Source organism: Onychomys torridus, chromosome 4 (genome assembly GCF_903995425.1).
Source record: "Onychomys torridus chromosome 4, mOncTor1.1, whole genome shotgun sequence".
NCBI classification, from domain to species: Eukaryota; Metazoa; Chordata; class Mammalia; order Rodentia; family Cricetidae; genus Onychomys; species Onychomys torridus.
Window position 1 is genome coordinate 48,157,851 of NC_050446.1, and position 144,179 is coordinate 48,302,029.

A 144,179-nucleotide genomic window follows, 5' to 3' on the forward strand; every position below is an offset into this window, starting at 1 on the left:
TGCTGAGAAAGCACACTCTGGTTTTCAGACAGTAACTAACTTGCAGTACATCTCTGAGATCATTTTTAGTATCATTTAAGTCAAATATTCACCAGTAGAAGCTTTTTTCCTTTACAGAGAAAGTTTAGCAAGGCTGTGTAGAAACTGTAATGGCACTAGAGGGATCCTGAGGGACGAGCGACCGGAAGTGGAGGAGGAAGAGCTAAGATCAGCGGAGCAGTGGCAGGGTGACTGGGCCAGTCAGTCCTCACCCAGATAGGCCGTGTCGCTCTCCTCTGTCTTTCTCTGGGACAGCAGAAAGTGTTTCTCACGGGTGTTCCAGCGCTGGCTTTCTGCTGGCTTTCTACCTGGAATAGCTGCGTAATTAGATGCGTGGGAGGCTGGAGCTCAGTCACCGCTCCCGCTGTGCACTGCTCCTGGGTATCGGCCGTGTGGTTTGCACATCTGGAGCAGGGGCTCTAGGGTTTAAAAGCCGACAGCACTGCTGCTTTTGGTGGCAGTCAGAGTTCCGGTTGAAGTGGGTTCTGCTTTTGTCTTAATCCAAGCTACATAATTTTGACAAAGAAGTCCTTACTTTTGATCTGTCATCTTGCTGATCGTTAGTTTGGGGAAAATACTCCCAAGTAGAACCCCGTATTTGACTGATAAAAATATAAATAATTAAAGATATTTAAAAATTTAAGAATACTGGCAAGATGACACAGCAGTTAAAGACACTCGCCACCAAGCCTGTCCTGAGTGTGATCTCTGGGGCCACTCAGTAGAAGGGGACAAGCCAGCTCCTACAAGTTGTCCTCTCCTGGGCATGTGTACACACAGCACACACGATGGATTTATTTATTATAAATGCTGGGAAGTAATTTGTTCGACTGACTTAGAGATCTGAGGGAATTAGTGTTGTCCTAAAGGGCACTATAAAAAGAGCACCCAGGGCCTGGAAAGATGACTCTCAGTGAAGAATGCTTGCTGCTCTTGCAGAGGACTTGAGTTCGGTTCCAGCATCCACATCCCACAGCTCACAACTGCCTGGGACCCCAGCCCCAAGGGACCTGACACACTCTGTTCTGGCCTCCACGGGCACCTGAACTCACGTGTACATACGTACACATATAACACACCATCAAAAGTGTGTTGACAGAAGGACCATCCAGGGCTGGGGAGGTGGCTCAGCAGGTAAAGCCTAGAAAGCAGCACAAGCAGAGCTCAGTCAGGTCCCTCAGCGACCTAAGTGCCAGCCGAGAAGAGCGGCTCACCTGCAGTTTGAGAAGTCTAGATAGGATTCCTGGAACATGCATGCACACCACACACACATGATAAAGACAAAGTAAATCATGTTCCGTGTCTCGATTGAAGAGTTAAATAGCATTCTCGTCATCTTTAGTCCACTACCCCAAAGTGCTAATAGCTTTCTCATTATAGCATAGACTTTCAAATCCTCCTTTGATATGCAGGGAACAGTTTTAGAGAAAGATTCCCCAGTCCCAAGCCAGAATGCCAACCGCAAGACTCCACATAGTCATCAAATCCCAATGCTGCTCACAGTAAGCCGGCGCTCCCAGACTTAATGTTTGAACTTCAGATCTTTAAATTCCCTTCCTAACTTGCCGTGTTCCCAGTTCTCCAACCTAAAATCCGAATGGATGTTAGGCATTTCAGTTTTCAGTATGTCGCTTCTAGCCACAGAGAGTTTCACCACAGCCACTAGGCAGTCTTTTACAAACTTTTGTAAAATTAGGGTATTTTGTGTTGTTAGTTTCCTGGCAGGAATCTCAGTTTCGCCTTCTTAATATTCCATTACCGGTTCCCAGTCAGAGCCTCGAACAGCTTGCACTCAGGTGAGCTTGCTGAAAGGTCTGTTCACTTTGTGAGGTCACTTAGTCAGGTCTCTGGGAATGTATTAGCCTGCCTCTCTCATAATGGGCTTGATTTGGCCAGAAAGCCGTGGGGCAGTGATTGTGTGGGTGTAGAACCCGCCTGCACCGCACCGAGTGTGCAGAGACCTGACCCTGTGACTGGAAATCAGGAGTGCCGCTGGGAAGATGCTGATAGCAGCAAGGCATTTTATCTTTTGTGGATTTTTATACCGAATCTTTGAGTACTTTTTTTTTTTCAAAGTAATAGAAATGCTCTGGAACAAAGTTTTTATACTTAAAGATGGCCTGATATAAGAGAAAGGATACTGAGCCCCCAAAGACTCTGGTTCCAAGACAGCCATGGTGGTACATGCCTGTGAAGCCAGCACTTAGGAGGCCAAGACGGAAAGATAAGGTTGAGTCCAGGCTGAACCGAAGGGTGAGATCCTATCTCAAAAACAGAAGCCTGTGTTCCATTCCTGTGTGTCCTATTACATAAGAGAACCTGGAACACACAGGAGTAGTACCCCTGGCTGTCCTAGAACTCTCTCTGTAGACCAGGCTGGCCTCAGATTCACAGATTCCCCCTGCCTCTGCCTCATGAGTGCTGGGATTAAAAGTGTGCGCCACCACCATCTAGTGTTTCTTAAATGAGGAAAACAATTGCTTTACTGTGGTAATTTTGTGAGGGAATGTGTATGTGAAGACTTTGTAAAATACAAATGTTTTATTTTTAGTTCCTTTGTTTAAGAATGTGAGAATGGAGAGAGGCCATATTTTAAAACCTTTGGAGGTGGGGGCAGGATCTTACTATGTAGCTCTGGCTTACCAGGAACTCACTGTATAGACCAAGCTGACCTTGAACTTGCAGAGATCCACCTGCCTATCTTATTTTAAAACTTATGTGATGTAACAGGAGCTCATCTTTAAAGGGTCAGATGCTTTGGTGTCCAAAAGGAGTTAATCTCTCAAGTGCTGTCATCACGGACTGAGCCCTCATGGTGGTGAGTAGTGTGAGCCAAGGAAGAAGTGACACATACACCTTGGGCTGTGACATCTAGAACCTTAGAAGCAAGAGGGTGGGACTCGTTTGTGAATGAGTGAGAAAACGAATTGCTTGGAGATTATACCACTACCTAATAGCAGAACGCCAGCATCAACGATCTAATATTTACAGTCCCCTTCCCCTTTCCAAGGATTGGTCTTCTTGGAAATGGCATGTGCTCACTGTGGGGAGATGATCACAAGGAGGCGCTGTGCTCTGCACAGCTCCAGAGACTGACCTAACTGGAGTGGTAAGGGGACAAAGAAATGGCAGACCCAGAACAGCTGCGGGTGGTAGCCTGGGCTCTAACTAGAGAAGCCACAGTACCCTGGAGGCTCAGTGTATTTATTGTCTATGGTTCAACAGGAAGGCAGGGTTACTGCATACAGCTGAACATGGAGGCAGGGTCAGCTAACCTTGTTAGAAACAGTCTATAGGGGAGCAGTCTTGAAGCCATGACCAGATTGGAGGAGGCTGTGATGGAGTTTTCTGAACACATTGTCATCATTCACCCTGGACCAGAGGAAAGCTTTGCCATCCCTCTGAGCCTGCTTTCCCACTGCCATGGTGCAGAGGCACGGGAGCCTTGATGTGGCTGTCCCCATGTCGAACAGTACACACTCACTTGGGACTCAGAGCTGTAGAGGAAACCCTGTAGTTAGTCTCACAGGAAAGACTCTTCCTTACCTTTTCCCTGGACTGGAAGGTCCCTGCTCTGTTGTTATATCCCAAACATCATCTCCTGCTCCGATCAAAACCTTATATGAAGAACACCAGGTGCTCTAGTTTTCGCTCCATTGCTGTGATAAACACAGAGACCAAAAGCAGCTGGGGAGGAAGGCGTTGATTTGGCTTCCAGCTTCAAGTCCATAGGATCCACACTGCCACCTTTTACTCAGAGAAGCCTGTCTATATGAACCTGTTTAAAAGGCTGTAAAGCAGCAGTTCTCAACCTTCCTAATGCTGAGACCCTTTAATACAGTTCCTCATGCTGTAGTGACCCCAACCATAAAATTATTTTTGTTGCAACATCCTAACTGTAAGTTTGCTATTGTTGTGAATCATAATATAAATACCTGGTTTTTGGTTCTTTGTTTTTTGTTTGTTTGGGTTTTTTGTTTGTTTGTTTGTTTGTTTGTTTGTTTGATGGTCTTGGGTAACCCCTATGAAAAGGTCATTTGACCTCCCAAAGGGGTCTCAACCCATAGGTTGAGAACCCTTGCCATAAAGTGTGATAAAGCTAAGTGTGGCAGAGCACACTTGCAATCCCAATACTTAGAAGGTTGAAGCAGGAGGATCAGAAGTTTTGGGGCAGCCTGGGCTACCGAGTGTACTCTTTTGATTATTGCAAATGACTGGAAGAAACTGGTTAGAGAGAGGTAAATATTCATCTCAAGAAGTCGGGGGTGGGGAGGGAGGGTCAAAATAAATACAAGGAACTAGAACAGTTCAGGGCAGAAACCAGTGCAATAGAAATACATTCAAAGGGTGAGTAAAGCTAAAAGCTGCTGCTCTGCAAAATTTTGGACAATCTCTAGAATCAAAAGGTACAAATATATCAGAAGTGAGAAGAAATGCCATAGATATTCATCAATAAATATATTTCAAAAATCTAGATTACTTTTGATTTTGAATCTAGATCTAAAAACTGGCAGAAGACTTCAAGGAACTGTCAAGCATAACTGGGTAAGAAGACAGAAAAAGAAAAGAGATGCATACTTAGACCAATCATATTTAAAACAAAGAAAATCATGATACAATCAACAACTGCTTTATTTGTTTAAAATAACGAATATCATAAACAGGATTACATTCCAAATATTTTCAGAAAAAGCCTGTCAGCCAATAATTCTATATCCAGCAAAACCATCTCCCCTAAATTAAGAAAAAATGGCATAATGGAAGGGGTGACGACTGAGAATAATGTACTGCTAGCCAGCCTGCTTTTAGATTGCTAAAGGAACTCCTATCTGAAAAGGGATGAGGGTAGAGAGTAACTCGGACTCAAGAGATAAAGGAGGAGGGAACTAGAGAAAGACTGAAGACAGGATGCACATTTTCTTCAATAGATTTAAAATATATTGGGGCTGGAGAGATGGCTCAGTGGTCAAGAGCACTGGCTGCTCTTGCAGAGGTCCTGAGTTCGATTCCCGGCAACCACATAGTGGCTCACAACCATCTGTAATGGGATCAGATTCCTTCTCTGGTGTACATGAAGACAGAGCACTCATATATGTAAAATACATGAATAAATACAATAAAATATAACTGCAAGGAACAATACTGGGAAGGGTGGAGTCATAATATCTAACAACAGACATGACAATAGCTTAGGGAGGAGGTAGAGCTGAGGTAGAGGAATGCTTTCTTTAGACTGAAATATATGTCACTGGAAATATGATAGGATTGTTACAAGTTAACATTTAGTATAACACAAGGAAATAACTTGAAAAACAAGTTTCAGTGATACACAATGAAATATGTACTTTACACAAAGGTCATGAAGAAGAGGGTTCTGGGCCTGCAGTTCAGTGAAGGACTGCTCTTGTTGGTGCAAGGCCCTGGCTGAGTGTGCAACGCTAAAAGGAGGAGGAGGAGGAGGAGGATGGGAAGAAGGAGGAAGAAAATGATGGGGAGGGAGACAAAGAGGAAGGAGTGGGAGGAAAGAAGGGGGGACCAAAAAATATGGGAAACAAAACTACCATGTAAGACGAAGTGCTAAATGGTCTTATCAATAAAAAGCCCAGAGCCAGATATTGGGGTTAAAACCTGAGAGATCAGAGGAATAGGAAAAGCCACAGCCAACCTCACCTTACCAACGCCTCGGTCTCCAAAAGAGACCTACTTCCTGTCTACCCATACCTGTATGCCTTTCCGTTCTGCATCTCATTTCCTTTCTCCGCCTAGCTACATCACTTCCTCTTCCTGCACAGCTTGTCACTTCCTGTCTATCTGTACAGACCTCCAGACCTTTATGGTTAGTGCTGAGAGTAAAGGTATTTACCACCATGTCTGGCTCTGTTCCCAGTGTGGCCTTGAACTCACAGAGATCCAGATGGATCCCTGTCTCCCGAGTGATAGGATTAAAGGTGTGTGCTACCATTGCCTGACTTCTTCTTTTTTTTTTTTTTTTAAACAGGATCGAACCCAGGGCTTTGCACTTGCTAGGCAAGCACTCTACCACTGAGCTAAATCCCCAACCCCATAGCCTGACTTCTATGTTTAATATAGTGGTTGACTTTCCTCTGATCCTCAGATAAACTTTATTGGGGGGACACAATATTTTGGAGGACACAATACATCACCACACTACCAACACTGACTACCAGGCTGCAGGATATGAGATCAATACACTAAAATAAATTGGATCTTGAGCACAGTGGCCCATGACTATAATCCCTGACTCTGGAGACAGAGGTAAAAGGATAAATTCCAGATCAACATGGGCTACATAGCAAGACTTTGTCTCAATATAATGAAGAAGCTGGGTGTGGTGGTGTGCCTTTAAGCACTAAAGACCCCAGAAACAATAAAATGCTTAGAACTAAATTGTTTTAAGTATACCAGACCAGAACTCTGAAAACTACAGTTGGTTGTAGACGAGACTGAAAAGGTTTATGTAACTAGAGAGAGCGTCCAAACTGGTGGACTGGAAAGACTCAAACATGCTAGGACTGCAATTCTACTCAAATGACCTCTAAGGATTCAACAAGATCCCTGTTAAAACAGCTTGGTTAAAAAATAATAATAGGGGTTGGGGATTTAGCTCAGTGGTAGAACACTTGCCTAGCAAGCACAAGGCCCTGGGTTTGGTTCTCAGCTCTGGAAAAATAATAATAATAAGCAGGGCAGTGGTGGTGCACACCTTTAATTCTAGCACTCAGGAAGCAGAGGCAAGTGGATCTCTTGAGTTTGAGGCCAGCCTTGTCTACAGAGTGAGTTCCAGGACAGCCAGGACTACACAGAGAAACCCTGTCTCAATAAGCCAAATATATACACATTTATATAAAATAATAAAAAGAAAAAACATTTTAAAAAGAACTCACAAGATGGGGCTGGAGAGATGGCTCAGTGGTTAAGAGCTTCCACTGCTCTTCCAAAGGATCCAAATTTGGTTCCCAGCACCCACATCAGACATCTCACAACTGCCTGTAAGCCACTCTATGGGATCCAATATCTTGTTCCGGCCTCTGTGGGTACCTGCACATACATGACCTACACACACAGAGACATGCAAACATTCACATAAAATCTTTTTCTAAAAGCTGGCAAGTTAATCTTAAATATTATACACAAATGGCAAAAAATCCAACATAGCCAAAACAATTTTGAAAAAGAACTAAGCTGGATTATTTATACCTCCCTCCCTATTTCAAAGCTGAATTTGGTGTTGCAGTCATCGAGATGGTGATGTTGGTGTCCATAGAGTGGTAGAGATGAATGAGAATCTAGACGTCAATCCCCCCCAGGCATGGTCAATTTAAGCACAAGAAAATGGAGAAACAACTTCATGTCACATGGAAATGAATGTAGCTTCTCACTTCACACACACACACACACACACACACACACACACACACACACACACACATGAGCTCACAGAGTCATTAACGAGACATAGTCACATAGACCTTTAATCACAGCGCTTGGGAAGGAAAAGTAGGTAGATCTCTCTGAGTTCAAGGCCAGCTTTGCCTGGTCAACACAGTACATTCCAGGACAGACAGGGCAACATTAAAACTTAATAAAATAATAATAATGATAAAGGAAGGAGGAAGAAAGAATGAATGAATGAAAGGAAGAAAGAAGGAAAGTCATATATCTAATTGTAAGAACCAAGCTACAAAATTTTTCAAAGAAAATACAAGAGAAAAAGCCTCATGACTTTAGTATAAGCCATGGGAGCTTACCAGCAAGCCTGGCGACCTGAGATCGGTCCCAGGGCCCACATGGTAGACCGAGAGAACCAACTCCTGCAAGCTGTCCTTTGACACGTTGCACAACATGCTCGTGCCCTCCCCCACAAACTAACAGATTGTAATAAATTGTAATAAAATTTTAAAGGAAGAAGGACTGAACTTAAAAACGTTTAACTTTCATGCTTCAGAAGATAGACCCAGGAAACAGACTGGAAGAGAAGAGCCGCAAACATGATCAAGGATTCAACATCTGGAATGTCTGGAACTACACACCACGGTGACAAGACACAGTAGGCTACAGTTTAGACACAGGTTACATAATGGAAGAGCACACGTTTGTGGTGCATGAAAAGACGATCGTCATTAGGGACATGCAAATCAAGATATAATGTGGGATCCCGTCACACCCGGCACAGTCACAAGCAAAGCTGGAGTGTTGTTGATGGCCTGCAGAGAAACACGCCCATTACTGGTGTGAATAGAAAATGCTATTTTACATTTTAGAGAGTAATGGGAATTTATGGAAATTGGATGGTGATGCTGGTAATGTAGCTCTATGGAGACCACATCAGTGCCGGAGAGAGGGCTCAGCAGGTAAAGGCACTTGCCACAGGGCTGACCCCCTGAGCTCCACCCCTGGCATCCATATGGAGAAAAGAGAACAAATTCCTACAAACTGTTCTCTGCCCTCTGCAGGCACACTGTGATACATGCATGCCCACAAACATACACACAATCAGTAAGTATAAATTGAAAGGAAAAAAAAAAAAAAGACTACTTCAAAGTAAAGCTGTTAAAAAGAAAACTGCATGGCTAGACCGGAGAGAGTTTAGGTGATACCCGGGAGAAGAACCACGGAAATGACAAACACTAGGCATTCTGCTAGACAACTGGCCCATAGTGTTATCAAAATGACCAGACTATACCAGAGTCACAGCCAAAACTGTCTGACCACCGAGCCCAATGCAGCCATTCTGATTGGCTCTTGGGTCAGAAACACAATGGCACTTCCGGAATGGTTGGGGAAGTTTGAGTTATATTGATTATCAGATATCATAGCTTCACTGTTTGGTTTTTTTTAAGAAGATTTTGTTTATGCGTATGAGTGTTTAGCCTGCACTTAATGTACTGTACGTGTGCCTGGTGCCTGTGTAGATCAAAAGAGCTCCTGATCGCCTAGAACCTGAGTTACAGATGGCTCACAATATTTCCTTGCCAGGCGGTGGTAGTGCACACCTTTAATCCCAGCACTCAGGAGGCAGAGGCAGGCGGATCTCTGTGAGTTTGCAGCCAGCCTGGTCTACAGAGTGAGTTCCACGACAGCGAGAGAGAGAGAGAGAGAGAGAGAGAGAGAGAGAGAGAGAGAGAGAGAGAGAGATTCCTTAGGACAGATGCACATGGACACTAAACCAGGTGTGAAGTACAAGGGTCTCCATGTGACTTTTCAATGGCTCAGCAAAAACCTGTTTATGAAGTAGAAGTAAGATCATATAAGTGGACCCAGTTTGGGTTAGAAAGTTTGTTTGAAAGAATTAATTTTTCTCTTTTAACCTTTTCTATGGATTTGAAATTTTTAATAACTATAATGTAGAATCCTTGATTCTTGCTTGGCAGAATTAAGATTTTTAAGACCTAACTTGTGATGGCCACCGTGGTGTTCTTTTACAGTTCCCAGAACTTGAGATGCCGAATCAACCTGAGTGAGAGCAGAGCCAGTCCAGGCTACACAGTGAGACCCTGGCTCAAAAACTCAGGCTAGGAATATATGTGAATGGGAGAGGAGGGCCTGCCTACCATACCTTGTACTGAACCCCTAATATCACACACACACACACACACACACACACACACACAGAGAGAGAGAGAGAGAGAGAGAGAGAGAGAGAGAGAGAGAGAGACTGGCTATAGCATCCAAATGCATGAGGTTCCTAAAGACACATATAACAAGAGATGTACAAGACCCCTTTGGTGAGTATAAATTTTTATTCAGACATGAAAAATATTTAAGTAGAGATATAGTATGTTCCTGGATCAGAAGCCCCCATTATAATGACACAAATTCTTCCAAAGCAGCTTACAGATTCATTTCAGTGTTTTTTTGAATGCTTTTTGGTAAGCTGATAACATATACATAGACAAGCAAGGAACCAGAAGGAATCATAGCTCTCAAACATCAGGGGAAGCAGAATGATATTGTGTATCAGGGGTGTGTACCATACCAGAGACAGAAATTAACAGACAGAGTAAGAAGAGAGTGCACCAGCATGGGGAGAGACAAGGAGCCCAGAGCCCGTGAGACACTCGCTGGTTCTTAGTAAATAGCCGCGAGAAGGCTTCGGAGCAGCTGGGAAATGACAGGCCATTCAGAAAAACAAAGATCTACCCCACATTGCCAGAGACACAAAGGCAGTTCCAAACTGAATGAAACCTGAGTGTGAAAGGCAACACTCCAAAGTGTATAACAAGAAAATCTCTGTTCATTATTTTTACCTAGAAGTTTTATTTTTGTTTTTGTTTGTTAGTGGTTCTGGGGAATGAACCCAGAGTCTTGTGAATGCTAGGCAAGCATGCTATCATTGAGCAATATGCCCAGAACAATAAAAGAATAATGTTTAAATGAGATGCTTAATAAGCTAGCCATAAGAAAAATACCAATACATTTGAACATATTAAAATTAAAATGTTAATATATCAAAACCATCATAAAAAGACAAGGCACAAAGTAGGAAAACGTTATGTAAAACAAACTCACAGTAGTATCCAAAATAGATGAAGGATATCATAGGGCTGGAGTGATGGTTCCTCAATTAAAAGATCTTTCTGCCTTAATAGAGGAGCCAGGTTTGGTTCCCAGCACTCAAGTTGGGCAGTTCACAACCACCTGTAACTCCAGCTCCAGAAGATCTGACACTTTCCAACCTCTGGGGGCACCAGCATATATGTGTGCTCTCTCTCTCTCTCTCTCTCTCTCTCTCTTACACACACACACACACACACACACACACACACACACACACACACACAAACAGCAAAGGTTGTTCAGGAGAGAGGATAAATCTTTAAAGGAAAAGGAAGGAAAAATAAAATAACAGCTTGCCAATTCATGAGGCTGGGCAAAGGTTTTAACATATACTTTCAGCAAAGATGGACTCCAAGTGGGCAACATGTCAGGAGAAGGCTAATTAAAACCACTATACAGCCAGGCCTGGCAGTGCACACCTTTAACCCCAGCACTCAGGAGGCAGAGGCAAGCTGATATCTGAGAGTTCAAGGCCAGCCTGGTCCATGTAGTGAGACTTTGTCTCTAATTAATTAATTATTAAAAAAAAAAACCCTACCATGATATTTACTTGCCATTTTCAGTAAGATGATAATAACAGTAGTAATATAAATAAATCAAAACACCTGAGGAGAACGTAACTTAGTACAAGAATCTTTGGGAACAGTTTGGTGGGACTTAGTGAAGAGTAATAAACCCTGTAGTGGGTAAAAGCTCCTGCTGAACAAGCCTGACGACCTGAGTTCAGATCTCCAGATCCCACATGGAAGAGGGAGAGAACGGATTCTCAATAGCTGTCCTCGCTGTCCTCTCACCTCCACATGTGCTATGGCACCTGCACCCTGCACACGGTACACACACACACACACACACACACACACACACACACAGACACACACAGATACACACACACAGACACACACACACACACAGACACACACACAGACACACACACAGACACACACACACACACAGACACACACACAGATACACACACAGACACACACACACACAGACACACACACAGACACACACACAGATACACACACACACACACACACACACACACACACACACACACACACACACACACACACACACACACACACACACACACACACACAGACACACACACACAGACACACACACAGACACACACACAGACACACACACACACACACACACACACACAGACACACACAGATACACACACACAGACACAGACACACACACAGATACACACACACACACAGACACACACACACACACACAGACACACACACAGACACACACAGACACACACACACACACACACCACACACACAACACACACACACACACACACACACACACACACACACACTCTCTCTCTCTCTCTCTCTCTCTCTCTCTCTATATATATATATATATATATATATATATATATATATATGAATGTATAAAAGATAAAAGCCAGGCTTAGTGTCCAGACCTCCAATCTTAGTGCTGTGGAGGCTGATGCAGGAGCATCACAAGTGGATGCCAGCCTGAACTACAATAGCAGATATAAAAGGGAAGGAGACAATGGTATTTAGGGATGTAAATATAAGCAGTGACACTACAGAGAAATGGGGAAATGGTTGGCAGGGATGGGGTGAAGGGAGAAAGGGTGGAGAGGGTGGGTGGGTAACTTCTGGGGTGTTAGGTGTGTTCTATTTCTTGTCCTGGTCCACCACATGGGTGCCATTGAACATAGGCATGTACATGTTTCTGTGTGTATGTGCATACAGATGCTTCATATGCATTCTGTATATTTCACAAGAAGAAAATATACAGATGACCAGCAAAAAATGAGAAGACAGCAGACGGGGCCACCCACACCTGCAATCCCAGCACCCGGGAGGGAAGGGAGACAAAAAGTTGCTGAAGCTAGCCCGATCTACATAGGGAGTTCCCAGACTCTGAGGTAACAAGAGTGAGTCTCAAAAAACCAAAGCAAATAGACTAAAAAGACATTTATTCAAGCCCATTAGGAATTAGAAAAATGAAACCGAACAGTGACCACTGCGTATGACCCGCCTACAAAACGGGCGATCGCCTATGCACCCTGAGAGAAGGGAACTAAGACTTTTGTGAAGAGCAGTGTGGCAAGAGGTATAAAAAATAGGAAAGTCAGCCGGGTTGTGGTGGTGGTGGTGGTGGTGGTGGTGGTGGTGGTGCACGCCTTTAATCCCAGCACTCAGGAGGCAGAGCCAGGCAAATCTCTGTGAGTTCAAGGCCAGCCTGGGCTACAGAGCAAGATCCAGGAAAGGCACCAAAACTACAGAGAAACCCTGTCTTGGAAAAAAAGGAGAGAGAGAGAGAGAGAGAGAGAGAGAGAGAGAGAGAGAGAGAGACAGGGACAGGGACAGAGAGAATATGAAAGTCATCTGTTTCGTGACTTAGTACTCTCCTGATGAAATACTAATAGCAGCTCACGACATGCACACAAAAAATGTTCTCAAACTCCAGTGTTGTTCATAATAATAAAATGACTAAAGGCTCCATAATCCATACAGTGAACTACTACTATGCAGCTACCAGAAACAGGATACATTTTTATAAGCCGATGTGGAAACATCTCAGAGACACAGGAAGAAAGCAAGCCACAGAATCACCCACACATTGCATAACTCTGGTTTTAAAGATGCAAATATGTACATATGCAGATGTCTGGAAAACGGATCACAAATTCAGGCTCTAACCTATCAACAAGGAGTGACAGGAAGTGGTGGTTGAGAGAAGGCAGTGAGGACCCTCTGTCATCTTCCTCTATACACACATTTATGTAATTTCATATCCGGGGACTTCTTGTATAGTTCTAACAAGCATAGCGAGAGTGATTATCCTGTATGTTCAGGTCTAAAGAGACGAATCTAACACATTTAGAAATAGCCTGCTTTCAGTCAAGTGTGGTGGCACATGCCTTTTGTCCTAACACTTGGTAGGCAGAGGCAGGAGGATCTGTGATTTCAAGGCCACCCTGGTCTACAGAGCCAGTTCCAGGACAGCCAGGACTACACATAGAAATCCTGTCTCAGACTGGGGAGATGGCTCAGCGGTTAAGAGCACTGGCTGTTCTTCCAGAGGTCCTGAGTTCAGTTCCCAGCAACCACATGGTAGCTCACAACCATCCATAATGAGATCTGGTGCCCTCTTCTGGCCTGCAAGCATACATGAAAACAGAACACCATACATAATAAATAAATAAATCTTAAAAAAAAAAAAAAAAAAGAAATCCTGTCTCAGAGAGAGAGAGAGAGAGAGCACCTGCTTTTCCAGGGCTTCAAGAGAGCTCAGAGTTGTGGATAAGGGCTGTGAGCCACCAGCTGATGAGTGTTGTGCAGGGCACCGGGTGACTTGCTGGTCCTTCTCCAGGTTCGTCCTTAATCACACATACATCTGTATACATCCTCACATCCTGGTCAATGGCCACAGCCGCGTTTTCCCAGAGCACTTTGCTAAAGTAACTCAGTCCTGATGTCGCCACTGGTCAAGTAACAGCCATAGCAAAGTATAGCTGAGCTTGGAAGCAACCGCTAATGAGTAAGTGGGCCCCAGGTGAGAGACCTTCTGAGGGAGTCGGCTCCATCTGGACTCCCTGTGAGGACCTAGACCCACAAGATCACCACCTAGGGGCTCTCCTCCTTCCCTTATCCCTCACTCCAAAGTTCACATTCCTAAGGTAGGAGGGCACAGACTCAATCCTGGGTCACGTGGAGTCAGCAAAGCAGACAAAAGCACCATGACTGAGGAAGGAAACCGACTCCATGCGGACATTTTGGTGTGCGTTTATTTTTGATTCGTATCATACCATGTGGAGGGAAACTTCCAGACTTGACTCTTTCAACGTCTTGGCCCTTTACCTCGCTGCACAGGAGGAAAGGAGAACTACGGGAGCCCAGCGAGCCTGTCCTGTTTCCTCGTGTTCGAAGACACGAGCAGCCACTTCCGGTTGTCAGAAAGATTACACGCTGCTACACACAACTGGAAACACACCAGCACACGCTAGTCACCAGCTGGTCCTCCGGCATCCATGGGCATGCACCTTTTCAAAGCATCTCTTTGCTCTGCCTTTTACGAGCAAATACCTTCCTGTTCCAGGGCGGGAAACAAACTGAAATCAGACACATTCGACACTGAAGCTTGACTTCTCTGTAAGTCCCCAAGAGGAGAATGAATTTAACTTTTAGTACATTTATTCTTACATGATTCTTAATAAAACACTTTCAAAACATTCTGTACAGTTCAAGCCACTCAGAACTGCGTTACATTTCTACAAATGTGATTTGTTGGGATGAGGTGCCAAGGTGTCTCTGTACAAAGATGTACAATATGTACAGTCACTGTAGGTACAAGCTTGCGAAGCAGAGTCTAGAACACGGGATTCATGCCAAGGCTCAGAAAACATTTCAACAAATAAGACTAAAGCTTGGAACTGCACTGTGGTTCCCCCTGGGCATACGATCAATTTATGAACAATACAGGTATAGGTCGCACAGAAAGTGGTTGACCCCAGCACAGACAGTACCATGCAGCTGACTGGACACGGTACCGGCCGTTCTCCTGGGCCCCAGTCTGCAGTTCCACGTCACTGAGCTGCAGTCGCCGCCTTGGGCTGAGCCACGGCTACACTAGGAGACTTAAACTTGGGGAGGTAAAGGCCAAACTTGTTTTCAATGCCAGCAAAAGTGGCTGTGGCCAGTCTGTAGCCACCAATGTGATCAGGGTTGGCAGGAGGGAGGTCTGCGATGCGTGACTTCGGTGTTGGGTCTGAGCCCGAAGGTTTGCTGTGGACAGGAAAAAGGAGAGTGAGCTCAGGGCTGGTGAAGGCAGCTGACATTGGGCACGGTCAGTGGCACCCACACGCCACCAAGAAGGCTCTCTCAGCTCCCCATGCCACCTCTTCTGTCGTTATTTCTAGCCTCACCACAACATTGCTTTCACATATCTCATACAGAAAACAAATGGCCCACCTTCGGTGCTTACACACATGCATGAGCAGACTCTGGGACTCAGGAGGAAATAAATACACTCAGTTACTAATAGTCTTTGGGAAACTGGCTATGTGTAGACTTCTCTCAATTTTCAAATTGTATGCAGGAAACATGCATGGAATCTATCATAAAGGTATAGAAATTGATATAATTTAAGAGCTTCATAACTAGTGGGCTCGTGAAGCTTCTCACTAAATAAGAAACAGACTTAGTTCTGGCTTCTGCAGTCTCTGAGAGTACAGAAAGGCCAATGTCAGCATCTGTACAATGGGATGATAAACTGCTGTTCCTGCCTCTTTTCTATGAACCAGGACTTGGTTCGCCGGCTTTCCCCACTGAGGCTCCCAGGCTTAAGAGATAAAGACTCTGAACGGTACTTGGCCCTCTGTCAACCGCTACTAACTGCTTGCTTGCTTGCTTTGGGTGCCGCTTCCCCGCAGACTCAACAAGCAATTGCTCTTCTCCCAGGGTAAGCTCTGAGTGCTGAGCTCGGAGCAGCTCAGTCTGGGGCTGACACCAATGGCTTCCCTTTGAAACGTGTGTGTGAACTAGCGGTAGGAAGATCTAGGTAGGAAAGGATGGGGAATGATGAGCTGTCATCTCTGGAGTGTGACTACTGCCCACTGGATTGTTTCCAGGCCATATTAAACAATCCAACTAATAATGACATAATCTCACTAAAAAAAAAAAAAAAAAAAAAAAAAAAAAAAAATTTATTCACATGGCATTTTAATCCGATGCCTCCCTAAAATGTTCCCAAACAGTTGTGGAATACTGTCTACTGAGTCACTCTGATAAGGCCCGACCCTAACATGGGAACGTTTATGGTTTTAAAGGACTCTGCTGCCTCCATTTTCTCGGCATTCCCAACGAGGCTTCGTAACCAGAACAAGCACAGGTTTGGGTCTTTATCAGGGGAAGCAGATGCACTCACAGGCCTCCAAAGTCAATGTAAAACCACCGCTGCAGAAGTTCATAGGTGACCAGAGTAACTCCAAACTGAGGGGAAGACCGGAAGACACGAGCTGGAAAAGACAGGCGGGGAGGGGCTTAGCACCTGCGGCTGAGTGACGGGGCAGGGCGTGAACGCCGGGCGGCCCCTCTGGAGGACCCCCAGCATCTACCTGCGGTCCCTTTCCAGAATGCGGACGGCCCTTCTTCCCGGAGAATCTTCCGGAAACAGTCAATGACCCCGCTATATGTGGTCTGGCCAGCCCGGGCGGCCACTTGCAGTCTTGTCTTGATCACATCAGCAGGGGTCACCAGAGAGGCAGCAGGCACACCTTTGAGGAGAAAGCCACATTTCATTCATGTAAGGGCGTCATACATGGTGGCGATGCTTTGTTTGTGTCCTAACAAAATAAAGCTTGCCTGGAGATTGGAGAAGCCGCACAGGTAGCCTCTGGAATTTATCTCTAGGAATCGTCAGACTGAAAGGGCTGAGCTCCTGTCTCCTCCCGCCTTCTAGTCCTCTCTCCGCCCAGCCAGAGCACTGCCTGTCTCCACCTCCCTAGCGCTGGGATTAAAGGGGTGTGCCTCCCAAGTACTGAGATTAAAGGGGTGTGCCACCACTGCCTGGCCTCTACGGTTAACTAGTGGCTAGCTCCACACTCTGATTTCCAGGCAAGCTGTATGTGTTAGGGCACAAATTACCACCATAATACATCCAACCAGACAATTCCACAACTGTAACCCCAAGGTTACAGTAAACAGACACCCAGGCATAAGTGGAAAAGAGAGCGTTGAGGAGCCTGCTAGTTGCTTCAGCAGAATCAGGGAGAAAATGTTTTGTTTTTCTTTCTGAATATAGGAAATCTCTCTTGATTGCACCATCCCAACGAACGATGAGCAGAGAGAGATACAATAACAGTGATGGGACAATTCCCTTGCTCCCTTTCCAGTTTCAACTACTTTTTATATTTTCCCCTCTTTAAATAAGGTGAAAGTATTTTCATGTATAATGTATGAGATGACATGGACGTAAGGAGCCACAGAATGTATGAGGCACCAAACCGTACTGGTCTTGGCTGATTCTTGCCAACCACACACTATGGGGTGAGTGTCAAAAGCATCAAGCACTGGCCAGTTTGAATTTGAATCCTCCCTTCAGATCTGCTCACGTGACAGAAGTCACTACAACCTGAGTGAAAGCACGTCAGGCATCCGTTAAAGAGCAGCAGGGGAATGAGCAGCTAAAGGCTCCTCTTCCTCCCCTGTGCCTCAGCTCCCTGGGGTCACCTGAGAGCAGCAGCAGGACATAGAAGATGCATTTCTCAAGCATAGCTTTAGTTCATAAAACAGAACAGACCTTGAAGGAACAGCATGACCTGGGGGGGGGGGGGGGTGGAGGAATTCAATTTGGCCTAAATATCACGGTCTCGTCACTCAGTGAATGGAGCCGGTGGCCCTGAAGGGGATCTGTTTAGAGAATGATACCAGTACTCCCCTCAGATCTGCCCAGCACCCTATTCAGACAGAAGCAGGTAAATTGCCTGCCTTCTGAGGCGGCCCTCCAGACGCTCTCAGGACCTGCTAGCAAAGCTTGACTCGTAATAATTAGAAAAACTGGGCTGGAGAGATGGCTCAGATGTTAAGAACACTGGCTGTTCTTCCAGAGGTCCTGAGTTCAATTCCCAGCAACCACATGGTGGCTCACAACCATCTATAATGAGATCTGGCGCCCTCTTCTGGCTTACAGGGATACATGCAAACAGAACACTGTATACACGATAAATAAATACATCTTAAAAAAAAAAATAATTAGAAAAACTCTCCTCTTTCTAGAAACCGGCAGATGTCTACAAGAAAGAAGCAGGTGTGACTGGGAACTGCTCACATGGTTCTGTCGCCCACTGGCAATGCCTGTCTGTGAGCGAGTAGACGGACTTCCCTGGCTGGTTTTGCTGCTGATTGGTAAACACAAGGAAAAGTTGGATGGGAAAATGCTGCCCCCTGCGTGACAGTCTGGTGAGTACAGGAAAGGAGCCGGGGCACTTATGCCAGCCTGACCAGAGTTCTCATTCTCCTAACCAAGATCACACATGCCAGAGGCCAAAGCATGTGCTGGACCCCAGAAGAGGGCTCAAAGGCCTGGTTTTGTGGGGTTTGTTGTTGTTGTTTATTTTTTAAAGCAAGTTGTCCCTTGTCATCAGAAGCAAGAACAATGTACTCATTGTAATATTCTCAGAACCCAGGACTCCTAATCTAAAACACCAAACAGAAGAAGAGGGCAACCTAGCAATTAAGAGGCAAGCGGGGAGGCTGGGGAGGTGGCTCCATGGTTAAGAGCACTGGCTGCTCTCCTAGAGGACCTGGGTTTGATTCTCAGCACCCACATGGCAGCACACAACTGTCTGTAACTCCAGTTCCTGGGGATCTGATGCCCTCTCCTGGCCTTCTCCAGCAACAGGCATGTATGTGCGATACATACATGCAGGCCAACACACACATAAAAATAAATTAATCCTTTTTTGATTTTGATTTATTTTGAGACAGGGTCTCACTATGCAACTCTGGCTATCCTGGAACTAGTCACTATGTAAACCAGGCTAGAGCTCTGCCTGTCTCTGCTTCCCACATGTCAATAAATAGAAAAAAAATAAAAAATAAATTAAAAAAAAAAAAAAGACCCAAGCAGGAACCAGGAGCATAGTCCTGGCCATGCTAGGTTCTGTGCGGGTTCATTACTGGCTGTGGGAAGGCAGATCTGTGCGGGTTCATCACTGGCTGTGTGGAAGGCAGATCTGTGCAGTTCATCACTGGCTGTGGGAAGGCAGATCTGTGCAGTTCATTACTGGCTGTGTGGAAGGCAGATCTGTGCAGTTCATCACTGGCTGTGGGAAGGCAGATCTGTGCAGTTCATCACTGACTGTGGGAAGGCAGATCTGTGCAGTTCATCACTGGCTGTGGGAAGGCAGATCTGTGCAGTTCGTTACTGACTGTGGGAAGGCAGATCTGTGCAGTTCATTACTGGCTGTGGGAAGGCAGATCTGTGCAGTTTGTTACTGACTGTGGGAAGGCAGATCTGTGCAGTTCACTGGCTATGTGGAAGGCAGATCTGTGCAGTTCATCACTGGCTGTGGAAGGCAGATCTGTGCAGTTCATCACTGGCTGTGGAAGGCAGATCTGTGCAGTTCATCACTGGCTGTGGGAAGGCAGATCTGTGCAGTTTGTTACTGACTGTGGGCTGTGTGGAAGGCAGATCTGTGCAGTTCATCACTGGCTGTGGGAAGGCAGATCTGTGCAGATTGTTACTGACTGTGTGGAAGGCAGATCTGTGCAGTTTGTTACTGACTGTGTGGAAGGCAGATCTGTGCAGTTCATCACTGGCTATGGGAAGGCAGATCTGTGCAGTTCATCACTGGCTGTGGGAAGGCAGATCTGTGAAGTTTGTTACTGGCTATGGGAAGGCAGATCTGTGCAGTTTGTTACTGACTGTGGGAAGGCAGATCTATGCAGTTCATTACTGGCTGTGGAAGGCAGATCTGTGCAGTTTGTTACTGACTGTGGGGAAGGAAGATGGACCTTTTTCTTTCCTTGTCATTTCAGTGTGTCGCTGCATCTAAGGATGCCTGGTTGGTCCCTTCTATTCCAAGTCTGTTCCCTGGTAACTCAAGAGTAAGAACACACACACACACACACACACACACACACACACACACACACACACACACACACGTTCAAACCCTCCCCTCTGCTGTAACACAGGAGCGTCTTGACCCCTTCCTGACTGCCAAGCTCCTCTTTCTGATGGACTCGACTCTGGGCCTAATCTGGTGTCTTAGACCAGATGAAGATCTTCATGTGATCCGTCATCTCTTGCCTCGTCCTGAGCCTCTACTGTTATGCTGGACACTCGGGGGAAGGCAGGGCCCTCAGAAGCACTCAGCCTACTAGAGAGAAGGAAACAATTCAAGCAACCCCTAGCCAAACTACAGTCAGAAAGAAGATCGGAGTTGAGGGCGGAGGGCAGTTTGGGGCGGGGGCGCTGCTTTGGTCTGATGAAGAGCTGTGGTAACAAGAAGAGAGAACTGAGCCGGAAGAGGAGCACTCTGCCCTACAGGACAAGTTCAAGGGCAGGCAGGGCCTGCACATCAGCACTGGGTCAACAGAGCAACTGATCTGGCAAGAACTTCTCCACCTCAGCTGGCTGCACCCAAGGTTTCAGGAGCCCAGGAAGCTAAGAACCGTGTTAATGATGAAAGCCCAATTTAGATGGGCAGATCCAATTTGGCTCCAAGTTGCTAAGCTGCATTAAGTTGTTTATCCACATTATGCAAATGTAATTAACTCTCATCAGAATCACAGCACATCCCACAAAGGAGAAAAGGCAGCTATATCCAGCTAAGTCAGATCCCAACAATAACGTCCAGAACTAAAGAGCAAAGTCAGAGACTCCATACTTCTTAAGAGAATTCTTTGAGTCAAAAAGGTCTGCAGTTACCTGCTATGGCTCCAGCTGCCAGGAGATTGATGCCTCCCACGCGTCCATTCTCATCAGCCAAAAGGAGTTTGCAGTGAGCGTACACAGGAAAATAGATTGCAGAGAAGGGAATGTCTCGGAGGAAACAGGCTTTGGCACCCTGTCACATGTGAGGAAACAGTGCAAAACAGTGTGTAAACAGGGTTTGAATGTCCACATGGGAAGCAGACCCGTGACAAGCTGAGATGTCCTTCAAACAGCATTAGGAGTGACGTGGGGGGATTAGGTGGGGGACAGAGGAACAGAGCAAGCACGCATGGTGCAAAGCACACTCTCCTTTCAAAGGGAGACTGGGTCTGCAGGCTAAGCCCAGCAGCACTCTGGCAACGAAGAACTTCCTAGCATTTCTAGAAGTGCTAGACTTCAGGTTTGAAAATTTAGTTCTGGTATTCACACCAAAAGTGTAGTCAGTACAATATTAACTCCAAGGGGAACTCTGCTGTATGTCTCTGTAACTTGGCCATGTGTACCTGGAACTTTCTGTACACTAAGTGAGGCAACATCTTAGGATTCATAGGGAGTCCCAAACTCCCCAGGTTGCTTGACCTGTCAGCTTTGCTGGGGGGGGGGGGGGGGCGCCTAAGTGGGGATGAGGTGTAAGGGAAAAGAGGAGAGGTATTAAACTGAGATCCCAAATGCCCCCCCCCCCAAAAAACCCAACAAATTACCCAACCAATCTCAATCAGTTCCAAGCCCTGGGAGTGCCGGGCAGAATGCCAGAGGTAATGGAGAAGGGGCCCATTCTAAGAAAAGTAGAGGGAAAAGAACCCGAAAGCCTCGCCTGTTCATTCCCATGTTCCACTCAAGACAGCCTGTCCCGGCCATGGAGGCGGCAGTGAACACCTTCTTCAGCAGTGCCAGTGACCCATGCCAGCCCAGGCCTGAAGCTTTACCTCACTAGCCAAATGCTACACCCAAGCCCTGGGTTCCCCAATGACTGTCTTTATAACAACAAAAACATCCCAGGACTCTTACAGGGTAATACAGACAAAACCAATATTTATACATTCTGCTCTCCTAGGGAATCTCGGCAGACGGCAGAGGGTGGGCGAGAGGAGCAGAGTAGAGGCATTCTGTAAAGACAGACGTGCCTGGCAGCCGGGCTCCTGAGCACCCTGTGGCGGCATGCCTCTAATCTAGACATTCCTAATTTCTAATTTGCAGTTACAGAGGTAAGTTTACACATTTCAGCAGTTATGGATCCATAAAAAAATTCAATGCTGTGGAAACACCATCCCCTATAGAGGTGAAATTTCTGCATCCCCCTCCTAGCAGGGCAAGGAAAGGAAAGAAATACTCTCCTACTTAGGGCGAAATACTGGCTTCTGCTCCATTACATCTGATCTGTAATGACGGCGGTAAGTGTACCTGCAGGGGAGGACTCTGTTGACTGGCGTTTTGTGAAAGTACAGTAACTGTTGTTGTTTTTTAATGGAATTCATTATTGACAAATCCTCCCACTTAACTTCTTAAAGACTCAAATCCTGTCCAATTCTGCTATCAGGGTTTGTTTTGTTTTGTTTTGAACCATGGTCAGATGACTGAGACTAGAGAAACCCCTCCTGGTCTGGTAACAGAAGAAAGTATTCAGACTGAGCGTAGGCACAGTCCCAAACCCACCCAAAGAGTACCACAGAAACTTCTCAAAGGCCCCATGGGAGGAAGGTCGAGAGCCTGAAGCCAGCTGTTCTATGGAAGAGATGTCCTGAATGCATAAGAGCTAAAAAATGACAACAGGGAGTTGGGGATTTAGCCCAGTGGTAGAGCGCTTGCCTAGCAAGCCCAAAGCCCTGGATTCAGTCCTCAGCTCTGGAAAAAAAAAACAAACAACACCCCCCCCCACACACACACAACAGGCGCACTCATGTGTGTATCCTACTGTCTTTACCCAAGGGTACTGGTTTCATTTGGGTTTTCTATCCCATAGGTCACTCTGCTGGGTAAGAGTGCTTTTCATGTTGGGGATGCGGGTGTCAGCTGGCTTCTGCATTCTTTCCTGTTCACTCTGTGTGTCACAGCTTCTCCCCTCAGTTAGTCAAAGAAGTCAACCCACCTTGTACAGCCCAAAAAGCCCCAGGTCCTGAAGCACGTTCAGAGCGCTGACTCTGGGCCCCGTGGTGATTTCTCCAGCTACCTGCAGGCGAATCTTCACTATCTCCAGCGGGTTGGTGAAGATAACCTGAGAGCCTCCAGCCTGCAAGCAAGGGAGACAGACAAGCTCTTCCCACATCGGAGCTGGACGGGGATGTCCAGGAAGGAAAAGCCACAGAAGATTCCTTCACTTTACACTGGGGAAGGAGAGGCCCACATTGTGCTCAGTGTGAGAAGTTCTCATGGAGATGTCACAAAGATCCCTCATGTCAATCTCTCTTTAGGCTTATGTTTAGCTGAGGCAAGGTCTCACTCAGTCTGTAGCCCAGACTGGGCTGGAACTGACTCACAGCAATTCTTCTGCCTCAGCCTGAAGAGTGCTGGGATTACGGATGTGAGCCACCATGGCTGGATTTAGGCTAATTTTTATTTGAAATGTCAAGACCGATTCTAAGAACTGACCTTCAAGGATAACCTCAGGCATATTCAAAACAGCAAAATCAATAAACCCAATTTGGAAAACAAAATCGAATGAAGATATAAGGGGTGGTGGACTCTAGGTGAAGGGGAATGCTCCACAGAGCACTGTCTTCAGCCTGCCAACTTGCAGAAAATGAATACAACGTTAGCCCCACACAGGTGCTTTTAGAGTCAGATTTATCTGCTCCAGGTCAAATTCTACACTGTATGTGAGCATGCACAGAGCTCTGACCTTGGCCCAGCAACACCCACCAAAAAGGAAGGAATTTGGGAAGGCAAACTTAGTATCATTTCAAGACAAAACAAGGGGAAAAAAATCTTCAAGACAGAGCAGGGAAACAGAACTCTGAGTCACCCAGAGTGCAACACCCTCAGATCAAAGGCACATTCCACACTCTGGTGGTGAGTGACAGATTTGATTTTTAAATAATCAGAGTGTGTTTGCATCTGATATCTGCTAAGCAGTGGAGGGGTGAAAAAAAGAATGTTTAAAATAATTGCTACAGCTCCTTTTTGGGTTTCTGTAATATGAAGATGAGCATGTGTGCACGATCACATAACTATAAGAATAAATAAAATATATATTATCTCCCTTCATAAAGCGAAGAAATCTCATTTGTGTGGGTTTGTCTTAAATTGAGGCTGTTTATATTCTATAATCAAAACTATATTCATACAATATTCATAATTGTAATGGTATTCATATAATCATAATCACCACACAGTTGTAACTCAGCCGCAGCGCATATCCCTGTAAAATAAGAAGTGTGCTCCTCGATGGGTGCTTTTACAGGTGTCCAAACATCATTCAGTGCTCCACCCATACTCCTCTACATCTGCCTGAACCTAGCACCCTCCCTGACTCCTTCCAAAGGACAGCAGGGAGGCTCCTAACCACTCTGGGGCCACACATCAATGCCTCTGGTGTAAATCTGACTGACCTTCAACACTCATGACTTTGAACACTACACCGGCCCCAGATTCCCTTTCTCCTCTGGGCAGCTGAGTGTCCTGAATGCCCCAGGGAACTAATCCCCTTTGTCTTGACACAGCACAGATCACTAGCAGGCATGTAGGTCCCCCAACGAGGATGGACTGGTCCGATTTGACATGTTGATTTGCCTGTGTTTCTTTTATAATCTGCTGCACTGCAGGTACAGGGGAGCTGTTCAATGTTTCAATCTAAGCAAACAATACTTTCAAAAGGATTGCTGGGTGACAAATTATGTTCAAATGATAATCCAAGTAATTACTCCTGTAGCTAGAATTAAGGACCAAATCAATTGAAAAGTTTAGTATTTCCCTGAAATTGCTTTCTTAAATAATGGTTGGAAAGACTGTATTTGGGGAAACATGCTTTCTATTCTAAATTAAGGCAGATTAAGATAAAAAGAAAAGAGCTATACATTTTTATTATAATCCCCCAGATTTACCACCACCAGTGAACTGGTCTTTAGGTGCTAAATGTTAAATATGAACATTATGTTTAAATAAACACAAAGTCCTTTCGTGGGTTTTGGTTGGTTTGTTTGTTTGGCTGGTTGTTTTTTCTTGAGACAGGTTTTCACTGTGTAGCCCTGGCTGTCTTAGAACTCTATGTAGACCAGGCTGGCCTCAAAATCAGGGATCTCCCTGCCTCTGCCTCCTGAGTGCTGGGATCAAAGACGTACACCTCCACCTCCAGCTTGTCTTTTCACACTTTACCCACTGGTGAATTACACATCCTGCCTGCCCACCCCCAGCTCCCTTCTCTTGAGATTCTCTTCTCTCCTCTGATCCTCTTAGAAATGAAGACTAGTTGACTAAGCTGTGTACTCCTTCAACACTTCTCCAAATCTCTCGGGGTACAAATAACAAGCCTTCTTCAGTACAACTGAGGAAAGGAGCCGGCAACACACTTTCCACATACAGTCACATTCACTGCTGTCTGTTGTGGAAAATTAGTTAAAGATGTGTTATATTCTTTTGTACTGTTGAATGTTTGTTTAATGATGCAAAGATGTGTTGCATTTTTATGTTGCATTTGTTTAACTCTGTGAAGCTGTGTTACTGTGTCTGTCTAAAACACCTGATGGTCTAATAAAGAACTGAATGGTCGATGGGTAGGGAGGAGAAAGGACAGGTGGGGCTGGCAGGCAGAGAGAATAAATAGGAGGAGAAATCTGAGAAGAGAGGATGAGAAAGCAAGGAGAGGAGGAGAGGAGGACTCCAGGGACCAACCACCTAGCTACACTGCAAGCCACAGAGTAAGAAATAAAGAAAGATATATAGAAAGATAAAAGCCCAGAGGCATAGATGGGATAATTAGTTAAGAAAAGCTGGCAAGAAACAAGCCAAGCTAAGGCTGAGCATTCATTAAAAACAAAACAAAACAAAAAAAAAAAAGAATAAGCCTCCGTGTGATTTATTTGGGAGCTGGGTGGTGGCCCCCAAGAGCAAAAGAATAAACAAACAAACAACAAACAAACCAACAAACCAACTACAGTTGTCTGCACTGAAGGTGAGCACCCAACAACACCCTGGAACACAGAAGCGGACTGCCAATATGGATCTCCCAGCAAGGGAATGTGACAACCATGAACAGTGACACCGTAGCAAGGCACACATCTAGCAGGTCACTCCTATGTACCCTGGATTTGAAAGCATAAAACTTCTCTATCAGTTCAACAATGCTTGTTCCTGTTTTTGAAATTACTTAATATTTTTAAACTTTACAACAGGACTAGGCTCATGTAGGCAAATTATTATCTAGGAACACTGAAACCTTTTAGAAATTATAAGATATCAGACGGAGCTAGAAAGGCTTAGTGGGTAAGAATGCTTGCTCCGCAAACATGAAGGCGTGAGTTTAAGCGCCCAGCACCCGTATAAAAAGTCAGGTTTGGTTGTATAGCTGGAGTCCCGACACTGCAGCAGGCAGAGACGGGAGGCTCCTTGGGGCTCTATAGTGATATTTTATTTGTATTGAAACGTGATTTTATTTGTATGTTAATAAAGTTGCCTTGGGGTCAGAGCAAGCCAGAGCAGAAGTTGGGCAGTGGTGGCACATGCCTTTAATCCCAGCACTTGGGAGGCAGAGCCAGGCAGATCTCTGTGTGTTCAAGGACACAGCCAGCATGGCAGACACACACCTTTAATCTCAATACCAACCATAGAGACCTTGAGGTCTGTACAAACAGGCAGTGACGAGGAGGTCATGTGGCTGGGTTTACAACCAATGAGAAAGCAGAACAGAAAGTCTATAAAAAAGACAGGACACACAGAAGTAGGTCTCTTGCCGAGAGGAAAGACAACAGAAGCAGTGAAGGGTAAGGTTTTCCGCTCTTGCTCTGACCTCTTGGTTTTTAACTCTGCAATTGGTTCTGTGTTTCATATTTAACAAGCCGGTTACATCTACAGGGCTCACTGGTCAGTAGTCCAGCTCCAGACTCAGTGAGGGACCCTGTCCTCAGCTGGCCTCTGTACACACACGTGTATACACCACAGAGACATACTCACATGCACATTACAACGCCACACACAAACACACATGTATACGAACACACACACACAGGCAAACAAACGTCCACAGGCTGGACATAGTGACAAACAATTTAATGCCAGCTCTTGGGAGGCAGAGGCAGGAGGATCTCTGTGAGTTCCAGGCCAGCTACAGAGTGAGATCCAGGACAGCTGAGGCTACACACAGAGAAACCCTGTCTCGGAAAAAAAAAAGTTTAATTAATTAATTAAAAATTATATATATAATGAAACTTTGGGTGTTTACAATACTTCAAAAGAAACAAGCCCTGAGAATAGGCATTCATTGTTTTTAAACTCCGTGTTGGACAAGAGGACCCATGTGTAGAATAAAGGCTCCGGCACTACCACTCCCTTTAGCCGGTGCTTCTTATGCTAGGACCGATTTGCACAGGGCAGCAGAACAGTTTCCAAAGGGAAAATACTCTGCTTGCAGCAAATACAAATTTTTTTTTTTTTTTAAATTTTTTTTCGAGACAGGGTTTCTCTGTGTAGCTTTGCGCCTTTCCTGGAACTCACTCTGTAGCCCAGGCTGGCCTCAAACTCACAGAGATCCACCTGGCTCTGCCTCCCGAGTGCTCGGATTAAAGGTGCGTGCCACCACTGCCCTGCTACAATTATTTAATACATACAGTTCCACAAAAATAGTAACTTCTCAATGGAGGAAATACACCTGTATTTGTGACGACACGCAGTCTGTAGTCATTAATAGCAATGAAATTACACAGAAAAAAAACAAAACAAAACAAAACAAAACAAAATGCCCAATAAGAAAACTGTTAATTATATCTGAAAGCACTATGATTTGGCTCTTTAAAAGAAATGCCAAATCACTTGTGAACATAAAATATTTGCATTTGGCTTAAATCACTTAGGAACATAAAATATTTGCTATACATTATTTGATTATAATTATGTCAAAATTTACCTAAGATTTTCTAAATCGAAGTGTCTTACGATGAAAACATGATTAGCTGCATCCTGCAAAGAGCAATCAAGTAGCTGGGGAAGAATGTCACCACACACCCCATTGGAAGTCTCAGCCACAGGAATGCATCAGTGATACTCTGGAATTTAGTTAGTAGAGCTGGCATCTGAAACAGTGGCCGCTTTCCAGACCCCCTGCCCAAGTTTGACCACCTGCAGACAAAACACTGATACACATAAAATAGATCAAGTTTGTTTGTTTTTTTAAAAAGAGCCAGGCAGTGGTGGCACATGCCATTAATCCCAGCACTAGGAAAACAGAGGCAGATGGACCTCTGTGAGGCCAGCCTGGTCTACAGAGTGGGTTCCAGGACAGCCAGGGCTACACAGAGAAACCTTGTCTCAAAAACCAAAAATAAATAAATAAAATAGATTTTAAAAATAATATGCAGCTACCTAGATTTAAACTGATTGGTTTGCTACAGAAGATGAAGGCAACCGCTTTGTCCCTTCCTCCACAGGAGGTAGAGCAGCAGGTTACCACTGAGACCCAGCCAGCCATCAGCACAGTGAAGAGAATGGTGTCTTGATCTTAGACAGCCCAAACTTGTGAGCAATACATTTCTGCTGATCGTTGTTACCCAGTCTTTGGCATCTTGTTATTAGCAGCCAGAATGAGCTAAGTAAAAAATCCCTGTGGACCTATCATACTTCACATGTGGCATAAATGTACAATGATGTCTAACTTGTATGCATGTGAACATGTAAGCTGGCAGCATGAAGTTGAGATCATACTGATTCCTGGGAATGGAAGAAAAGGGCTGTTTCCACTGCTCTTTAAGATGTACAAGGCCAGCTTGTAGAGAAAGACAGACTTCAGCTAGTTCTAGCTCTGGGCCTTCACAAGAAAACCGCAAACTGGGGGTTGTGAGATGGCTCAGCAGGTAAAGGCACTTGCTGCCAAGCTTGATGATCGGCGTTCAATCCCTGGATCCACATGGTGCAAGGAAAGAAACAACTCCTGGAAGTTGTCTCTGACTTCCAAGTGTGTGCGCAATAAATAAATTTAATGATAAACTTTAAAAATGTGCTGCGTGGTGGTGGTGGTGCACACTTTTAATCCCAACACTCGGGAGGCAGAGGCTGGTGGATCTCTGAGTTTGAGGCCAGTCTGGTCTACAGAGTGAGTTCCAGGACAGCTAGGGCTACACAGAGAAACCCTGTCTCAAACAAACAAAAACAAAAACCTAAAAAATATGTAACAAATACAAGAGATCCAGCTAATAAATGGCATATGACCTAAACATCTCACCCCATTCAGAACAGATATTAAATATGTAACAGAGGATGCCGGAAGGGATACAGGGTCAAAGGAATACTTCTAAATCCCATGGGACCATGCTACAGTATCAATGCACCTTGAAATCATGCTATGGGAAAGAAGCCAGACTCCAGAGGTTAGATACCATGTGGTTACATTTACAGGAAATATTCAGAAGTGGTGTCTATGGAAGAGTTTATTAATGGCTGCCTAGGATGTGGGGGTGAAGTGAGAAGATAGAAAAGTGATAGTTAACAAGTGTGTGTGTGTTTGTGTGTGTGTGTGTGTGTGTGTGTGTGTGTGTGTGTTTTGGTGAGGACAGTGATGAAATGTTCCAACATTGATTGTGACGCTGGCTGCATATACTCTGTGAATATCCTAAAAGCTACTGAACTGGATACATTGACTGGGCATTAGAGAGTGACTTTGGCATCAGTAAAGCTACTGTCATCTTAGGGTGAGGGGCGCAGCTCAGGTAAAGCATAAACTCCCCTGATTTTGATCCCCAACACCAACCATGACATCTGCCTGAAAGACACAGCAGGTGCATGGTGAGAAAAAGGAACAGAGGAAATAAAACAGACCCGTCTTCCAAATGTGAGAGACTGTGGACTTGGAGATCGACGTGGTTTGAATTCCATCCTTGCCAGATGTCACATATGGGATCACAGTGGGGTTTAGTCGACGCTTTAAGCTATGCAGCATGGGTTTTTGGTTTTGTTTTGGTTGGTTGTTTTTTTTTGTTTTATTTTGATTTTTTTTTCATTTTTTTTTTTGTTTTTTGTTTTTGCATGTAGCACATACCATATTTCTTTTTTTATTTTGTGTGGCAAGGTCTTACACCCTTGGGTGGCCTTGAACTAGAAGTCATCATCCTGCCTCTGCCTCCTGAGAGCTGGGATTGGTGTGAGCCACCATACCCAGCCTTACCACACACGATTGAAAACTGACTACAGTGAGCTAGCAAGACGGCTCAGTGGGTAAGGGAGCTTGCAGGCAGGCCAGTCAACCTGACTGCTCTCCCTGAGACCTACAGGGTAGAAGGAGAGAACTGACTCTGGCAAGTTGTCCTCTGTTCTCCACCAGTGCAAGTTGCTACGGTAGAGTCCAGCTTCCTCACGTGGGGCCTTGGGTTGGAACCCTTACATAACACACACACACCCTGATTAAAAACACAAATATGCAAGTCAGATGTGGTGAGTCACACCTTTAATCCCAGCACTCAGAGGGAGAGGCAGGTGGATCTCTTGGAGTGGAGGCCAGCCTGGTCTCCATAAAGAGTTCCAGACCAGCCAGGGCTGTATGGTGAGACACTGTCTCAAAACAAAAACAAAGAAAACTCACCAGCAGAACACACACGTGCCGATCTGAAATGTTTACCTTAGTCTCATGGCAACTGTATTCCTTCCTGACTACAAGAAACTAGTCCTGGGCCCTCACTAATCCCTTTGCTGGGAAGAGCTTCAGGCTCAGTTAGAGCTGTCCTTCCTGAGTAACCCAGGTACTGTTTTAAAGCTGGGTAGCTGGGGGAAGAGCAGCTGTGAGTCACTTGGTGGTGACCAGAGCAACAGCACTCAGCTAAACACCAGGAGGGACACACACATTATCTGATCACCACCAGGGAGGCGTGGACTCCAGATCAGGTCCCTGCGAAACTGCTTTTCACACTGTTGATTGGCCTCATTCAGGATCATCCTCTACCTGGAGGTGCATGCTGGTCTACAAACTGAGGCTTGTGTCTCAGACCCTATTCTCTGGTGTTGTTTACTGACTTTTGAGAGAAGTAGTGGGATGCAGTATGATGGTTCATCAGTAGAAAAATCACTGTGAGCGATGTGTGCCTGTAATCCCACCACTCGGGAAGCTAAAGAAGAAGCATCATGAGTTTGAAGCCAGCCTGGGCTATGCTGTGAGACTCTGTCTCAAAAAAATAAAATAAAAATAAGAATACCACCACCACTTAATAATGCACATTTTCCTTCCTCTTTGCCCAGAGTTCAACACTATTTCTCCTGCTATCAGCCAATCAAGCATCAATCAGGGTTAAGATCCAGAAATAAATCACATCTGAGGGAGAAATCCAGTGTCAGCCAACCCTCAGGGTATCTTAGACTTCGTCTGAAAACAGGAGTCCACACCTAGAAGAACAAAGTTGTCACATATCTGACTATGGCTTAACTACCTAGGTCACAGGCAGACAAGAGAACAGGCCCATTTATGACCCAAATCCTCTATACAGCACAGCAATCATTAGCTGTGTGGAAAAGGAAATGTACAACCTTCTTGTTTCTTTCTGATTTCCCAGACAGGGGCTGTTGGGGAATGTTATTTTAAGGTGTGTTACTTTTGCTTATGTTGCATTTGTTTAACTCCGTGAAGCTGTGTTACTGTGCCTGTGTAAAACACCTGATGGTCTAATAAAGAACTGAACGGCCAATAGCAAGGCAGGAGAAAGGATAGGCGGGGCTGGCAGGCAGAGAGAATAAATGGAAGGAGAAATCTGGGAGGGAAGAGAAGGAAGTAGCCAGAGAAGGAGGAGGACTCCAGGGACCAGCCATCCAGCTATACAGCCAGCCCCGGAATAAGATTTACAGAAGTAAGAGAACAGGAAAAGCCCAGAGGCAAAAGGTAGCTGGAATAATTTAAAGTTAAGTAAAGTTGGCTAGAAATAATCCAAGCTAAAGCCAGGCATTCATAAATATTAATAAGCCTCTGTGAGTGATTTATTTGGGAGCTGGGTGGCAGGCCCCCCAAAGAGTAAAATACCAACAACAACAACACAGGGCCTCATATAGCCCAGGCTAGCCTTGAACCCATATGTAGCCAAAGATGACTTTGAAATTCTGTTTCTCCTGCATTAGCCTTCTCTAGTTCAGGAATTACAGGCATGTATTACCCCTCCACCACAAAAGATGCCTAGCTTTCCAGGGATTACAGACAGGTCTGTGTATGCTGTGGTCAATCTGAGTTAGGAAGCTAAAACCACCGATACAATGTATCTATCATTTGCAAAGAAGTGAAACAATTATTATAGCATTACTTACAATATAAGCGGGGAGAGTATACTTCAGTGGACACATGTAGACAGGGGGCTTATCTTTCATAAAAGATAAATTGAGCCAAGTAAGTCTCTCTCGTGAGAAAGCACACACAGCCATGGCATATATGTAAATATGCAAGCCTGGCCTCATCCCACACACAAGGCAAGGGTCCACTGACAAGCCTCATCATGGAGAAGCCTGGAGCAACTGTTCCCTCTGACCCCAGGGACATCTCCTCTGAATTAAAACTTCTAAGGTCATTGACCTCATCATCTCAGGCTCCGTAAGCAAGTAAGAAGGTTTTTGCCAAGACCTCCGGCCAATTCAACCAGAAGTTATTAACATTTTCAGGACCAAAATGAAGCATGAAAGTCCCAAGCAAATCACATTAGCACCTGTGAGGCAGACCACACACACTTAGATGTGTCAACCGGTCTAAATCCAATGCAATGCTTACACCTTCAACACAGGAGCATCTGAGCTCTAAAAGAATTTACACTCACCATCTCCAGCTTGGGAATTTTTGCCAATGGCTACAATATAGTTACAGGGTTTTATTGCCCCTTGGAGCTCCATAAGGAAGCTTAATTAAACTACAAGGGCACACTCATCCCTACACACAAAACTGAAGGGACCAATTAACCAGCCCCCTCCCACTTAAAAGTTCCAGGGAGAAAAATGAACCGTCACTCTCCCTGCTGTTACATTTCCCTTTGATACTTAAAAAAACAAAACTTAAGAATTTAAGAAGCCTAGAGGGGGCTGGAGGGCTGCTTCAGCTGTTAAGAGCACTTGCTAAATTGTTAGCATCCACATGGTGACTCACAAACATCTAACTCCAGCTGGAAGTGACCTGGAACCCCCTCTGACCACTAGGGGCGCTGAACCCACATAGTGCGCTTACATGCATGCAAGCAAAACACACATGAAATAAAAATTTTATATATATATATATATATATATATATATATATATATATATATATATCTCAAAGTCTAGAAGATAGAGCTTTAGGAGCTTAAAAGAAACAAAGCTTGTGATAATAATACTCAAAATCAGATTACCCAGCAGGGTGTGGTGGCGCACACCTTTAACCCCAGCACTCAAGAGGCAGAGGCAGGTGGATCTCTCTGAATTTGAGGCCAGCCTGGTCTACAAAATGAGTTCCAGGACAGCCAGGGCTACACAGAGAAACCCTGTCTGGAAAACCTAAAAGAAAAAAGGAATCAGATATTACAACGGGGAGAAGGTTCAGTTAGCAAGACAAGCCCGAGGACCTGCTTTCCACCCCCACGAGCCACACAATACCAAATGTGGTGGCCTGCCTGGGAAGCCCAGTGACAGCCGGGGTGGAACAGGAAGATCGCTAGGGTTCACTCCCAGCCAGAGTAGCCTAAATCGCTGAGCTTCAAACCAACGAGTGATTCTGTCTCAAAGGAGGTGGACAGTTTTCTCGAGGATGACACTCAAGGTCGTCTACACATACATACACTCACTTTAAAACATCACTTACTATGAGAATCCTCTCAGGCAGTTCTTTAAAGATTTATTTATTTATTAATGCATAGTGTTCTGCCTGCATGTATGCCAGAAGGCCAGAAGAGGGCACCAGATCTCATTACAGATGGTTGTGAGGCACCATGTGGTTGCCGGGAACTGAACGCAGGACCTTTGGAAGAGCAAGCAGTGCTCTTAACCTCTGAGCCAGCTCTCCAGCCCCTCAAGGCAGTTCTTTGTGTTAAAGGAAAATGTTGGGCCAGCAAGGTGGCTCAGTAGGTAAAGGTGTCTGCTGCCAAACCTTCAGCCCTAAGTTCAATCCCTCCTAAAAGTTGTCCTCTGGTCACCACACACAAACACCAAGGTAAGCACCACACACACACACACACACACACACACACACACACACACACACACACAAAATAAAAATGTAGTAAAAGTTTGCAAAAATATATTTGCCACAAGAAATACTCAGGATTGACACTCACACAGCCTCCGGCGAGGATTTCTGCAGGCAGCGGGATGGAGCCATCTCTTTTGGTAAATTTGTCCCGGACAAAATCATTAACCTAATTAGAAAGACAAGGTCAGCTCATTAGAATTCCCTGTCACTTCCTCTGCTGGCACACCATCATACTTCCAAATTATCAAAACACTTGTCTCGTGCTAAAAGTCAGATTTTGCCAAACGTCTGTCTACATGAATGTGAAAATCCTTTCAAGCCCCTTAACAGTGTGCCTATCCCACCAGCATTGTCTTGCTTTTGGCTTCACGACAATCTTTACTGACTTGTGACATCAGACCAGTGACAAGAAACTTACTGTCAGCTTAATGGCCTTCTCTGGTGCGACTCCGATCAGCTGTGGAATCAGACCTGGACAGGAGAGGATCATGTTTTTACGTGAGTGGACAAGCCCAACAAGGAAGCGTTTTCCTCTAAGTTACCCACCAAGTAGCTCAAAGTTTTCATCTAAATGGGGAAAAGGGATTATCCTAAAAAAAATCCTAAATATATTTTTTAAAATCCCATATATTATATAAATATATAAATCACACATATATACAATTTACCAGTCAAATATAATGTCATGCTTTTGAAGCTATGAATGTTTTCCTTTAACATCCTTAAAGATACATAAGTAAATAAAACCCCTCTATCCAACAGCTTCCCTAAAGTAGGCAAGAAAAGAATGGAGCCTCTGAGTTTTCTCCCACTCCGGAACTGAATTTCTCCGGGTCCCCAGCAGCACACGCAGACAGTTTACAGAAGCCAGTGCCTTAGGCTTGCAGGGAAGCTCAGGGCAGTGTGCTTTCAACACAGCCAGGTTTCACTACAGACTGATACTCCTTGCAGACAGTGTGTGGCTGCTACTGACTATCTGCTCCCATTAGCTTCTCTTCAGAGAAGCCCAGCATTCAGCATTTATTTTAAAGAAAGCTAAGACTGTAAAGAAAAAAATGCAGCTTTTAGTACCAGTTTGTATCTTCTATAAGTGAAAACATATGCCACTTACATTTTTATTTACTAATATATGTCAAGCTTAAGACATTTTAAAAGATTCTTCTCAAAACAAAAGAAATCATTATGCTTAGAAAGCTACATTTCCCAGGCTGGCTACGAACTGGAAAAGAACAGTAATAAGTAAACAACTCCATCTGGAGATGCCCGTGGAGCTCAGCTTTCTAGAGCATGCAGGTTTACCAAGTTGTTGGCATCTTTTCTCTCTCTCTCTCTCTCTCTCTCTCTCTCTCTCTCTCTCTCTTGCATACATTTTTTTTTTTTAAAGATGCTAGCAGTAAACACATCTTACGGCTTTAAAACCGGGGGAGTGGTAATCGTGTCTGCACGCTTCCTTGCTGTTCTGTCTCAAGCCTCCTTGGAAGGTGCCAAGGAGTGATTTCTGGGAGTTGAGAGCCAGCAAATAGTCGTGCATAGCGGCTACTGTCAGTCAAACTGAATTACCAACGACAACACAACCTGTGCACACCTTCTACGGGCCGCAGACTGACGGAAAAGAACAAATCAGCAGATGGCAGTCTAACCTTTCTTCCTTCCTCATCATCAGACCCTATTACTTCTAGCCTCGCTCCAGAACGACGGTGTCAGCATGTGTATTTGTTTTACAACTTTCCTCCCTAAAGCTCGTGGAATGTTAATAAAGTACTGATTTGTGTCATTTTATCATTGCTGCCTGCAAAAGAAATTTAGCTAATCTGTCAACAACTTTGTCAATCAGCTGACAGAATAATGGGCCAGTTCTAAGCAATATACGACAATCTCAACAATCACTGTGCTCCCAGGCAGGGGTCCTACAATCACTCTGTAATACAAAAATCTCTCATTTAAAGGACCCATTTTATCAGCTTAGATCCTCACCAAAGTCAACAACATCCTCCCCTGCTTGCAGTATTGCACCCTCTTCATTAATATGATAGTGCTTCCAAACAAAATCTTCTAGAAGTATCTATCTACTGAGAAGGCTATCCATGGCATGGCTAGAGTCCTTCTAATGGTTCTCTGTAGGCACCCTTTGTAACTTAAAGCCACACTAATTAAGAGAAAGGTCATTATTCAATAATGAAAGATTGGAGATGTCAAAGAAATAAACAAGCTTAGTGCCATCCGCCGGTGATTCCCCCATTAAGACCTAGGTGCGAAGAGCTGAGTCCATTTAAAACAAGTCTTTGCACACCAGCGCCGGGCCCCTGAGACAGCGGCCACTGTTGCCCCTGCAGTACAAGTCATGCAGCTGCGATTTGCAGAGCCAAAGCGTTCCGAATATTTGAGCAAATTGCATTGTACTCGCTTCAGAAGCAGGGCATTTGAGCCTATTTACTCCACACACGGTGCCCACAACAGATATGCAAACGGCCGCCTTCGCCTCTAACTGTGTCCACTCAAATGCCAGACGGCGATGCCAACTACAGGTGTTTCTTCTCCTGCCCGTCTGTTCAATTCCAGTCTCTCTTTCCTAGGAAGAGCTCTGAGCTGAACAGCTCCACAGAGCTCAGAAGGAGCTGGGCATTAATCAGCCTGGGAATGCAAGCAAACAGGTACAGTAAATGACACAACCGCCCAAGACCAGAGCATGCGGAGAGTGTTTCAAAGAATTCCGAGTGGCGCCCAAAGGGATTAAAATATTAATCTCCCTCGCAAAAGAACCCTAAATTCTAATGTGAAAACATGTAGATGAAAGCCACCCGCTCTCCCAGAAGACAAGTTCCTACAAAGCCCATTTGGGCCTGGGGAGAATTCTGCATGGGGCTGCAGCCGGGGCTGTGACAGCTGGGCGCTCAGTAATAGTCACCGAGAGAGAGAGAGAGAGAGAGAGAGAGAGAGAGAGAGAGAGAGAGAGAGAGAGAGAGAGAGAGAGAGAGAGAGAGAGAGAGAGAGAGAGAGAGAGAGAGAGAGAGAGAGAGAGAGAGAGAGAGAGAGGAATGCTCTGCTCTGCCTGCCATTAGGGAAGGGGCCAGCTGGCGCTTAGGGCCCTAGGGTTTCCCTGCCTTTTAAAAATTCAGATGGCCCAACTGGAAAAGACTTATCACGGGTCTCCTTGGAAAAGGAAAAAAAAAAAAAAAAAAGGAATTTCCATTGAAACGTGTATATAGAGGGTAAACTCACCTTCAAGTAGCACCTGGCTTCGATTTCACGGGGAATTGGTGTTAGTATAGTAACTCTCTACATCTCTGTTGGCCTGTGCCCTCAAAGAGCACTCTTACATACACGGGATTTGGATCCCAAGAATTAAAAACAGCAGGAAGGAGAAGGGAACACCTGTTTGTAGACTAATATTGATAGTCACCAGAAGATCGCAACACAGGAAAAAGTACAAAGGGGGCGGGGGGGACCCTAATTGGTCTCATAACAGGTGAGTTACAGCTACTGATGGTGACGGAAAAATCACCTACTTCAGCGGCTGAGATCTGCCCACTCACCTCGGTAGAGTCCAAAGAAACCCTCATAACGCAGCACTTTCTTAAAACAGTCAAAACTGTTTTTGTACATCAGCTCCCCGACCACAGAGCCGGTGCCACGCTGGTTTTGCATCCGGGTCTTCACCAGATCAATGGGATACACGGCAGTGGCCCCCACAGCTACAAACAGAACAATTTTTAGGCTTAACAAAAGGAATACAATTAGATGGAGCATCCACAAGGATATCAAATCTCATTTCCACAGGTGAGAAATAAAACTGTCTATTCTTACAAAAGACACTCAACATATTACACTTTTCCTTCGCTTATTAATAGAGCCCAAAAAAGGCAGAGTAGCAACCAGTGGGGTCCATAAACAGCCGCTTCAAGAACACCATAGCTCAGAGGTTGAGTTCTTAGCTAGCATGTGAAAGGACCTAAAAAAATCTTTGATATCTTTGGTCTATGAGTTAAAGGAGAGTCTCAAATCACCACCAACCAACATTAGAAAACCAGCTCCCTTTCCTTTAGTGAGGCCAAACTATTATGCATGAGCGCCATTTCTTTTCATTTTCTATTAAATGGCTAAATATTACACCTACTCCTTCTTCATAACTGTGAAATGACAGTACATAAGCTAAGTAGTTGTGATTTTAAAGTTTAGTTCATTGAAGCATTTTAGTAAATTAACCTAAGCTGTAGTCATTCTCTGGAGGAAAAATCCTTCACAAGATCCTACCCCTATGTATGGAACTGGGTTGAAAAATCAAACACACAAACAAAAACCTACAGTCATGTTTTAGAATTTCTTGGGGCTTGAAATATTTCATAGGACCTAGAGTGTTCTAATTTTGGGCTGTTGAAAACCAGAACATACTTGGCATCTTCTAAAACTGAGGCTGAAAAAAAAAAATTCCTAGTCACCAGTTCCAGCTTGCTTTGAAAGTGCAGGAGCATTTTAATCATTTCTGGAGGTTCTTCTCAACAAAGCAATTTCAGGTTTTATATATTTTCTTTGTAGATTACTTAAGTAAAATTAGTCTCTGGCTGGGGAGGTGGCTCAGGAGGCAAAGGTGCCTGCCACCAAGTGTGACAACCTGAGTTTAATCCTTGGACCCCACACAGTGGAAGGAGAGAACAGACTCTGGCCAAGTTGACTTCTGACCTCCACATGCACATCATGACCAGCACATGTTCACACATGCACACACAAAAATGAAAACCTTTTTAATGGGCTCTCTAATTTCTGCTGTGAGCAGAGAGGAGAGGAGAGATTCTTTTTAGCAAATAAACAACATATCTGGACACTCTTAAGCCAGAGAAAGGAAAGAAAAATCACATGCCCACCACTATGACCCTCTGTGAGAGGTTGTTTCAGTTCACAAATTTCTGAGTTTGCATCTCAGATCTTGGCCTCCTCCCTGCCCCAAGCCTGACCCCATAAACTCCGTTTTTCATCTCCATTTTTCACGCTGGTCTTAACTGATGTAATTAAGGTGAGTGCACAGCGATGCACTTCTGACTCTTCTGTCATTACAGAGGTTTTATGTTGAAGACAGACTGGAGTCGAAGGGCCACAGCCAGGCTATGACAAGTCCTCCTGAAATCAAGAGCCTTCGGGAAGCCCGAAGTCCTGTCTCCCAGGAACAATGAAGTACACCTTCACTGAGCTGTCCAGTCTGCTGGGATAATGTTACAGCAAGACCAGCCTGAAAGAGCATGCAGCATGGCACTCACCTCCAGCAACCGAGCCCAGAGTGAACCTGTAAGCAGACTCGGCAATCTGGAGCCAGATAGGCCTGCCCAAGCCAGGAGATTGCTGTGGGGAGAGAGAAAACAGGAAAAAAAAAAAAAAAAAAAAAAAACAACCTGAAAAAGTATTCTGAGGTGAAAAAAAACAAACAAACTACAATTTGGCATTTTTTGAGTTTAAAAAAGAAACTTTAAAACTGAACGTAAACAGGATATTAGTGTTTTTCGAAAAGAAATACCTCGGGGCTGGAGACATGGCTCAGTTAGGAGCACTCACTGCTCTTGCAGAGGAACCAGTTTGGGCTCCCAGCACCCACACTATCACCTGTAACTGTATTTATTTATTTGTTTGTTTGTTTATTTGTTTGTTTGTTTTGAGCTGAGGACCGAACCCAGGACCTTGCGCTTGCTAGGCAAGTGCTCTACCACTGAGCTAAATCCCTAACCCCCCACCTGTAACTTTAGTCCAGGGAATCCAAGGCCCTCTTCTGACCTCCAAGGGCACCAAACATACATGTGGTACACCAAAATATATATTCTCCAAACACTCAAAAAACATAAAATAAACTAGAGAAAAAACCATACCCAGCAAAATACAGAGTAGCTTTTTCTTGACTTTCACATATGGACGGCTACTGGGGAACAAGCCTTGAGAGGCTTGTGTTTGCTTGTGTGTACAGTACTGGGGATTGATTCCAGGGCTGCGTGGAAACCTGGGCAAGCATTGTGTCACTGAGACCCATTTCTAGACCTCCCAGAAGTGAACTCTTAGGTAAGCAAAAGAGCAGCATATACCATTCACTCCTCTTTAACTACATGAAAATTTGAACTACTTTGCTGTTTTTAACATTGAATCACTCGTTCACTGTCTATGCAATGAGGTAGGGAGGTAGAGTCAGCCATAGCTCACATGTGGAGGTCAGAAGACCACTACAGCAATCAGTTCTTCCCTTCCACCAGTTGGGTTCTGAGGAGCAAACCAAGATTGTCAGGCTTGGTGGCAAGTGCCTTTGCATGCTGAGTCATCTTATCAACCCCCTTTATTATGGTTTTTTTTTTTTTTTTTTTTTTTTTTTTTTTTTTTTTTTTTTTTGTGAAAAAGTCTCAGACCCTAGGCTGGCCCTGAACTTGCTATATAGCTGAGGATATACCTAAATCACTGATCCTCCTGTCTCCCAGGTGTTAGAATTATAGGCATGAACTGCCCATAACAGAATATCTTCCTTTTTTTTTTTTGCCAGAGCTGAGGACTGAACTCAGGGCCTTGCATTTGCTAGGCAAGCAAGCACTCTACCACTGAGCTAAATCCCCAACCCCCCCCCCCCAAATATCTTCCTTTTAGAAATGTATCAAAACTGCCTAGTGTGATGAGCAGGCCTTTAATCTCAGCCCTCAGGGGAAAGAGGCAAGCAGATCTCTATGAGTTCCAGGCCAGAGAAGATGGATCACATCTGAAACCTCTAATGACTACTGTCCTACCTACATTCACAGTTCTAACAAACTCAGTGATAAAACAATGAATAAATCTCCCTGTGATTCAGCTGTTAGTCCATGGGCCTTGCACCTGGATAACTTGTCTACCTCAATGTGTGAGTCTGGAACTTAGTGTTTTCAGTATGAAAATACCTTCTATACTCTATAAGATACTGGATCAAAGGAATAAAATATCTACTTTGTTGTAATGAGCTTTTCAAAAAGAAGAGGAACAGGAGGAGGAGGAGGCAGCATCTGATGAGATGGTCCAGCAGCTAAGGCACTCCATGTGCAAGACTTATGGTCTGAGTTTGATCCCTGGAGCCCACGGTGAAAGGAGAGAACTTACTCCCAAAAGATGTCCTCCAAGTTCCACACGTACGACACATGTGTATGTATATGCACTCACACACACACATATAAATACAGCCACAGTAAACAAAACTAAAAAAAATTAAAGCCATTAGCTGGACATGGTGAGTCAGACATCAATTCTAAAGGGAATGGAGGTGGGAGATTCACAAGTTCAAGGTCACTCTTAGTTACCTGGTAAGCTCAAGGCCTATGTGGGCTATGGGAGACTATCTCAAGAGGGAAAACAAAGCTGAATTTCGGAATGTAGAATAAAGCTAGCATGAGGGTGTGCACCTGTCATCCCAGCTACTCAGACAGCAAAAGCCATTGGATCAAGGGTTCAAAGCAGGAGAGATGGCTCAGTGGTTAAGACTGGTTGCTTTTCCAGAGGACCCAGGTTCAGTTCCCAGGACCCACACAGTGGCTCACAACCACCTAAAACTCCAGTTCCAAGGATGCCCTTTTCTGGCCTCCAAAAGCACTACATGCACATACATATATACATACATACGTACACACAGGCAAAACACCCATAAACATAAAATAAAAAATGTAAAAATAAATTCAAGGGCTGGAGAGATGGCTCAGAGGTTAAGAGCACTGACTATTCTTCCAGAGGTCCTGAGTTCAAGTCCTAGCAACCACATGGTGGCTCACAACCATCTGTAATGAGATCTGGTGCTCTCTTCTGGCATGCAGGAATTCATGCGGATAGAAGACTGAAACATAATAAATAAATCTTTAAAAATAAATAAATAAATTCAAGGCAGATCTGGGGTCCTAAGTGGGACACTATCTTAGAAAGGGGGGAAAGTTTTTTTTTTTTTTCAAAAAATAATAGGTCTGTGATCCCAAAGGAGCATCAAGTGACCACTAATTCCCTTATTGACATGGGAATTTTTTTCTGCATTCAACAATATAGATTTTTCTTTCAACTCCCTACCTTCAAAGAGTGTTGTAAGCCCTGAAAAATCCTAGAAAAACTGAAGGATTATTCTGTGCTTTAATTCTTAGCTAAAACATCTCAAATTATAAATACCCAAATGCCTTTTGACAGAAATGTCACCTTCATTCCCATTAAATAGCTTTTGTAAGAAAACATACAAGAGTAGGGTGACTGAGATGTTTTTTCTGAAGAATTAGTTATCACTACAACTTATGGTTCCCTTGTAGTCAGCCATGCAAATTCATGTAATTAGTGCTATAGGTTTCACATTATGAATATTCATAAAAGCAATGTCCCCATAGCTGTCTTCCCAATTAATGATTATGTGCTGAACTTTTAGCATTTAGGCTGAAAGAAAATACTCTGCACTAAGAAGATCACCTACCGTGAGCAAACGGCCAAAGGCAAAGGCACTTTCTCCTTGAGTCATGACTGTGAAGGTTGATATTTAACAAGGCTAATTAAGTGGTTTTTCAAAGCAAAACAGGGTTGAGACTCTTAAATGATTTTAACTGGCTCCCTCAGGAATTTGAGATTTCATTTGAAGAGAGGTCCATTTTTTTTTCTTTTTCTCCCCCCCCTTTTTTTTTTAAATTTGGGTTTTTTTGGTTGTTGTTGTTGTTGTTTTTGGTTTTGGTTTTTGTTAAATGTAGGACGGTATTGTGCCACTTGCTGAATCAAGCCTACACCAGGCTGCTTTCTGTAGGTTGCCAACCCAGTGGAGAGAAGGTCTCTTCCAACAATACATACCAGTGTGGGAGAACAAGAATGGCCCAAGTGTCTGAGAAGAGCAGAGCTGGGTTCTCCATGAGCTAAATGTGTGGTCAGAGGAGGAGCAAGGTAGGGCTAGGAAACACGAAACAGCTACTCCAAACCACATCTATGACGCTCCCAACCCTGCATCGCAGTTCAGTATTTTTAGCCTTACGAAGCATAAGATTGAAACCCAAAGCTAAGAAAGAACAGAAGAACCAAGCAGCTAGAGGGAAACTGTGGATTTTAAGTATTTTCTTGTTTCTAGCCATAAAACAATGTATGTATACTTTCCTCTCAGTATGAGGGAGTTCAGATGCATTAAAGACTGCAGTATCGGGTTGGGGATTTAGCTCAGTGGTAGAGCACTCGCCTAGCAAGCACAAGGCCCTGGGTTTGATCCTCAGCTCAAGAAAGAAAAAAAAAAGACTGCAGTATCTTCCAATCTAAAAATTTTAAAGATATAAATGACTAATAAGTAAATAATAGCTCGCATATAAATCTGACTTCTTCCTTAGAGAACAGGTTTCACTTTTGTGGAACTAATCAGTAAAATGTATGTTTTCCTCCATGTATTCACAAATCCAAGCCCAAAGACAGTCCATGAGACTACAAACTACACAAAGAGACAAAATCCTAAGACTAAGGAACAGCATTCGTGAAATAAAAATGCAATCAACCCTGTCTGGGTCAGTGACTCCCAACCTGTGGGTCTCAACGCCTTTTGGGGGTTTCATATCAGATATTTACATTATAATTCATAACACTAGCAAAATTACAGTTATGAAGTAGCAATGAAATAATTTTATGGTTGGGGTCACCACAGCATGGGGAACTATATTAAAGGGCCACAGCATAGGAAGGTTGAGATCCACTGACCTAGCAGAGCACAACTCAGCTCATTTTGAGCAAACCACCTAGAGCTTTAATATAATTTCACATAGAAGCAACACACACACACACACACACACACACACACACACACACACACACACACAGCTGTATTCCCAAGAAGGTTCATATAGATCATTTATCCCATAGAGTTGACATGGGGGACCCCCTGAAAGAAAAAGAGGAGGTTTGTTTGCCCATTCTCACACAGGAACACCCTGGGGATACAGCTTGGTCAGTACAATACCTGTCTAGCATGAACCCTGGGTTCAATCCCCAGCACTCATAAAACAGATGTGCTGATACAGAACTGTAACCCCAGCACTCAGGAGATGGAAGCAGGAGGATCCAAGTCCAAGACCAACCTCAACTCTCAAATGGAAGTTGTGATCTGAAGAAACTGAGTTAAATAAAAGTTAACAGAAGGCTGCAGAGAAAAAGATGTGCACCATCTTTAATGCCGGTAATAGTTAGGAAGTTAAAACCAGGCTGTCCCTATGTGAGAGTTCAAGGTCAGTAATGATGCGGGGGAGGTTCATTTTTTAGCTTGAAATATAGCTTGGAGTAGAGTATTTGCCTAGTATGTAGGTTCAACCCCAGAGCACAAAAGAAACTTCCAATCTCTCTCTTCTATCTCCCTCATCCCCACTCTGTTCTAAGACACTATTGCAAGTAGCCCAAGCCAACCTCAAATCTGCTATGTAGCTAAGGCTAGCCTTGAACTCCTGATGATCCTCTTGCCCCTCCCCTGCCCCACTATGTATGGGGATTACAGGCACTTGCTGCCACACCCCACAAAGTTACATTTTCTAGATGGGTATGGTCAAGCACACCTTTTAATCTCAGCATCTGGGATGCTCAGGCAAGAGGACTGTGAGTCAAGGGCTAGCCTGTGCAACATAACAGGACCCTGTGGCAAGCAGAAAAAAATAATCATTTTCTCACTACACACCATATGTATATATTCCTTTCTCCTCTCAATAAGTATCTGGAGTGTTTCCAGTGTGTAATGCTGCTACAAGTATTCTTAGACATCTGCTTTATAAATCGTACTCACTGTTGTTAGTTGTGGGTGAGATGTATAGGGGCACAGGTGCCCCTGGTTCACACGTGGGAGTTAGAGGACAACTTTGCCAAATCAGTTCTTTCTTTCCACCTTTAAATGGTTTCTGGGGACCTAACTCAGGTTGACAGGCTTCTGCAGTAAGCACTTTGCAGCTGCTGAGCCACCCTCCCACACTTGCATTCACTATCAGTAAAGACTGCACTCAGGAGAACTATAAAGGTGCATGTGTCTCTTCAACAGTAGGCCAGGCTAAGATCCTTGCTGAAGCTGTCGTTTCGTGAGGTCATGTGGAGGCCAGAGGCTGATATCAGGTGTCTTCTTCTACTGTTCTCCACCGTATCATTTGAGAAGGGGTCTTTCCTGACACTAGAGCTTGCAGATAGAGCTAGACTGTCTGGAGAGTGGAGACAGGATTTGAACTCAGGGAATCAAGCTTAGCAGCAAGCTCCTGTGATGGCTATTCCTGGTTGTCAACTTGACCATGTGTGGAATTAACTAAAACCCAAGCCGCTGGGTATACCTGTGAGGGATTTTTCTCAATTAAATCATTTGAAGTGGGAGGACCCACCTTGAATCTGGGCCACACCTTCTGGCAGCAGTTTCTGTAAAGGACACAGGAATAAAGCTCTTGCTTTTTGCCTGCTTACCCTCACTCTTGCTGGCAAGTTCATCCTGTTCATTGACTTTGAGTCTACTTCTCCAGGATTCCAGCACACACTGAAAAGCAGCTCAGACATCCAACCTCATGAATTGAACAATTACTGGATTCTTGGACTTCCCATTGACAGACAGCCATTGTTGGACTAGCTGGGCCTACAGCCTATAAGCCATTCTAATAAATCTCCCATAATTATATTCATAGAATCAGCTCTATCCCTCTAGAGAACCCTGAGCTCGCCTGCTGGCCCTTGCTTGTTTTGAAGAAGCTAAATGGACTATTTCTCAATTACAAGTGTTTGCATACTTGTTTATTAATTAATTTTTGTGGTGTTTTTGGTTGAGTCAAGACCTCACATACATTACACAAGCATTCGACCACTGAGTTGCCCCCAGCTCCCAACCCCTCAAGGATAGAGAGATAACACTGTACAATATCTTTCCACAGTTACATTTTTCAAAACTCGGGTTGGGGATTTAGCTCAGTGGTAGAGTGCTCGCCTAGCAAGCCCAAGGCCCTGGGTTTGATCCTCAGCTCAAAAAAAAATTTTTTTTTTCAAAACTCAAGAGCAATTTTCACAGATTTGTAGAATAAAATATGAAGTTCAATTCAGTAAGAACTCTTTACATAGTTCAATGTCTTAAGTTTTTTTGTTTTTTTTTGGGGGGGGGGGTTTCTGAGACAGGGTTTCTCTGTGTAGCTTTGCGCCTTTTCCTGGAACTCACTTGGTAGCCCAGGCTGGCCTCGAACTCACAGAGATCCACCTGCCTCTGCCTCCCGAGTGCTGGGATTAAAGGAGTGTGCCACCACTGACAGGCTTAGTATTTTTTATGCTATAAAATTTTATTTAAGGAGCTGGAGTGATGGCTCAATTGTTAAGAGCACTGGCTGCTCTTCCACAAGTCCCGAGTTCAATTCCCAGCAACCACATGGTGGATCACAACCATCTATCTGGTGTCCTCTTCTGGCCTGCAAGGACACATACAGGCAGAACACTGCGTACATAATAAATACATCTTAAAAATTATAAAATCACCAGGCTGGGTAGTGGTGGCACATGACTTTAATCCTAGCACTCAGGAGGCAGAGTCAGGTGGATCTCTGTGAGTTCGAGGCCAGCCTGGTCTATAGAGTGAGATCCAGGACAGCCAGAGAAACCCTGTCTCGAAAAAACAACAAACAAACAGAACAGAAAGGGGAGAAACTGGTAGCAGGAAGCAAGAATTTGGGGGGGGGGGACGACAAAAAAGCTAAACTGCAGCTCATCACAGATATTAATCTTCTGCGTGTGTGCCACACAAAGTACAACTGTGAGTGAAGACGCCATTTCCCTGTGCTTCAACTGAGTCAGAGGTTCCTGTTTATTATTAAGGAGGATTGGAAACCCTAACTGGTTTCAGAAAGCAGTTCTAAGGAGCCCAAGCAGAAGAAACATTTCCTAGCACCCCTCTCCAAAGTCATGACATCTTTTTCTGTTTGTTGTGGTTTTTGGAGTCCGGGTCTTGCCACGTAGCTTAGGCTGGCCTTGAACTCCGTGGCAATCCTTCTGCCTCAGTTTCCTAGTGCTGGGTTACAGGCACTTATCACCACACCGACTTGATTTGATTTCTCATTAACCTAACTGACAAAGGGGGTAATAGCAAATCCACCCCTGGCTACTCACCCAGGAGTCACCCAAGGAGAAGGGGCAACCCACCCCTTACTTCCCACGTGTCCTCTGTCCTTCTGCCCCCACATTCCCTCCCCAGCCCTCTGAACATCACACAGCCTCATAAAGAACCATGAGAAACAGAGGTTCTTCAAGGAGAAGCCCAGTGAAGCACCGGGAGGAAGAGGCCAGCTCCCCTAAACCTGCCCCCACAAGGCCCATGGACCTCTGCTACAACCAAAGCTTGCTCAAATGCTTACAGGTCCAGAAGTCCACTTAAAACAAGGCTTCATTGGGGTGGGGGCAGGAGGGGGGAACCCATGGCTGATGTGTAAAATTAAAACACAAATATAATAATAATAATAATAATAATAATAATAATAATAATAATAAAAGATAGAGATTAAAAAACAAAAAACAAAGCTTCATTAAAAAATGGTTCCATTCTGTCTTGGAGGTCATCTCAAGGGTCTGACTTTTTCTACAGAGAACATTTAGAAAACCCAAAATGGAATTGGATTAACCTTTCAAGACATGGGCCCCATTTTTATTATATTTAACGTTAAAGGGAAAAAAAAATTCTTTCTGGTTCACTCATTACATTTCCTTTTTCCCTCTTGTAATCTGTTAGGCACAATCACAGTGATGGTTTGTTTCAATTGCAAAATGCTTTGTACTTAAAACAAAATTTTATATATATATATATATATATATATATATATATATATATATATATATCAGCTTTAACTCTCCAAAGTGGCCTGAACACTAATCTTTCAAGATGATTAGGCAAATGACTGGACAGGAAGTCACACCCACGGCTGTTTGAACTCCTTATCTTAATAAGCTTGAAGAATGAAATTCACAGACCAGTCAAAATATGTAGTGCAGGCGTGGGCGATAACCCAGTCAATAGAACCTCTGAGCTAGGAGCTCTAGGGTCATTAATATTCATGCCAACTGAAGTCTCTAGGCTTGTTATACCCACCCATGTCAGCACTGTTGGCGTCCAGTACAGTCACAGACTGCCCATACCTGTCTCTGAAGCTCTGCCAGGTTGTAAGGCAAGGCCCCCTCAGCCAGTGGCGCTATTCTCTCTATGTCTGCCAGCGTCAAGCGCCTGAAGAGGGCAAAGAGAATTGTTAGATACCGACAGACCCCTCACATGGAACACACCTTTCTCCTCCCTGAAGAGCTAGCACTGAAGGGGGCTATTTCCTTGTTCACGTTTATGACCATTTTAGTGAGAAAAAAAAATAATGAGCCTTTGGATCTTATTTACAACAAAAGCAAAGTCTCTGGAGATCACTGAAGAGGGAGGGATCTAAGGAGACTCCAGTGATGGGCCCAAGAAGTGGTTCACACCAAAGCGAAGGGCCACAAACCCTCTCCATAATGCCCAAGTCCCCAGTGTCCCAGAAGGAAGGTTAGAAACAAGAAGGTTCAATACGGTTGGCTGCCTTCAAGAGAAGGCACAGGAGAGGAAGGAGCCTCTTTTCTTTTCCATTCTTCTTCTTCAAGCCCTTGAGTTTTGGATCAAATGAATGCAGTGCTATGGGTGCCAGAACTGACTTAAAAATAAGTTCATTCTGTGAGACAGCTAAAAAAAAGTCACTTCAGATGCAGTTTTGAGAAGGACTTTTAAAAACCCTTTTTTTACAAGAAGGCTCAAAACATTTGTCTAAAAGCATGAACGTCGGATGGTTGAGACATGGCCTGGCAGCTTGTGTAAAACGCCAAACCCTGCTGTTGCACAAGGCAGCTGAATGACTAAATATCATCTCCAGTCCAGCAACGCATAATATAGCAAGAAGGCAATAAATCACACATGCATATCCAACTTCTGTAGTCTCCAGATATTTAAAAATTATTTCTAATTATGTGTATTGGCGTGTGTATGTATATGTACATGTGTGCAGGGGCCCTTTGGAACCACCAGAGAGCGTTGGATCCCCTCAAGCTGAAGGCACAGGCAGGTATGCACCACCCAATGGATACTGGGATCCAATTTGAGCCCTCTGCAAAAGGAGTAAGATCCTTAACTGCAGAGACACCTCTTGAGGCCCAGGAGTTCTGATATTATTACTTAACCAACTACTACCACAGGTGACTGACAGGAATCCAGGTTTTTAACAGACCATACACCTCTTTAACCCTGTCCATTGGATAAGGGCTTTCCATGGATTTGCATGTCTTTGCAGTTTAAATATCCTCTACACACTTTTTTTGTTTTTAACTTACAAAAAGCAGAAGCATAAACACCTGAGCTGCCTCTGGAAGAGATGTGATGATATATGAGAGATCTTACCTCTCCATTCCCCTTGGCTCTCTGCTCCAACCCATTCTCTCTGCTTCTGATCCCTTGCTCTCCCTCCCTCCCTCCCTCTGCCTCCTCTCTCTCCTCCTGTTTCTCTTACTAAGAATCTATCCACTGAAAAGGCTGTTGGTAAAAGGAAATGGTATATGTCACATCTAAAAAGGTCCATCCACCCGCTTACTAAACACCATGAATCACAGACGATTTACCCTGAAGCGTTATATAGGTCTGCAAGCTGGTACAGGATATCAATTTCTAGCGGAGTAACTTGTCCATAGCGTATGGCATTCTGGGCAAATTCCTCTGGAAGAGAGAGAAACAAAGGTTAATATCTCAAGAGCCTAATATAAACGGAAAGCAAAGGAATTTTAGCACACTCTACACATCTAAAACTAAATTTAAATACTCAAGTTCTGTTTATAACTGCATTCTTGAAAACTGGTGGGACTTCAGAAAGAGATAAGCCAACTTCATGACAAAACAATCACTTTCTGGTTCTCAATTTCTCTTGCTTCTTCACTCTGGTCTCCAGAGTTGCAAGCTAAAGGTGGCGGCTGTTCAGAGGTCTCCCAAAACATCCTCTCTCCCCTCACCCAAAAAGGGTGGGCTTGCTCCTCTCTGTGGCAACTCGTTCCCAGTACAAACAAGCTGCTGCCACACTGCCACTGACCTGTTTGACAGACTGGGCCAAGGCTCTTTTCAAAACTGTCAAAGGCATTTTGACATTCGGGCCTCAGCATCTCATTAAATGCACCTGGGGTTCGAGGCCCACACGAAGCATGCGCATGCGTGAAACACACACACACATGCGTGCGGCAACCGGCTTTCCGGCTGTTACGAGGCAGACTTACACCATCCTCGGGTCTAGCTGATGAAAAGTACAAATCGAATATTCCAATCAGTTTTCAAATCTTACCCTTTGTGACTTCGATATCTTTCCTCGTGCCTGCTAAAGTGCTGTAGATCTTACGAACAAGCTCCATGTTGTTGAGTAAGGAGTTGAATGCGTTGAAGTAGGAGAAGCTAACTTGGTGTGAGGTACTTCCTCCAGCAGCCTAGGAAAGGACAACACAAAACATTTAAAACTCAAAAGCAAGCAACGTGGTTTGAATTTTGCCTTAATGTTTTTCCCTCAAAGTGGACCCGAAGGAGTCTCCGTCATTAAAACAGTTAACTACCCTCCTATAAATATAAGGGGCTATCTGACTAGAGCGCAGTGCACTTTGTACCCTCAGGGAAGTCTATGCAGTTTAGGTTTTAAAGAAGAAAGCAACATCTGGAAGCTGGAGTTCACGGTTCATCCACCGCTAAGGTCAGAAACAACAAATACAATTACTGCAGATCAAAACCTAGCTATTTAAACAGAATTCTTCAAGACCCTCAACTATGCAATGCCTGCTAGTCCTGGAAAAATATCAATGAATAATGTAAGGGATATTTCCTAGTTGTTAATTTACTTTTCCTATGCACAGACACAAAACAAGCATTATTTTTTCCGTGCTGTAGATTGAAACCAAGGCCTCCTCTATACTTGCCATGTACTCCACCACTCAGCCACACCTCCAGTTTTAGTAACCTTAAATTTTAAGACCATTTAAAATTATTATTTTATTCTCTGTATATCGGAATTTTGACTACATGTATGTGGTACACCACACACGTGCCTGGAGTCAGAGAAAACCAAGGGAGGGCATTAGGTCCCTTGAACTGGAGTTACAGGTGGTCGTGAGCCACCAGGTGGGTGCTGAGAATTGAACCCAAGTCCTCTGGAAGAGCAGTCAGTGCTCTAACCACTGAGCCACACCTCCAGCCTTGAGACCATTTGATTACATCAACTTTTCTCAATTTTTTAAAAGCTATTGTTATACGTAAGATACCTAGTTGGTGCCGAGTGGTGGTGGCACACACCTTTAATCCCAGCACCCAGGAGGCAGAGGCAGCTGGATCGATCTCTGGTTTCAAGCCCAACCTGGTCTATAAAGCTAATTCCAGGACAGCCACGGCTACACAAGGAAACTCTGTCTCAGAAAAGAACAAAACAAAACAATATACCTAGTTTGTGTGGCTCTTTGATCTTGCATCATGCAAAATACAGCTCCCCAAATGCACAGAAGATCTGGCAGGGGTTCACTACTAAGTGGCATCCTTGGTGGTTCCAGGCCACAGGGCTCACTCACACTGGATAGCAGGCAAGGAGCCTTCCTCATGTCTGGAGGCTTTACCATCATTTAGGTACAGTCTCAAAAGAGAAGGATTTTTGTGTTGTTTGTTTGTTTGTTTGTTCAGTTTCTAAAAGTCTAACTTCAAAGTTACAAGGTGGGGGTGATCGAAAATTGTCACTAAGACTCAAAGAAATACTAACAGAAATACCAAGGTAACAACTCCAGTCAAAAAAGTCCATTACAAGTAGTGTGACGCTCTGGTTTCTCTTTGACATAGATCCTTCACCTTCTACAGTGTAGGTAACAATGGGCAATGTCTCTGCCCCCCATATAGATTTTATTTTTATTAATGTCAATTTAGATACCAAATGCAGCCATAAATCCTTCGTCACTGGTAGCAGCGTCGCTGCCACCACCAACAGGATGAGAAGCAGCCGGCAACCCAGAGCAGCAGCCGCCTCCTCCATGGTGCCACCGCCACCATTTGTGGTCCGGCCCCAGCTGTAGCTTCTCCTCAGCAAGCCTCCTAGGCTGGCCTCGAACTCGGGATCTTCCTGCCTCTGCCTCCTTCGGCAAATCCTACCACCATGCACCACCACAACCGGCCACATGCAGCTTGGCCCTGAGCTGGGGACTGCAAGGCCACAGGCAAGGGGCTTTTTCACAAATTCGTACCACAAACGTTGGGCGCCAGATGTAACATGAATCTTATAAGCCTTATTAATAAAAACAAACCCGGAGCCAGGTATTGGAGTGAACGCTGGAAGATCAAAGAAACAGAACAAGCCACAGCCAACTGCACCTTGCCAGTTCCTCAGCTGATCTTGTTTCCTTAGACTGGAAGCCTCTGAGTCCTCATTGGAATGGATCTGAGCTGAACTGCTGCTAAAAGCCTGAAAGCTTAAAAAGTCTCTAGTTCCTGGTCCTCATGCTTTCTGCTTCCTGCCATCACTTCCTGGAATTAAAGGCGTGTGTCACCATGCCTGGCTGTTTCCAGTGTGGCCTTGAACTCACAGAGATCTGGATGGATCTCTACCTCCAGAATGCTAGGATTAAAGGTGTGTGTTACCACTGCCTAACCTCTACATTTAATATAGCGGCTGTTCGGTTCTCTGACCCCCAGATAAGTTTATTGGGTGCATAATATATCAACCACAGGGTTCAGATTCCTTAATATTTTCCTCTGAGGATTGTGATTGTATTTTGGTAAACTGAGGCAACAGCCATCTAACCAAGTTGGAAAATACAAAATGGATCCCTCCATCCTAACTAACACTAAGTGAATCCTTCCCCTGATTTTCTTCCTTTCTTCTCTCCTTCCCTCCCTGATTCCTTTTCTGCCTTTCCTTTCATCCTTGGTTGGGGTATGAGGTGAAGGTACAGAGGTAGGGGAGGGGTTGTCAGGGAGGTAAGATGTGGAGGGGAGAGTGACATGCTCCACGTTCAAATCCACTGAAGAGAAAGTCCAGGAGTTGATCTTTCTACCCCAGTCTAAGTCGGGGATAATGGTCTTCAGCTGAAACAACAAAAGTACCCACTGGCTTCCCTCCATCCCAAACAAGCGGTAATCAAAAACGTGCACACGGCACAGTGTGTGGACAAGACCACAGGTGAGTGAGGAGAGTTTCACCCCTGTGGAAGGAAGTGGATGACCACATGATTACCTGAGGTAGATTTGCACTTTGACAGAACAAAAGACCTGTGTCTGGGACACACACTCTGAGTGTACAGGGGAAGGGGCAGAGAGCCGTGACGCCAGAGGCTGTTGGCCCCACACTTCCTCCAGGCCTTCTGACATGAGCCAGTGACCATCCCTCCAGCACACAGAGGAAGGAGTGTCCTAACTAGACCGCCGGAGCTTGGGGTGGGAGGTAATAGACGCCAAGATGAAGGCAAGAATGCACTGAAATACAGTGATTAAGGTCTCTTGTCTACAAACTCTCACGTCCCTTGGACTGGACACTGAAAATAGAAATAAACAATTTGGAGCAACATGGGAGCTCTGGATGAAGCTAGAAACTGAGAAAAGACCACTCACCTTAGCACACGCAACACACACACACACACACACACAGTTTAAACTTCCACCCCCTAAACATGAAGCCTGGTTAGTTAAGAGCCATGTGGACACAAGAAGGCGTTCCAGAACCCAGAGGTTCAAAACAGTTCAGGAAATGGAAAGTGAAAGCCTGTCTTCTTACTTACTGAGACTAAGTTCTCCTCCACGAAAGGAGTGAGCATGTGGGACCGGATGGTGACCATGACATCGCTGAAATCCAGACCTGAGATCACGCCGCTTTTGCTCTTATCTTTAAGCGCAAAGGCTTGCCTTGCATGTTCCAACTGCAATTCCTGCAGGGGAAAGAGAGAAGCAGCATTAAAAGGGTGGGGGCATCTCCCAAGCACACGGTCTGCAAAGAGAGGAAGGAGAGAGGGCCCTCCTCGGCATGTCCTTACTACAGAGAGAAGCAATCTGCAGCTCTGAATTCACAACTACGCTTCTGATGTATGCTTGGAGGCTTTCTGATGGACGTGATACACGGTATTCCTTGGGGAAAGAGAATGGACCAGAGCTGGCAGTGACCTAGGAGGAGGTAGGAGTGGGGGCGGGGGGCGGGGGCACCTTTGGGTTTTACTTGGAAAGTTTCCATCACTGAAAACAAAAGAGACAGCAGTTTTAGAGCCTTCTTCCAGCTGCTACAATGCACAATGATTTACTTTCTTGCCATCCATGAGAACTTCCTAAATTAAGAGTTTACATTCATTTTCAGTTTTTCACTTTTAAATGTAGCAATCAGAGCCAGTCTCTCTCTCCTTCTCTCTATATCAGACACCGTTTTTTTCAAATGATTAAAAAAAAAAAAAAAAATGAACTCAGTGTGAAACTCTACCAACTGGCAAATGCAACACTTCCCGATTCTGAACCGGAAGGAAGGCCCAGGAAACTGTACAAGTTTGTGCTCATTATCACTGTCAGACTTGGGGCATGGCCACTCTCAAGCTGTAAAAGAATCCAGAAACTCTCCACCATTTTGAACAACTGTAAAACTAAATGTTGTAACAAGCAGTATTGGACACAAAAGTCAAAGCCAGAGCCTTTCTGTCTTGGGCATCCATGATGTAATCCAAACGGATGTGCTGGTACAGATGCTCCATGTAGCTGGAAACTGGTCATATTTAAAATTATCCCAAGGCAAGATTAAACAGTATGGTCGCCACTGCCATTCAGTCACCAAAGCACTGCCCTTTCCTCTTCCTGATATTTAAAATACTTTGTGGGGCTGGAGGACTCACTGGTAGAAAGTTTACCCATCACACATGAGGCCCAGTTTCACTCCTAGCAACCACAAATGGATGGATAGATGGATGGATGGATAGACAGATAAAATGTTTTATTGAAGTCTTGCCCTTTTTATTTATTTTTTACATGTGTGTATATCTTTTAAAAAAACAACAACATGGTCTCATTTATATAGCCTAGATTGAGTTTGAACTCTGTGTAGTCAAAGCTGGCCTTGAACTCCTGATTCTCCTCCTTCACCTCTCAAGTACTGGGATTATGGGCATGCACCACAACATCTGTTTTGTTTGTTTTGTTTTGTTTTTTTCTGAGACAAGGTTTCTTTGTGTAGCCCTGAAAGTCCTGGAACTCACTCTATAAACCAGGCTAGCCTCAAACTCAGAAATCTGCCCACCTCTCCCTCCTGAGTGCTGGGATTAAAGGCGTGAGCCACCGTGGCCTGACAGCCTAACATCTGGATATAATTATATTTTCCCACGGACTTTGATATCTCAACAGTAATTCAAGTCATTAAAATTAGTGTAGCAAGGGCTGGAGAGATGGCTCAGAGGTTAAGAACACTGACTGCCCTTCCAGAGGTCCTGAGTTCAATTCCCAGCAACCACATGGTGGCTCACAACCATCTGTAATGAGTCTGGTGCCCTCTTGTGACCTGTAGTCATACATGTTGTATACAAAATAAATAAATCTTTTTAAAAAAATTAGTGTAGCAAGTATTTGTTTCATAATTCATTATGCTATATGTTTATTTTATATGGTTTTCTCTATGTGTATGAGATTTCACAATAAAATTTTGAAAATTCTTAGCAGGGTGATGAGCTAAAGACAAGTATGTCAAACTTTCTCAGTCTTTCAATGGGTCAAGAGCTCCAGACAGCTCTGCAGGTGACATGAGAACCAAATAAAGGCTGGGATCCCATTAGAAAAGCAAAATCTACAGCCACATCTGTAATCCCAGCACTCCAGAGGTGGAGGTTGAAGGATGAGCAGTTCAAAGTCAGCCTTAAGTACAGAGACTTTGAATAAGAGACTTGGTTTCTGGGCTGGAGAGGTGGCTTAATGGTTAGGAGCACTGACTGCTCTTCCAGAGGACCCAGGTTCAATTCCCAGCAACCACATGGTGGCTCACAACTGTCTATAACTCTAGTTCTAGGGGACACAAACCCCTCACATGGACATACATGCAGACAAAACACCAATGCACATAAAATAAAAATAAATAAATTTAAAGAGAGAGAGAGACTTGGTTTCTTATACTCCGGTTGCTGAATAGGGAAGAGCGCTGGAGGCCTCAACAGTTGCTATAGATACAGACTTGCAATTTGTTTCCTTCTCTCAGGGTCCTGTTCTGCACTGGCTTCTATCAGCCTTTGGTTTCCTCTCTTGAACGCTCCAGACTGACAGTCAACTTTTAAGTCTTCTCCAGGGTTAGTAAAGGGCAGAGGCTGGGCTGATGGGACAGGCAAGTAACTGCTTCGTGTGTGTGTGTGTGTGTGTGTGTGTGTGTGTGTGTGTGTGTGTGTACATTTGCCATGGTGTACATAAGGAGGTCAGAGGGCATAACTATAAAAAGGATGAGGGTGGAGGCAGAGGCAGGCAGATCTCTATGAGTTCAAGGCCAGCCTGGTCTACAAAGTGAGTTCCAGAGTTTCAGCCAGAGCTGAAATAAAGAAAGAATGAGCGTGGAAAATGTCCAGGTGTGAGCTTGGCAGTGAGAGGTAAAAGAACCCCTCATCTCACAGGGTTAGAATTCAACCAAACACAGCTGAAGTGGAAAGACTAAGCAGGGTTACTTGAGTATTTAAATGCATGGAAGGACGGGCTGGAAGCAAACGGCTGCAGAGTTTGAAGAGCTCGCTTGGGTGGGAGGGAAATGAAGAATGGGGGTGACGTGGGGACCTGTCCCTGTACTAGACAATGCAAGTGTCCAGGGAGGGTGCCTACCTGCAGAAACTGAGTGAATTCCACATAGTTAAGGTGCTTCTTACGATTGTGCCCAAAATGCAGTCGGATGAATTCGCAGTCCCAGTTAAAAGGGATGTGATGATGGATAATAGTCTGTCCAAAAATCTCCTTGACATTTTCTTAAAAGGGAAAAGAAAAAGGCATCAGTCACACTGACAATGAGTCAGCCGGTCCACTGCAATGCTCCTACAGAGAAGAATTAAGAAAAGTTTAAAAAGTCAAGACCGTCTGCTTCTACTAAGAGGAACTGCAAATCTCTTTGTGCCCAGAAACCCATGCAGGAACACAACTGATACAAAATATAATTTTTCACTTAAGATTGTGTACCATTACATATAAGGCCATGAGATTCTTAATTTCTCTTGATTTAATTTTAATTAGGAAGCGATTTCTACCTCGAAATATAAATAGCTGCTACTTTACATTCCAACATAAAATCAATAGTGTTTTCCTGGTTCCTCACCGAGTCGAATTAAGCCTTTTATCAGAAGCGTGAATACCTAAATTACAGTATAATGCAATATTTGTCATACTAAGTATGGTTTGATTGAGGCATGATTATTACATTCACACTAGCCTGAATATGACTATTGAAGATAGCTTTAAGAAATACTACCAACAGCGTATCATTAGCTCAGCAGTAAAGCCCCTTATTAAAAGCTAATAGTGTCAAAAATTGGGTCTTGCCACAAAGCCTCAAAATCCCCCGAAAATCCATGATTATTAGTCTGAACTATTAAAATATTTTAAGATAAGTGAAATTAGTGATCCGCTTGTCAATGATGCACCAGACACGGCATGCTCACTTCTCAATAGGTACCAGTCACGGTGTATGTATGATACAACCAGAACTCTGTTGTTTGTCTTCACGCACTAGTGAGATCACTCTTTCTTACAGTTTTACATTTATAATGACTGTTGCTTTAACAAGCATAGACTGGGTAGACTAATTCGGAAGCTCATGCCAAAAAAAAAAAAAAAAAAAAATCATTAGCAAAGTTAAGAGAGCAGGAAGCCTTTTTAGCAAATGTCTTAAGAACCAAATTATTTTCCAATTAAAGCCAATTTTATTAGTGAAAGGGTTTTGCCATCAATAGCTATCAATTATCCTAAAGCATTAATAAACATGGGTTGAATGTTTCATAATCACCTCTATGTTGTTTTCTCTGATTTTGACAGTCTTTGAACACAATGCCCACCTTATAACTGCGATGGTCTATTGGATCGATCCCCTTTGTCTTCCATACCCTTTCTCTTAATGAAAGTGATGCGTCTGGGTGGAACTCTGAACTGGACCTGTCCTAGCAGTCTGGACTCAAGGTAAAAGCTCTGGTTTACAGGATGTAGCAAAGTCAGAAGGAGGCATTGGATGTCACTGGGGAGATGGGATTCTCATCTTCTCTCTCAAATGGATGCAGGATTTCTCAGCTAAGTGGCAACAAGATCTCAGGGTTTTCAACCCAGGTCAAGTCTGTTCACTTTAAATAAACATAAACTAAACACTGCATGGGGGTTTTATTCTGAAAAGAGTTGCTGGCTCAAATCAATGGAAAAGATCATCCTTAAAACTAGGCCTTGGGGATGTAGCTTGTGTAGAATGCTTGCCTATCATGTGTGAGATCATGGATCCAATCCCCAGGAGCCTCTACCCTGGGGGTGGGGACATGTAAGTGAAATTTCAGGTCATAAAATATGTTAAAGCTTATGAAACAATCACAACAGCAAGGATTGTAAAATGTTTAAAACACGGACTACGAGCAAAAATGTTTCTAGGGTCTATCTAATATAATTAGTCACTCTGTTTCCAAATTAACTAACTTATTTTAGAAGTCTAACAAACCAGACATGAGAGTGCTGGCCTTTAATCCCAGCATTCGGGAGGCAGAGGCAGGAGGACCTCTGTGAATTGGAGGCCAGCCTGGTCTACATAAAAAGTACCAGGTCAGACAAGGCTACATGGGAGACCATATCTCAAAAAAAAAAAAAAAAAAAAAAAAAAAAAAAAAAGTCTAACAAAAAAGGAGTTTAAACTGAAAGGTAAAAGCAGAATGAAATGCAGAGCGGGTAACATAAATCACTATGTATATGAAGTGATACTAAGATCACTAAAGAAAATGAGTTATTTCATGGTACAATTATTTAATTGGAAATGTACACACTGCTACAAAGCAGGTCAGAGTCTACTTAGCATGAAGCGATCTCTAAAGCAAAAGATAAGGAAAGATATCTGCCTAATTTTTATGTAACGGTAGATGAAACAGTTTTATATGGTTTGGAAATTAAGTATGAAAAAGCCTCAAAAGAGGTCAAAGACTCAAAAGCCTTCAAACAACAAACAAAAAAATGTAGTCTTTTCTATTTTTTTTCTGACATCACCAAAAGGATATTTACTAACTAAATTGTCTTTATTTATGTGTTTATTTGTCATATTGGGTATTGAGCCCAGGGCCTTAAGCATTTGAGGTAAACATCCTGCTACTGATCTCCACTCAATTCTTTTTACCTTTTTATTTTGAGACAGGGTGTCATTGCCCAGGCTGGACCTGAACTCACTCAGAAGCCTAACCAGGCCTTGAATTTACAATCCTCCTGTCTCAGCCTCCAAGTGGCCGGGATAACAGGCCTACACTATTGCGCCTGGCAGACTTTCGTTTGGGTTGGTTTTGTTGAAACAGCGTCTCATAGCATGTCACCTAGCATGGCCTTGAACTCTTGGCAATCCTCCTGCTTCAGCCTCTGAAGACTGGATTATAGGCACGAGCTACCATACTGGGCTCACAAACTAAATTTATACAACATATTAGAAAAAAAATCTTTATAGTTAAAAACCAATTGTTAAAGTGGTGCTAACGATCGAACCTATGCCCCACCAATGCTAAGCAAGCAGTCTACCACGGAGCCATACCCCAGCCCTATAATAAAAGCTCTTTAGTGGGACACTCTCTCTTACTAACTTACTAGCAATCTCTGGAATCTTAGTGGACAGGTTCCACTTCTCCCCAGATGGCCCCTGACGGCTCTGGACATGGTTTCAATTGTAATGTCATCCACCAGTTTATTAACTACTCCATGAGACTTTCGGTCCTTTTCAACTGGAGTCACCAGGACAAATAAGACTGTAAACCTATCTTGGCATCTCTTGAGATGTAGTCTACAAATCTGTTACTAGTCCATGATGCATCACCTGAAGCTGGCTCAGGAATGTCACAGAGATGGTCAGCTACTGAAGTCCAATTTATAATTGCCACTGTTCTTTCACTGGGTGGGGTGTGTTTCCAAAACAGAATTACGTAAAAGGTCTAGTGCTAAGGAGCATCTACCTGCATGAGGCAATGGCTCCATCAGCTGCTGCACTTATCTTCGTGGGTCACCAGGTCTTGCATGACATGAGAGGGGGACCATGATTAACCCCGAGTATACCTGAGTCATCTCACTGCTGTGTGTAACAAGTTTCCCACCCAAAGAGAATCCCGACTTTCCCGTGGCAAACAAGGACTTTTAGCTCTAACTAGCACCCTTTATGAGCACTATTTCCGTGGCCACAGTTCTGGCCTGGCCTGACAGTCACATCTTGGCAGCAAGCTCATGATCCAGGAGGTTATACTAGGTTGGTACTGCTCAGAGAAACAGGAGTCCATTCATGTTTCTGACAGAGAAAACAATAGACCACTTTTTCACTTCCTGCAGAGAGCATGGGCTTAGGAGAAAAAAAAGATGCCTTACAATTCCTTTGAAGAGGGAATTGAGGCCAGATAGCAAAAGTAGCTTGTCATTATGTTCTCTTTGTTCAAAAGGAGAGGAGCATGTGATTTGTCAGGAGGGCAGGTAACGGTGACAATGTGATTAAGGAAAAATGTTCCAAGACGTATATTAGTCAGTTTAGCTGTATCAGTCACTTATAAAGACTGGACTAGGTGAAATACACATTGAAACATATTATGTAAATATGTCTTAACAGAGGTTTCCATTTCCCCAGCAGCCCACACTGTGTCTCCCCATCTCATCCACCCTCATGCCCACCCTGGTTCTTAAGGGCGCTTCCTCCAGGGTCTTTATCACCTTTCTGCAGTACAAAATTACCTCTGACCGGGGCTGGCACTCTTCTCCAAGACTGCCACCATGCCTGCTCCATGAATGAGCCTGGAAGGAGCTGCTGTACCAACGGTGTGGCCAGAGAACTCCTCCTGTAGGTATACAAGCCATCAGCCCCGTGACACAGCCCGCCTACCATCAGCCCAGCTTGACATCCTGATTTCAAGGAGCCCAGCCCAGTAGGAGTCGCTGATTCCAACTTAAAGGCTTGAGACCAAGCATTCTTATTGCCAGGGGAGATTTTTTTTTTTTTTCCTCAACAGCCGGATTTCACCTGCACAGTTCTTAGGGTGAAGTCAGAGAGGTCCTTAGGATACCTGTGGTAAATGGTGACTATCCTTGTGTACAACTGAACAGACACAACAGTGAGACTTGTGGGTGTGTTTTCCAGTGAAGGAAAAATTGGGAGGAAAAAGAGGAACAACCAGGAGCCCAGTGAAGAGAGAACAAACAGCAACAACAATAACAACAGAAAAGATCAACGGCAGGAACTGGGGGAGGAAGTCCCAGCCGAAGCATGCAGACTCTCTCGGCTTCCTTCCGACTCTACTTCCAGGAGGGTATTAGTGTCCTGGGTGAACTCCCCCGGCACTCTGTGGGAAGGTGTCTGTTAGCCCCTTACCTACCTCCAGAAGGGATTACTGTGTGAGCAGTCAGATAGAGCAGTGCTGCTGTCAAATACACGCAAAGGTTTCGTTTCTCAGGAAAGATGAGTTCACAGTTAAAGAACATCACAGAAGCCACGAGCCTTAACATTAACAGTCTACCATCAAGTGACATAACCAGTGAGTCCTCTCCTTAAACTCAAGCTCTAAGCTACTGTGGTAGCTTACGCATTTTCTTTTTTCAAAATAGTCCTTTCTGTGATGTCTGAAAACGATATAAAGCATCTTAAAATTTCTTCCTGATTTAATCGAACACCCACCTGCCCCTACTGCTTACCAAATTATCCTAGTCTTCCGGGCATTAGAATCTCACATCATCCATATCTACAATTTTGTCTCCACAGAGAAAGGACACACACGAGGTTCTTGGTATTTACGCTACCATGTCCTGACACTTGGAATAACAGTGATGGTTATGTCTTCCCTTTAGAGAAAAAGTCTGTTTCAAAGACACATGTGGAATACAGTTTTTGCTTGCTGTATGCTGACACCAACACTGTACTATATCAAAAGGCACCCCTGATTTAGAAGGTTTCTACAGTACGGACATGTCCTTGGAAAAGTTCGTTTTGATGAGTTCCTGGTCTGTAGTGGGAGTAAAATGTGCGTGAGTGTTTGATAGAAAATCCAGAGCATATGGTATGTTTTATATTTGTTTTTTAGTAAACAATTAATAGGTTCTCTTGGTTTTGTTTGTTTGGGTTTATTGTTTAGAATTAAATGTTTGATAAAACAATAAATACCTTCTTTTTTTAAATCGAAATAAATGAGTGGCAGCAAATAACAGCACCATGCAGTATTACCACTTAATGAAGATTAGGTTACCTCTAATTCTACCCAGCAGGATACTAGCACACTAGTGGGTAACAGTGAGACACAGGCACATGTACACTGTATCTAGTACACACCAGTCATGCAATGACCTCCACAAGGCTCATGCCATTTGGCAGTGACAGAGATACAAGCCGTTAAGTAACTACCCACAGCATGCATTCAAAGTTTATTAAAGATAATCAAAGAGGAACACTTTATTTATTTAAAAAAAAAAAAAAAACAGAAACAGAACTCTAGAAACCTTTCCTGAGCTTTCATTCTGAAACGTATTAAACGTTTATTAAACGTATAAACCAAGGCCTTGATATAAGCCCTCTCTCCAGAACAGAGGCCCGGTAACAACAAAACGCCCCTTGTCTGGCACTCAAGTGAATGTCCAATGCTGCTACGTATAGAAATACTTGTTAAGATGCTAGTTTTAAATATAGAGCTTGATGTGTATAAAAAACAGATCTAAAACAGAGGCACAGATGAGAACAGTATCAACAAAGGCACAGATAACACAGCACTCCTGTCGGAGCCCACGGAATAGAGCAATGGCAAAGTGAGTGGTCTCCAGTCTACTGCAGTTCGCATCCAATCTCTCCTTCCTTTCCCTCGTGTGCACGAGAGAAAACTGTACCTGAAATAGCTCCAACTAAGAAATGAAAAGCCATTTGATGCAAAGGATTTAACTCTAGTTACAGTGAATATCAAAGTTCTTTTCCCTAAACGTGTGTCTATAAATACATAAGAACAATTCATTTTATTAAATGGACACAAACATAAAAACTGACCTTTGTCACATAAGCAAAAATCCTATAAAAATAAACTTCAAGTTGATGCAGAGAATCTGGAGTTTTGAAATGAGTGGGCCTTAGAAATCGTATTACATGGCATTTGCTATAAGTAACAGTTAACAATGTTTATTTTCTTACAAACATTAAGTCAAATATTCTCTTCTTTATTTTCAGATCAGTTGAGAGAGTTGGTCTAAGAGCCAGGCCTGAGCTCAGTGGCAGGATGCTTACCTAGAATGCATGAGGCCCTGGGTTCAACTCCCAGAACCACAAAAAAGAAAAAGAAACATGATGTAAAGGTGGATCCTCAAAACTAGAGATGGCAGACAGGAAGAGGAAAAGATCAAAGTCCTTACAAAATTCGAGTGAGGGAAAGAAAAAAGGGGTTTGGGGAGGGGGGTGGGAGAAACAGGAGGACCAGAGTGCCCTGGGCAAGGGCCCCAGGATTTGTAGATAATCCGTAATAATCTTATCTGTACATTACAGAACAGAAAAAAAAACATAAGACTCCGGGGTGGGAGGTTCATCTGTCCTTCATTCAGATCAGGGCAAGTGTTGTTAAAAAATCAAACTACTTTCTCATCATATTTCTTAAAACCCTAACTCGTAAATAATAACCTAAGGGAAAAACAAAAGTCATAAAATCATAAAGTTAAGAGCTATTTTTGTATATCCATGAGCTTTCATCTCCAGGAAGTAAGGTGTGTGTCAGCTACCCAACTGCTTCCTATATTCCTTCTAATCTCCTAATCAACAGTGACAGAAATCTGTTGACGGCCTGTTCATGCAGTGTCTTCGGTTTAAAAAGACACATACACAAGCTGGGGAAGCAACCAAATGGAGGTAGGAGACAAAATAAATTAGAACCTGCTTTTGAGAAGCCTAATTCTTAATGTACACATGATATCAGCACAAGGATACCATCACTAACTCAGATTCATGTGTCCCAGTTTCCCAACATCACTGAGCCACATTTGGAAGGGAGCCATGTGAGCATGTGTGCTACCCCCTGCAGGGGGAATGCTCAGCACTGCAGAATCCATGCTAACTAACTAGGTGATAGAGACTGTGCTTTCTCTAGAGCTCTGGGTGTTTGGACAAAATGGCCAGGGAGGACGCCCAGCTACATGCAGAAATGTAAAGAGCTCTACAGAGTATTTTTAAATGAAAATGCTCCTCACAGAGGAGGGTTGAGCCAATGAAGAGAGAGGGAAAAAATACCAAAGTAGACAATGTGCCCACCAAAGTTACAGGCAAGGTGCAGCTGGTCCTGCTGATGGACTCTTGGTTCCTCACCATCCTCACAGTTATGGTGACACTGCTTCCTTTGTGCTGTTTGTTTTGTTTTTGAGATAAGATCTCCATATAGTCCTGCCTGTCCTGGAACTCACTCTGTAGACCAGGCAGGCCTCAAACTCACAGTGATCCATGGCCACTGCCTCTCGAGTGCTGGGATTAAAGATGTGAGCCACCATGTGTAAATCAAGGACATTTCTCTCTCTCTCTGTCTCTCTCTGTCTCTGTCTCTGTCTCTGTCTCTCTCTCTCTTTTTTTTTTTTTTTTGAGATAGGGTTTCTCTGTGTAGCTTTGTGCTTTTCCTAGGTCTCACTCTGTAGACGAGGCTGGCCTCGAACTCACAAAGATCCGCCTGCCTCTGCCTCCTGAGTGCTGGGATTACAGGCGTGCACGACCACCGCTCAGCGGACATTTCTATTATAACTAAAGCATTGGAGGGGAAAATCAACGATGTGACTGAGGGAAAGCCTGAATTTCAAGGGTCTCTCTACTAATATTTGTAGCAATCCACACCACAAAAGGGGGTCAACCTCACTTGTAGAAGACGGAAAGTTGTGGAAATCTAACATCCCAAACCTTGCTGAACTGAACACTTAAAAGTGACTAAGATGGAAAATTTCATGTGATTTGTTTTTAACCATAAGAAAATACTGTTTTCAAAGATTAAAAGAAAAAGAAATGGTAGAGAGGGGGATCTAAATCTGTGGGAACACTACATTGTTTTTTTATTGAAAAATTGCTCAAGGAAAGATTAGCCCTGTTACTAAGCATCAGCTAATTTCTACAAATGAGCACCTTTAGAGATGAATGATAGCTGAAAAAAAGAAAAGAAAATTCTAGTTTGTATCCTTCTGAGACAATGTTCCTACCGAAGGATTTAAATCAATGACAATTCTACTTTTCTAGGCTCTGTTTCCTACAACCAAGGCTCTAAAGTGGGGAGGAGGCCGTGGAGACTCTAATCTCACCTTAACCCCACCCCCCCAAGCCCCCTTGTGGGTGGGGAATGGCAGAATAGCAATTTTCCCAAGGTGCCATAGAGAGCCTCTAATCTCCCTATTCAAAAATAAAGAAAAACAAAAGCTCTTCAAGAAGGAGGAGACCAGCATTGGCTTTCGTACTTTTACTTCATGGAGAGTTTTCGCCAAGGCTGGCCCAGAATGAGGAAAGCTCACCCAACTCTTTTAGGAAGTCAGAGCATCAGTGTTTGAATGAGCTAAAGCGACATCATTCATGAACTCCTTCACCTTTTGCAATAGTCTAACTCGAAGAAAGTAATGCCCACTTTTATATGTATAAATCCCTTTAGGAAACTACTCCTTCACTCACTGACTAGGCCCTAAGTAAACAGCAACATGCGTTCAGTAGTTACATTTGGGACTGAAGAGCTGGACCAGCCGTGGGAACTTTACTATGGCTTATAACCCTTTTGTTTCCCCTTACCAAATGTCACCTCTCCATTTCCACTCTTGTCAAACAATTGGAAAGCCACTATGAACATGGAATCTGGAGCACACAAAACAGACTCAAATGCCAAAAACTCTTGATAGGAGATCAACCTGGAACAAAATATAAAATATTACTGGGGCTGGAGGGATGATGTCTCAGCCTCACAGGGGACCCAGATTCAATTTCCAACACCCACATCAACCACATGTCGATCCAATGTCCTCTTCTGGTCTCCAAGGCACTCAAACACATATACGTATGTACACACACACACACACACACACACGCACGCACGCACGCACGCACGCACGCACAAATAAAGTAAATATTTCTTTTAATTACTGGCTAGTAGAGAATAGGAAAATACTGGACCTTTTTATGAATCAGAGTTGGAGTTTAATAAAGACATTTTAATATAAGCTAAATCACGAGGGTTAAGAGAAAGAGGCCCTCAGACAAAAGACACACCCGAGTGTGTCTTCGGGTGTGGACGTCTCCCCGAAGTCACAGAAAGGAAAAGGTACCCAGGGTACCTGCTCCTCAAGAAAGAGTCATCAATACCAGGCATTTAGTATGTGTTGCTGTATGAACTGTAGCTCAGGGTAAGCAGGGGACAGATGAAGGCGATGCATTTGCAGAAGGGAAGGAACGGCACATTTTTGTAAGCCCTTAACAAATTAATGAACGTGAGCATTGATCAATAGCCCCTAATACCACAGATAGGAGCAGGCCAAAAATAAGCCTGATTTTGATCAATAGTCTCTCAACCCTAGCACTGCTGACATTTTTAGCTGGATGATCTCTTATTGTTGGGTCTTCTATGATTTGTAGCATATTTAGCAGTGTCCCTGGGTTCTGCGCACGAGATGTCAATTTCATCTCTCAGTTGTGCTAACTGAAAATGTCTTTAGATATTGTCAGAGATGTCCTAGAAAACAAAATTACCCCCATTGAGAACCAGTGATTTAGAACTAATCATCAATTGAGAGAAAATGTAATGCACAAAGGAACATGTTAACCGCTGCCACAGAAAGGCCGCCTAGAGGAAACGGCAAGACGGTGCGTGCATGGGTCCAAGGAGATAACGTTCAGAAAAGATGCTCTCCCGGCCTCCGTGCCGTCCTCCCTGAAACTGCTGCAGCTCAGAGTGAAGGGCAGGAAGAAGTGAAAGTGAATAAGAAGAAAGATGACGCAGAGGTCCCTGTAAAGGAGCTTGTGCAGCCCTTGGGGGCTGGGGGAGAGAGCAGGAGATGCTGGCTCCAGTCTTTTGACTACATGCTACTGTCGTTAATTATCTCGATGGACCCAAAACTTCACCATCAGACCACCAAGTGCGCCTCTGAGAGACTGCTCTGCTTACAACCAAAACAGTCCCTGCTGACCCTCTGCCTCGGGCCTGGGTATTCCACTTCTCTCATGTGTGCCCAACTATAACTCCGGAACAATGAATCATCTCCTTCTCACCGTCTTGGCTGAAGAAACTAATAGCTGTATCTAAACACATATATGTACACACTCATACATATAGAGTGACTTCAGAATGGGGGTGGCGCACATTCCTATAATTCCAGTGCTGGGGAGATGAGGCAGGAAAATGAAGGAGCTCAAGAGCCGGCTTCTAAAATATAGCAAGTTCAAGGCTAACCTAGGCTACACGAGATAGGGGCTGGGAAGTTTTTAGAAATACAAAAAAGTATTTGTACATAAATTATGCCATCTGGAGCTTTTGGCAAAATAAACCAAAGGACAGAAATTTAAATGAAATAAATTCAATAATTATTTTGATAATTATCAAAAGTGATAAGAGCAAGAAATCACTATATTATTCTGCTACATGTAAAAAAACAATATGTCTCTAATGAGCCCTCAAAACAAAAGGTAAAATCCCACATTACTGAATTTCTAGAACTTAAGCCCTAAGATATATATTTAGTGAGTTCTGAAATTAACCAGTAGTCAAACTAACACAAAACCACTTTAATGACGTCATGGAGCACACATGTGTCAGCTGCAGGAACCAAAGCACCCTTTGTCACTGCAATTCCATGTTTCTGTTGCCTTCTTTTCTTTCCTTTCCTTTCCTTCTTTCCTTTTCTTTTTGACAGGGTCTCACATAGCCAAGGCTGGCCTCAAAGTCTCCATGTAGTAGAGGATGATGTAGAACTCCTGATCTTCCTGCCTCCACCTCCTCAGTGCTGGGACTACAGGCTTGTGCACCTACATAGCCTGCAAATTACGAAACCACCATCCTAGGTCTTTTGAAAGCTTGTCAAAGATGGTTTGGCTTTAAAGCAAATAGAGTACAATACCAAGGACAGAGGATGACCCTGGGCAAGTTCCTTAGCCTCTCCGTTTCCTTATATGTAAAACTTTTAACATATAAGTCTCAAGCTTGTTTTGAGAAATCCATGATGTAAAACGTATCTGCACAATGTTTGGCACAAAGAGGCATTACTGCACTTAGCAATACCCATCACCACTGCTATAAAATCAACCCTGGGGCACCATGAGATGTAGGTTTACAGAGAGGGTTGGCACCTGGGCTCAGAGGTGGACCCATAAATTCTAAAGGGGGGATTTGCGATCTGCCCACCTGGTATTGCTGGCAGTCTCCCAGAATCCCTTCCCTGAAAACCATGATGCCACTGGGCTGTGGTGGCATATACCTTTAATCCTAGCACTCAGGAGGCAGAGACATACAGATCTCTGAGTTCAAGGCCAGCCTGGTCTACAGAGCATAGTCCAGGACAGCCAGAGCTGTTACACAGAGAAACCCTGTCTGAGGTCAGTGTAGTGGGGGGAGACGTGGTGCCATTAACACAACACAGACCTCACTGACAGTCCTAGGAGCTTGGAGCCTACAGAGAACACTGGCCCTCAATGCACCACAGCTTTTGTAGCCATTGATGTTCCCCCATCTCCCTTGGCAGGAGAAAGTTAGGCAGGGGACAACCCGGCAGGTCCTTGAACTTGCCAGATGTGACCCTCAGTCCTGACTCACCTATTCTTTTGGGTTTGGTTTGTTTTGAATTATTTTTTATTTGGCTTTTTCTGCTATTCTTGTTGCAGCCTACCAGAACCAACAAGCTGGGTGAGGCGTAGCTAAGCATGTGTGAGGCCCTGGACTCTATACCCGGCTCCAAGAGGGAAAGGATGGAGGGAAGAAAGGAAGAGGAGAGAGAAAATCAATATGGGTGCTGGGCTTGAGTGAAACAGAAGGCAAGCCATGAGTGGGGTGCTGGGGTTGACTAGAGCGTGAAATGCCAGAGAAACAGTGGCATAGGCAGGGGGTTCCAGAAGACTCATTAGCCACATAGTTAAAGGCCTGAAATTTCATAATGAAGAATGACCAGCATTACTTTTTCTGACTACAAATATAATTCTAGAGCAGTGGTGGTGCACACCTTTAATCTAAGCACTCTGGAGGCAGAGGCAGGTGATCTCTGTGAGTTCAAGGCCAGCCTGGTCTATAGAGGTAGTTCCAGGACAGCCAGGGCTACACACAGAAACTGTCTCAAAAAAAAATGATAATAATAATTCTAAAACTTAAAAACAATTACCTGTTTTTTTAGATGAACAAACTTGCAACAATTTGATTTGTGTTGTTTTTGTTTTGTTTTGTTTTTTGAGACAGGGTTTTGGGTCTATGTAGCATTGGCTGTCCTGGAACTCGCCATGTAGACCAGGCTAGCCTCGAACTCACAGAGATCCACCTACCTCTGCCTCCCGAGTGCTGGGATTAAAGGCATGTGCCACCACTGCCCAGCAACAATTTAATTTTTTAAGTATCCAGAATTGGGCATCAAAACCACAAGTAACTCTGAAATATAGAACTTTTCACTTTGGAACATATTTCATGCTCAGTAATAAAACTTTCTTTTTTATAAGAGAAAATAAAGATTAGTTCCCTATCCAGCAAAGGCCGTAGCTGCTGGCTAGCAAGTGGAATTTGTCCAAAAGACGTGTTTTCTTTGGCAAACAAAGAATTACTTTTCCAGATGCACTTGTTGGTAACCTTAGGAAATCCTAAGATTTCATACAAATATCCAGCTTTCTGATTTCCCTTGACAAATTGCAAGCTTGGGCAACAGGAGGTTCTTGGTTCTGAGTGACATTTGGTAGCTCTTGGTGCCAAGCAGGAACTGCCTCCAAAAAGACAGCTGTAGGCCTTGGCGGCCGATGCCTCAGGACACCGGTGACTCACAGAGGTTTACTATGCGCAGCAAGCAGCCCTGATAAAATGCAAGCCTGATGGGACCTGCTCAATTTTGCCCCTCAGCATACTCAGATCTCCACCAAACTACTGAGCAGCCAGGGGTTTGGAGGCAGTGGGGCACATCTACAGCCATTTACTTTCCTACTGGTCCATCTGCAGGAGAAAATCAGGTGTGGGATAGCTCACCAGGTCCCTAGACTGTGCAGGATGTACACCTCATCCCTGACCAAAGTCTACCTATTTTTAAAATTACTTTTATGGGGTGCAGTGGGGGTAGGGGACACATTGAACTCCTGACATTCTTGCTTCTATCTCCTGGGTGCTTGGAATTTTTATTTGAAATTGCATATTTTATAACTTTGAAGTAACAAATTTTATGACTGTGTAGTACATTTTCCCACAAAGTCCCTTATCAGAATGAAAACTAATATAATGCCAAAAACGTTGTTTTTATAATTTTCTACAAAATTGTATAAAATAGCCAAGATTTCTACCAAAATGAATGAGTCTTCAACATGCACGGTTAAAAAAAAGAAAAGAAAAAAAAAAAAAAACACCTCATGAAGGATCAGAGAAAAAAACTGGGTCTTCCCAGTGTAACAGATAGAACTTCCAGATGAAATTCTGACTAGACTAAATATAGAAACCACTATCCTAGAAGTTACAGTTTCAAAGAAGCAACTGTCTAAATATTTTAGATCAGATCACATGATAAGTCTCTGTGATCTTCATTTAATGCATAAAATCATTTTGCTTTTCATGATGCAACCAGAACTCCCAAGTTTAAGCCACAATCTCACAAATAACACTTGGCTGCTAACTTGACTTTCAGACAACCCAGCAGGCTATTTATACCACACGATGCTGCTTCTGCGTGAGTGTGTATCAAGCACCTTTTTTCACCGTCTAATGGTGGACAGGGGATGGCAAGAAGGGGCACTTCCTGGGCTAGAAAACATCAGAGGAAATACTGTGTTCTTTGTTGTGTGCTCAGAAAGTCCCAAAAGCAATGCAAAAGACTTACCTGAAGGCACGGAGATTTTGAAGGCAGGTCTCAGATCCGATCAACAAAGGCAGACTACTGACCGCTCCTAAAGCAGCGCCAGCTCACACGTCAAGTTACTTACACTTGTCTGTACTGATTCTACTCACTCGCATGGTTTCCCTTGCCAAGGTGATTCTAAGTAATGTCATACTGCCATCAAGTTACATCCTGTAGGACTCAGAATCAAAAAACCCTAACAGGCTGGGCGGCACTGTGACAGGCGGTGGAGGCACACGCCTTTAATCCCAGCACTCAGAAGGCAGAAGCAGGAGGATCTCTGAGTTCAAGGCCAGCCTGGTCTACAGAGTGAGTTCCAGGACAGCCGGGACTACACAGAGAAACCCTGTCTTGGAAAACAAACAAACAAACAAACAACAACAAAAACCTTTAACCCTGAGGCCAGAGTAAAAGTAACAATTTCATTTTAAGCCTTCATTCACTGTCCTGGGTAACAGTGACAGCAAGAAAAAGAGAATTGGAGAAAGAGAAATTAATAATGAGAGATTACAAGAAAAGAAGACTGGATGTTAAGAGAGTTAATTGTTGATTACCAAGGAAGCTGATTAACCACTCTGAGCCTCTTTTCCTTAACTGTTAAACAAAGGCGATTTCTCGGGATGAGTCAAACATTACCAAAGACTTTGATTCTGTCAGATTAAGATGTAAAACCTTAACCATAATATTGAGTCTTTCCGAAAGCCTGAGATTTCTCCCTAGAAAAATTCTGATACAAATCCACCCATTCTGCATTATATTTAGGAAGTTTAACAACCTCTTAACACCATGCATCCACAAAAAAGCGAGTCCAAGTCTTTTAGAAAATTCTATTTTTTTCTCTGCTTCTGGAAGTAAAAGTGAGACTGTCTTCAAAACGGAAGAAAAAAAAAGTGAAAAGGGTTGCCAGGTGTGGTGATGCCTGTAACCCAGCACTTGGGAGGGTGAAGCTGGGGGATTATCATAAGTTTAAATACGTATCTCACAACCAGCAAAAAAAAAAAAAAAAAAAAAGAAGAGTGAAAGGGTGTCTTTAAAAGGTAAACTCAGGGTTGTGGATTTAGCTCAGTGGTATAGTGCTTGCCTAGCAAGCGAATGCCCGGGTTCAATCCTCAGCTCCAAAAAAAAAAAAAAGGCAAACTCAGCCAGTTGTGGTGACACACACCTTTAATCTCAGAACTGGGAGACAAAGACAGATGGATCTGTAAGTTACAGGCTAGCCAGGGCTACATAGAGATATCTTGTTTCAATAAATAAATACAAAAACCAGGTCAACAACAAACATACCAATATTTTCTAAAAGAGCAAAATGTATGTGCTACCTTTAATAATTCAGAAGGAAGAATTCTAATTAATACATTAATTTCCATAGACCTTCTATCTAACCACTATTTAGACTCTATAAATGAACTGATCTGCAGCTTGGGAGCTGACCTGACATTTTGGTGCCCCCCCCCCACCCAGATAGGGGTTTTTTTTTGTAGATCTCTGGCTGTCCTGGAACTTGGTCTGTAGACCAGGCTGGCCTCGAACTCACAGAGATCCACCTGCCTCTGCCTCCTGAGTGCTGTGATTAAAGGCCCCACCATGCCTGGCATCTGATCTGACATTTTTAATACTAGACAAAAAATGTATAACTTTTATCCAACACCTGGCATTTACAATGATGCATCTTTCCAAGTCATTAAGATGCATTGAGTAAACGTTTGTTGAATGTCCCAAATTTCATGCACTGTGCCAAGTTCTATGGGACAGTAAAAGTGAACTCAGAGTCAGCTCTGGCAGGAAGGAACTCTTGGCCAGTCTTGCTACTTCAACCATTACAGTACTTGGCTCCCTAGATTGCTCAAAACCAGTTTTGTCTTCTCCAACCTTCTTTTCTAAAGCATGATCACATTCATAGTGATGGATAGACTCTTCGCTGCTCAGCTTTTTACACAAGCACCTCTACACCTAGGGAAAAAAAAAATCCTGGCTAGGGGTATAGCTGAAAACTGCCATGGTGAACAATTGTTTTCTTTATGTAACCCAATAAATTGTATTGTATTTGTTCCATAATCCAGCCCCATGCAATTTTACTAACATTTACAGCACCCCTGGAAGAATGGACTAACTCCATAGTAAGATGAATCCTTATTGCTTCTGCGACTTCACACCCATACACTACCAGGCTAAAAGGACCCCAAGACTGGGAGTCTGTACAAGACACAGCAAAAGCCCAGCACACAAAGTCCCCAGTTTCACTGCAACTACATCTTCTGCAGCAGCAAAGCAATGCCACAGTTGACACACCAAAGTACTTACAACACAAATTCCCCACTGCTTACACACACACACACACACACACACACACACACACACACACACACACACACACACACATTCACGTTCATTCATGTTCCTAGGCAATCCTTTCTCCCTCCCTGGAATTCTTCTGCCTGTGAGGCTGTCCTAACTGAGAGTTAACGAAGCTTCCTGGGTCCTTCTACTTTCTGTTTATCATCACTGTCTTACCCCAGAAATACTGACTTGTTTTTACTTTGTCTGGTCCGCTCTTTCCCACTAAGCTATGAACTTATTCTTAAGGTCAGCAACCTCATTTTATTCATGCTTACATTTATAAAGCCCAATAGTACCCGGCAAATTGTGGTGTTAACGTAATGTTTTCCAACTAAATAAGTAGACAGATGAATACAGACCACTCCCTAAGTTCTTCATAGTGCTTGTCTCCTCCTAACATGCTATAATTTACTTTTTGTAAATTTTATTGCCTTTTGTGGCTTGCTTTCTGACACATTCTAACACTAAGAATAATGCACGACACATTAGCAGGTACTCAGTATTTTTCAAATAAATGAATACAAAAAATAAGATTCATTATAAGGAGCCCTTCCTGATCAGATTATCCAATATAAAATATGGTTTCTCTCATGTAAACTTTTTTTTTTTTAGAAAACAAGAACCGACAGCTTACATGGTAATGGCAGTAAATAACACCATTTTATGAGTTTCAAGGGAAGGTATTGGTCACTATTAAAACCCCAGATACAGGGCTAGAAAGGTGGCTCAGTAGTTAAGAACCCTGGCTACTCTTAGGGATAACACAGATTCAGTTCCCAGCACCCACACAGCAGCTCACAACTCTCTGTAACTCAGTACCCAGAGAACTGATGTCATCTTCTGGCCTCCTCACACACCATGCACATAGTGCATATACATACATGCAGGAAAAAATTTACATACATAAAAATAAATACATCTTTTAAATAATTTAAGATGCAAGCTAATCATAGTGATGCACCTTTAATCCTAGCACTCAGAAACAGGAGGAGCTCTGTGAGTTCAAGGCTAGCCTAGTCAACATACTGAGTTCCAGGCCAGCCAGGGCTATGTAGTAAGACCTTGTCTTAATAATAATAATAATAATAATAATAATAATAATAATAATAAAGATGATATGAAACTTACAGCTTTACATTTTTAATAAAATATACAACTAATTTTCAGAACAGGTATAAAGGTTCTTACCCATCCTTGGTTTGATCAGCTACTCCTGCCAAGAGCTGCACAATCTTTGGGTTGCTGTTTGGATCATTGTACAGGCCAAGGTAGCGCTGAACAAAGTCTTCTGGGGTCATGTAATGTTCTCCATCCACCTCAGTACTGGCATACTGAAAACCAAACAAAAAGGCACTTTGAAAAAGGAGGATGATTCAACATCATGTGGTTGCTAACAGTTGTTTGGGGAAAAGTAAACCAAGTTACGGTACTGAAATCAAACTAAGGATATTAAGTGTGGATATGGATTGCCTCTGGGTAGTGAAAAACCAAGTGCCCAGATACCAATTTAAGAGCACAGTAAAGAACTGATGCATGGTCAACATTGATGAAAATCTGCTGGGCGAAATGAACCAGACACAGAAGGCCCATAGTGTAGGATCCCATTTACGTCAAATGTCCACAAAGGTAAGGCCATGGATGAGCACCCAGAATTATGACTGCCAGGACCTGAGAGAGGGAAACAGGAGCTAATGGCTCAGTGAGTGTGGGGGTTTCTCTCTGAGAAAGATGAGTGGGTTCTGGAATCACATAATGGTGACTGTCACACATTACAAACATTTAAAATAAAACCACTAAATAGTGCACTTTAAAATGATCACAACAGGAACCTTTATGTCATGGGACTACTTAATCTCAATTAAAAATACATGAGTTGGGGCTAGAGAGATGGTTCTGGAGTTAGGAGTACTGGCTGCTCTTCCAGAAGACCTGGGTTCAGTTCTCAGCACCCACACAGCCCCTGACAATAGTCTGTAACTCCAGGTTCAGGAGATCTAACTCCCCCTTCTGGACTCCTAGGGCACTACAATCATGTGATGCACAGACAACATGCAGGCAAAACACCCACGCACATAAAATAAAAATAAAGGAATTTTTAAAAATAAATAATAAAATAAAATACAAAGGGGCCAGCAAGATGACTCTTGCTAACAAGCTTGACGATCTGAGTTCAAGTCTAGGGAATCACACAGTAAGAGAGAATTGATTTCCAAAAGCTGTCCCCCAACTTCCACACAAATGACTTACCACACACCCACACGCACTCATAACACACACACACACACACACACACACACACACACACACACTAAATAAGTAAGTGTAAAATTACATGGGCTGAGGAATACAGCTTTCCTATCATGAGTTTAATCTACTGCACTGCAAAAATAAAATAAGTAAGTAAAAATAAAAACATTGGTAAGATAAGAGAAACCAGAAAAACTAAGGGAAGTAAAAGAGAGGCCAAGGCCCCAAATGTGAGCTCACAGACACCTCACTTCCCAGATGCAGCCTTTTGCCAAGAGCCCACGAGAGGGGGGCAGGGCTGCAGGGGGCACAGGATGCCTTTGAAAGTGAAATTACTGTGTTCTAAGAGATCTTCCATTATTCCAAGTCCCAGTCACTGGAAGAAGAAATAAAAAGTCTTTTACATCTCATGTAATTTTTTAAAAGTGTGCTTACCAAAGAAACCCCTTATCATTTCAAGGACTCAGTGCATGGGGGCATGACCAAGAGTCATTACCAACAAAGAAGTAAGATCAGGAAATTTCCCAAACTGAAGACTAAAAGAACTCATTAAATGTCATGCACACATGCAAAAAATAATTAATGTAAAAAAAAAAAATCTCACCAAGCCTCACTCACCCTTATAAAACTGCAGGACAGCAAAATAAAAAAGAACAATCCTAAAAGTCCCCAGAGAGAAATACTGGGTCAGAATAAAGTATCCGAGAGATTATCTCTGACCGGGAATTCTAAACTCTCCACCAAAGGTAAAGTTAGCTACACGATTTTGAGTTATCTGTATTCTCACTATTACTTTTGTGTCTTTGTGTCCTCTTTCTCGGGAAACTGTGGACTTTTCTGGTACATGGATTCATTTGGGGTGGGCACACATGCCACAGCGTGAGTGTGGAGGTTAGGGTGTGACTTTCCAAAGTCAGTTCTCTCCAAGCACCAAACTCAGGTCACCAAGCTTAGCCCTGGTGCCTCCCTTGCTCAGCTAGCTCACTGGCCCCAGAGGAATTTTTCTTTTTTAAGAGAGAGTGAACTAAATCAAAGAGAGTATGTAGGAATCAGGGGCAGGTGATCCATTGAGGAAATGGGTAAGGGAACCAGGACCAAGGTGCTGCAGCCCTCCAGGGTACCTACTCCTGACTGGGGCAAACAGAAAGCTACAGGAAGCGAAGCCACCAGAAAAACCCAAAGACCAGATTACCCAAGGCACAGAGTGAGAAGAAAGGGATGCTGGGAAGAATGTAAATCCTCACCGAATTCTACCTTCATCATCTATTTACTCCTTCCCCTTGGCCGTGTGTGTCTACACCCCTACCCTGACAAAGCTGTTTACTCCTTCCCCTTGGCCGTGTGTGTCTACACCCCTACCCTGACATAGCTGTTCTCCCTTTCACAAATATCCCCTTCAACACTGTACTTTACCATCTCCCACCAAAAATGTCAGAGGAGAATCTTTGTCTAGTTTGTTCCCTAATATGCTCCTAGAAACAAAAACAGTGCTTGGCACATAGTAGGCACTCAAAAAAACATCCATTAAATTAATGAATCAGCAGTAGGTATATAAACAAGCAAATAAAAGTCTGATAATCAAGTGGTGGCACACGCCTTTAATCCCAGCACTCGGGAGGCAGAGGCAGGCGGATCTCTGTGAGTTCGAGGCCAGCCTGGGCTACAGAGTGAGTCCCAGGAAAGGGCAAAAGTTACACAGAGAAACTCTGTCTCAAAAAAACAAAAAAAAAAAAGTTTGATAATCTTTAGCTATGAAAATGTATTTGCATAGGGCAAAATAGGAAATATGAAAAGTAATGACTTGAGCCGGGGTGCTGGGGGCTCACACCTGTAATGCCAACATTCAGGAGGCCAAAGCAGGAGGATCATAGTGTGTTTGAAGACAGCCTGCATCTGGTAGAAGCGTTTGTTTATCACCAAGCCTGACATCCTGAGTTCAATGCCCAGAACCCACAAGGTGGAAGGAGAAACCGGAGTCCTCTAAATTGTCTTCTGACCTCCACACGTACACCGTGTGAGCATGTGTAAACAATACTTGCAGTCAGAAAAATGATACTGAATAATGATCAAACGTTATAACTGTATTGAGAAGAACGGAGGATAAACCTGTTAAGTATTGTAAGGAAGCTTGCCTAGCTCGGGCACAAGGCCCTGGGCTCAATCCTTGATACTTAAGAAAAGAGAAAAACCTATAAATGTCAGCATAAAAATATAAAAGGAAATACCAAAATCAATAGCAAAAGGAGGTTTAAGTGGCTGCCTCGTGGGTTAGGGGGTAAGACAGAGAAGGATCAGGGTGAGGACCGCTGTTTGCTCTTGGCTTAACTATTTCCAATACCTGTGAACTGAGTAAACCATCTGCCCTTCCAACCAGGAGGGAATTTAAACCAGAAATGTTCCCTTTGTCTTACTCTGAAAACATCAAAGGTCACACTTGAAAAAAAGAAAAAAAAATCGTCGCCTTGCAAAAGAAGGAGCCTAAGGTGGACTTCTTTACTAGCTGATGCTATCAGGAGCACTTGAGAAGTGTCACCCTCCAAATGAACCATGCCCTGGCCACATGACTACAAAAGCCATCCTGAGGCAGCCTTGTGTTTAATCCTGGCTCTATTACAAATCAGCTCATGTGAGTCTTTAGACAAGCTCCTTCCTTCCCCAGGACTCTGGATCATGCACACTTTTGTGCAATGAAGATAAAGTAACTCTTTGATATAGTGAAGGAGTGGGTCTATAAACAAGGGTCAAAGCAAACACAGAAGACCAGGGGCTGGCAGAAACAGCACGGCACAACAGCACCACACACTGCTCTTGCAGAAGACCTGAGTCTGGGTGGTTCACAAATGCTTGTAACTCTGGCTCCAGAGGGATCCAACGCTTTGGCCTTCTGAGACACTCATATTCACATGTACATTATTTGCTCCCCACCCACACACACATACACAGTTAAAAATAAAAGTAAAAAAAAAAAATCAACCTAAAAGGGAACAAACTGGCCAGGCAGTGGTGGCACATGCCTTTCTTTAATTCCAGCACTCGGGAGGCAGAGGCAGGCGGATCTCCGTGAGGCCAGCCAGGTCTTCAGAGCGAGTTCCAGGACCGTCAGAGCTGTTACACAGAGAAACCCTGTCTTGAAAAACCAAACCAAACCAAACAATCTTATATTAGCAGTGTCCGTAAAGGAATTCTGGCCTCTGATATTAAATGTCGTCTACCGGCTCTCACTACACATTTCCTCCCTGTGCTTCCATTAACATTTGCCATAATAGGACACATGTGGATTCTTTTTGTTGTTTTTGTTGTAGAAACAGGCTCTCCTGTGTTCTGGGCTGGCCTCAAACTCACTATAACCTTGAACTTGGGATCCTCCTACCTCCACCCCATCATTCCCACCGCACCTCCGACCCCCAGTTCTGGGATTTACATGCACGAGCTACCCTGTAGGGCTGGGGATCAAACGAGGGCTTGATACGAGCTGGGCAAGCATTACCAACTGAGCTCCACCTTCAGTCCCTGGACAGGTTAACAAGAACACAAAAATCAGCAGAGCTAAGGACAGGCAGCAGTGGAGAGAGGCACAGGAGTCGAGGGGTTACTGGGAGTGGCAAGGGAGGCCAGCACTAAGAAATCTGATAGCAGGATTTAAGGAGCCCAGTGAGTCACCCAACAACGGGAACATGGCTGCCAAAAACTAAGTAAGAGCACACATACACCTCAGAAACCAAAGGAGTGTCTGTTCTAAGGGCACTTGGGATTTGGGGGGAGCGGCACCGCAGTGTCTGATTTCAACCAGAGAAAGGAAATTTCAACCTGGGGGATAACTTAGAAATGAGAAAAATCTTTGTTTGTCCCTTTCTGGGAGAGGGGTTAATTGGAGTGAGTAACAGTAATAAATAGAGTTTGGGGCTGGGGGTATGGTTCACGGGTACAGCATTTGCACAGAGTGAAGGAAGCCCTGGGTTTGATTCCTAACAGCACCCACAGTGGCGGGTGATACTGTCCTGTCTTAAGCATGTCATTTTGTGTGTTCTCTTTTCCTGTTGAAGAAAGACAAAAGAAACAAGAGAGAGAGAATGAGAGGGAGGCAGGGAGGTGGGCAGAGCTCAAGAGATAGCTCAGAGGGTAAGAGTGCTTGCTACGCAGGCGTGGGACCTGAGTTCGAACTCCTAGCTCCCATGTAAAAAGCCAAGGGTGACCACGCAAGTGTCTGTAATGGCAGCACTGGGGAGGCAGAGACAGGAGGATGGCTGGGACTTGTTGACTGCCAGTTTCTCCAGTTTCAGTAAGAGAAGAGGTGCACATAGGTTCTTACACACACCCCATTCCCACCCCACGGTGAGCACACACCACACTCACAAATACAAAGAGAGAAAAAGAATGGGTGAATGAATGAATGGATACAGATTGAGTACCTCAAAATGCCTGGGACCAGAAGTATTTTTAATACAGATTATTTTTCAAATATTTGCATAGACTAATGGGAAATCTTTTTGCTATTGTTATTTTTGTTCATTTGCTCGATTTCTCTTTTTTAGGCAGGGTCTCAGGTAGTCTAAGCTGGCCTCAAACTCACTATGTAGAAGAAGCTGGTCTTGAACTGATTCTCTTGCCTCCACCCCCTTCAAACACTGGGATTACAGGCACTGCTACATCTGGTTCCTTAATGAGATATCTAAACACAAAATTCCATTGTTTCGCACATACTCTTGAGGCTTAAATGACAAATGTTCCCCATAGTTAGGGGCATTTGAAAATTTGGTCCCTAGTTGGTGGCTGGGGAGGTTTAGGTGATGCAGTATTGCCAGAGGAACTGTGTCACTGGTGGGTGGACTTTGAAATGAAAAGCTTCCCATCACTTCCAGTTCCCTCTCTATGCGTTCTGCTTGCGTTTGAAGATGGGAGCACTCAGCTTCCTGCTCCTGCTGCCTGCCGTGTCTGCCACCTGCTGCTGTGCCTCCTTGCCATGATGGACTCACCCCTCTGGAACCATAAGCCCAAATAAAGCTTTTCTTCCGGAAGTCGCCTTTGTCATCGTGGTGTTTTATCCCAGAACAGAAAAGTAATACACACACCTCTCTACACACGGCCTGAAGGTGACTTTAATACAATATTTTCAGTGCCTGTTTATTGATCTCAACCCATTATATAAGGTCGGGTATAGAACTTCCTGCATACACCATCACATCAATGTTCAAGAATTTGGATTCTGGAGCGTTTATGATTTCAACGTTTAAGAATAGCAATGTCCAACCTACACACAAAGTTAAGGAGCAGAAAGTTGAGACTGAAAAAGGTCTTTGGGACCAAGTTATGGAAGGCCATGAAAGCTGAACAGATAACAAATGTCAGTCTGTGAAGCTTGCTGTATCGTGAAGGATGGAAGGGCAGAAGACGCGACAGAGACAAGGAGACCGCATAGTGTCGGTCTCACAGAGCCTGGTCAAGGTCCCTGAGGCCAGCAGGAATGCAGGGAGGTAAAAGGCCCCAGGGTGGGCACTGCCCACAGTGTCTTACTTCACAACTGTAAGGGCGCTGCTTTGTCAAGAGCCAGGAGAGAACACGAACACATGGCAGAGCTGTTCGTAAGAATTACTTGCCCATCCCTTCTGATCGAGAGGCGTGTGTTCTCCGGAGCCTGTGCCTGGCTGCCAGGACAAGCACACAGCCTACCCAGAACCAACAGTGAAAGTAGGAGGCACCCAGAGAGTCCCCAGGATGCGCCCGACTTGAAAACCCAGGAAACAGCAGCATTAGCGCAAGCTACCAAGGACACAGCAGCAACAGGGAAACAAATGCTTTGGTTGACACGAGCTGACAAAGACCTAGGCTTACAAATGATGCCAGGGAACAACTCCCCGACTCTCCCAGTCGACTTTAACTTGATTTTAATCGAAAGATGGAGTGTATAGCTGAAGGGGGGAAAAACCGTCTTCTCCTCTGCAGGAGTCGGTACTTGACTTCTACAGAAAACAGAGAACTAATTAACCCATTAAATTAGAGGCAATTATGTGGCAATGTCAGGAAGCCTGCTGCCTGAACAGACAGAACCAAAGAGTTCTGAATGGGAACTAGAAGCTACCCAGAGTCAGTTAAAACGCTAAAACGAATTAGAGATTACACTATAGAGAAGGGCTGGTACCAGCACGGACAGGCTGCAGAGGCAGCTCTGTGGCGGGAGAGCACACACCTGGAGGATGGAAGGCCCGGTTCCAGTCCTTGCACCCCTGCACCACACACACACACACACACACACACACACACACACACACGCGCGCACGCACGCCACGGAACCCATGTGAAAGTTAGAGGACTGCTTTCGGGACAGGGTTCTTTTCTTCCTGCATGTTGAGTCCCAGGGGTGACGCTCAGGTCATCAGGCTTGACAGCAGGCACTTTTAACGTCTGAGTTACCTCGCCAGTCCTACAGGCACATAAGTCTTTAGACCAGGATGAGGTTGTGCTTGAGTACAATCCTCAGCAGCAAAATAAAATCCAGGTGTGTGTGATGTGTTTAAACCCAAAGTACTTTAAAAAATAGTTTTTAAAATATGTATGGACCACTTATTTTAAATAACTTACTTTTAATGCTTCTTTTAATTGACTGCTAATAATAGGGTTGGATTGGGGTTATTAATTTTTTCATTAGGTTTTTTTTGTTTGTTTGTTTTTTTAAAAAAGCAGGGTCTCCTGTAGCCCAGGCTGGCCTTTGACATGCTTTGTAGCCAAAGGTGACCTTGAACTCTGATCTTCCTGCCTCTACATTCCAAGTGGTGAGATTACACACAGGCACCACTACACTACACCCAGCCTGGTAATAATGTTGTAGACAGATTCTTATTTTTCTTTTAGGAAATAAAGATACCATGAGGTGGTGCTTACATTTATGCTTCTCAATAGGGAGCCTGAGGCCACCTACAGTGAACAAGGGTCTGTCTCACATACACACACACACACACACACACACACACACACACACACACACACAAAATACCGATAAAGTAATATCAGAATAGAAATTAAAACTGTTAAGGGCCTTATTGAGGCCTTCTCACTGTACTAACCAAAATACCTTCTATATTTACATTAAAAATGGAAAAAGAGAATTAAAATAATATTTTGAGATCTCAGCTGTTAGAATATGTGCTGCTCAGCTGAGTGGTGGTGGCGCACACAATCTCAGAGCTCGGGAGGCAGAGGCAAGTGGATCTCTGTGAGTTCGAGGCCAGTCTGGGTTCTAGAACAGCCATGACTACATGGGAAAACCCTGTCTTGAAAAAAAACCCAATTAATTAATGTATTACAATCTTTAAAAATAGAGCTTGGAGTCTTCCAAAATAGCACTGTGCCAAAGATTTTATATCTTAAGTAATTTAATAGTTTTATCACATCTTTTCCATTTTTGTTCCTATCATTTCAAAGGGTAACCTAAAATGACTTAAAATAAAATTGCCGAATATTATATCCTTATGCCAAATACCTTTAGAGTTAATCACTTGCCATTTTTAAAGCTGTTTCTTAAGCAGTTGTAAATCCCTCCTGGGCAAGAAGTCAAGGACACATGGAAGACATTGACGAGAAGAAGCTCCCAGCTGACGAAAAATAAGTGGTCTGGTTTCCAGATTAAACTTTTTCAACCTAACTCAAGTATTCAGAATGCAAACATGCACATAGCTTTTGACATTTCCAGAGACATTTACATTTACACCAAGTGTAGTTCACATGTGCTTGAGAGGCCTTGGCAGTCTGAGGCTTAAAAAACAAAATAGACCGTATGAGAGCCTGGAGTCCTCATATATGTAATCAAAATCACACGTTAAAATTGGCAGGGTTTCTTATACAAAGGCATGTTGTAATTACACTGAACTGTCTACTGCCCGAGGGGAGAAGGTCGTGCCACCCTGAAACGGTTGGCCTTTTGAAGCCAAAAGATGAATACATCAAGGCTTCACCTGTCTGGTGTAAACTGGAGAGGAGAAACTCCCTTGCAATTTACTAACATTAACCTTAGGTGACCTTTCATACATATGACACCCACCTTACAAGCTAACTGTGGTAATTATAGCTTACAAAGCACTCACACACCTCTAAATTTCTACTAAGGGGGAGAAAAGATTATCTCAAAAATTCATAACTGAAATAAATTTTGTAAAAAAGTCTAAAGATGATAAAATTTAATCTGTTTGAATGGTGTAAGTTTAAAAAAAAAAAAACAGATTCATGCTGGGCAGTGGTGGTGTATGCCTTTAATCCCAGCACTCGGGAGGCAGAGCCAGGCTGATCTCTGTGAGTTCGAGGCCAGCCTGGGCTACAGAGTGAGATCCAGGACAGGCTCCAAAGCTATGCAGAGAAACTCTGTCTCAAAAAGACAAAACAAAACAAAAACAGATTCAGTGATGATTCTTATTCAAATGTGTGTGCCTACACATATTTTTTATCTATCTATCTATCTATCTATCTATCTATCTATCTATCTATCTATCTATTTCAGGGCTGGACTAGGAAACACAAGCCTGTAATCCAGACGCTCAGGAAGGCTCTCACACACACACACAGCCTACCACAAGCTTGAGGCCAACCTGTGGTAACTAGCAAGCTCCATGTCAGTGAATGGTACAAAGTAAGACCCTGACTCAAACAGACAAAAATCAGATAAAGAAGTCAATAAACTGCAAAAATGAAAATTGAGATGTTGGGTCTGGAAAGATGGCTTAGCAGTTAAGAGCACTTACTGACCTTTTTAGAGCTCAGTTTCCAGCACCCAGGTCAAGGAGTGCAGGGGATTCAGTGTCCTCTTTATGGCTTCTGCTGGCAACTGCATTGACATGCACATACCCCCAAACAGAGGTGTGTGTGTGTGTGTGTGTGTGTGTGTGTGTGTGTGTGTGTGTAATTAAATACACATATATAATATATTTATATAGGTATATAATTAAAAATAAATATAATTTTTTAATTGTGATGTATTACAAATAGATTTTTTTTTTTAATTGTCTTGTTTTTTTGAGACAAGGTCTCACTGTGTAGCTCTCTGGCTGTCCTGGAATTCACTATGTACATCAGGCTGGCCTTGAACTCAGAGATTATATAATAAAACAAGATCAAACTATTTTTCTAAAAGTATGCCTACCAAAACTAAAGTCACATATCTAGAAAAACTGCTTTATAAGCCAAAAAAAAAAAAAATCTGTGGAAATCAAATCTTTCTGTGTTATTGTGTTTCAGCAATAGCCCATGCTGGGTATGCCTCAGCGTTGATACCTAAACAGGTCTCAGTGCGGACAAGTAGGACACACAACTTTGTTAGGAGGAGGGACAGGAGAATCAGAATCAGGAACTGAAGTCCTAAATCCCAGGCCAGTAACTCATTGGGGACTTTTTGGGGGGGAAAAAAAAAGCGACTCAGTTGGGCACGGTTGCAGCTACGTGGGAAGTTAAGGCAGAATCATTTGCAAACAGCCTGAGCAGCACCAACATCTCTAAATAAGCAAATATCTCTCAGTTTCTTCTCTGACAAGTAGTTCGAAGCAAAACAGCTGGCCCGTTGTTGGGGGGGGCGGTCTTCAACGCCAAAGTATTCGGAAATGGGCAAAGATGAGTGTTGCTCTGAAATGCTCAGAAGCAGGAAAGGGGAGGGTCTTACTGCCTTCCTACTGGCTTTCCTGCTTTTACGGAGAAGTTACTCATCTTATAGTTGGCCTCTCGGCAAACCGAGGTTGCCCAGGGGTCAGCTTCCAGCAGGTCGGCTGGGACTGCTCTAAGCGGCTCTCTCTACACATCCGACACGCGGCTGTAATCCGAGTCAAAACAGTCTCTCCATGACCACCGCAAGTGATAGGAACTAATATTTTAGATCTTAACATCCTTCCAACTTCACTGACTCCAGAAATGGTGTCACTGAGTTTGGTAACGAGACATACCACACAGAGTGTTTCCCGCGTGGAAAAAGGAGTTATGGGAACAATAGAGGGGGACATTATGTACCAGGGCGAGAACTGAGAGCAGGAAGCTAATCCTCTCGCTGTCCACTATTACCGCTCGTCCTTCCCAGGGAAGCCAAATTTAGTCAGGAATGTGTGCCCTTTCACTGTGCACGCCGTCTGCATGAGGAGCAAAGACCACAGCACACCTGACGCACGAAACTTGTACAACAGTGGATGTGAGAGTAACCTTATTTTGATACACCCAGTCAATGGGGAAAAAAGCTTATTCTATCATAAGTGTTTCAAGGGGAAAGAAGTAATTTTCTACACATAGGACAAGCGGGGTGTGGTGTCTTGTGTCTGTAAATCTAGCTCTCAGAAGACTGAGGCAGGAGGATTATGAAATTGAGCCCAGCCTTGACTACAGAGTAAGTTCCAGACAAGCCAGATCTACAAAAGCGCCTCTGGTCTCAAAAATAAATGAATGAAAAAAAATTGGCTTTTTAACTTTAAGAACTTCATTAAGACTTAGAACTACTTTAAAGCAAACCAACAAAAAAATTAGTGAGTAATATAAAAATTTCCAAGATTATAACATCATATGTTTTAAGGAAAAGCGGATTCATCCATTTAATTTTTTATTTATTTATTTATTTATTTATTTATTTATTTATTTATTTATGTGCTTTGAAATATATTTTACACTTATTTATTGTTTGTGTGGGGTGGGGACAGGAACAGAACTCAGGTCATTAGATTTGGCAGGAGGCAACTTTACCTGCTGAGCCAACTCACCAGCCCAGTTTTAGGCTTTTTGAAGAAAATTCTTGCTAGGTTCAAGGTCCAATCTGGCCTCAAACTTATGGTGACACCCCAGCTTCAGCCTCCTCAGGGCAAGAATTTCAGGTGTGTGCCACCACAACAGGTTTATAAGGTGCTGGGGGGTCAAACTCGGTACTGTGTGCTTTGCAGGGCAAGTATTCTACCAACTAAAATACATCCCCAGCCCCATACACCTGGGTTTAATATAAATATTAAATTTACATATATAACCCTCAGATCCATAACCTATTTAATTTTTGCAAACAAAATTCTCAAGAATCCTGCCCTTCTGACTCAGAATGCTTCCATAAATACTAGTGCTTATTTTTTTCTTTCTACTTCATGTATGTACTAGAAATAGACAAAAAGATTTCAAAATTGGACTTACAAGATGGCTCAGTGGGGAGGAGCTTGCCACCTAATGATCCAAACCTAATGGCTGGAGTTCAAACCCCAGAACCCATGTGCAGGTGCAAGGGGAGAAACAATGTCACAATAAAAAATTAAATTGATTTCTTAAAAGACTGTACAACTTAAAATGCATGTTTTCTCTGTCCATTATAGCTAGTCCGACCGTCCGCCAGGACAATGCAATTTCTAACAGATTGGGGAGGAACTCAAGAGCCTTGTAAGTGTTGAAACAAATGAATGCTAGGGCTTCATTTTCTCTTCTAAAGGATGAAAAACCTTGGAAATAAAATAATAACCTCAGAGAATCCAATAACTGGAACCGGGAAGCTTCCCAGGGGAGATTAAGTTGAATAATTCGTTTGTACTGTTCTTTAACTAAACACTTCAGTCGCTTGTTCCAAGTAACCATGGGAACATACAAGGAGCATATATGTTCATAAGCCTGGACAAATTGTGTCTCTTTGATAACCGAGGTACAGTTCTTGGGGAGATAGCAAACCTCGATGCTGTTAAGGTTTGATTGAAAACCAACATTCTGTCACAGAACAAGAAGGTATTTTATCCTGATCTGGCAGATGTTGACAGATCAGAGAGAGATCCACCAAATGCAAGGAATGGGTCTAGCCTGCATCTCATCAGTGTTTAACACGTTTGTGGGTTTTGTGGTTGTTGTTATTGTTGTTTGGGGGGGCTTTGTTTGTTTGTTGTGTGTTTGTATCTGTGTGCCTGTGCTCACACATGCCCAAAGATCCCCTGGAACTAGAGTTACCGCTGGCTGTGAGCCACCTAGCAGGAGCTGGGAGCCCAACTCAGATCCTATGCAGCAGCAAGAAGCGCTCTTAGCCGCCGAGCCTTTGCTCTAGCCCCACACAAAGATTTTTTTGAAGCAGAAAAGAACAGAGTGATTCTGAATGTACTAACAGTTTATAATTAAACTATTACTGCTTCTCTGGTCCCAGCTAAGCACCTGACAGCTCAGAAGGAAACAGCCGCTGCCTGCCACAGCCTCAGCTCTCCCAGCCTATGTCAGACTGGCCATCCATCTTCTCAGAACTGCACAGAGGAATTACCACTGAGGTTGATAACATCTGCACATGGACTCTTGTGAAGACTTCAGATGCACGTCTTAAGAATGTGCTGACTACTCACACATGGTGATAAACACATGTCAACAGTGGAGTCACTTTAGTAATTTCAGCACAGCCACCTAGACAAGGATGTATGATTGTCTTCATCTCTAAACAGAACTGGAACAAGACACGAAGCTTGATTTGGTTCTTCGTGTTCTCAGGCACACTTTAGCAGTCTCCTCACTGAATCTTTAGAAGACCTGTCCGCACTGAGTGCATCAGCTCTTAGAGAGAAAATAGATTCCAAAGGCACTATACATACCTAAGGCACATTAAAAATAGGGCAAAGAGAATTCAAACTCAGGTTGGAAGCCTGAGTTGCAATTGGTGGTCAATGCCTATAACCCAACACATGGGAAAGTGAGAAAGGAGGATTTAGAGTTCAGGACCAACCTGGGTAACACAATGAGTTCAAGGTCAACCTGGGCTACCTAATGAAATCCAATCTACAAAAACAAAACAAACAAAAATGGAAGTCCAAACTCAACCAAACACACAAGAAGTTAAAAAGCAAAACAAAGCACTGAGCCCACAAAAGCCCATGTTGGCTCCAGCTGGATTGATCCTGAGGCCTCCCGCGTGTGCGTCTTTACCCAGCTCAAGATGTTCTAAGAGCACTGTTGACAGATAGAAGGAAATGAAACCTCCAAGAATCGGCGTCTACTCAAAGCAGTCATCCACAAGGAAGCATGGAAACAGAAAAACCAGTTTACATATCAATATGATCTACTTAAACATGCTCTGTTGAAACTATAACTTCAACTATTCCAAAGTGAAAGGGGTGGGGGTGGGGGGAAGGTCTTCAATGTTTTCTGTCTTGCTGCTAAGAAAAAAAAAAAAACGAATCTAAATTCTTGCAAGGCCTAGACACAAAGGCCTGCTGGACGTGGCTCCTTCAGCCTCATCTGTCACTGGCCTCCTCATTCACTGACACTTCAGACCCACTGGCTTCCTTTCCTACCGGTGACCACAGCAAAGTCATTTTCTGCATCTGAGCCACATAGATGTGAGCCCCAAGCTGGGATCCTCTCCACCACTTCACCTTGAGAGTTCAGTTCTTAACACTAACACACTCAGGAGCAGTCATTGGTCTCCTGAAGGTGGTGAAAAATAGTGGTGCTTTCCTCGTTCTTTTTATTTTCTTTATTGTACTTGTCATGTCTGTAGTAATCTCTTTTTGTGAGCTTTTTTATGTCTGGGTCACTCCTAGATGCTAGGGATCCAAACTCATGTCTTCATGCCTGTGTGGCAAGCTCCTTACTGACTGCCAAGTCCCCAACTCCTTAGTATCTGACTTGTAAATCTAGAGTGAGGCGTCTCCCAAAAACCAGTAAACAACATAATACGTAAACAAATATTTAGTGACCCAAAGGATGCCTCTTCCCACTAAACATTCCTGCTGTCACAGCACCCTAAAAAACACATTCTTGCTTTACGTCATCGCTGCCTTCCACTTAGCCTTCAATTTAGAATAAACAAGGCAGAGCTAAGGATGTAGTTCAGTGGTGGAGCACTTGTCCAGTATGAGCAAGATCTTGGATTCAAAGCACAGCAAATAAATAATAGATAGATAGATAGATAGATAGATAGATAGATAGATAGATAGATAGATGGATAGATGGATGGATAGATAACACCAAAAAGTGCACTTTCATGTGTTATAGAACCTTCATTGTCCATTGGTGCTAATGAAGAAAAGAATAGAAATCAAACTAACATTTGGATTCGTATCTCAGCAAACTTTGGTCTGGCATACATAGTTGTATCATCTCAACATGTATTGCTTTCAGCATACAATAAACCAATAAACGAACACAGAAAGTCTACCAACTAAAAAGAATTGAGAGATCTTTTAAAAATAGGGGGAAAAAATCTGTTTCAAGCCTACGTTGTCACACAGCACAGAGAAGGCTAATTCCTCTCTTTGACATTCATCAGATTGGTAACAAACCTCTGTGTCGGCCCCTCCTCACCCGCCTCTTATTACTACTATTGTACCCTCTCAATATTGTATACTTCTGATGCAGAAAAATTGGGTCAATGATAGTGTGTGGGCAAGAGAGGGAAAAGAAGAAAGAAACAAATCAGGAAATGACGGTCCCATAGTGGCTTAGTAAAGTCGGAGTGTGAGAACTGGCTGGGAAAGGACAGCACAATTGATTGGCTAAGAATTCATCAGTGGTGCTCCGATGTCCTGAGCACGGAGGGGCTGAGGTGGGGAAGGCAGAATCCTGGGGAATCTCTTTGATTGTGCTTTGTTTTATAGTTTTTTTTATTAACTTGATGTGTATGAATGTATGTGCAGGTGCATGTATGTATGTGCACCACATGCATACCTGTTGGACCCCCTGGAACTGGAGTTACCAATAGGTGTACGCCACTATGTGAGGACCAATCAAACCTGAGCCTTCTGTAAGAGTGTCAAGTGCTCGTAATTGCTGAGCCATATCTCCAGCCCCAAATCTCTCTCTCTCTCTCTCTCTCTCTCTCTCTCTCTCTCTCTCTCTTTTATTAACTAACAGAAAATACATGGGCTAAGGAAGTAGTTTAGATGACAGAGCGCTTGCCCAAAACCAATGCCTGGTTTTGAACCTCAGTACCTGGAGAGGTAGAGCAGAGAGATCAGATGTTCAAGGTTATCCTCAGCTACTCAGTGAATTGGAGGCTGGCCTAGGATATATGAGCCCCTATCTCAAAAAAGAAAGGAAAAAAAGGAACAAACAAAAATAACTCATCAAATTTTGAGAAGTAATAAAGAACACAGGGAAGCTGAGCATAGTGACACATGCCTTTACTACTCGCCGCCCTCAGGAGGCAAACAGATCTCTGTGAGTTCGAGGCCAGCCTGGTCTACAGAGCGAGTTCCAGGACAGCCACGACTACACAGAGAAACCCTGTCTTGAAAAGCCAAATAAATAGATTGATAAGTAGAAAGAAAGAACGAAAGGACACATGGAAAAAAAGGAGTATTTCCCTATACTTGATGTTTCTCTTTCTGAAGCCCATCATGAATTACACACAGGACTCCACTAAGCACAGATGTGCCCACGCTTTCCAAAAGGGCTCTTTTAGCTGGACGGTGGTGGCACACACCTTTAATTGCAACACTCATGAGGCAGAGGCAGGCAGATCTCTGTGAGTTCAAGGCCAGCCTGGTCTACAAAGTGAATTTCAGGACAGCCAGGACTACATAGAGAAACTGTCTCGAAAACCACAACGAAAGAGTCATTTATTGTCTTACATGACAAATGATTGCATGTTGCTTAAAGATTTGTTTTATGTATTTATGTATTTATTTATTTAGTTAGTTTTTTTTTTTTTTTTCCAAGACAGGGTTTCTCTGTGTAGCTTTGTGCCTTTCCTGGAATTCACTCTGTAGCCCAGGCTGACCTTGAACTCACAGAGATCTACTTGGCTCTGCTTCCCAAGTGCTGGGATTAAAGACGTGTGCCACCACTGCCAGGCTGATTTGTTTTATTTTTAACTATGTGTATGTGTCTGTGTACACGGGTGCCCACACAAACCAGAAGGTAGGTACCTTATTTCCTGGAGCTGGAGTTACAGGTGGTTGTAAGCTGTCCAATGTGGGTACTGGGAACTAGGAACTGAACATGGGTCCTCTATAAGAGCAGTAAGTACTCTTACTCAATGAGCCATCTCTCTAACCTACTTTATTATTTTAAAGGCTTTATTGAAACAAAGTTTTTTCCATGTATTTCAGGCTGGCCTCGAACTGGTGGGCCTCAGCCTCCTGAGTACTGAATTACAGGTGTATGTTGCTATACTCAACTCTCAATTGTGTCCTAAAATTTTAAATTAAATATTCTCTCAATATGTATGTGTTGTGGAACATTACTTTAACTAGGCAAAGATGTGTTACATTTATTTATGCTGCATTTGTTTAACGATGTAAAGATGTGTTGCTATTTCACCTTGCCTGCCTAAGGTACCTGATTGGTCTAATAAAAAGCTGAATGGCCAATAGCTAGGCAATTGAGGGACAGGCAGGGCTGATGGACAGAGAGAATAAGTAGTAGGAGGAATCCAGGCTCAGGGGAGAACAAAGGAGAAAGAGAGGTGGACTCCCAGGGCCAGCCAGGCAGCCGCCAGCTAGCAGACACAGAGATAGACATATAGAAAGAAAGGTAAAAAGCCCTGGGGTAAAATGTAGATGAAGAGAAACAAATTAATTTAAATTAAAGGAAAAAAAAGCTAGTCAGAAATGAACATAAGCTAAGGCCGAGCATTCATAACTAATAATAAGTCTCCATGTCTTGATTTGGGAAGCGGTTGGTGGCCAAAGGATGTGTGCATGTATAGTATGTGTGCATATGTGTTCACATGTATATGGACACATATGTGGATGTGTAGGCCCTACGTTCACATTGAGTTTCTTCTACCATGGCTCTGTAGTTTTGAGATAAGGTCTCTTGCTGAACCCAGACTCTACCTCCCCCGAAAATGGATTACACACTGTCACTGCCACACCTGTTTGGCTTTTATGTGGGTTCTCGGCATCTCTGGTCCTCACCCTTGTGTGGCAAGCCTTCACCCACTTAGCCATTTCCTCAGCCCTCTGCAGACTTTCAAGAAGCAAGCTCAAACGACACTGAACTCAAATTTACTTCAGAGTCCTACTCAAACCAGACTACACTAACAGAATGATGGACATTTGAATCTTTGATACACCGTTTCATGAAACTCCTTCAAACTCTGGCAGCACTACTTCCCCAGCTCGGTTCCTCCTTCCCGCTTCCACGGGGAGTGCCAGCTGGAAGTTGGCTCCTGGCTCTCTGCCCTGTTTTACAGTTGTCTAGCACCCATGCAAACTTGTATCTCTCCGAATCCCACTTGAACTGAGTGGGTCACATCCATTTAGCAATCAAGCATAACTCTGTAGCCACCTTCTCCAATTCCCAAAACAGATGCTCTCTCAGTTACTATCTATCCTAAGAATGCAAGTTTCGCTGTTCCTCTAGTCCTTCCATAGCTAACGGCAAACCCAGTAGCTTCTGCACTTACAAAGTCCCTGGAGTTGCCTTTCCATTACCCCCGACTTCAGCCACTCCAGGTCATTAGTCCCACACGGACTATTTCAACAGCCTCTTAGCTCACACCTTCACTTACTTCCAAGAGCTGCCAGGCCTCACCACTCCAATTTACCCACTCAGAACCCCACAGTCTACCTGCTATTTCAAACCCCAACTTCTCAGCCATTTTTTTCTAGGTAGTTACAGCACAAAGGCATGTTTTAATTTTATCTCTTAAGTAATTTTATCTTTAATATTCTTAGCAAAATATAGCTGCTAAAATCCTTAACATAACTCTTTCAAAAATCACCCCATTTCAAACCCCCTTAAGCATGTAATTTAATGGTCAAGAGTATATATATTTTATATACATGTATATATCTTCTAGGCCTGAGTATGGTAGCACTGTCTATAAACTCAGCACTTGGGAGGCTGAGGCAGGAGGTTTGCCAGTTGGAGATCAGTCTAGGGATACAAAGTGAGTAAGACTTAGTCTAAAAAAATAACAAAAAAGCCAGGCGGTGGTGGCGCACACCTTTAATTCCAGCACTCAGGAGGCAGAGCCAGGCGGATCTCTGTGAGTTCGAGGCCAGCCTAGGCTACAGAGTGAGTTCCAGGAAAGGCGCAAAGCTACACAGAGAAACCCTGTAGTAATAATAATAATAATGATAATAATAATAATAATAATAATAACAACAACAACAACAACAACAACAAAAAGTCCTTTAGAGGCGAATAAAAATGGGGTAAAAAAAAAAAAAAAAAAAAAAGAGGATTTTCAGCCTGGCATGGTGGTACTTGTCTTCAATCACAGCACTAGAGAGGCAGGTGGATCCCTAGGAGTTCAAGGCCAGGCTGGTCTACATAGAGCACTCTAGGCCAGCCAGGGCTGCATAATGAGAGCCTGTCTCAAAAAGGGAAGAGGAGGAGTTTTAGATTCTTTCTTCTACAACCTAGTTGTGCAAGTTAGCATACCCCAAAAAGCTGCTTTTTTTTGGAGACAGGGTTTCTCTGACAATCCTGGAACACACTCTGTAGATCAGGCTGGCCTTGAACTCAGAGATCCACCTGCCTCTGGCTCCCAAGTGCTGGGATTAAAGGCTTAAAGCTGATCTTCTTAAAGAAAAAAAAAATACGAATTCTGGAACTCATTTAATTTGATGATGGCCTCTATCACCTATGAACTAAGGGACATTAACCAAGTAACTTAATTCCATGTATATAATAGACCTACCAAGTCTACCTCATAAGAGTGGTAAGAACATTAACAGTATTTTTAGAGTCCTGAGCTAGTGTACACTACACTCAAAATGACCAAAAAATGTCAGCAGCTACTGTCATTATTCCACGAACCTCTGTTCTAGACAAACCAATGCAATTGCTCTACATCAGGCCATGTTTCGCCCTCACAAGTCCTGACTTCCTCAATGACAGCCTAATAGAAAGGGAGGTGGAGGCCTCAGAGAAAAGATCTGCCACCACTCAGTCTTGGCTCAATTCTCGGCTTCAATTATTAGCAAATTATTTAATTTGATGATTACTACTAAATGAAATACAAGTGCATGGGACATAACAAACAGTCCTTAGTAAATGTTGAAGGGCTGGTCAGATGGCTCAGCAGATAACAGAGCTTGTTATGCAAGCCTGATGATCTGAGTTCCACACCCAGAACTCACTGGGAAAGGAAAAAATCTGAGTCTTGAAAGTTGGCTTCTGACTTCCATGGATGTACTGTGCATGCCCACACTCATAGTCATTCACACACACATCAACTTAATTTTAAAAATATATGTGATAGACACCCTGCCTTGAAAAACAAAACAAAACAAAACAAAATATATGTGTGTGTGTGATAAATGTTATTTGCTAAAGAAAAGTAGCTAGTGTGTATTTTATTATATCTAATATCAATAAGCCATATGGATCCATAAGGAAACTTTTAATAAAAGTACCCAATTGTTTTAAGTAACTATAGTTTGAAGTAGACAAACCATCAAACCATGAATAAAGTCTTAATATGCCAGAAGGTAACAAAAAGTTGCTCCAGCCGGGCGGTGGTGGCACACACCTGTAATCCCAGCACTCAGGAGGCAGAGGCAGGTGGATCTCTGTGAGTTCGAGGCCAGCCTGGTCTACAAAGCGAGTTCCAGGACAGCCTCCAAAGCTACAGGGAAACCCTGTCTCGAAAAACCAAAAAAAAAAAAAAAAAAAAAAGTTGCTCCAACTAGATACAATGTCTTCCCAGCAGCTTTATGCTTTCCAGGGGATTAAGCATCTTTACACTGTTTCTCTTTTGCCTGCCAATAATGCTGAAGCTAAGTACGGAATTTGTAATCCTAACACTAAATTCAAGGTTAGCCTGAGCTACATATTGAGTACAGGCCAGCCCAGCCTGTTGCAAGATTCTGACCAAAAAACGAAATAATAATTATAATGATGATGATGATGATGTTTGAGTCAGAACTTTCTGTTTAGTGCTAAATATAAATTAATAAATTTCACAAATTTTCAGTACAAAAATAAGATACAGACAACATCAAAATAATGTTTAAAGGACTAAGGGTGTCCTTCCACTGAGCAATATTCTACTCGGTGGTAGGATGTCATTTAATATATATGAGGGGTTTGATTCCCCAGCACCACAAAATAAAAACAATGTGCAAAAAGATACCGACACTATGCAAAACAGCAGATGAAAAACTAAAGTGTAAATGCTTACCAAGGGTAAGGTATAGTTATGAGCTTGCCACACTCCCACCATCACTACCCACCCTAAACAACAAAATACACAAACCAGTAACAAATTCATAATGAGTCAGACTTTTTTTTCCATATAGATTTTTAAAGCTGGAAAAGACCCCATTCCTATTTTCTACTGAGTCCCACGTAAGAAAATGAAACCTAAGAAAGCTAGACAATTAGCTTAAGGGTAAGCAGCCATAGAAACATAGACCTGGGAATTAAACCCTGGTTCCTTAAAAAAAAAAAAAAAGCCGGGTCTGGTGATGCACACTTTTAATCACAGCACTTGGGAGGCAGAGGCAGGCAGACCTCTGTGAGTTCAAAGCCAGCCTGGTCTCCATAGTGAGTTCCAGGACAGCCAGAGAGCTATATAGTGAGAAAGCCTATCTTGGAAACAAACAAACAACAACAAAGTGTTCCTGATACCTGGAACATGGCTCTTTTTACTACATCATTCAGCATCTCAACTGATTCCTTCATGCCTGCTTAATCAGAAAAAAAAAAAAAAAACTAAATTACATGAACTCTCCACAAAACAACTGACTCTAATCATATGACAGAGTTTATACTAACGTATTTTTGTGTGTCCCAAAGAATACGAAAGTCTTAACACACAAATGGCGCAGTTCTATTATACTTGGTTTTGTTCCAGAAAAGATCCTTCTCTTAGTATACTTTGTAAAACTGAAGAAGCTTGGTTGTACACACTTACAATCCCAGCACTCAGGGGGCTTGAGACAGAAAGATCAAACAAGTTCAAGGATACCCCTGGCAGATTTCTGTGAGTTTGACGCTAGCCTGGTGTAATAGTGACCTCCAGGCCAGCCAGAGTTACAAGGTAAGACTGTGTCTCTAGATAGACAGACAGACAGACAGACGGACAGATGGACAGACATAAAAATTCAAGGCTGGGCTACATAGTAAGACTTTGTCTAAAAAATAAAAATTAAAAATAAATCTCATTTTTCTAACTCTATTTTGTTTTCTTTTGATGCAAACACTCAAACCCAGGGGCTCAAACAAGGTTTGATAATTGTTTTAATCCTGAGCTACACCCCTGCCTTTACTAATTCCTTTTCATAAACTATGCTGTGTGTGTGTGTGTGTGTGTGTGTGTGTGTGCTCTTCTATGCAGTCTCCTCCCCAACAATGATTAAAGGAACTACATGTCTCAGATAAAAGTGCCATCTAGCCTAGGATCATTAGTAGACGCTAGAATCTGTTCCTAAAATAGAACTGTAGACTTTGGAGTTGGAAGGAACCTTGAAGGTCACCTTTTATTTTATAGAGGGAAATAGTACCCGGAAGGAGTCTACCCAAGGTTAAGTGTCTACACAGAACCCACATCCAGAATGCAAAATTCTAAAAAAAAAAAAAAAGCTCTTCCGAGAAAAACATAATATTTAGTAAAATACCTTAGAAATTTAAGAAAGCAAAACAAAAAACTAAGCAATAATTTTTTAAAATTAAATCTATAGTCAAGTCACTGATTCTAAAAGCTTAACCGAAGTAAGGTATTAGAAGGTAAATCCTTACAACAATTTTTCCATTTTGAAAATGTGTATGGCTATTTTGCCCGTGTGTATGCCTGTGCACCACATACATGCTGTGCCCTCAGAAGCCAGAAGGAGTTGTCAGATTCCCTGGAACTGGAATTACAGACAATCCAGTGTTGCCATGTGGGTGCTGGGAATACAACCTAGGTCTTCTAGAACAGTGTTCTTGTCTGGGAGCTATGTCTCCATCTCCTTTCCTTATATTTTAAATGACTTATTATTATAAGGTGTGGGTGGTTGAGCATGTGTGCATGTGTACATACAAGTGAAGGTCAGAGGACAACTTTAAGTAGTCAGTCCTCTCCTTCCACATGCACATGGGTTCTGGGTAGAGCACCTTTATCCACTGAGCTGTCTTAGCAGCCTCCTGGAGAAAAATCTACAGTAAGCATGTTGTGTCACTGGCTCCTGATCTATGGTTGTAATAATTAGAAGGGAAAGCACAGCAATAACTGCTGTATTATTGTGCAACAAATAACACAGACATTTATGAGGAGGAAAACTTTATCATCTCAAATCGAGCAAATAAAAATAGTAACTCCAGGAAAACCTCTTATCAATCCTCAATATAAAAGAAACCTTATAATCAGTGGTTAAAAGTACAAACAACCGGGCATGATGGTACACATCTTTAATCCCAGCCTTCAGGAGGCAGAGCCAGGCAGGTCTCTGAGTTCAAGGCCAGCCTGGTTGGTCTACAGAGCAAGTTCCAGGACAGCCAGGGCTACATAGAGAAAGCCTGTCTCGGAAAAACAAGAGTACAAACTACATCCTCCACTCATGCTTATGAGAATGGATGAAAGTAGAATATTTCTCAAAGCCAGAGCTTGAAAAGGAATAATGATTGCGCTCTTTTAGTTTCTCCACGACGCAAAATTCTTTAACTTACCTGTAGGAATATGTTTCTCAGCTCATGAGGATCACCACGCTTGGTTGTATGCACCTATGGGGTGGGGAAGGGGGGGGAACTGGTTAATGCTTAGCTAGAAGGCATACAATCTCTTTAGATTATAGTTTACATCTGCCAACATCTGCTTATCTTTTAAAAGGGTATTTAGTGTAAAACAACACCAAAGCTTAATTGCTGATAACACCTGTCAAACTGGAGATCTATGGCTAAGGGGTAGGAAAAAAGGGTGTGCATAACCCAAGACACAGCAAATTACAGACGGTACTTCCTCTGCACTGGAAAGGGAAACCAAGTAATATAATCGTCTGCTTTATTCCGCATCTACTAGCTATACAGTAGCTAGTAACCAAGCTGTAAACCCAGAGAGCCTCAGGAGTGGAGCAACAGGAGACCTAAAACACCCAAATGAATACCCGGGGCCTAGAAGCCTTTCTTATGGAAAGCAGTAACCGCACATCGTCATCCCGGCGACCTTTCTCCATCCAACCTAAACCTTGAGAGCTGCCACAAATATGGATACTTTCGGCATCCTGCGACCAGCCACGCAAATGTCAACCAGTGCCCTGGGCTGTCCTGAGGCCCCCAATGACAACACCCACCCCCCCCCCCACCGCGGATGCCCCGGGTATCCCCGGCTTTCCCGTCTGCTTGTCCTCTCTCTCTCTCTCCTATGCTCTCCAACTCTGTGCTCGCAATCCCATGTACCTAGGGCAAAACACTACTCTTTTCCTCCTCCCAACCGTGGTCCTCACGAGCCCCTCCAACTCACGATCCCTCCTCCTTCCCCTCCCCCAGCCGGGCATCCTCTTCTCTCCGGTCCAAGCCCCGCACAGCTCTCCACCCGCAATCTAGAGCCCCGGGACGCGCTGGCCAAGAAGCAGGCAAAGAAAGCAACGGAAAGAGGCGGGGGGCTGCACTCGGGGCCCTTGGAACGTCTCTTATGCAATAAAGGCAGCAGCAGAGAGTTGGAGTCACCTTGACCGCCATGCTGTGCTCGGAAGCCGGGAACGAGCGAGTGAGCGAGCAGGGCCCGAGCTGTCAGGGCGCGCGCGCGCCACGGCCCGGGGCCGCGCCCGCGTTCTCTCCTGCCGCGGCGCCGCGCCCGTCTGTATGCAAATGAGCTAGAGCGCGGCGGTGCGCACCGGGAGGCCCCCGTCGGTCCATCTGCGGGTCAGCCGGGCTGTCACCTCTCGCGGGGGACACCGGAGCTCCGGCCGCCGGACCCGAGACGGTGCGTGAGCAGAAGCGCCGCTGGGCTACTAGCCCCAAGTCCGAAGGCCAGGCAGTGGGTGTGGCTTTGGGCACTGGCTTCAGCCAAAGTCGGTTCCCTCTTGGGGCTTAAAGGAACACTTGGGGCCTGCATTGGGCAAGGTTTGGAAGCATCTGAGCGCTTGGACCATTAATAATGAGTTAATGACAACTAGTGACAAATACTGACTAAAAATAAAAAAAAAAATAAAAAGATTAGAAACTATCTACTTAGGGCTTTTTTGATGGGGGGGGGGGGTAAGTAAACTAACTTCAGAAATATGCCCCTGAATTGGCATTCCTTGGAGTAGTTTTAATAGTTTATTAATAGACGCGCTCCACTTTCTTAACCACACAAATCCTTTGTGCGATGTATATAGAAAACAACTTCGTTTGTCTTGGGGCTGGCAATACGCTGGCTCTCACTTCTACAAGAGCACAAAACAATTCTTCAATGAATTCCCAGCTTTGCCTTAAGCCAAAATAATGTCTTAAAACTTTGTCTTGCCATTAAGATATTTGAGGGCCAGGCAAGTAGCTTAGTTGGTAAATTGCTTACTTAACATGCGTGAAGCGTGAAGTCTGGGTTCCATCCCCGGCATCATATACACTCCAGCTCAGCACAGAAGTCTAAAGTTGGTAGTCTGCGCCTGTAATCCCAGCGCGTGGGAAAGGGAGGCAGGATGATCAGAACGCATAGGAGTAGAGGCCAGGCTGGGTTGTGTAGGACAAGTCTTCGGAGAAAAACAAAACGAAGCGAAAAGAAAACAGGAGAAATAGTGAGGGGAAGGAAGGAGGAAGGGAGAGAGAGAACAGGGAGGGACCCTCAGAACCCATTAAGGATGAAAAGGTAACCAACTCCTTATTTTCCACACTTAAGCTAGGCAGGTGTGCATATGCACTCTAATAAATAAAAGTTTTTAAATTATTAAAGAGAAGAAAGGAGAGATCCTATTAGGTCACATACTGATATTCACTCAAACATTTACTGAAATCCTCCTTGTGCTAGACATGGTCCTATTTGTAAAGTGTGTGTGTGTGTGTGTGTGTGTGTGTGTGTGTGTGTGTGTTTGTGAAGTGTGTATATGTATACGTGTATATACATAAACAAAGACAGTTTATTTATGGCAAGACCTTCTTTGCCACCGTTATCATAGACTGTTTACAGTTATAAAACTAAATAGAAATCCTAAATACTGTAGATATCCACCTTGCTCAGTCATACTTAAGCGTTGCACCATTTGTTATCCACTGGGTTGTTACAAGAGAATTCATCACGAATTGATGGTGTCATCTGCCTGTATTCCTACCCCCTAGCTATTAAAAACTTGATGTGGCCAGGCGGTGGCGCACACCTGTAATCCCAGCACTCGGGAGGCAGAGGCAGGTGGATTTCTGTGAGTTTGAGGCCAGCCTGGTCTACAGAGCTAGTCCAGGACAGGCTCCAAAGCTACAGAGAAACCCTGTCTCGAAAAAACCAAAAAAACAAAAACAAAACAAAACAAAACAAAAAAACACAAAAAAACTTTATGTGTTAGTTTTTAATATTTGAGGCCAGTCAAGTGTGTAAGTCTTTGTTGTTGTTGTTGTTTGTTTGTTTGGTTTGGTTTGCTTTTGGTTTTTTGAGACAGGGTTTCTCAGTGAAACAGTCTTGACTGTCCTGGAACTCACTGTAGACCAGGCTGGCCTTGAACTCATAGAGATCCACCTGCCTCTGTCTCCCCATTGCTGGGATTAAAGCCATGTGCCACCGCCGCTGACCAGCACATCTTTTTTTTTTAAAGAAACACAGTTTACAGGGTTGGGAATTTAGCTCAGTGGTAGAGCACTTGCCTAGCAAGCACAAGGCCCTGGGTTCGGTCCTCAGCTCTGAAAAGAAATAAAAATGCACTTGGCATGGTTTTTTTGTAGGTGGGAAAGAAATTATGAGATTTTAATTAATTGTTCTCATTATAGTGTTAAAATTAAGTCTACTTAATTCATAAAGTCATATTCATGCCCCAAATACTTGCATCTATCAATAAACATTAGGATATTTGAAACTGTAGAGTCAAGTAAAAGCCAGCTCTCCAGACATCTTGAGGTCATGTTTACCCATAATCTCAACCACATGAGGTTTCTCTTCTTTCGTAAATGAGACATGTTCCTTTAAATTAAAAAAAAAATGGTGCAAGTAGTGATAGAAACCAGGTTCCCACATGTGAGTGACATTGGCCCTTATCTTAAGCCATGTACAGAAATCTCCCCCAAATGCATTTTTAAAGGCCAAACATAAGACCTATAGCCATAATACTTCCAGGAGAAAACACATGAGAGACAGCTCACTGACATCGCCTTTGGCAGTCATTTCTTGCATAACCGAGCCAAGGCTCAGGTTACAAAGGCAACAAAATATGGGGCTGCATCAAACTAAAATGCTTCTGTGCAGCGAAGTAAAGAAAAGGAGGAAAAGAGCATCCTACAGCTTGGGAAAAGATGTTTCAAATTGTCCATAGCCACGATTCATATTGAGAAAACTTATACAACCTAGTAGCAAATAGATCCCAATCAAACAGTGAGTGAACGACTTGCATTGACATTGCTCTAAAAATGGTATAAAAATGGTCAGTGAGTGCCCAGAAAGGGAGCTCAAGATCACTTACCATGAGGGAAAGGCCAAGAAACAAGTGCTGGGAGTTAGCACCTCTTGCCTGTTAAGACTGTTATTATCAAAAAGATAAAAAGCCAACAAGTAAAACCTTGGTTCAGAGATGAAGGTGTTCTTGGAATTTAGTGGAATCATTATGGAATCCAGTACAAAGATTCCTAAAGAAGCCAGGCGGTGTGGCAGTCAGTGGTGGCGCACACCTTTAATCCCAGCACTCAAAGCAGAGGCAGGCGGATCTCTGTGAGTTTGAGATCAGCCTGGTCTACAGAGCAAGTTCTAGGACAGCCAGGGACACATAGAAAAACCCAGTCTTGAAAAAAAAAGATTACTAACAATGTTGAAAATGTATATGTGCAACTAAAATCATATATGTGTGTAATTAAAAATGTTTATATGTTGCCAGGTGGTGGCACACACCTTTAATCCCAGCACTCGGGAGGCAGAGCTAGGTGGATCTCTATGAGTTCAGGGCCAACCTGGTCTACAGATCAAGATCCAGGACAGACACCAAAACTACACAGAGAAACCCTGTCTCGAAAAACAAAAAAAAGTTTAAATGTATTCTAGATCCTACTTCTGGTCATATACCCACAGGACAGAAAAGTACCACATCTTAACTGTATCTACTCTCCCGTTTGACAGATCACAACAGTCCTGCAGAGGGGATCAGCCATGTCTACTAACCTGCCTAATACCTCTCCCAAATGCTGAATACCCAGCATGTAGCAGCCCTGTGTGTAGAGTGGGACAATAGAGTCAGCTTCCTGACTAGCTTTGTATTCTCTGTTCTGTAGGAGTGCTCTTGAATCTCCTTTCATAATTTCCCCAGCTTTTGTTGGCTGGTGTTATTATTATTATTTGTTTTGTTGTTGTTGTTGTTGTTGTGCTGTGGGATGTCCTGTATGATATAAATATATGCTGCTATGATTGATCGATAAATAAAATGCTGATTGGCCAGTAGCCAGGCAGGAAGGATAGTGTAGGTGGGACAAGGAGAAAGGAGAATGCTGGGTGGAAGAAGGCTGGATCAGGAGACGCTGCCAGCCGCCAGGAGGAGAAGCATGATGTAAGATTCCGGTAAGCCACGAGCCATGTGGCAAGGTATAGATTTATAGAAATGGGTTAACTTAAGATATAAGAACAGATAGGAAGAAGCCTGCCCCAGCCATACAGTTTAAAAATAATATAAGTCTCTGTGTGTTTACTTGGGGGACGTTAGTGGGAGAGATTTGTCCCCATTGCTAGCAGACAGGGACATAGGAAAACCAGCTACATTGTTGTTTTGGTTTGGTTTTGATTTTGGTTTTTCAAGACAGGGTTTCTCTATGTAGCCCTGGCTGCCCTAGAACTAGCTCTCTGTATATATATGCATATGTACATAAATATGTGTCTGTGTTTATACACACATAGATGTATGTACATTTTTGTTTGTTTGTTTTTTTGTTTTTTCGAGACAGGGTTTCTCTGTGTAGCTTTGCGCCTTTCCTGGAGCTCACTTGGTAGCCCAGACTGGCCTTGAACTCACAGAGATCCACCTGGCTCTGCCTCCCGAGTGCTGGGATTAAAGGTGTGTGCCACCACCTCCCAGTGTGTATATACATAATTTTTTAAGGATTCAAATTTTATGTATATATGTGTGTCTGTGCATGAGACTGTGCACATGAGTTCAGATGCCCATTGAATATAGAAGATGACATCAGATCTCCTGAGCTGGAGTTACAGGAAGTTATGAGCTGCTAGATATGGGTGGTAGAAACTCCAGTCCTCTATAAGAGCAACAAGTGCTCTTAACCATGGATTCATCCCTGGAGTGCCTTATATACATACTGTATCACATCATATTATATAATATAAATATACACAGTAAAATTAGGTTTCTTTTAAACAGTTTCCTCTCTCTCTCTCTCTCTCTCTCTCTCTCTCTCTCTGTGTGTGTGTGTGTGTGTGTGTGTGTGTCTCTCTCTCTCTCTCTCTGTCTCTCTGTCTTTCTCTTTCTCTCTCTCTCTCTTTGTTTTTTGAGACAAGGTTTCTTTGTATAGCTCTGGCTGTCCTGGAACTAGCTCTGTAGAACAGACTGGCCTCAAACTCACAGAGATCCACCTGCCTTTGCCTCCCAAATGCTGGGATTAAAGGTGTGCGCTACCACTGCCCAGATAAACAGAGTTCTTGTCATGAAAAAACTTTCAAACTGTCATTCTGATGCAATAATTGGCTAATACTGTTAGCAGAAATTTTAACAAATTAAAATTTATTATTACATCAGTTGCTAATGATCACCAGTTAAGGAAAAACTTATTATCTAATAATATATCAAAATACAAACCTCTCAGATAAAATTTACAAAATATATGAGAGGAGATAAAAGCAATACAGAACTCTTCATATATTCTTCTTTATAAAGATTTTTATTTTGTGTGTATGAGGAGCCTGCCATGGACAGAAGAGGACAATAGATCCCTCAGAATTGGAGTTACAGACAGTTGTGAACTGCAACGTGGGTGTTAGGAACCTGTCTTAGTCAGGGTTTCTATTGCTGTGAAGAGATACCATGACCATGGCAACTCTTATAAAGGAAAACACTTAATTAGGCTTGCTTACAGTTTCAGAGATTTAGTCCATTATCATCAAGGTGGGACATGGTGGCGTGAGGCAGACATAGTGCTGGAGAGGAGCTGAGAGACCTACATCTTGATCCACTGGCAACGGAAGTGAACTGAGTCTTTGGGTGTAGCTTGAGCATAAGAGACCTCAAAGCCCAGCTGGGCAGTGGTGGCACACACCTGTAATCCCAGCATTTGGGAGGCAGTGCCAGGTGGATCTCTGTGGAGTTGGAGGCCAGCCTGGTCTACAGAGTGAGTTCCAGGAAAGGTGCAAAGCTACACAGGGAGACCCTGTCTTGGAAAAAAAAAAAGAGAGAGAGAGAGAGAGACCTCAAAGCCCACCCCCACAGTGACACACTTCATCCAACAAAGCCACACCTACTCCAACAAGGCCATGCCTCCTAGTAGTACTGTTCCCTATGGGGACCATTTTCTTTCAAACTGCCACAGAACCTGACTTGGATCCTCTGCCAGAGCAACAGAAAACTGCTAAACTATCTCTTCAATCCCAAAAGTCTTCATGAATTCTTAATCACACATAATTGTAGCTGGAGACCTTCTCTCCAGCCCTGGCCAAGCCCTGTTAGTCCGACAGCCCACTTATAAAATAAACACACAGATGCTTATATTATTTCAACTGTTTGGCCATTAGGTCAGGCCTACCAGTGTCTAGCTCTTTCTCTTATATTCAGTCCATTTCTATTAATCTATACTTTGCCACGTTGCTTGTGGCTTACTGGTACCTTACATCTTCCTTGTCCTGGCGGCCACTCCCAGTGACCCCTTCTCCCTTCCTGTTTTCTCAGTTCTCTTCTCTGCTTGTCCCGCCTGGCTACTGGCCAATCAGTGTTTTATTTATACATTGTGATATCCACAGCACTTCCCCTTTTTTTTTAAAGGAAGGTTTTAACTTTTATATAGTAAAATTACAGATAACAAAACAACTATTAAGCAAGAATTATAGTTATATCTAGTCTATTTATAATAACTAGTTTATTTGGCAAAATTAAAGAAGATATCCTATCTATCTTATATTTCTGAGTCTAAGGTTTTATATCTAACTTATTTTTTATCATAACTAAGGAAAATTATAACTATCTAGCTTCAACTACATCAAAGACCTCAGAAGGATATAATACTACCTGAGAAATGGGAGATGGACTCAAGCAACTTTCGGGAGTCTTGCGGCAATACACAGAGACAGCTGGTAGCCTGGACAGTCATCCAAAGTTCTTTTGTAAAGTTGGGGCATCTGTTTTCAGCCCACAGGGCTAGAGTCTCTCGGTCCCTTTTCTCAGTGTCCTGTAGAATTTCTGGCAGTTTCCTTTTCAAAGCAGGAACCTGAAGGACCATTTTGCCAAGCAAAGTTTAGTAGTCACCTTTCTATGGGTCCTGCATGTCCAGTCGATCAAGCAGTCCAGGCAAGAACAGTTTCTTGCCCAAATGACTCTTTTTGCCAAAAATAAACTCTATACAGAGTGAAGATAAGGGCTGAGAGCTGGCTCAGAGGTTAAGAGCACTGGCTGCTCTTCCAAAGGTCCTGAGTTCAAATCCCAGCAACCACAAGGTGGCTCCCAACCATCTGTAATGAGATCTGGTGCCCTCTTCTGGCCTGCAGGGATATATGCAGACAGAGTGAAGATAAACTCTATACAGAGTGTCTTCGATGCCCATCCTCCTCTCTGAAGTAAATCAGTGCTGCCAGGAGCAGAGATGTCTTATTGTACAGAAAGTCTAAATTTTAAAAAATATTTTAAATGCCATATTCTGTAGGTCTTTGAAGTATTTGAAGATGACCTGTCTATCTGAAATATATCTATGTATACCTAGAAGACTGAACTAACTTGGCTAGAGTATGATTATCATAGATGACTAATTATTAATTTATTTTTAATTGTCCATTACAATTTTAAATGAGCTATACAAACATAATACCTTAAACAGAGTAGAAATATACACACAGTATAACAAAATTAACTTTAAGTTTGTATCAATAAACTAAAATCTATACAAATGTAAAACATTTCAAACAAGTTGTTGCTCTTTAAAAGTAAATTTATTAATCTACCCTTTCATCCTATTATATCTATATCATATCCCCTTTTTTCTTTAGAAAGAGATCACATTTATAATCAATCTGATTTAAATAAAAATATTGTGGTTTTTTTTTTTTCTGTTTCACACCAGAGGCTCTTCTGATTTGGGACACAAGAATCTCTTAACTTTTTTTTTTTAATCAATATGTCTGGGTTTAGAGAAGGAGTGAGCCAATTCTGTCTCCAAAGCCAGCTTGATATATTTGGGAATTTGGGCGTAGGTTTTTTTTTTTTTTTTTTACTACTTCCTGCTGGAGGGGGGCGCTGTATCTTATGGGAACATAAAGAAAATTTTAGGATTATGGAGTAGTCTGTGAGGGCATATCGTCTGAACCAGTTGCCTTGAAACCATTTTGGATGTTGGATCATCTGGGCCATGATGTCATTGGAGACCTTTCTGGGGGTCTTGGCTGGTCAAACCTGATGTATCTTAATCTGGAACAAATCCATAGCCTCTTGCTTTCTGTGGAAACAAAAGCAAAGCCTCCTTTCCAAAGCAACATATCCTTAGATCCAAATTTTGAAGTTATGGTATCTTTAAAATATACATATTGGTTTATAATCAAATATCTCTCTTCAGTTAAAAATCCCAAAGACAACACAATCCAGATTCTCTGTGTAATATCCATCTTTATGTGGCTTATTTTTTATACTACCTTTACTGTCTCTTTAAAAACTTTAGTTTTAAAAACTATCTATTTGTTTATATAACTGTATATATTTCTTCTCTCTCTCTTTCAAGCCTACATACATTTTTACACACATTGTATAGCATTTAAAGTCTTGTTCCATCTGAATCTGTTTACTGTGAATCTACTGTTTTAAACTGCAGCATTACTAGGGCTAAAATAGCAGCTTTGGCTGCTGGCTCCGCCCACCTCAGCTTCCCAATATGGTGGTGGTACAACCATCAACTCTTAGAAACAGTGGTTCTGTGCTTTTATCAAAGCAGCGTGTAGCCCAGAAAACTTTTTTTTTTTTTTTGTACTAGCAAAGGCTAAATCCACCAAGCAGCATAATGTGCCACTTGCAGATGCCTCATTTCTGTCACAAGGCTGGTCAAATGTACACACCAGGAACTCGGCAACAACTAGAGAGACAACTAGGAAGCTGTTTTAGCTCCATTTTGAATTGGTTATTAAATAGTCTCAGGTTTAAGGTGGAAACTCGAGCCATTGGGCGCCATTTGTAGCTGGAGACCTTCTCTCTAGCCCCATCCAAGCCCTGTTAGTCTGAAAACCCACTTATAAAATAAACACACTGTTGGTTAAATACCAAATGTTGGTTAAATCGGTGCTACTCATGGCTGGCCATCATCGGGGCGGCCAGCTGGAGGTTCATGCTGGCTGAAGAATCACGAGCCATGGTTACCTTTCTAGAGCTTTATTGAGAGAGAGAGAGAGACAGACAGACAGACAGACAGACAGAGACAGACAGAGAGACAGAGAGAGACAGAGAGAGGGACAGAGAGAGAGAGAGAGACCGCGGGGAGGGGAGGGGAAAGAGAAGGGGGAAGGGAGGAAGGGGAACAGAGAGGACCTGCCTGCTTTTTAGGCTGGCCCACATCCCAGGATGATGAAGCAATTAAGGACAAAATTCTTACATCCCAGACTTTCACTTATTATAAAAAAACAAAACAAAACAGGTAGATGGGAATAAAGGCGTAGTTCCTCTCAAAAACTGCTTCAGGCTGAATGGTGGGTGTCAATTGGCTCTTCGGGGAAAGGAGAAGGGGAAGTCTTCCAAGATAGACAGGTGTTGTGGGTGGGATGCGTCTGTCATTCATTTGTTCTGGAGACATGTATCCTTCTTGTCTGTGGCTGGGAACCTTGTCTGACAAGATGCTGGTGACATAGAAAAAAGCTTAGAGAGAAAACAATAGTTATTATTTTATGTTGGTAAATCAGGCCTGTCCAGATGGATTTTGAAACATGTTAAGCTTTATCAGAGACAGATTATTTTAAAGCACCTGTTTCCTTTACTAGTTTGGCATCCAGGAGATAAGTGATCAATTGTTAAAAGCATCTCATAGTAATAGATGTTTACATTAAAGTCTTTTTGTAGCGCCCAGACACTTTTGGGTCTGGGGGTGTAAATACCTTTTAGTTCTTACAGTTTCTTACTTGATGATCTTTGGACTCTGGTTCTGTGGTGGTCCTGTATCATTGGCTGAACAGTGAGTTAAAACAGGGAACTGGGAAGAGAAAAGCTTGTGGTACATGAGAACTTATTTTTTGAATTAGGGACAAGGCAAAGATCATGGCCCTGTCTGTATGCACATGAGAAACACAGGAGGTAACTTTGAGGTGAGACAATGAGCTCTTATCTTAGTTGGAAATCTTTTTCATTAAGTAACTCTGAAAGTACAATTAAATCTGGTGAGGTAAGTAAGGCTGTTCTCTGTACCCAACAAGGAGGAGTGACGTCCTAAAACTCCCAGGACTGAGTCAGTGGCTCTGGTGTCTAAAAGGAAAGAAACGGATCGCTTCCCTGCTGTTTTCTGGGTTCCCTGCCATGTCTGTAGCCAAGCCTAGGTCTGCTGTACCCATGCGTCTTGATGCCTGGGGGCAGTCAGCTGACTGGTTGTCTTTCTAGGCAGCACCTTTAACAAGGCTATTGATGACCTGGCAGGGCATTTGCTAGCCCGTAGCCTTTTTCTCACTTAAAACAGGGACCCAACAGCTTTCGGGAGTCAGCGAGTGCCAGCACTTGACAATTTTATTTTTGGGCTTTTATCTCTTCCCTGGCACACCTTAAATGCCACAGATGACTCTTTTGCCTGTGGGGTCAGGAGCCTTGCTCTCTAGATGTTTAAATTTTAGCCAGGAGGTCTGGGGAACAAGAGACGGATTTTACTCTGTGTCCTGAATTTTTTTCTTTTTTTCCTGATGATTGGTGGCTTAAGGTCAGCTTTTAGAAGATCTGCCAGTAGGCAGACTGTAAACTGATCCTTTTTGAAGACTTGTCTGAGGCTATAAGCTGATTTTTTGGCTTAGGAGCCATCCTGACTATGTAGACTTATTTGTATGGATCTCAGCCACTTTCAGACTCGTCTGTGCTTCTCAAGGCAGTTTGAGAATGAGTGGGTGGAGTTAAGGCCAGTTAGGGCGAAAGTCTTAGAAACCGCCCAAGCCCGCACATTTGAGCCCACCCCTGCCAGCGGAAGTCAGACAGAAAAGGTTGCAAGTGGCCAACGCAGAGGTGGGGGAGAAGGGTTTACAGCTTTAGCAGAAAGCTTGGAGATAAAGCAACTCTTATTTTCCCGTTCTCTGGCAGAAGTACCTGCCACACTGTTATGTGGTCAGGTTTACCTGTACAGCAAAGCTGTTTACGGCCAGATTTACCGGTACCCGCCCCATCCGCCAATGTAGGTGGGTGGTATCTGCCCCTTTGTCCCATGGCTGTAGCCGAGAGGAAAATAAAAAATGAAAAATTAAAAAATTAAAAAAGCAAACCAGGACCAGACTTCAACTCAGGTGTCCCGAGAATGAAGTAAAATCTAAGATCAGCTCAAGTCCCCCCCCCCCACTTTGTCAAGGGTTGGGAAGAGCTGCAGCTGTGCTGCCATTGGTTCACCCAGTAGACCTCAGAGGACTTTTTTGCTCCTTCTCGTCAGGAGCAAAAATGTGCCTGCCGTTGCCAGCATGGCCCGAGGACAACCGAGGGTGTCCATTGCAAAGAATACAGCTCAGACTACAGCCGAGAGAACAGCAGACTCACTGTGAAAAATCGTGGTGGGATCAGTAGTGGTAGCTGTGCAGGGGTCCAGCGGAGGCGAGGGTCCCGCTGGACAGGGGAGGAGGCGGCAAGCGGCAGCAGTCAGCAGGTCCTCGGTTGGTGTGTCGAGTCTGAACGGCACCAAATGTTGGTTAAATACCAAATGTTGGTTAAATACCAAATGTTGGTTAAATACCAAATGTTGGTTAAATCGGCGCTGCTCATGCCTGGCCACCGCCTGCAGCGGCCAGCTGGAGGTGCGTGCTAGCAGAAGAATCACAAGCCCTGGTTACCTTTCTAGAGCTTTATTGAGAGAGAGAGTGAGAGAGACAGAGAGAGAGAAAAAGGGACAGAGTCGGGGGACAGAGAGAGAGAGACCGCACGGAGGGGAGAGGGGAGAGAGAAGGGGGAAGCTACAGGACAAGGGATGACAGAACTTCATCCCAGGACCAGCCACACCATGAAGGACAGACAGCTGCAGAACAAGGGATGACATAACTTCATCCCAGGACTTCAGGAGCCAGCCTCCCCATTTCCCCCAAGTGCCAACCGACACCCACCACTCAGCCTGAAGCAGTCTTTGAGAGAAACGGCACCCCATACCCACTCATCCACAGTTTTTCCTTTGTTTTTTAGAGAAAAACAAGTCAGGGGTGATATGAATTCACAACATGCCCTCACGGTTGGGCATGCCCGGCGGACCTAGACACTTCTGCCTAGTTATTTCCGGTTCAAAATAGCCATTTCCAGGTCAAAACATCTCGCGTGACTAGGTCTCTGTGGCTTTGCATGGTTGCGTAAAGCGAGCGCGGCCATGTGATCTACGCACATGCGTGGAGTAGCCACAGGAGTTACTGTACGCATGCGCAGCCCACCCTTTATAAGCCGGCACCATTTTGCACCGGTCTCTCTCACTTTCCTCTTGACCACGTCTGTCTCTTTCTCTCCTATCTTAATAAAAACTCTTCTGTGGTGGTCCTGTTTCGGACATTTCCTCGCAGGGTAAGAGCGCCAAATAACTAACACACACAGTCGCTTATATTATTTAAATTATTTGGCCATGAGCTCAGGCCTACCATTGTCCAGCTCTTACTCTTATATTCAGCCCATTTCTATTAATCTATACTTTGCCACGTGGCTTGTGGCTTACTGGTACCTTACATCTTCCTTGTCCCGGTGGCCGCTCCCAGTGTCCCCTTCTCCCTTCCTGTTTTCTCAGTTCTCCTCTCTGTTAGTCCCGCCTATACTTCCTGCCTGGCTACTGGCCAATCAGTTTAAATAATATAAGCATCTGTGTGTTTATTTTATAAGTGGACTGTCAGACTAACAGGGCTTGGCAGGGGCTGGAGAGAAGGAAACCAGCTACACATAATTACAGTGGTTTAGAAGTTTTTCTTTAATTCATAAATAACATTTTTAATTTTTTTATTTATTTATTTATTTTTGTTTTTTGTTTTTCGAGACAGAGTTTCTCTGTGCAGCTTTGGAGCCTGTCCTAGAACTCACTCTGTAGAACAGACTGGCCTTGAACTCACAGAGATCCGTCTGCCTCTGCCTCCCAAGTGCTGGGATTAAAGCCATGTGCCACCACGGCCCAGCATAACATATTTTTTAAGATTTTACTTGTGTGCATGCATGTATATATATATGGTGGTGGGAGCACTGAACCTCTGGAGCTGGAGTTATAGGTGGCTGTGAACTACTCAACATGGATGCTGGAACTGAACTCAGATCCTCTGGAAGAGCAGTAAGTGATTTTAATCATTGAGTCATTTCTCAGGTCACAATACATCTTAAGGAGCTGGAGAGATGGTCCAGTGGTTAGAGCCTGCTGCTCTTGCAGAACACTGGAGTTCAGTCCCCAGAACCCAGTCTGTAACCCATAGTCTCATAATTGCCTGCAACTCCACTGCCAGGGGACCTGATGCCCCACTCTTGTTTTCCCAGGCATCAGCACTCACACCTACACACACACAGACACACACACACATACACACCTACACACACACAGACACACACACACATACACACACCTACACCTACACACACATACACACCTACACACATACTCACACACACCTACACACACACACACACACACACACATACACACACACACATACACACACACCTACACACACATACACACACATACACACAGACACACACAGACACACACACCTACACACACATACACACACACACACACACACACACACCTACACACACACACACCTACACATACACACACACCTACACACACATACACACACACACATACACACACACACACACACACACATACACACCACAATTTAAAATAAAATCTATGTTTTAAAAAATCTTTTGTTGGCCGAGCAGTGTTGGCACATACCTTTAATCCCAGCACTTGGAAGGCAGAGGCAGGTGGTTCTCTGTGAGTTCGAATGTAGCCTGGTCTACAGAGACAAGTTCCAGGACAGCCAGGGCTACACAGACAAACCCTGTCTCAAACAAACAAGCAAACAAACAAAAAGCTCAACAACAAAAACCTTTTGTCATGCGTCAAATGGGAAGGCAGCTCTAGGTAGTAATGGGGTAGGGCTAGGATGTTGCACAGATAGAGTGCTGGGCTAGCATGTGCAAGGGCCTGAATTAGATGCTCAGATGCACAAAGTAAATGAAAATAGTGGGGTGCGCATCCTCAGTCTAGGAAAAGAAATGTATTGTTGGTAGAACAAACGCCCTCTGAGTCCTTCAGCCACCTACTCCCCCTACTCCTGGGGTTGACTTAGATGCTGTTTTCACTCTCTTCCTCCAAGAAACCCATCAAGATGCTTTGGACCTGATCAAAACTAAAGAAAATGTGTCACTTTTAAATTGTATGTGGGCTGGAGAGATGATTCAGTAGTTAAGAACACTGGTTGCTCTTGTAGACAATCTGGGTTGGATTTCCAGCACCCACACAGTGGTTCATAGACACCTGTAACTCCAGGTCTAGGGGATCCAATGCCCTTTTCTGGCCCCCCCTGGGCACCAGTCATGCACACGGTGTGTAGACATATACACAGGCAAAACTCTCATACCCACAAAAATAAATAATAAAATCTTTTTAAAAAACCTAAATATGCACCTACCCTATGATTCATCAATTTTATCTATTTTTAATCAAGAAAATATATATATATATATATATATATTCACTAAGAGGCTTGCATCTTCTGGGTGTGATGGTACATGCATGACTAGCTAGTTCTAGGACAGCCAGGGCTACACAAAGAATCACTGTCTCAAAAACATAATAATAATAATAATAAAGGAATATTTATAATCATCCCAAACTAGAAATAGTCCAAATGCCCAAGTATGGTAATTTCAGAATGGAATATTATTCAGAAATTGTGTAAAGAAAAAGAAGGAGGAGGAGGAGGAGGAGATTGTTAATACAATAACATGGATGAGAGAAAGGCATCATGTCAGGTGGTAATAAAAGCTTTACACAGAATCATATTGTACAAAAGAGCTAACATTGAATAATGTTATTTATGTAAGCCGCTAAGACAACCAGAGCTAAGGTATTGTGGGGGGAAAAAAAATCAGAACTGTGATGGCCAGGAGAGAGTAATTAAGAGCAGTCTACACTTTGCTAGGGTTTGGGTACACTTAAGGTTTATGCACATCATTACAAATGCATGTAAAGTTTTCAAGAGAAAATAATTTGAACAAATATTTAGATATAACATAACAATTTGCCGAGTGGCGGTGGCGCATGCCTTTAATCCCAGCACTTGGGAGGCAGAGGCAGGCAGATCTCTGTGTGTTTGAGGTCAGTCTGGTCTACAAAGCTAGTTCCAGAAAGGTGCAAAACTACACAGAGAAACCCTGTCTTGAAAAATAAAAATAAAAATAAATTAAAAACCAGCAATTCTATGAAGTGTTATATCTTATATTTTTATTTACTTTTATTTATTTTTGGGACAGGGTCTCACTACATTGCCTTGGCTGACATGGAACACACTATGAAGCCAAGGCTGGCCTCAAACTCACAAAGATCTTCCTACCTCTACCTCCCAAGAGATGAAATTAAAGGCATGTGCACCACATCTGGCTTAAATTTATTTTGAAATATATCAAAGAAATGAGAAATACTTATGAATGAATAGAAATATAGATATATGGGGCATATCTAATTGATGGAGCATTTAAGAGTTTACTGAAATATTTGTTTCATTATTACAACTTTCTGGAAATTTTCACAATAGTGTCAGGGGAAATTGTGTCAAGTCTTTACATAACCAGTCATAACATAATGCTGCTCCTGGATTAGAAATGGTAATGAGACCTATTTCTTTCCTTCTTTTTTAAGATTTGTTTTTTAGTTATGTGTATGTTTGTGTGGGGGTATATACATGTGTGCAGGTGCCTCTGAGTACAGAAGAGGTCATTGGGTCCCTGGAGTACAACCCTTGACACAGTTCCTGGCAAATGCTCTTGCCTTGATGCCCATATGTTAATTAGGTGATCTTCTCTAGCAATTTTGATAGGGCCATTCTGTTCATTATTAGCCCAGCTATATGATAGGAGGGTGCCATTTAATGCAAATCAGGTGATTCCCCTGCTACGGTCCCCAATCCGACATATCCCCTGCACTCTGGAGTAAAGCTGAGCTGCCTCACTGCAGATGTCCCCTGGAGGGCTGTTTCCATTGTGTTCACAGACTGTGCAAAGCTCTTTGTCACTGCTTCTGCTCCTTCATCCTCGTGGACTGGTGGCCAACGGACTGTGAGGAAAAAGGGGACCCCACAGGAAGCAAACTCAGGCCCTCTGCAAGTGTACTATGTGCTCTTAACCACAAAGCTATTACTCCAGTTCCAAGACCTATTTCTTAACCACTGACAGATTTCTCACTTTGCTGGAGGGGAGGGAAATAAAAGTGAAACTACCTGGCAAGCAACCCACCCCCTTGTGGGTGGGGGAATCTGTGAAGATTATGTTGCTTTGAGGAGGGGAAAGAGTTTTCCTTCCCACAGACTCAGACAATAATTGTATGCTGTTGGGCAGTGGCAATGTTTGGGTAGCTGTGTGTGTTTAGTCTAATCACGACCCACAGGAAAACCAAAGCAAGCTTGTATGACCTCCTTTGCATAGCCTCAGGAGGAGCCAGGCTTGCTGTCTGAAGCCCAAACTGGAGCTCCCCTGTCGGAATGTACCCAGGGTGTAACTCTAGATCGAGAACCTCAGGCTTTGGTAGGCAAGATTCTGCTAGGGGCATTGTGACCTTGGGTTGCTCAGCCAGAAGAAAGGTGATAAGATGAAACCAACCCCTTGGAGTAAGACATTTCCAAAAGGAGAGGCAGGTTTGTCCTGGGACACCCGAAAGTCTGCCAGAGAGAGGAAGAGAAGGCAGTTTAGTTTGCTTCTCTGTTGAGAGACAGACGTATGAATCAGAGACCAGGGGAGAATGCTGCTTACTGGCTTGCTCCCATGCTCATGGGCAGCTACTCTTATACACAACCCAGACCACTCCCCAGGGTGGTGCTGTCCACAGTGGTCTCAGCCTTCCTCCTTCAATTAACAATCAAGAAAAAGCCTAAGACATGCCCAATCTAACGGAGGCAAGTCCTCAACGAGGGTCCATCTTCCCAACTATCAAGTTGACAGAAACTAACTTTAGTTAGTATCAAGTTGACAAAAACTAACCAGTGTATACACACACACACAACACACGTGGGGGTGGGATGGGGGGGTGGTGGGGAGCAAATGTTCAGAAAAGGAAGTAAGAACTGAAGTATATCACAAAATCTTTCTTAAAAGCTTATTCTATTTATTTATTTATTTGTGTATGTGCGTGTGTGCGTGCGTGCGTGCGTGCGTGTGTGTGTGTGTGTGTGTGTGTGTGTGTGTGTGTAAGTTCATGTGGAGGTTAGAAGACAATCTACAGTTCTCTCCTTCCTCCATGTGAATCCTAGGGATCCAACTCAGGTTGCCAAGCTTGGCAACAAGCACCTTTGTCTGCTGAGCCATCTCACAGGACCAGAAATTCTTTCTTAAGTATGACAGAAGAATGAGCCCAGTGTTGTGCCATATGCCTGCAATCCCAGTACTTGGGAGGTAGAAGCAGGAGGATCAGGAGTTCAAGGTCATCCTCAGCTATATGAGAAGTTCAGGGGTTGGGGGATTTAGCTCAGTGGTAGAGCGCTTGCCTAGCAAAAGCACAAGGCCCTGGGTTCAGGTCATCAGCTCTGAAAAAAAAAAGAAGTTCAGCCTGGGTACCATGAGAACCTAACTTAAAAAAAAAAAATGTTGGAACAATATAATCCCTATCAAATTGTACTGATCAAGCAGAGTGCAGCAGCAAGTGCCTGTGATCCTGTCTAGAAACTGAACCAAAAGGATTACAAGTTTAAGGCCAAGGCCGGTCTCGGACAGTGGGACTTCAGCTTGAAAAGAAAGCAAAACCAATTCAAGAGATTAGAATAATAAGTGAGAGCACTGGAATTAGACCATTCTGGGGAAGCAGGTGAAGAGTGAGAGACCCAGCGGTAAAGGAAGCAAAGCAGACAGGTCTGGGGAGTGGCCGGGTGTTCTTTTAACCAGAAAGAAGGGAAGCTCAGACCAAAGGAAAAACTTGACTGGAATTTAAGGTCTCAAAGCTGCTGTCTCCCGATTCAGTTTCCAGCTGTCCTGATAGTATGATTCCACCTTAGGGCAAAGGCACTGTAGAAGAAAAGGTACGTGAGCCAGGCTTTGGTGATGCACACCTTTAATCCCAGCACTGGGAAGGCAGAGGCAGATGGATCTCTGTGAGTTCAAGGCTAGCCTGGTCTACAGTGCGAGTTCCAGGACAGCCAGAGCTACACAGAGAAACCTTGTTGGAGGGGGGAGAAAGAGAGAGAGAGAGAGAGAGAGAGAGAGAGAGAGAGAGAGAGAGAGAGAGAGTACACGAAAATGAAATAAACAGAAATTGAGGGTGGGGATAACCTCTCCACTTAATGTCCCATAGCATTAGTGTTTGTGTTGTGAAAGATATCTCAACTCACACAATTAGGCACAAAATTATCGGCCGCACTTTTCAGAAAGTGCCTGAGTAATTCACTAACTGCTTCTTGAACTGGGATCAAACCATCGTGACAGTGCATCCAGAATCACTCAGTCACAGAGCTCAGAACGATGACTGTCTGCTTGCTCTTGCTATGCTGTCTGTCACCATGAGTGAAAACAGAGCAGGAAGTCAGACGCATTGTGTAGATTGTGACTTGGTGACTTTTTATTCACATGGAAAAATCTTCTCCTCATCCCAACCCTTCAATGCAGCATTCTCTGTGAACAGTTGTTTTTTGTTTGTTTGTTTGTTTGTTTTAGGTTTATTTTAGGTCAGGCATGACAATTTATGCCTTCAATTCCTAGCACTTGAGAGACAGAGGCAGGTGCATCTCTGTGAATTCCAGGCTAGCTGGGGCAACATAGCCAGTGCCTAAGTGTCGGTTTGAAAGCAAATGGCCCCCAAAGGGAGTGGCACTATTGGGAGGTGTGGCCTTGTTGGAGTAGGTGTGGTCTTCTTGGAGGAAGTGTGTCACTGAGGAGGTGGGCTTTGAGGTCTCATATATCCTCAAGATTCTGCCCAGTGTCACAGAATGCTTCCTGCTGCCTGCAAGATGTAGACCTCTCAGCTCCAGCACCATGTCTGCCTGCATGCTACCATGTTGCACCATGATGACAATGGACTGAACCTATGAAACTGTAAGCACCCAATTAAATGTTTTCCTTTATAAGAGTTGCCGTGGTCATGGTATCTCTTCATAGCAACAGAAACCCTAATTAAGACAGCCTGTGTCAAATATTTTTAAAATATTTTTATTTCTATGAATGTGTATCTTTCTGTACATGTGTTCATGCACAGTTGCCCTTGGGAGCCAGATGAGGGTCCTAGAGTTGGAGTTACAGGTGGTTGTGAGCCACTGGATGTGGGTGCTGGGAAGTGAACTTGGATCCTCTGCAAGAGCAGCAAGCAGTCTTAACTGCTGGCCATTTCTCTAAACTTCCTGAGTAAGGCTCGCTTTGTTTTAGAGACAGGCTATCCTGGAACTCACGATGTAAGTGAGCTCCTAGAGACCCACCTGACTCTGCCTCTTGAGGCGTGTGCCACTGTGCTTGGCCCTTTATTTTCATCTTTATTTGTCTGTGTATATGAGTACTTTGTCTGCATGCATGCCTAAAAACCAGAAGAGGGCATCCAAACCCATTACCCGGGGGAGCTACCATATGGTCACTGGGATTGAACTCGGGACCTCTCGAAGAACAGAGCTGCTGATGGCCTGAAGAAAGTCAATTCACAGAAATGGAGAAAGCAGCCTTCCTCAGTGACGCGGAAATTCTTTGCTTGAGAGCCCTGTGACTGCCCCAGCAGTGTGGATGCATCAGAGCCTTCTAAGGGAGCAGCTGAGTATTGAATGAAAAAGAAAGAAAAGGAAGCCCATGACTGCTCCTAGGTATGATGGAGGAGGTGTATTGTAGACCCTGAGCTCAGCCATGAGGCAGGGGTGAGGGATTGGGAGTTTTGGTGGTGGGAGGAACCTCTGACCAAGAGAGGTCGCCTGGGCCAAGAGACTGGCATACTCAAAATGGCTGAGTTTATATAAGGGTCAGAGGAGCTGGGGGGAGGGAAGGCCAGACCGATAGATGGGCTGGAGAGTTCAGGGTAGGGGCAGGGTATGCCAACCGAGAAGGCCCTGTGGAGCTTGAAGGGTGCTGGAAAACCTGGTCAGCATCAACCTTGATATGTTAATGGCACCTCAGCTAAACCATTTGTCCCTTTTTTGAGACCTAGCAAGTATCACCTAGCATAACAGAGTTGGAGAGGGGACTGTGGCCCAGAGAAACAGCTGGGCAGGCAGGTATTCAGAGCCCATCTTCATTTGTTTGTGTTTTGTTTGTTGATTGGTTGGTTGGGGGTTTTTTTTGTTTGTTTTGTTTTGTTTTGTTTTTCGAGACAGGGTTTCTCTGTGTAGCTTTGCGCCTTTCCTGGAACTCACTCTGTAGCCCAGGCTGGCCTTGAACTCACAGAGATCCACCTGGCTCTGCCTCCTGAGTGCTGGGATTAAAGGCGTGCGCCACCACCGCCCGGCTTTGATTGGTTGGTTTAACAGCAAAACTAAGAATGTCTTAGAAAGAAATTGTTTTTTTGTGTGTTTGTTTGTTCTTGTCCTTGGAGGCAAGGTCTCACTGTCTTAGGGTTTCTATTGCTGCATGAAACACCATGACCAAAGCTATTTGAGGAGGAAATTACATTTCCACAGTACTGTTCACCATCAAAGAAGTCAGGACAGGAAGACAAACAGGGCAGGAACCTGGAGGCAGGAACTGATGCAGAGGCCATGGAGGGACTTGCTCCTCATGGTTTGTTCAGCCTGCTTTCTTATAGAACTCAGGACCATCAGAACAGGGATGGCCCCACCCACAATGGGCTGGGCCTTCCCCCCATCAATCACTAATTAAGAAAATGCCATACCTTTAATCCCAGAAGAGGCAGGTGGATCTCTAGGAGTTCAAGGCCAGCCTGGTATACAGAACTGAGTTCTAGGACAGCCAGTGCTATGCAGAACAACCCTGTCTCAGAAAAACAACAACAAATAAGCCTTATAGGCCTGCCCACAACCCAATCTTATGCAGGCATCTTCTTGAGGTTCCTTCTACTCAGATGACTCTCCAGCTTGTGTCAAGTGGACATAAAACTATTCAGCATACTCACTATGTAGCTCTGGCTGTCCTGGAATTCATTATGTAGACCGGGCTGGCTTTGAACTTATAGAGATTTGCCTCTGCTGCCTGAGTGTTGGGGATTAAAGGCATGTGTGCACCACCATGCCTGGCTGGAAAGCAATTGTTAACAGCTGACATGCACACACAAGCTCCGTGTTTCTGTTGTAAGGACAATGCAAGCATAGAGATGAGTCTGTAGGGCTACTGGCTTTTGTCACCAGCTCCTCCTTGTTCCAGCTCCTCCTTGTTCCAGCTCCTCCTTGTTCCAGCTCCTCCTTGTTCCAGCTCCTCCTTGTTCCAGCTCCTTCTTGCCCCATTCCCTCCCAATACAAGCTTGCGTGCTTCCTTCCTTCCTTCCTTCCTTCTTTTTTTCCTTCCTTCCTTCCTTCCTTCCTTTCTCATTTTTTTTGTTTTTTTTAGATTTTACTTATTTTTATTATGTATACATATATGTACACACAAACACACGCAGACACACACGAGTATTTTGCCTGCCTGTGGAGGCTAGAAGAGGGCATGGGATCCCCCGAGAATGGAGTTACTGATGAATGTGAACTGAACCAGGGTCCTCTGCAAGAGCAGCCAGTGCTATTCACTGCTGGCCAGCAGTGGGAGAAGTTTCAAAACAACCAAGTTTTTAATTAAGCTAGGCTAGAATTTAAATAACTTTAAAAACTAGAAAACTGTGAAATCTACAGGATGTGTGTCTGGGAAGAGATATAGTTATTCAATACAATGCAGAGGCAGCGTCTACGAGAGAAAAAGAAAAGACTTCATGTTTCTATCTCTATTCAGCTCATGTTCCTTGGTAACCTGGCCACAGCAAAGCAAAAGTGACACTTAGTTTATTAAGTAATGTTAAGTGAACGAATCAGAAATTAAAATATATTCACACCAAGTATAAGTGTACCACTAATCTGAATACTTTAGACAAAGCTGAGTCCAGATAATTGAATTATCTCTAAATCACAATTTCATGTGAGGTCAGCATTGATCAGATGCCTTACCAAACCTACTATTTTACTCCCTTCTGTTATTTATTTGTTTAAGGTTTACAGTAAGTTCAGTTGATGATTGCTTTTTGTAAACCTACCTCGGATGATGGATTCTTGGCTACCCTCTGTGAACATATAAATTGTGGGTGGTTTTTTTTTTTGTCATTGTTTTTCAAAGATTAACACTCTAATATTTCAAAGAAGCAGACTAAATAGTGTTTCCTCAGTTCCTCCCCTTCCCATCAAAAATTGAATATTATGCTTGGCTTTTCCGGTTATTAGCAATCATTGTAGTTTGCAGGGAGTCCATACATGTAATTGTTAATATTGCAGATATTTCAGAGAACAGGTCATTGAGCAATCCACCCAGTAAAGATTCTTTTGGCCCACCTGATGTGAAATCATCTACCCCAACCTATTCTATTTCCAACTCCAATTTGTGTGTGTGTGTGTGTGTGTGTGTGTGTGTGTGTGTGTGTGTGTTGAATACATGTGGATGCATGTGTGTGGGAGTTGGAATATATGTGCCTGCAGGAACCAGAGGAGACTATTAGGTGTTCTGCTCTACCACTCTCCAACTTTCTCCCTTAAGACAGCATCTCTCATGGAACCTAAAGTTTGCTATTTGGGGCTGGGCTGGCTAGACAGTGAGTTCCACCCATCTCTCTGCCCTCGAACGATGAAGTTATATACATGCATGGCCATGCATGGTTTGTTTTGTTTTTGTTTTTACATGGATGCTAGGGATTAAACTCAGGTTGTCATGCTCAAGCAACAAGCATTTAGAGCTGTCTCCCCAACCCTTCCCATTCCAATTTTTTAAAATATCTTTTGTAACATTTGGGTCAGGATTCTCATTGGTGAAGTCTTCTTTTCAGGATGGAGTGTTTAGAACATCAGGACAAGTTAAGAATTTCCTAAAGGTTCTTAATCTTTCTGACCTGGACAGAAGATCAGTCACTATCTAGAAATCATTCAGACTTTTAGCACCAGAATGACTGCTAAGGCATCCAGTTTTGTTTCTGTTCTTTTCTTTACTTTCTTTCTTTCTTTCTTTCTTTTCTTTCTTTCTTTCTTTCTTTCTTTCTTTCTTTCTTTCTTTCTTTCTTTCTTTTGTTTTTGTTTTTGTTTTGTTTTGTTTTGTTTTTCAAGACAGGGTTTCTCTGTGTAGCTTTGCGCCTTTCCTGGAACTCACTCTGTAGTCCAGGCTGGCCTCGAACTCATAGAGATGTCTGCCTCTGCCTCCCAAGTGCTAGGATTAAAGGTGTGTACCACCACCAGCCAGCCAGCATCCAGTTTCATGAACTTCTAGGTTTTCAGCTTCTACAAAGTACAGATGGCCATTGTTGGCTCCTAGCCCCTATTGAGTATGCCAACCTGTGGTGGTTTGAAAGAAAATGCCCCCCAAAAGAATGGCACTATTAGGAGATGTAGCCTTGTTAGAGTAGCTGTGGAGGTGGGCTTTGAGCTCTCACATATGCTCAAGCCATACCCAGTATCTCAGTTCATTTTCTGTTGCCTGTGGATAAAGATGTAGGATTCTCAGCTCCTTCTCCAGTATCATGTCTGCCTACATGCCACCATGTCCCACTGTGGTGATAATGAATGGCACCTCTGAAACTGTAAGCTGCCCCATTAAATATTTTCCCTTATAAGAGTGATAATCCCAAGCCCCTGTCTTGTTAGGGTTTCTATTGCTGTCATGAAACATCATGACTGAAAAGCAAGTTGGAGAGGAAAGAGATTATTTGGCTTACATTTGTATTGTAACCCATCACTGCAGGAAGTCAGGACAGGAACTCAAACAGGGCAGGGACTGGAAGCAGGAGCTGATGCAGAGGTTGTAGGGGGGGTGCTCTTACTGGCTTGCTCTTAATGGATCGCTCAGTCTGCTGTCTTATAGATCTCAGAACCACCAGCACAGACCACAATGGGTTGGACCCTCCCCCATCAATCATTAAGCAAATACCTTCTCATCCAACAATTTAAACATCCCACATGCTTGCCTACAACCCAATCTTATGGAGGCATTTTTCTTTTGTGTGTGTGTGTGTGTGTGTGTGTGTGTGTGTGTGTGTGTGTGTGTGTTTGTATTGTTTTGTTTTGTTTTGTTTTTGAGACAGGGTTTCTCTGTGTAGTTTTGGTGCCTGTCCTGGGGAGGCATTTTTCTTAATTGAGCTTGAGCATAGAGGAGACCTCAAAGCCCACCCCCACAGTGACACACTTCCTTCAACAAGACTGCACCTACTCCAACAAAGCCACACCTCCTAATAGTGCCACCCACTATGGGGGCCATTTTCTTTTAAACCGCCACATTCCACTCCCTGGCCCCCAAAGGCTTGTAGCCATATCATTATGGAAAAAATGCATTCCGCGCAACTTCAATAGTCCTCACAGTCTCTTAATAGTCTCAAACTTATTAAAACGTCTGAAGTTTAAAGTCTGTTCTGAGATTCATGCAATCTCTTAACTGTAATCCCCTTTAAAATTAAACCGAGTGGTGGTAGCACACACCTTTAATCCCAGCACTTGGCAGGCAGAGACAGGCAGATCTCTGTGAGTTCAAGGCCAGCCTGGTCTACAGAGTGAATTCCAGGACAGCCATGGGAAGGAAGTACATAGAGAAACTCTGTCTTGAGAAACTGAAAAAAAAAAAAAAAGGTGGAGGATAAAAATCAAAAAGCAGATCACATATTTCCAACATATAATGGATATACATTACCATTTTTAAATGTAGGGAAGGGCACATAATGAGGAAATACTCCACCAAAGCAAGACCGAGAACCAACTGGGCAAACTCCAAACTTGGTATCTCCATGTCTGTTGTCAAAATGCTCTTCAGATAACTCTAGCTTGTGTCAAATTGACATAAAACTATCCAGTACAGTCCTCTTTTATTATATATATATATATTCTATTGCTTCAATTCCTCTAGAGAATTTTGACTAACACAAGTACATAACTTGAGAGCAGAGAAGGTCGTGATTCACAATTACCTAAGGACAGATCAGGAAGAGAGGCACCCCTTCTGTGACAAGCAGACTTTCCTTACTAAGTCAAAGCAGTATATCCCAGAAATAGTTGGCCTCAATGAAGCCTGTGGAGAAATGAGATCATACAAAAGCCTCATTTGAGGTGAAATATGGCACTGGCCTTGGACTACATGGTCTCATTCTTGCTTGTGGGAACCCAGAGATAAGAGGCACAAGATTCAGGTAGTGGTGGCTCGTGCCTTTAGTCCTAGCACTTGGGAGGTGGAAGCAGGCAGATCTCTATGCATTCAAAACTAGTCTGGTCTACAGAGAGAGTTCCAGGACAGCCAGGGTTATACAGAGAAATCTTGTCATGAAAAACTAAAAATAAAAAAAAGGAACAAGATTATTAGTAACAATCACCACCGCTCCTTGACTCTCTCAATGTACTACCTAATCCACTCTACCAATCACTCAATACCTCTCCTAGTGCCTCAACCCACTGTACTAATCACCCAACCATCTCTAACTTCAATTCCAAGGAATCAGACTCTGTTTTCTGACCTCTGAGGATGCCAGGCACATACATACATGAAGGCAAAACACTCATACACATAAAAACAAATCTTATTTTCTTTAAGGTTCAGAAGGAATTCCTACAGTTTTCACTATTTTTAAGTCAGTCACAGTAGTGCATACTTTTATAATCTCTGTACTTGGGAGGTAGAGGCAGAAAGACCAGAAGTGAATTTAAGGCCAGCCTGGGCTACATGTAACCTTGAAAAAAAGGTTTTCTGTTCACTATTTAAGAAACAGATTTTGTCTCCCTCTCCATATATTAAAGCATCCCCCACTCCACCACCAGGGTCACATTATTTAGCCCTAACCTCTAACTACAGAAAGTCTCTGGCCTCTGACTCCTGAGTTCTGGCATTAGAAGCATGCACCACTGTCCTAGATAGAGTTTTTATTGCTGTGAAGAGACACCATGACCATGGCAACTCTTATAAAGAAAACATTTAATTGAGATGGCTCACTTATATTTTCCGAGGTTCAGTCCATTATTATCATGAGGGAGAACATGGCAGTATGCAGGCAGACATAGTGGTGGAGCAGCTGAAAGCCCTACATCTTGATATGCAGGCTACAGGAAGTCACACTAAAGGAAGCTTGAGCAAATGAGACCTCAAAACCCACCCCCACAGTGACACACTTCCTCCTAATAGTGCCACTCCCTTTGGAAGCCATTTTCTTTCAAACTACCATAACCACTATATCTAACCAAGGCCTTTCTATAAGGAGTGGAAATAAACAGCAGCAATCAATCAATCAATATGAGCCTGTGATTGCTCAGTAGTTAAAGATACTTGCTACAAAGCTTGATGATCTCAGTTCAGAATGCACATTGTGGGTCTTGTACAAATAGTGTGCTTTTATGATGGTTTATAGTCTCAACTTGACAGATTCTAAATCACCTATCAGGCAAGCCTCCAGACACACCTATAAGGGGTCATCTAAATTAGGTTAGCCTCTGTGCACACCTGTGGGGGATCATCTAGATTAGGTTAGGCTCCCTGCATGCCTGTGGGGAATTATCTAGATTAGTTAGCCTCTGTGCATGTCTGTGTCTGTAGGGGATTATCTAGATTAGGTTAGCCTCTGTGCACACCTGTGGGGCATTATCTAGATTATGTTAGCCTCTATGCATGTCTGTGGGGGATCATTTGGATTATGTTAGCCTCTGTGAACACCTGTGGGGGATCATCTAGATTAAGTTAGCCTCTGTTGATGTCTGTGGGGGAATCATCTGGATTAGGTTAGCCTCTGTGCATGCCTATGGGAGAGCATCTAGATTAGGTTAGCCTCTGTGCACACCTATCGGGGACTATCTAGATCAGATTACCCGTGTGCATGTCTGTGGGGGATAACCCTGATTATGTAGAAGTGAGATGAGTGTAGGCAGCATCAATTCCCTGGACTAAGTCCTGAACTGTATAAAAAGAACAAGGCTCATTCATGAGCACTCAGCTTCTCCTTCCTGCCTTTGGGTAGAATGTGACCAGTTCCTGTTGACATATCTTCTCTGCCATTATAGACTATATCCTGGAACATTTAGCCAAAATAAAGTCTTTCTCCCTTGAGTTGCTTTTGTCGATATTTTTATCACAACCTTGCTGATACAGTTCTTCTCAATATTAGGAGAGAGGCAGAGGCAGGCAGATCTCTGTGAGTTTAAGGTCATCCCAGTCTACATAGCAAATTCCAGGCCAGCAAGAAATACATATTTCAGACAAACAAACAAAGTAGTAGGCCATATGCCCATGCATAGGATATGAGACAAAGAAAGAAAGAAAAAGAAAGAAAGAAAGAAAGAAAGAAAGAAAGAAAGAAAGAAGCAAGCAAGGAAGGAAAGAAGGAAGAAAGAAAGAAAGGAAGGAAGGAAGAAAGAGAGGGAGGAAGAAGAGAGAAAGAGTGAAAATCCAAATGTTAGAAATTTGTAATGCCTTTAAGTTTAATTTCTCTACTTACCTTACAGGAACTGCCAAGCGACAGAAATCCCCAAGGCTGTGACAGAGCTGACTGGATTCCTGTGGAAATGTTAGATTTAAGAAGATTTAAGGAAGCAATAGTCTCATATGATATGCATTCACCTTTTGTGAAGCAGATTTTAAATTCATAGTAAACTAATTGTTCCACAAGAATTGATCCACAAAACTGGAAAGACTTGGTTACAGCAGTATTAGAGCCTGGTCCTCAGTTACAGTGGAGGACCTGGTAGAAAGATGAGGCTAAGACCATTGAACAATGAAGAGTTATGGAAATCTCCCAAGACCCAACTTCTTGAAGAGGGTAATTATGCCGGTGTACAAAGACAATCTCTGCATGATGACCGCACCCTGGCTCTATGCTGTGCAGCAGCTTTGACTGCTGGGTACAGAATTGAAGAAGTTGGAAGTCATTTATTAAAGTTATACAGGGCCCAAAAGAACCTTCATTGATTATTTTTTGTAAAGATTGAACTCAGCTGTAAATAGAATGATACCAAATTCAGAAGCTAGACAAATAATAAATGAATATTTGGCTTTTGAAAATACTAATTCACAATGCAAAGGGGTAATTAGGCCTTTAAAAGCAAGATCATCACCCATAGAGGAATGGATCTGAGATATAATCAATATTGAATCTCATAACCATGATGATGCATGGATAGAAGAGGTGATTTCCAGAGGCTTAAAGAAAAATCAAAACGTTAGGTTTTTGGGGTTTTTTTGGGGACATGATTTCTCTGTGTAGCTTTGAAGCCTGTCCTACAACTTATTCTGTAGACCAGGATGGCCTTGAACTCACAAGAGTTCTGCCTGCCTCTGCCTCCCAAGTGCTGGGAATTAAAGGTATGAGCTGGGATTAAAGGTATTTGCCACCGCCACCCAGTGTTAGGTGGTTTTTTGTTTTTTTATATTTGTGTTTTAATTTTACATATCGGTCATGGGTTCCCCTGCCCTCCCCCCAATGTTAGGTGTTTTAATTGTGGCACATAAGGTCACCTAAAAAAGGACTGTAGACCAGGGCATTCCTATAATCAATGTTTATTTCTAGGAATAATCCAAACAAAAGGCCCCGCCCTTCTGGAGCATGCAGAAGGTGTGGCAAAGGCCAACCTTGGACCAATGAATACAGATCAACAAGGGACAGACAGGGTATAACCCTTTACCAATGGGAAACACCTTAGGGGGCCTCTGGTAGGTCCCCATGTAAAATTTGGTTTAGTTTTCCCTGTCACCATGGGGGAAACTCCTTCCCAAAGCAAAAGACCCAATGCCTATCATTAAACAAAACAAAACAAAACAAAACAAAACAAAACCATATTGTTCTGGATGATTCAATCTAAACTAACTTATAAGAGTAACAAATGCTTTTCGTTTGATCAGATATAACTTGCCAAAAGGGAAACTCCCCAAGTTAGGGTTAGGGCAGGGTTTTGTTTTTGTCTTTCCAAGAAAATAAAAACAACCATCTTGAGGAAATTAAAAACTTTTGGACAAATAAGCATCCAAAGAAGAATGGAGAACAACCTAGAAAAAATTACCAAGAAAAGGAGCAATCTGGCCTAATTCGATCTCTGAAGTCTCCAAAAGGAGGGTGGGGCCCCACAGTGACATGATTCCACCTGCACTATGATAATACCACTAAGCTGACAAACACCACCTAAAAAATGGCTTTGGACTGTACATTGCCCAGGACAATTTCAGGGTGGCTGGCTGAGATGGTCCAGCCTCACAGACTGCTCTAGCCAGGACTTGAGACAAGTCCTGCCCTGTCCCATCACACAGAGACTGGACAACAAATGATAGAGCCAGCTTTTCAAGGACTCAACAATTATCCCAATTCCTTTTCAGGATCCCCTAAAGATGCCGTCACCCCCAGACAGCAGGAAGTAATTTTAAGGATGTCCACATTTCCAAGAGGTGGGGTGGGTGGTTTTTTGTCATTCAGTGGGTTATGGATATTTGTTATCATTTAGGAGGGTTGGTTACAAGTTGTTATTGGTAATGATCAGGGAAAAAGTTGAACAAAGAAGATTAGATTCAGGGATCTCGTTTTGAAAGGAAAAGGGGCGGATATAGAAATAAGATAAAAGGGTAGATTATTGGATCTACTTTTAAACCAAAAAAACAACTACTTGTCTTAAATATTTTACATTGGCTTGGATTTTTGTATATTGATTCAAATGTGAGGTTTTTAAAAATTATACTGTATATGTGTTATAGAAATGATAGGATAAAAAGGTAGATTATTCCCTGCTTCAAAATTATAGCTTGAGTTTTGTGTGTGTGGGTTCTAGGGGACTGAACTCAGATCCTGATGCTTATAATGCAAGAACTTTGCTGACTGGGCTATCATCCCAGCCTACACTCACTAACCTCTGACCATATTTCCTATACTATATTAAAAATGCTTTCTACAGATTACAGGCAGGATGGTAAATTTGATTTGTCTTTATACACTCTGCCTGTAGCAGATAAAGTTGCTAGTTAATTCCTTACAGTGTAATATGACCTTTTACTCTGAAAAGAGAAGTGCCTTCTGGCTGGAGAGCTATCTCAGTGTGTGAAAGTACTTGCCTCACAAGAATAAGGACCTGAGTTCAAGTCTCCAGCATATAGGGTGCAGTAGCATGTGCCTATAATCTCAGGATTCCTATGGTGAAATGGGAGGCATGGATCACTAACTTTTTAAAAATTTTTTAAAATTTTTTCTATTATCAGCTTGATACAGTACAAATTCTTATCCTAATAGTGAAATGTTTCACTAAAGCTTGCCCAGTGATTGAGAAAAACCAACACTTATTATAAGCCACAGTCATCCTAGGATCTCCCACCCCCTACCATGTATCCTCCCTGGTTCTGTGGGTTGCAGTCTGATTATTCTTTGCTCTATATCTAGTATCCACTTGTGAGTACATACCATGTTTGTCCTTCTGGGTTTGGGTTACCTCACTCAGGATGATCTTTTCTAGTTCCATCCATTTGCCTGCAAATTTCATGCTGTCATTATTTTTCTCTGCTGTGTAGTACTCCATTGTGTATATGTACCACATTTTCTTAATCCATTCTTCAGTTGATGGGCATCTAGGTTATTTCCAGGTTCTGGATATTACGAATAATGCTGCTATGAACATAGTTGAGCATGTATCTTTGTGGTATGATTGGGCATTCCTTGGGTATATGCCCAAGAGTGGTATGGCTGGGTCTTGAGGTAGATTTTCCCAATTTTCCGAGAAACCACCATACTGATTTCCACAGTGGTTGTACAAGTTTGTGCCTCCACCTACAGTGGAGGAGTATTCCCTTTGTTCTGCATCCTCTCCAACATAGACTGTCATTAGTGGTTTTGATCATAGCCATTCTGACAGGTGTAAGGTGGTATCTCAGAGTCGTTTTGATTTGCATTTCTCTGATGACTAAGGATGTTGAGCATTTCCTTAAATGTCTTTCAGCCATTTGAGATTCTTCTTTTGAGAATTCTGTTTAGCTCTTTAGCCCATTTTTTAAAATTGGATTGTTCAGTATTTTGATGTCTAGTTTCTTGAGTTCTTTTTTTTTTTTAAAGATTTATTTATTATGTATACAGAAGAGGGTGCCAGATCTCATTACAGATGGTTGTGAGCCACCATGTGGTTGCTGGGAATTGAACTCAGGACCTCCTAATGAGTAGTCAGTGCTTTTATACTCTGAGCCATCTCTCCAGCCCCTTGAGTTCTTTATATACTTTGGAGATCAGTCCTCTGTCAGATGTGGGGTTGGTGAAGGTCTTTTCCCATTCTGTAGGCTGTCTTTTTGTCTTATTGACTGTGTCTTTTGCCCTACAAAAGCTTCACAGTTTCAAGAGGTCCCATTTATTAATTGTTGTGCTCAGTGTCTGTGCTATTGGTGTTATATTTAGGAAGTGATCTCCTGTCAATGTGTTCAAGAGTACTTCCTACTTTCTTGTCTATCAAGGTCAGTGTAACAGGATGAGGTCTTCGATCCACTTGGACTTGAGTTTGTGCATTGTGACAGATATGGATCTATTTGTAATCTTTTACATGTTGACATCCAGTTAAGCCAGCACCATTTGTTGAAGATACTTTTTTTCCATTGTATAGTTTTGGCTTCTTTGTCAAAAATCAGGTGTTCGGGGCTGGAGATATGGCTCAGAGGTTAATAGCACTGACTGTTCTTCCAGAGGTCCTGAGTTCAATTCCCAGCAACCACAGGGTGGCTCACAATCATCTGTAATGAGATCTGGTGCCCTCTTTTGGCCTTCAGGCATACATGCAAACTTAATAAATAAATCTCATGTGTGGATTAATGTCAGGGCCTTCTATTCAATTCCATTGGTCTGTATGTTGGTTTTTATGCCAGTACCAAGCTGTTTTTATTACTATAGCTCTATAGTAGAGCTTGAGGTCAGGGATGGTGATGCCTCCAGAGGTTGCTTTATTATACAGGATTCTTTTAGCTATCCTGGGTTTTTTGTTTTTCCATATGAAGTTGAGTATTGTTCTTTCCAAGTCTGTGAAGAATTGTGTTGGGATTTTGATGGGGGCTGCATTGAATCTGTAGATTGCTTTTGGTAAGATATCCATTTTTACTATGTTAATCCTACCTATCCATGAGCATGGGAGATTCTTCCATTTTCTGATATCTTCTTCAATTTCTTTCTTTAGAGACTTAAAGTCCTTATCAAAAGGCCCTTCGCTTGTTTAGTTAGTGTTATCCCAAGGTATTTTATATTATTTGTGGCTATTTTAAAGGGTGATATTTCTCTGACTTCTTTCTCAGCCCTTTTATCATTTGTGTATAGGAGGACTACTGACCTTTTTGAGTTGATCTTGTATCCTGCCACTTTACTGAAGGAGTTTATCAGCTGTAGGAGTTCCCTGGTAGAATTTTTGGGGTCACTTATGTATACTATCATATCATCTGCAAATAGTGGAAGTTTGATGTCTTCCTTTCCAATTTGTAATGGATAGCTAACTTTATCACATGGTATGGGAGGGGTATGACAGAGACAGAGACAAAGACAGAGCAATGGGCCCTATCTCAAAATAAGGTGGAAAGCAATGAATACTATCCAAAGTTGTTCTCTGATCTCTACATGTGAGCCACAGCACATGCATGCCCTCCCACAAACACACATGCACACAAACACCATACATATACACACAAAAAGAAAAATGTCTTTTACAGATGTTTTACTAAATTCAATGCTATCATGTTATCAGGTCATATTTACATAGCATGTCAGAGTTTACAAGGCTCATCTATAAATATCCATTTGACTTTCCAAAGAACTCAGTTTGATGTCTGGGAAGGTACAATTAACTCCATAAAGGAAACAAGGTCAACCAGGAAATAGTAGTAGAACCGGACTCATAGGTCACTGAACACTGAATGGCTCTGTGGTCTTGCTCACATACAGCAGAAGGGCTTAGGCCTTTTGTAGAAACTCATTCTGCAGTTTTACTAATCACATTCCCAAATCTTTAGGACAAGGTAAATATACATAATTATTAATATACTACTAATAATCAATTATATTAATATTAATAATTACCAATATAATACCTTGTCTCAGGATCTGGAAAATGATAAATTTTGTTACTTTGAAATGAAATTATTTATCTGTGTGTGTGTGTGTGTGTGATAAAGAGGTCAGAGGACGTTGGTGGCGCACACCTTTAATCCCAGCACTCAGTAGGCAGAGGCAGGCGGATCTCTGTGAGTTCGAGGCCAGCCTGGGCTACAGAGTGAGTTCCAGGACAGGCTCCAAAGCTACACTGAGAAACCCTGTCTCAAAAAAACCAAAAGAAAAAAAAAAAAAGAGGTCAGAGGACAACTTACAGGAGTGGGTTCCCTCTTCCCGATGTGTGGGGGGCTTGGGTTGTCAGGTGTGGCCACAGGTACCTTCACCTGCTGAGCCATTTTAGGATCCTGTCTCCCCTTACTGATCTATCATCTTCCTATCTGGACATTATGGCTGTAATCTTGTATATAATTGAGAGTTTAAGAAAAAGGATCTCAGTGTCTTCCCTACCTTTTCTGATCTTTATTTTCAGGAAGTGCATCTCTACATAGCTAACAAATAGGATGCCTGAGTATCTGGAGAATTGGGTTCTTCCAGAGACTGCAGAAAACTGAGTATAAACTTGGCAATTTTCCCTTCCTTAGGCAGATTCTCTTTCTCTCCCTTCCTTCCTTGCCCACCTTCCTTTCTTTTTTGGTTTTTCATGACAGGGTTTCTCTGTGTAGCCCTGGCTGTCCTGGAACTCTCTGTCCTGGAACTCACAGAGATCCACTTGCGTCTGACTGAGTGCTGGGGTTAAAGGTGTGTGCCACCACAGCCCTGGCTCCCTCTTGCATGCGTGCTTTCTCTCTCTCTCTCTCTCTCTCTCTCTCTCTCTCTCTTTCTCTCTCTCTCTCTCTCCTCTCAGACAGGGTTTCTCTGTGTAACCATTCTGGCTGTCCTGGAACTCCCTGTGTAGACCAGGCTGGCCTCAAACTCACAGGGATCCACCTGCCTCTGCCTCCCGAGTGCTGGGATTCTCGGATTCTCTCTTTTTTAAAGACAGGACCTCACACAGCCCAGCTGGCCTCAAGCTTCTGTGGCCAAGAATGACCTGAGTTCCTGCCTCCACCTTCCAAGTGCAGGTTTACAGGTATGTGCCATATGCCCCGCTATGCTTTGGTCCTCATTTTCTCCCTCCTCTTCCTCTTTTGGCACAATCTCCTCAATCTGTAGCCCAGCCTGACCTCAAACTGATGGGTGATATTCCTGCCTCATACTCCCAAGTGCAATGAGTTCAGGCATAATCCATCACTACAGCTATATTTTCTTACGTCTAAAACTAGAGAACATATTAATTCTAGACTATCTTATCAAGTGTGATGATTAGTTTTAACTGTCAACTTGGCACAACCTAAAATCACCTGGGAGAAAGACTTGGATATATACATATATATGGATTATTTATTTATGGAGAGGGAGAGAGAACACTGATATCCTTTTTCTTAAACTCTCAATTATATACAAGATTACAGCCATAATGTCCAGTTAGGAAGATGAAGTCAGTGCTACTAACGAAGGATCAGAAAGGGGAGACAGGGCCCTAAAATGGCTCAGCAGATGAAGGTACCTGCGGCCACGCCTGAAAACCCCAAGCCCCACACAGGGGAAAGAGGTTCGCAGGCTCCTTTTATTGACAACCAGGAGAGGATTAAGTCATCCTAAGCATGACTGGCCAAGCGAGCAGCAGCCACGTGGTTGGGGCTGTAAATGCTGACTCATGCCTGTGTGCAAACTCTTACCCCTTTAGCCTTATCAGAAACTGAAACAGGAACCGAGACCCAAACAGAAACTGAAACTGAACTCAGGACTAGTAGAGGCGGGGCCTAGAGAGGCTCACGAGGGTGCTTCCCTGCCCTCTCATTGTGAGAAGACCCACCCTAACGGTGGGCAGCACCTTTTGGTAGGAGCCCATTAAAAGCAGTAGGAAAGCTTTGCTGTTTTGCCTCCTCAACCTTCACTCTTGCCGGGAAGTTCATCTATCCTGTTGGTGCCGCTGCTGATTCCTCAGTTTGTTAGAATCAGCTTCTTCCATAGGCAGAGAACCAGCAGCTCTCCTGGGATCCTCCCTCAGGTCGTCAGGGGCAGATTGGGTCTGCTGCGGCTCCTACCTGTGGACTAAGGTTCGTGGCCTTTGCAGTGAGATAACCTCTCCAACTGTACCGTGTAAGCCAAGGTAATAAATCTTTTTTTTTTTTTTTTTTTTTTTGAGACAAGGTTCTCTGTGTAGCCTTGGCTGTGCTGGAACTCGCCCTGTAGACCAGGCTGGGCTCGAACTCCCGAGATCCGCCTGCCTCTGCCTCCCAGTGCTGGGATTAAAGGCGTGCGCCGCCACCGCACGCCCCGAGTTCATTAATAGGACACTTTATCATGTTGAAGTCATAAGGGAGTTTATAATAGGCCAGTGGCAAAATGTTTTGCCCCAGCATAAGCATGACTCAATGAGTTGGATACCCAGCTCCAAAATACGAATTAAATACATAGAGAAAACGATTTAAAATGGGATATGGCAAAAGTAGAAACAAAAAGTTTGAAACTTCGGCGGAATGAAAGCACCACATAAAAACACGCGCTCGGTCAAGGGGAAGGATTTCCAACCTCTAGGAGGGCGAGGGGAAAACTGCCTTAAGCTGTCTGAGCGTTAACGTTAACTCCCAAGAAAGTCTTCAGCCGCCATCAGCTCCCGGGCGCCTAAGAGCAGCAGCCTGGACGTCCGCCCTGGCGGTGGCTAGGCAACCGCACGCGCCTTCTCACGGTCCTAGCCCCGCCTGCCGAGGCACTTCCGCCGCCGCGCGCCGCGAGCTTCCTCCTCTCATTGGCTCGTGCGGCCCCGAGACGGGGCGGGGGAAATGCGTCAGTCAGTGCGGTCACTTCCGGCCCGGGAGCGCGCGGGTTGATTTGTCCTTCCTCAGCCGCGGGCGCTGGCAGCTTGGAAATGGCGGGTAAGTTCCCGGGAAAAGTTTAGCAAGGGGAGGAGGCGGGTGGTTCTGGAGAAGAACGCCGGGGCCGCCGTGACAGTGGCCGCCTGGAACTTTCGAGCTCTAGCCGAAGTTCCAGAAGGCCTCTCCGTGCCGCGGGGCACGGAGCGACGGAGCGTCGGGGGCTGGCTCCGGGTGGGCCGCGCTCGGCGCCGCCGCCCCCAGGGTTTGCGCGGCGCGCCTTCCGTGAGCCACCGGGCCCTGCGGGGGGTCGGCGAGCCCGGGGCGGACCGCGTGATTTGGTCTGGCGAAGCGCGGTGTGCCTCGGGGCCTGTGTTCTCCGGTTCCCTCTGCCCACTGCTGTCCTGATGCAGCCCACCCTACCCTCCCCGGGCCCTGCTCATCTTCCCCAGTCACCTTCTGTGCGAGCGCAGGCCTTCTCTGACCGGGCGCGGGGCACACTCTAGCTCTGTTACCCTTCAGGGTTCCTGAGATCGTTTGTAGATGTCCTTTGAGAAAGACGTTTTTGCACTGCCTAACTTCTCTCTTCGAGTGGGACTTCAGTACTGGGTGTAGTAGTCGTCTCTTGTTCTGGTTCATTCATTCGAGTCTTCTAGTCTTCAGTGTCGACGATATATACAAGGATGAGAGTGTCGCTCAGTAGTCAAGTGCTTATCTAGTATACATGATGCCACAGGGCCAATCCTTAGCTCAGCTAAAAATAAAAATACAGACAAACCGCAAATTGGTTCACACAACGTATTATATTACATTGAGGTTATTTTAGGATGTCCTAAATGATTCCTGTTTGCTGGTTAGGTTCACTGATTTGTTTCGTGTGATGGGGGAATTGAACCCAGGGCCTCATGTATGCCAGGCAAGCACTCTCCCAAGCAAGCTACATCCTCAGTCCTATGTTGAATACTTTAAATATGGCATGCCCCAGCCACGAAGTTGGGAAGTATTGCCTTTGATGACTTTAGGATATTGTGAGCTGAAGACATGGCTCAATGGTTAAGAGCACTGGCTGCTCTTCCAGGGGATCCATATTCGATTCCCAGGACCCACCCGGTGGCTTACAGTTGTTTGTAACTCCAGTTCCAGGTGATCTGATGCCCTATGCTGGCCTTCATGGGCTCTGCATGCATGTGGTACACAAACTCATTCAGGCAAAATATCCAAATGCATAAAGTGAAAAAAAAAAAAAAAAGGAAGGTATTGTTTTTGAAATGCTGAGGAAGAAACTAAGCCTCAGATGTGATAGACACACATTTTTCCTGTGGTGCAAACCCAGCCTTAGCTCCGTTATTTAATTCCATCTCTAGAAAAGTATAGTTAGAAAAATGTCAAAGAGGGGCCTGAGAGAATATGTCACCCAGCCCCCTCCTCAGCACTGTGCCCCATGTCCAACTGTCTCACCTCCTGAGACTCATTCCCTAGTCTTTGATCAGAATAGTCAGAGGGTTTGGGCAGTGATGCACACCTTTAATCCCAGCGCTTGGCAGAGACAGGAGGATTTCTGTGAGTTTAAGGCCAGCCTGGTCTACAGAATGAGTTCCAGGACAGCCAGGGATACACAGAGAAACCCTGTCTCAAACAAACAAACAGAAGTTTAAATTGCTATTGAACTGTTTTGATCTATTTTCTTTTTTACAGTTACCTAACTTTTGAAGTGATGAGTACTTCTTGTGACATTTTTTCCTAGTGCCTTCACATTGTATCACTACATGTTAAACACTCCACTCTTATAGGTAGACTGGATTAACAAACTATGTGGTTTCAGGTTTGCACGTGTTTAAGACAGGATTGTTCTACCAGATGAATCTGTTTAAGTTGGGTATTGAAGTACCCTGGTATCATAGAAGAGTTACCGTAGAATGAGAATTACATCAAAATTCAAATTTGAGCCCCACCACTTCCTCGTTTGGTGCCCTTCAGTTAAGCCTCTTCCTTAGCCTGAGTTATTGAAGGAGAAGTGGAATTGATGTACTACATACTTATAGGTAATTTCTGTAACAGAGATTTCTTGAAATAGGTTTTGTAATCATTATGCAGGGTACACTGGCCTCTAGCTGGGGCCTGTCTTAGCCTCCTGCGTGATGGAATTACAGGCCTGGCTGGCTCAAAATGGTTTTGTTTTCTTTCTGTTTTATGAGGCATTCATATGCCTCTTACTTAAGGGTTCATGTACTGTTATACCATGTTTCCATCTTAATCCTTAGACCACTTCAAATAAAAATCCTGCTTGTAGGTTTTTTAATTATTTTCAGCCAACTTTTCAAAACCTCTTCTAGGATTTGGTGCAATGGAGAAATTTCTGGTAGAATATAAGAGTGCGGTGGAGAAGAAATTGGCTGAGTACAAATGTAATACCAACACAGCAATTGAACTGAAATTAGGTATGTATGTAATTTCAGAATGATTTTATGTATGCAACTGAATGTGTATGTAACATAGCCTTTTAAATTTTGAAATAAAATTTTATGTTAAGAATAATTATGCAACCGGTATTTCCTGCATGTGTTAATGTTGACGTTTTATGCAGTCTGGAGTTAGGCCATGCAATGGGTAGATGGAAGATGGCATTTTAACACATGGGAAAGATACTGTGGGAAAAATTCACAGGTACATGTAATCTCAGCTTCTTAATAATATTTACTTTCTTGCTTTTGAAAATGATAGACGGGGCTGGAGAGATAGCTCAGAGGTTAAGAGCACTGGCTGCTCTTCCTGAGGTTCCGAGTTCAATTCACAGCAACCTCATGGTGGCTCACAACCATCTGTAGTGAGAGCTGATGCCCTCTTCTAGTGTGCAGGCATTCATGCAGATAGAGCACAATTTAAAGAAAAAAAAAAAGATAGCCAATAGCAGGTGTTGGTGAGGATGCGGAGAAAAGTTCATATATTAGTGGTAAGTATCTAAAATAAAATAATAACTTTAGCTTGTTTTTAAAAAAACAAATAAGCATAAATTACATATGAGCCAGCAGTTCTATTAGGTGTCTGTACAAGAGAAGTGAAGATGTTGTTCATCTAAAAACACATTAATACTCAATAGGTGTATTATTCACAATAGCCAAATGGTGTAAACAACTCAGATAAAACACCAGTTGGTAAACAGGTAAAGTATGCTATAACTATTCAATGGAATTCTATCTGACAATAAAGGAATGGAGTCCCAATACCTGCCTCAATGTGAAGAAACTTGAGAACATGCTAAGTAAAAGAAGCCAGGAAAAGTCATCATAATGTATGATTTCATTTGTATGAAATGTTCAGAAAAGACATCCATAAAGACTGAGACAGTAGAGAATCATTACCCCAGGCTAAATGTAAGAACAGAGTAGGCATGGAATTTCTTTTTCTTTTTCTTTTTCTTTTTTTTTTAAAGATTTATTTATTTATTAAGTTCACAGTATTCTGCCTGCATGTGTCTTCTGCAGGCCAGAAGAGGGCACCAAATCTCATTACAGATGGTTGAGACACCATGTGGTTGCTGGGAATTGAACTCAGGACCTCTGGAAGAGCAGTTGATGCTCTTAACCACTGAGCCATCTCTCCAGCCTGGAATTTCTTTTTGTGCATAGTAGAAATGTTGCAAAATTAGTTGGTGGCAAAATTAAGTTTACTAAAATCGTCTGCTTAAGTAGAAAAAATAAACATTTGTGAATCCTGATTACATTGCTTTCCATACCTTAGTTTCCTCCTCTCTAAAATGTAGTTAATAGGATTCAGCTTTAGTTATAAAGTTCAATGCAAATACTCTTAACATGTCGAAAATACTTAGCAACTGCTAGTTGCTATTCCTTTTTTGAAGGTTTTTGTTTTTGTTTTTGTTTTTTTTTTGAGACAGGGCTTTTCTGTCCTGGAACTCACTTAGTAGATCAGGCTGGCCTCGAACTCAGAGTGCTGAAATTATAGGTGTGTGCCACTGTTACTATAGCTATATTTGTGGATTTTTTTTTTAAGGAATTGCCATGTCATATTTTTATCGATAGCTACTATACCATTTTACATATTACAAACAATGAACAAAGTTCTAATTTTTCAATATCCTTGTCAACATTGATTTATTTTTTTTAATTAATTTATTTATTTATTTATTTATTTATTTATTTTGTGCCAGAGCTGAGGACCAAACCCAGGGCCTTGTGCTTGCTAGGCAAGCGCTCTACCACTGAGCTAAATCCCCAACCCCTGATTTTGATTTTTTTTAGTGTTTTTTGCTGTTTTCATATGTGTAATAGGGTGTGATCAGAAGTCTATATGTGTTTGTAGCATAAGCACATGTGTGCCTATGGATGCACGTGCAGGAATTTATTGGATGTTCTACCCTTATCGCTCTCCAACTATTCCTTTGAGGCAAGATATCTCCCTGTGCGTGGAGCTTTCATTTTATTTATTTATTTTTTTTTCCTGCTAGGCTGGCATCTGGCAACCCCAGTTATCTTCCTGTCTCCATTCTCCACAACACTGAGATTACAGGTGCATGTGAGACCACACTTGACTTGTTTTGAGGGCTCTAGAATCCAAATTCAGGTCTCCATAGTCCTGGAATTAACATTTCTCCAAAGAGCACTAGTGTGCTCAGAAGAGAGGGTCAGATTTTCTGAAATACATGGTTGTGAGCTGGAAACCTAACCTAGATCCAGCATGTGGGTGCTAGAAACCTAACTAGGTCCTCTGCAAGAACAAAAAATACTCTTAGCTGCTGAGCCACCTCTTCAGCCCTATGTTAATCTCTTGATAATTTGTATTCCTATTGCTGAGCTACACATCCTCTAGTCCAGTAGTTCTCAACCTGTGGGTCACAGCTCCTTTGGGGATTGAACAACCCTTTCACAGGGGTTGAATATCAGATGCCCTGCATGTTAGGTATTTGCACTATGGTTCATCACAGCAGCAAAATTACAGTTATAAAGTAGCAACAAAAATAATTTTATGGTGCTAGAGAGATGGCTCAGCAGGTAAGAACACTGTTTTTCCAGAGGACCCAGGTTCAAGTCCCAACACCCAGATGGCAGCTCACAACTGTAACTCTAGTTCTAGGGGATCTGACACCCTCACACCAATACACATAAAATTAAATAAATTTTAAAAAGGATTTTTAAAAAATAATTTTTCGGTATTAACTGTAATATTATAACTGTATTAAAGGGTTGCAGCATTAGGAAGGTTGAGAACCACTATTCTTATAATCCTTAGGTTGATACTTGTGTCTTGTTAATGAATTGGCTTTTTAAATTTACTTTGTTTTTGAGATGGGTTTTATTTGGCCTAGTCTGGCCTCAGACTTACATGTAGTCAAGATGACCTTGAATTACTGAGTCTTTTCTCCACCACTTCAGTAGTGGGATTATAGATGTGTGATGGATGCCAAGTCAAGTTTCTGTGGTACTGGGAATCAAACCCACAGCTTCATGCATGCTAGGCAGTCTTATCAATGGAATTACATCCCTATCCATGAATTTATAACTCTTGTTATAAAGTATTTCTCCCCTATCTCTGGTAATAAGGACATATTATCTTTGTTGTCTTCTCTTTAGCTCCTCATCTTGCTTTATATTGACATCTACTTTATCAGATACTAATCTTAATGGAAGGTAATTTTTTGGGGGGGGGTTGTTTTTGAGACAGGATTTTTCTTTGTATAGCCTTGGCTGTCTTGGAACTCACTCTGTAGATCAGTCTGAACTTGAACTCACAGAGATCCAACTGCCTCTGCTGGGATTAAAGGTATGCATCTGTGTCTGAACATGTGGAGGCCAGAGGAGGGTATGAGATTCTCTGGAGCTGGATTTACTAGTAGTTGTAAGCAGCCTGATGTGGGTGCTGGAGCCACACTGCTCAAGATCAATAAGTACTTTCAACCACTGGGCCATGTCTCTAGTGAGATAAGATTTTCAAAGGGGGAGGAAGGGCTAACACTGTGTTCTTATGTTGATGTCAAGAATATTAGACAAGGAAAAATTACTGGGGAGAAAAGGAGGTACTTCAAGATTTCGATATCTTTGAGCATATAAGAGGGGAAAGGACTCTGTCAGTTGATTAATCTGCCCTAGGTAGTATCTTAGTTACTACTTGTTGCTGTGAAGAGACACCATGACCAAGGGAATTTATAAGAAGAAATATTTAATTGGGGGCTTGCTTATAGTTTCATGGTGTTAGTCCATGATTGTCATGTTGGGGAGCGTGCTAGCAGGCAGGTAACATGATGCTGGAGTAGTAGCTGAGAGCTTATATCTGATCCACAAGCAAGTGTCAGAGAGAGACAAGTTTTGAAACTCCAGAGCCTACCTCCAGTGATTTACCTACTCCAACAAGGTCACACTGATTCCTTCGTAAACAGTCCCTGAACTGGGAACCAAACATTCAAATATATGAGCCCACGGGGACTATTGTTCAAAGCACCAAATTCCATTCCGTGGCCCTCACAGGCTTGTAGCCATATCATAATGCAAAATGCATTACAGTCTAACTTCAGAAGTCCCCATAGTCCTTTACAGTATCCACACTAAAAAGTCCCAAAGTTCAAAGTCTCTGTTTAGACTAAAGACAATGTCTTAACTGTAGCCCCTGTAAAATCAAAATACATAAGTAAATTACATATTTTCAACATACAGTAGCCCAGACTATACTTTACCAAAGGGAGGGGTGGGTAGGTATAGTGAGAAAATACTGGACCAAAGGAAAACTGAAACCCAGCAGGGCAAACTCCAAATCCTAACAATGTGTTTGATGACAAAGGGCTCTTCAGATCTCATTTTTTTTTTTTTTTTTCAGCTTTGTTAACTGTAACAAATTTCTGTTTTGGGGCTGGTTCCACATCTTGTATGCAAACTTCCTTAGCAAATATCCCATGGCTTTTCTGTCTCCAACATCTTGGTGTCTTTAACACAATCCAAGCTTCACTTTTGTAACTTTCACACAATGACCTTTCTGGGCCTTGGTAGGATTCTTTAACCTGGAAGGAAGCCTCTTTCACAGCTCCTTTATTTTTGTTGAGGAAGCCAGAATACTTCACTAAAGCTGTCAAGTTCTGCTGCCTGTCTTGAACCTGCCCCTCTCCCTGAATTACATTTGTATAGACTTTGACTTAGTGCTTTCCTTTGTTGAATAACATGTTGGAAGCTTAGCTGGGTGGGGTCTTTCTCTTGGGTCATGTCTTAGGGTTTCTGTCCATAATGAGACACAATGACTATAACAACTCTCTTACAAAGAAAGCAATTAATTGGGGTGATTTGCTTATATAGTTTCAGAAATTTAGTCTGTTATCATAGTGGGGGACCATGGCTGTATGCAGGGCATACGTGGTGCTGGCTACATCTTGGCTTGTAGGCAACAGGAAGTTGACTGAGACATTGGACAAGTATCCTGAGCATAGGAAGCCTCAAAGCTCACCCCCACAGTGACATACCTACTCCAACAAAGCCACACCTCCTAAGAGTGCCACTCCCTATGAGTTTACGGAAACCAGTTGTATTCAAACTACCATAGGGCACCACTCCCTTTATCCCATTTCTACTTAAATCTTTCTTGAAATTTCTCATCTCTTTGAGCACAGGATTTGGCTCCATCATTAAAATTTCCTGTTATTTTCTTTCTACTCAAACTGTACATTTTTTTTTGCCCTATTTTCTTTTTTTTCATTGTAGATCTGTGTAATCATCACTAATAACCATGTGGCATAGCCAGTACCAGGCTGTCTTGATCTCTGCCACCGCCGTTAATCCAAAAACTTCAATTTAGCCTCTGGCAGATTCTCAAGATAATGACAAAATGAAGCTACATTTCTTTGCCAATATGGACTCTCGCCAAGTTGCTAATGTTGGTCCCCCTGAAAACTAGTGAGCAGGGCCTGCATAGTCCACATTGCTCTCAGCACTGCTGTCTTCCAGTGCTAACACTGGCATGGTCCATTTAGCCCTACTAAAGCCTTCAACCGCTTCCCTTCCTAGTTCAGAGTCCTAGGGGCCACCTTCTTCCAACAAGCAACATGGTCAGGCCTGTCACAGAAGTATCCCAGTCCCTGGTTCCAACTTTTGTCTGTTTCTTTTCTATTGCTGTGAAGAGACACCATGACCAATGTTAGATCATTAAAAGGCAGCTGTGGAGAGACTGAAGGTGTTCAAAGCCTTAGTCTGACCTTAGGTGGGACCATCTTTATTCACAGTGAGGGGACACTTACCCATGTGTATGGATAGCCAAGTTGTCAAACAGGAAGCTGGGATGTGGCCTGTTATAGGGGTGGAAACTACTTATATAGTCTGCAAGGGAACCTGGGAAATGTAGTCTTCCAGTAGAAAACAATCATTCCTAATTCTGAGAGGATATTGAAAATATAGAGCAGTGGTGTTATAGCTGTTTGTTGCTGAGGAGGGTCTTTGTCGGTAGAGGAATAGATCTGAGTCCATTGAAGAGGGGCTACTCGTGTTATGTATCAGGGGAGAGTCTTAATTTGATTGGCTGAATTGGATCAGGTGATTGCAAACCT

General features: G+C 43.3%; 2 protein-coding genes across 4 annotated transcripts in view; one reads left to right on the forward strand and one right to left on the reverse strand.

Moving 5' to 3' along the window:
* Window positions 1-14,389: 14,389 nt before the first annotated feature.
* On the reverse strand, window positions 14,390-99,887 carry Slc25a12 (solute carrier family 25 member 12). 3 transcript variants are annotated; one of them, XM_036183588.1, is made up of 18 exons: window positions 99,621-99,887; window positions 98,625-98,678; window positions 75,069-75,211; window positions 66,280-66,395; window positions 57,150-57,289; window positions 54,110-54,256; window positions 50,659-50,797; window positions 49,952-50,045; window positions 48,461-48,545; window positions 39,622-39,703; window positions 37,906-38,064; window positions 34,791-34,843; window positions 34,458-34,538; window positions 23,147-23,287; window positions 21,055-21,193; window positions 16,736-16,894; window positions 16,546-16,636; window positions 14,390-15,404 (listed from the first exon to the last, which is right to left on the reverse strand). In XM_036183588.1, the coding sequence occupies exons 1-18, from the start codon at window positions 99,630-99,632 to the stop codon at window positions 15,206-15,208; spliced, it is 2,034 nt and encodes a 677-aa protein (XP_036039481.1). In that variant the 5' UTR covers window positions 99,633-99,887; the 3' UTR covers window positions 14,390-15,205. The 3 variants fall into 3 exon arrangements, with proteins under 3 accessions (XP_036039481.1, XP_036039483.1, XP_036039482.1); XM_036183590.1 differs by lacking the exon at window positions 66,280-66,395 and having other exon boundaries at window positions 99,621-99,886; XM_036183589.1 differs by lacking the exons at window positions 66,280-66,395; window positions 75,069-75,211; window positions 98,625-98,678; window positions 99,621-99,887 and adding an exon at window positions 61,251-61,354.
* A 35,752-nt stretch (window positions 99,888-135,639) lies between these two features.
* Window positions 135,640-144,179, forward strand: part of Hat1 (histone acetyltransferase 1) — a 56,418-nt gene continuing 47,878 nt past the window's right edge. Inside the window, exons 1-2 of the mRNA XM_036184463.1 lie at window positions 135,640-135,709; window positions 137,980-138,084. Of these exons, the coding sequence (XP_036040356.1) occupies window positions 135,703-135,709; window positions 137,980-138,084 (112 nt within the window). The 5' untranslated portion in view covers window positions 135,640-135,702. The remainder of the gene's footprint in view (window positions 135,710-137,979; window positions 138,085-144,179) is intronic.

Coding starts and splice junctions, on each gene's coding strand:
- Slc25a12 (XM_036183588.1), bottom strand. Junction 34,539..34,790: donor AGAAGGCCATTAAGCTGACA/GTAAGTTTCTTG, acceptor CTTTCTAATTAG/GTTAATGATTTTGTCCGGGA. Junction 15,405..16,545: donor TACATTGACTTTGGAGGCCT/GTGAGTGCATCT, acceptor TCCTGTCCACAG/CAAACCTTCGGGCTCAGACC.